The sequence below is a fragment of the Gossypium hirsutum genome, chromosome A01, assembly GCF_007990345.1.
Source record: "Gossypium hirsutum isolate 1008001.06 chromosome A01, Gossypium_hirsutum_v2.1, whole genome shotgun sequence".
In the NCBI taxonomy this organism is placed as follows: domain Eukaryota; kingdom Viridiplantae; phylum Streptophyta; class Magnoliopsida; order Malvales; family Malvaceae; genus Gossypium; species Gossypium hirsutum.
The window spans coordinates 3,154,221-3,298,399 of record NC_053424.1 but is presented as its reverse complement, the minus strand read 5'-3'; the positions used below and the strand labels follow the sequence as shown (position 1 = coordinate 3,298,399).

Here is a 144,179-nt window from a genome sequence, read left to right as displayed (position 1 = left end):
CTCTCATGGTCTAAGATATGATTTCTAGGTGAATGGTTTATGCACACTCTTCCTTTTGGGAGTGTGTGGGATGCCCCTTATCTTAACAGTCTTTGGCCCACCCAATGCCTTTCCAAAAAGGAAAACAAAAATATATATAACCCCATCATCCATCCTTACATTGATGAATGAGATGGGAATCATCACATTTCCCTTCTTCACTCAATTTAGGGTTTTCTTTTAGAAACCCTAGAACCATTGATTCCATTTTTTTTTTTACTTCTTGAAGTAATATCTTGTTAGTGTTTTCATTTTTTTTTAAATACTTATTACCTACAATACTATATTTATATATCAATAATTGTTGATTGTAGTAATAATATTCAAACTCCGTAAATAATATTATTAAAGTAATCACGAATTTCAAAATAATTAATTTTTTTAAACTGTCTATACATATATAGACCATGATACCTTGAAAGCTTAAAGTTCCCACTTCCCACCCAACAAATAAATGCCATTCTTTACATCCATCATTATCCCACCATTGAAATTGAAGAAATGAGCTGTTAAATTAAATTCATGCTATGCTAAACTTGATTTGATTCCCATAACTCAATTCAAATATTCCCTTTTAGTTATTTTGAGCATCAATAGGTTTTCAATAAGCTCTTCTTTTTCTCTTTTCCTTTTCCATATTTGTGACCCAAATTTCTCACTCATTAAGAAATGATGCAATGGGGGACCATCCCAATTTTAATTTGACCTAACTTGGTTCTCATCAATTAATCTTAATTGATGACTTGTAAAATAGGGTGGGAGTAGGGACATTATCATTTTAAAGACAAAGAAATACAAATTATAGGTTTATATTTAATAAATTGTTGATTGTCTTTTCATTAATAAAAAAATTATTTTTAATAAGACCATTATTATTTTTTCTTTATACACTATAAATGGAGAGAAATGTGTGATTCACAAGGTTTGGAAAACACCCTAATCACTATAATAATGGTTTGTCAACTGATAATATCCAATATTAAATTGGAAAAATGAAATTATTTAAATGAAGAACAAAGGAATGGGGTGATAAAATTCAATTCCATCATGTAATATTATATAAATAAAAGGTGCCTCATTCACAAAGTTAGGGGTTTGCATCAAAGGGGGGGGTCCATTATCCTTCTTGATTGGATCAATATTCTATGCTATAGTACTGTCCATTGCTTTGGTTACCCCACACTCAACTGAATAATTTGGGAATATGATTTTTTCTATTTTTATCAATGAAGAGGACAACTTATTTGACACATATCAATCCCTTTATACTAAATCTTCCAACACCTTTAAACCAAAAAGATTTTCTTATAAAAAATTATAACAATAAGCATTGCCCTAGATTCTTTTAGAATTCTTTTAGGGGAAAAAATAATATTAAGTCTCTAAATTTGATAAATTTTTCAATTTGATCCTTGAAATTTTTTGTCTGTATTAGTTTTAGAATTTTAGTCCCTGAACTTAGATTCCATTAAAGTGTAACGATGTAACACTCTGATATAGTACCGTGTAATCACTTGAAAATCTAAAACATTATTAAAATTTTATAAAGAATAAAAGAATTTAGGTGATGAGGTACAATCCCAGAGTGTTTCATTATAATACTTTAAAGAATTCAAGTTTAAGGATCAAATTGAGAATAGCTGTCGAGTTGAAATTTGAAACTAATGTGAACAAAATAATTTAAGGACCAAAGTGAAAAATGATCAATTTTAGGGACCAAAAATAAGTCTTTGGTTCTAAGTGTAAATTTATTCAGGAGTCAAATCATATTTTTAAATTAATTTTATAAAAAATATTTGTATTATTAAACAGTAAATTATACTGACCCGAATGAAGAAAAAACTTGTCCAAACGTTAAAAGAAAACCATTTTTACTATCTAAAATATATTAAATTAATAAATTAATAGTTATATATATTTTTTATAATTAAAATTTAGAGGTAACAAATAATATTGGACAAGCCTAGTCAAGTGTCATTATCTTTGTTGGCTAGGTGCGTAGTGTGTACGAGACGATGAATCCGAGCATGCTTTTTTGTTTATTATTATTATTATTATTATTATTATTATTTGCCAGATATATAAAACATTATTTTTAATTATTTATTAATAATGTCAAACAATAATTATTGGAAAGAAAAACAAATAAAAAGATGTGACCCACAATGAAATTGATGTGTGATTCTATGGGAAATGGGACCAAAAACAAAGAAGTTCAATATTTAGATAATTCATGTATCTTTTTCTTGAAAGCGAGACATGAAGTGGTGTTGCTCTTCATTGCCTTTCTTCACCCTCTAATTATATTTAAAATAAGAAATTGGGCATTATTAGTATAGTGTTTGGGAGTTGGGTTTTTGTGACGGTTCATCGCTATTATCAAAATAAGAGTTTAAGAGAAGGAAGAAAGATAATCGAGAATTTGAAAGGAGAGAGATGTTTTGTTTTGATATCTATGGGTTTTAAAAGGATTTTTTTGGGTTATTTCCTAGATGTCACTAGTCATTCCCGTATTAATTTCGTACTCTTTGGAGCTTCTGTTGAATTTGATGTTCTAAATATAGTATATTTGTTTTGTGTGTTTTTATTTTTTAAATAAATTAATTTAATAAAAATATCAATTAATTACATTAATACTTTTTTTTATATATTGTCATTAATGGTTTTGCACGTAAAGTAAAATATTAGAAAAGTATTGGTTCACTAGTTATCTAATATTTAATTAATACTAAGTAGTATTACGTGGTCGGATCATAATATGGAAAGACAACTTCTATTAGAAGATGAAGCTAAACATGTTCTTGGTTTAATCGGAAATGAACAAATCGATTGAAAGACTAATTTATCGTCTATCAAGACCAATTGAAAGATATTATAAATGTGACTGACTGAACTGGCAATATATCAGATAGGACTCAAGCAAAATAAATCCTAGATTTGTTTATAGATTTATTCACTTCGATACAAGTAAAAGCTTGATTCAAATAGAGCAAGAACTGAAAGCCAATGCGTCGGGTATACGACTTTTGCAGTATGTAACATCATTCACAATAGTGAAATTCATAACCCAACTAATAGGTAAACGATATCCTCTCATTGGCATTACATGATAGACGAAAAGTAAACGTGGTCATGGGTCGTTTGTCTTTGTGATAAATGACTTGATTATTATTTTCTAATAATTAATTTTTTATGAAGGAAAATGTCATGGTTACCATGAGATAAAATAGGATCATATTGGAGAAATGAATTTATCTCAAAGAGATTAAGGATATCCTACGAGGGTAACACACTTATTATAAGATCATTTGACGAATATTGATTAAGTAGCTTTCATAATAGTATGTTATTAGGGAGAACTCAGTCATGAAAAATCATAATACTATAACAGTCATAATACTATAGTGGAATGACTTCATAACTAGAACCAAATGAATTGCATGAAAAACCAAATGAATAGAAGTAATAAAACTAAAGAAATGGGTTACATTTATAAATGAATGTGTTTTCTCACTAAGTATATAAATTATTTAAGAATTAATTTAAGATTTTCAAATTATTGTTTAATTAATTATAATTAAATAATTGAAGTTCAATATGGAATTAAATTAATTAGTCATTATGAATCCATTTGAATGAGGAAATTTGAATGAGGAAATTAAATATATTTCCTCATAGATTCATTTACGATAAAATTATCACGACTTTAACAAAATTACTTTATTATGGTAAAATTACTTTTTAGGAAACGTTTATTGCTATAAATATCACAAACTGCTTGGTTTTTTTAAAATTTTAAAGTTTTGCTGTAACTAAAAATTATTTTCTAAATCGAATTTTTCCAAAAGGTTGGCAAGGGCCTTGATCCCGGCTCTCCTAAAATGAGAAATTACTTCTTTAGACCCCCAAAAATTTATAAAATTTTAGGTTAATATATGGTAAAATTATAGTTTGCCCCCTCAAAATGCTAGAATTTTAATTTAGTCCTTTTGAAAACCATAAAGATATAAGCCAACAAAAGAGTGAAATTGTATTTTAGGTCTTAAAAAAAATATAATTTAATATCCACCGCTAAAAAAAATTTTGACTTTGCCTTTGCCAACTGACCTATTGATGTCTTGCATTCTTAGATATGAATTGTCACGTCAAGCCAATAGAGATATATGATGTAAAATTTGCAAATTTTTGTCCACGCTATGGGCAGTGGTGGAGCCAGGGGTTAGCAGGGGCTTCGCTTTCCATTTTAGGCCCTTTATAATGTATAAAATTTTAATTTGGTAATGATAAATTTAAACTTTAGTGTCTTCAAAAATGATAAAATTTTAGCTTAATTCTTTAAAAAATGTAAAGATATAGACTATTAAAATGATGCAATTGTATTTGTATTATCGTAAAAATATACAATTTAATTTCACTCAAAAAGAATTTTCTAACTCTACCACTTAGTAAGGAATGGCTCTCATGATATAAGCCTATGAGGTCTTGGATTTATGGGTTTAAGACTCGCAGATGCTTTTAGCTTAGAAAGTGATTATGATTTTGATCAACAGGATTAACAAAATGTAAGTATAACATGTACAAATATTTTTAAAATCTCCTTTAATTTCGGAATAATCTAAACTTATTCGATCTATAATGTAATTTTTGTTGAATATATATATATAGGTAGATTTGGAATTTCAATGTACAATACACCACTTAAAACTAGAAACTTTGGTAATGGGTAGGTGTCATTAAAATAATTAAATAAATTAGTACTTAATTCCTCATTCACAATCCCAATTCAATCTTGAAAGATACCATATTTTATTCACTTCTGTTTGCAATTTTTTTTATTGGAATTGAATCTATCCCTTAACAAATTATCAACCATTAACTATATCCAACATTTAAATAAATTTAATTAAATATTTTATTATATTTTTTGGGACCAAGTGATAATGCTAAAGATTAATTAAAAAAAATTAAGATGATGGGTTCCTTAGTCACGAGGAGTTATGTTTCCAATATTCTTGTGTGTTAGGTTATGCATGTTGCCACCATCTTTTAGCATAGAATTTCCCTATTTTTTCAATAAGAAAAAGAAAAAAAAATGGTTAGCCATTAATTAATTTGTGAGGGGCACGTCTAAGCATATATGGTTGAATTTATCCCAAAGTCTATGTGTTTCCCACCGTAAAGTTTAGTCAAATAAGAATTGATATTTGTGAAAATATTTAAAAGAATAAAATTTTAATTGTATCTTATCAATAAAATATGTTTTCAATAAAGTTAGAAAATTACTTTAAAAGAATTAGAGATTAATATTTATAATTTCTTTAGAATTTAAAGTATTGTTGAGGGGAGATCAACTCTTCTGGGAGAAGTCTTCAAAGTGTCTTTCTCGAGAATACCAACTCGATCCCTCAACAATGGAAGGTATTGCCTCCCCAAGGGAGGGTTCCACCCCCCAACTGTGGAGAGTCATGTACAGTTCATAGAGGGGGTGACTCAACCGTATGTGGTGACCTAAATTCCATAGGTCAAGGATTCGAATTTTGCCAAGGGCAAGACGCTCACGTCGCTTCTTCGTGGGTGCCTATACATTCACGTATGGTCAAGGTGACCCCTCCGTGAATCGAGTGACCTATATTCCATAGGTCAGGGGTTCAAATCCTGCCAAGGACAAGACACTTACGTCACCTTTTGGTGGGTGGTTGTAGTCCACGTATGATAAATGCGCCCCTCCATGAACCGTACATTGCTCTTTATGAAGGGGGGTAAAACCCTCCCCATGGGACAATACCTTCCATTGTTGAGGGGCAGAGTCGGCGTCCTCGAAGATGGCCTTTCAAAAACTTCTCCCAGTAAAATCGATTTCGTTGTCAAGGTCACTACCCATCCCCCTTGCCTATGTCCCTCCATCTCGAAAATTTTTATATTCAAATAAAATGATATGTGTTAATAAACGTTAACAATTGTCTAATTTTTAAATTTAAGATTGGTATCAACCGAAAATTTGAATGTAAATTACGTAACATTTGAGATTCAATTGATAAAATGAAAATTGTATAATAATTGTTTATAATAATAACAAGCTATGCATTCCCTTGTTCAAAAAATCGAGTTTGAATCTTTCATAATTTGAATGATTTCTTAGGCTTAGGAAATTTTGAAAAATATTATATAAACGTTATTTGAGGTTATAAATATTTAGAAAATAGTATATACTAATTTCCCATTTTTTAAAAAAAACTAAATAAAATTTTCTTGACATTTCTTTGAATTTTTTTTTTAGAAAAACCCCGTTATTGACCTTTAACAAAAATAAATTTAGTAAAATATTATCATCACTATTTATTTATGGATCTCTCTTTTGTTATCTCTCCTCTTTAGCAAATAGTTCCAAAATTTTCCACTTGTTGGACAAAAATTGAGGCTTTGATTTTTGGTTTGTTGAAAACGAAATTAATGAAGGTGACTTATTTGTAAATGACTGGCCATGGTTGGGGTTCATTGATAAACAAAGCCAAAGATATAAATTAAGATTTATATGATGTGATTATTTAGAATTAATATCTTTTTTTTCAAAAATTCATTATTATCATCAATATAAGAGGATATGAGGTTTGAATAAGTTGAATTGCATTATTATCTAATTTATGAATTAAAAAAAATGATCAGAACCTATAATAAAATTATTATAAATATTAAAAAGTTTAATTTACTGAAAACTTGATAAGAATAGAATATGTAAATAAGTCTAATAATTTATTTTTTATTTAAAAATAGATTAAAAAAATTACAAATATCAAATTCATGAACCATAAGAGTTCATGCATGATTGAGCAATCAATCTAACATTAAAATATAAAATTGTAAAAACACATGCATGAACCCTAAAGATAAATTAAATTTCAATAAATAAATAAAAAAAGACATTTCAAAATTCATGAATCTCTAATGTCATTTTCAACTTATGATAAATGGCAGCCAAACTATATAGCCATCTCCTTAGCCTTATCTCCTTTTTCTTCTTTCTTTTTTTCTCTCTTTTTGTCAATATATATGCATGTGAATACGTTAACTCACATCATAAATTTGATACAAAAACAAATAAATTACTAATTTTGAATAAATATAAACATTCACAAAGATTGAAGTTTCGAGATTTTAAAAATTCAGATATGAGTTTTATTATTTGTTATTGAGATATATGGATCTCTTTCTTACCGTATGTGTTTCGAGATTTCTTCATTCTTCATACATTTTATTGGTTGGATCTGTAATTAACTAGACATATTTATATATGTCTTGTACTTGTAATTGTATTGTATTTGTACTACTCATACTTTCAAAAAAAATTATCATAAATAACTAATTTATTTTTAAGTATATTTAAACGAAACACATGATATCAATAAAATGTAAGTTGTGATAGTAAAATATGTTGTACACATAAAAAGAGATTTCGAGTCTGAATTTTAAAAATAATTATATTAAATCTTAGTTAAATTCAGAATTAAGCCGGATCAAATTTCTAAACAAGACCCAAAACTCCTCCAAATTATTTTCTCTATCTATTAACTTCTTCACTGTTATAATCCGATTTGTAAAATTTCATAACTTGATAATATTAAATTATTTAATTTTTATTAAAAAAGGCAAAATAATTGGTAATTAAAAAAATCAAATTATGACAAAAACAATATCTGAAATAAGAACGTAATAGTAAAAAAAACTCATAAATTCTGTAAATAATAATTGTAATTAAAATGTTAAATAAAATAAAACTATTATCATAAAATTTAGAATAATCTTTAAATATAAAAATCAGTCAATGTAGAAGTGATAGGGGTAAACAGTGTAACGTGCCGTGCGATGCAATACGCGTCCGTCGACCACCGCCGACACCTCCTTTTCAATATTCCCTTGGATAATCCAACTTCTGATAAGATGCTTTACCATTTATGGTTTTTTTTTAAAATAAATAAATTTCACCCTTTTTTTAATTTAAACAAAAATTAAACAAAGTCGACGTCTAAAATACGTCAAGAAAAATGCGAAAGATACGATTTTGAGCAGAAGAGAAGGGACTTTTTTCGTACTTTATGTCGACTGTTTGTTTCCCTTTTGTCCTTTTTTTTACCACTTTTGGCTCTGCTCCTCGTCTTTCTCGTGTCTTCTGAATTTATATATCTTTTTTCTATTTTTCAAAATTCTAAATTTTAAAAAATTGTAATACAAAATCCAACTAATAATTAAAATAAAATTTTAAAGAATAAGGATTCAACCACGCTATTAATGGTACAATTGCAATTTTAATCCATCTCAAGTATTAATAATTCAATTAATCCCTTTAACTACTTTATTAAATGTTTGACTGCTCTCCATAGTAAAAAAAAAATCAATTTAACCCATGTTAATATATATTTTTTAACTTTAACCTTCTAAAATTTTTAACTTTTATATCCACTTCTTCACAAAATTCTTGATTTTGTCCCTGAATTTCCAACATTATCAAGATAAAATTCAAAAAATTATTTTAATCTAGATTTTTGTAAGGTTTTTATAATTATCAATATATTTAATATATATAATTATCAAATTTTCTTAAATTAAAACTTTTTTTTCCATTTTAAAACTTATCTTTAAAAAGAAAATAAGTGTTGTTCTATTGATAAGGATTTATTTGGAGATTTTAGTAAAAATAAGGGGCGGGGGGGGGGGACATTTTAAACGGTGCGTTTTGGTGAAGAGGGAAAGAGAAAAGAAGTGGGACCTACTAGTACTGCCAAACAGCGGCAGCACAAACAACAGCGACATTTGCGCGCGTCCTACGTGTCAGCTTTTGCCTCACACCTGTCCCTTTCACTCCGGTTGACTCCACGCGCTCTTGCGCGTCAATCCTACACTCCTATCTGCCTTTTTAACCCCCCTTTTTTTTTCTCAGCTTCTTCTTCCACTCCTCTATCCATCTGTCGGGTAGATGCCCTTCACTGAGTGGGTCCCTCACATGTTTCCCTTTTGTCCTTTTTTTTTAAAATTTAGCTCCTTTTGCTAACGTGCGCCTCCCAAGTTTGAAAATTATGTATTTATTACTATTATTTATGATTAATAGATTTTTTCTTAAAAAACTTTCATTAACAAAAAAAACCATTACCAAAAATAAAATTATTTTTTGTTTAAAATTCTGATAACCCTAATTTTAAAATAACATAAATTCAAATATTTTTACACCCTTATATAATAATTAAAGTATATTGATTTCGTTAAATTTTTAATTGATATCAATTTCGAATTGAATCAATAATAGTTCTTATTATCTAATCAAATAATTTAAATATAATATAATTTTTTTATTTATCAATAAACCACATAAATATCGAGAAATTCGATATAGTTAAGTTTGAAATTTTATCAAAGAAAATATTTTTTAAACAAATTTACCACTACAAATTCCGAAAAATAGACAATTTGCAATTTTTTTTAAAAAAAGTGATAAGATTAAATTTTTTTTTAAAAAATGAAATTTACTAAAACTATAGACACCAAATGCAAAAAATTTCCCTACCTCATCATTGTTGGAAGGAACAAAAGCAAAATTCGTTGCAATTTCCTCCTTTCTTCTCAAGTATTAATAGAAATTAATAATTTTTTAAAAAACAAAGAACATGCTAAGGACTAAAAAGTCTAAAACCCAAACTGGAGAATTCAAAGATTGGAAAGAAAAAAGAATTAATCTAAACTAATTACAAAATTTTGGAATCCAACAATTTCTTCTTGAAAATTTTTTTGGGTATTTTCTTTTGGTTTGGGGGTTTATCACAAGTTAACATGAACACTAGCATTTTTAGTGGATTTACAAACGGGGCAAACGTGAAGTGTGGACCCACAAATCGTACACAAGCACAAATGCCTACACGGCAACAGCAACACACACGCTTCTTCCTTCCCGCAATTCCTACACTCCCGTCCTCCACCGCCGGCGACGGTTTTCTCCGCAGTTGCTTCCCAGTTGCTCCCGCAACAAGATTGTGCATCGTCCACCTCGTCTGCCGCCGCCGCTTCCGCCTCCTCACGGGTGTTGGCAGCGGCGGCGAGTACTTGTTCTAAGTTGGTCCGTAACGCGTTGGCAGTTGCCTCGTTGGTTTGAGCCAAATCTCGCCATATTTGGTTCTCTACGCATAGTGATTTCACCCTTTCTTCGAGTGCCCAATTTAATTTCCCAATCTTTTCAATCTCTTCTTCTTTGGCTTTTAGTTTCTTCATCACTCCACCTTCGATTGCTTCCATTATCTTCCTGGCTTGTCTCTTCCTTCTTTCCTCCATTTCCACCCTCATTTTCTCCATCTGAAAAAAAAATCGCATCAACATCAAAAAAATTAAACAAAAACGAAAAACCCCATTTCAAAACACAAAAAAAAATCCAAAACTCACATGTTGGGAGATGATGCGATCAATATCCAACTGTTGTTGCTCCATATGAAAAGAAATATCATGACCAAGAAAACAAGTCTTATTATTGCCGTTGTTATTATTGCTTTGTTGTTGAACCGGTGAAGGAAACGAAAGGATCGGATTAATCGAATCCCTCGAACGCTTCCTCGGTAAAGGAAGAACATTGTTGTTGTACGTCAAGCTACTCTCCGATTTCATCGCCGCCGTAGCCGTAGAGTTATACTTATACAACGGAAGCAACCCTTCCGCCACCGTCGTGGTTCCCGATAACGGAACCCCATATCCAATCTCGGTTTGATACATATTCCCGTTTCCTTGAATTGGATTCATCGTCTCCCTGTAAAAGGTTCCAAAGAAAAAAAACCGATTTTCAGTCTTTCAAACGATTCAAAAAATAATAATCCGTTAATTGGAGAATTGGATATTGGAAACCAACCTGTTTCCTGTAAACTCAGGGGGGAAAAGATTAAGATGCCTAGCTTCAACAGCCATAGATATCTTTTTACAGAGCAAAAAGAAGATAGCGTTTCGAGTTGGATTTTGCTTTGGCTTTGGCTTTGGTTTTTTAAGAGGGGGGTATGGAGAAACGAAAGAGAGAAATAGAAATTATAGAGAGGTGGTAAAGGCTGCAGTTATGGGTGGGGTTTATTTAGGGTTTGGTTCGGTTCGGTTTTTTTTAATAAAGATTTTGCATTTATGAAGGTAGAAAATAAAGGTTATAAAAAGGCAGATTTGTTTGTTGGTTTTTGGGTATTTTGTCTATTTTAGGATTTCTTTACCAAACTAACCTCTTTCCCTCGCTCTTACTTCACTCTGGGTCCCTGTATTCTTTCCATATTTATATTTTAGTCCTACCTTTTTATTTCAGAAATTTAGTCTCCTTACTTTTTCTTATTAAATATTTATAGATCAATGGATAACAAGGTTAAAATATTTTTTATTAAATTGAATTATGTGAAATTTTTAACATTTAGAAAAACTTAAACACGTGACTAATTTAAAACTGCATAGAATTCAATCTAAACTAAGCGAGTAATTTTTTATTTTAAAAAAATTCCACATAATTCAATCTAATGAAATTAATTTAAAAGGCGGTAACAATCGGACTTTAAAAATTAAATAAAAAGAGTAGAATGACTAAATTATAAATATGTAAAGAATGCAGGGACTGAGACCAGAATTAGACCAGAAAAAACAAAGATCATAGATTAGCTCGTCATTTTCGTAACTTCCCAGGGGCATTATAGGGAAAGCGATAACCGGGTTTACCATCTTTCTCACTTAATTGGTTGTGATGAAGGATTCAATAACTGACAGTCAGGGTTTCCGCCACGTGTACAAACGTCCACGTAAGCTGAGCCGTGGATGCTGTTGTTTTTATTTTATTTTTTAAAATTTTCCTTGATACCCTCTCCTGAAACAACGTGAAAGAAAAAAAAGGTAGGGTCCACTAGTACACGTGTGGGACAGGGTGAGAGTGAGATGAGGACAAACCGTGGGACCCCCAACTCAAAAAAAAAACTTCCCAGCGTGGCAAGTGACAGGGGACCCACCCTTCCAGGGATTGTCAAACATATAATTTAAAATTAAATTTAATTAAATAAAAACGTTGGAGGCGTTGTGAAAGAGAAAAATTAATAATAATAATAATGAGAGAGAAAAGAGGGGGCGGGTACGGTGTACCCGGGGAAAGGAGTGCTGGTCCTTTGGCTTTTTCTATTCTTTTTTTTTTTTTAATTTGAAAAATTAAATAAATAAAATAAAATTGACTCCATGCGGGTCCCATGTGGGAAATGGATGATGGAAGCTTTAGCCATATAATTTGTTTTGTTCCGCATTTTCTCATGCCACGTGTCTACATATCCTTCACCTTGTTATTTTTATGTCAAATTATGGTTTTGGTCCCCCTGGATTTAATCAATAAGGGGATGGGAAACATGAGATTATTCGAGTACCTTAATACTTGATTCTAGCGTCTCGTGAGCATAATGGAGCTTTTTCATTTTTAATGTTTCTTTATATTATAAACTTGAATGTAATAGGAAGGGATTATGGATAATTCTAGGCATTAGTAAATATGATCCAAACCTATAATAAAATTATTTAAAAAAACAATAAAAAATTAAATTAAAAATCCAATCAATTGGGTTTTCAAATTTAAAAAAGGTAATACCTAATTTTATGATTGGGTGGGAAGGCTGGGGGCAAATTTAATTTTAAGTTTGGATAGGTTTAATGGAAATCTATGATTAGATATGTAGTTGAATTCCTTTCATCTACATTGATTTAAATGATAATAAAAAGTTAAATTTGACTTCAATGGAAGCATATAAATTTCATTAGGTAGAATTGAAAGAAAATTAAGGTTTACTAAGAGACAAGAAAAATTGTCTTCTTCAATACAATTTTATTCAAACTGGACTTATGAAACTGAATTTTATCATTAATTATAATTTATTTAAAAACGAATTTAATATATATATAATCGAAACCCCTTTCAATATCGGCTTTTTTTTATACAAATTATATAATTATAAATACCGAATTGAACTGATTAATTAACTCAACTCATAGTCTCAATCGAAGTAATTATTTAAGTATTAAATTTAAATTATAAAATATACTTGGTGTATTATTTATAAAGATAATATAATGATAAAAGAACTAAAATAAATTGAAATTTTCAATATTAAGTGATTATCATTTTCAAACTTTTTTTATGGAATAATCCATTTTTTTTATGAAAAATAAAACTTAAGATCTCAAAGTTCACAAAGCTTCATCTTTACCTTTAAACTAAATTCTCATTAATGCCTTTTAATCACGTTTTTAAACCTCGAAATTAGGGGTAAAGTAAAAAAAAATTCTTAGGGGACCGAAATTAAATTGTAATTTTTATTATGGTAAAAATACAATTTCACTATTTTAATAGTTATATCTCTATAATTTTTAAAAGACTAAATTAAATTCTTATCATTTTTAAAAGGGACCAAAGTGTAATTTTGCATTTATTAATTTAAAATTTTAAAGGAAAATTTTATAATAGTTAATTTTAATAATATTTATTCGAATATGTAATACTTACACAAACAATTATACAACTATCCTATAACTTGAAAAACATAAATGCAATTATGTATGCATTGTCATTAATTACAACAAAACGTGCTTAATTAATGTTTATAATTAATGCTAAAAAGCAAAAGGCGATGAAAAATTCAACCCCAAATTCGGTAATTTGTGAATGCTTCTTGTTTATACCAATACAATCATCAAAGTTATCGTATCAACGTACATAGATTTACATTTAAATAATAATTTAACAAAGTTGTTATTCTTAACTTTAAATCATCTTATTTGTCTATGTACCAAATTTTAATGTTTGGATAAATTTTTAAAATAATAATAATTGAAAAATTAAATTTAGTAAGTATTGAATTTTGGTCGATTGAGTCTTAACTCAGTTGGTATTGGTATTGGTATTGTTGTCAGAACATGAGAACGCGGGTTCAAATGTGTTAAAATTGTGTTTATCCTCCTATTTACGGGTGAGAACGGATTATAAGTAATTTTAGGCATCGCATCAGAAAAAATATGTATTGAATTTTGAATAATGATAATGGATGATAAATGTAAATTTTAAATTTTGAAAAATGAAATATTTAAATAAGTTAAATATTATATGGTTTTTAATGTCAATTATCAAACACATTTTTTATGTATATTTTCCGTAGTTAAATTTATTAGTAAATTCTTTTTTAAAAAATATTAAATAATAATTTAAGTTGAATCAAACCCAACAAATTTATGCACATTTTGATTTCTAGAAATATAGGTTTGGCCGAAATTGAATTTCATGGATGATGATTTTTATGTTTTGGGTGGAACTTCCAAAGAAAATTAGAGGGGCATTGATTTATTGGGGGACTAGAATTAAGATAACCATTAAATTTGAGACAGCATTTTATTTTTCTTTTTACCAAAATGCCAATAAACTTTACCTAATTTATGTTCTTAAATTTAAACTTGTGGCTCGTTAGGGGAAAATTTGAGAATCAATGTTCAAGTCTCACCGTATATAAATATATGGATTGTTTTTCAGATTTATTCTGATTATAGTTAGTTTAAATTTAGTTAGTTGTTGAATTAGTTATTCAATTTATCGCTTATGATGATGTATTCGAATGCTTAGTATATGTAATACCCCTACCCGTATTCATTGCCGGAATAGGGTACGAGGCATTACCGGAGTTTACGAATTAATTTTTTTTTTATATTCAATATAGCCCCTTTATAAATATCTAACATTCCCTGCAATATTAAATCGAGACTAATCCATATCAACCAAATCAATTCAACATATTTTCAAGATAAATTCATGCATATTTATAAGATAACGTCATCACATATCTAAAACCAGGTTTGTTAACCATACTAATGGCTAACTTTACATTCATTTCATGTCAACATTTACTTTGTTAGCTTATACATGCCATTGATTTCCAAAATAAAGTTTCTTTATATACCGAAATCCTGAGGTTGACAGTGTGATGTGTCTCCGACCAAATCCGGCCTCCGAGCTCTTAACACTACAAAACAGGGAAAAAGGAAATGGGGTAAGCACTTTGTGCTTAGTAAGCTCATGTAACAAGAATTATACTTACCTAATATTTTCAATACAATATAATAAACATTCATATATCCATTCAATGCATTATTACCCTAACATGCACAAACTCAACATTCAAGTTAGTACAATAATTTCCATGTATCAATAATATATATATACCATGATTGATGAGCTCGTCAATACCATGATTTCTATTTCCTTGTTATTTTTCCATATTTATCTCGTTGACTTTATCGGAACTTCGATGGATTTTTAGAGGTACACATTTATTGTACAATTCCGAGTCCGTCAATTCATATTCATGTGTGCACATTTCCATTTCAGAGAGCACACTCCCGCGAACCTCAACCTTGCAGCGGGATTACCAGTCCAGGCTAAATCCCCTACAACGACAATTACTCTAATGAGCTTGGATCTGAATTACTAGTCCAGGCTAAATTCAGACCCTAATTCGGACTACCCGTCCGGGCTAAATCCATTTTACACATATTCTTCGGGAGGGCTATATCAGGATAGGATCACCCGTCCGGGCTAGATCCTTTTTACCGTCAATTCCTTTTCAGACATCCATCGAATTTCCTTTCATTCAACCGGGATTTCTTCCCATTTTATCAAATATATCAATGTTTCATAAATTTTCATACAATGAACATTCAAATCATATTCACATCAATAACATACAATCTCAAGTATTTAAGAATATAATTCAAGTTACACGAACTTACATTGATACTTGTTTGTAAACAATAAAAATCTACTAATCCCGAACTTTTTCCTTTCCTCGATCTAGCTTCGTATTTGAATCTTCCGGATCTAAATAAAAAAATTTAATTATCAATTTAATACATTTCATGTTCATAGGCAACATTCTCTATAATTCAACTATTATTTATAGTTCATTTAAAGCTGTCTACTTGAGTCATAGTCACTAAATTATTTATAACTTGAGCTACGGAACTCCAAATTAAGATATGTTAATTTTCCATGAAACTAGACTCATATATATTTTTACCATAAAATTTTCAGAATTTTTTGTTTATCCAATAAGTACATTTTATTCTTTAAAGTCACCCCTGTTCTGCTGTCGACAATTCTGACCCTTCTTCACTAAAAATTAATTATCTCTTCATACAGAATTCAAATAATGTTCTCGTTTGTTTCTCTTAAAAATAGACTCATTAAGGATTCTAGACATATAAATTTAAGCCCATAATTGTTTTTATTCAAATTTTTATGATTTTTCAAAGTCAAAACATGGGAACCCGAATTCATTCTGACCTTGTCTCACAAAATTCATTATATCTCAAAATTTACAAATCCATTGCTTACACTATTTCTTCTATGAGAAACTAGACCCAATAAGATTTAATTCCATATTTTTTTCATCTTCTAATTCAATTTATATAATTTATGGTGATTTTTCAAAGTTAGTCTACTGCTGCTGTCCAAACTGTTTTTGTGCAAGCTGTTTATTACCAGTTTTCCCCTAAGCTTTTAATAAATGATAATTTCATCCCTACTCAATTAGCCTCTCAATTGAGATGATTTTTCTCAATTAACATTTTATTATATCACCTTAAACTAGTTTACAACCTTTAGGAATCAGAATTTCAGCAATAGACTTTAATTCCAAGCATTTCACAATTAGGTCCTAAAAATCAATTTCTATTGAAATTACCTAATAAAATCATCTCATAAACAAATTAAAGCTTTAATTTCATTCTATTTCATCATAAACTTACAGAACTCAACCATGGTGACTTTCAATTTCATCCATGAAATCAAAAACTAATGAATTTAATAGTAGGACCTAGTTGTAAAAGTCTTAGAAACACAAAAATTACAAGAAAAAGGCAAGGATTAACTCACTTGGTGCAAAATTATGAAATACCAGCTTAGAGAACCCTCCTATGGCGTTTTTAACTGCTGGAATTGAAGAGAAATGAAGAGAAATCTAGATATTTCTTATTTAGTCCTAGCTTTATTTAGTTAATTTTGCAATATTCCAATTTTACCCTTAATTTATCAATTTTTCTGCTGATTTCATATCCTTGCCGTCCAGCCCAAATAAATTTTGGGTCTAATTGCCTTTTAAATCCTTTCTCATTAGATTCTTAAGCTATTTAATCACTCTAGCAACTTTTACACCTATTACAATTTAGTCCTTTTCATTTAATTGACTACCCAAACATTAAAATTTCCTAACAAAATTTTAATACCACATTAATAACATTTCAGAAATATTTATAAAATTATTTTTGACTCGGTTTTACGAGATAGAGGTCTCGATACCTTGTTTTTACCCAATTTCTTCAATAATTTCTTTTTCTATCTAATCACTAAATCGGTAAAATTTTTCTATCAATATTTTCATATGATTTTCCTATCATATCAATTTTCAAGCAAAAATATTGAAATAAATTTCTCTTTAAATCGGATCTATGGTTACGAAACTATTGTTCCGATAACCTTGAATTTAGGCCATTACAGTATAATTCTGACTTCATATATATATAGGATAAGTATTTCAAGCATAGTTTTTAGACTCTAGAAACAGGTTGAATGTGTTATAAATGTCACATTTATTACTATATTTTATTTTTTTTACTACATCCTAAATCCGCTTATAAAGTCTAAAAAATTATACATGCGATTGTATGAGATGTTTTTTATAAGGTAAAATCATTATTTAGGACTTGAACTTGGCAATTGTTCTCATATTAGGGTCTAAACTTTTTTTATGTCCAAATTAGGCCTTGAACTTGCTAATTATTCTACATTGGGGCTGAACTAGGTATTTGTTTCTACATTGGTACTTGAACTTTTTTTATTCAAGTTAGTCCCTAAACTTAACAATTATTCTCGTATTGGAGCCTGAACATGGCAATTGTTTCCACGTTAGAACCTGAACTTTAAACTTTTTAAGGAAATATCAATGACCAAAAAAAAAATCAAACCCCAACATAAAAACAATATCAATTCCCAAATTCAAACCCAAAAATTTAATTTAACCCTTGAATTCAAGTCTATTCATTTCACTAGAATTTTCAAATTTAAAAATAACACCAAAAGATAGAAAAACGAATATATTAAATAGTCACATCACGTTAACTATACTAAATTAATCAAATATATGTATTATAATATCATTAATAAATTATTAAAATATTTTTGAGCGAATTATAAAAGGAGGGTAAAGCTCTAACAACAACGCGACTAACACAACTTGAATCCAAATTACATTTGAAACAATAAACACCTCAACCATCAAACCAATATACGAATTTAATATTTTTTATTATTTAATTACTATGTGATGTGTAATATATAATAGTCTTAGTATTTTTCTCTCTAGATATATTAAGTTGAAGAAATTTCAACAAACTTAGCCTTTAAGGAAAGTGTATAAGAACCAACTTTCAGAAGGCAAAGATTTGAATTTGTTAGGGTGAAAAGAGTAGCATCACAAAACTTGTTTGGATTGTTTTCTACTATTTGTTTTCGTATTCAAGTTTGGTATACTTTGAAGGGGATAAAGTAACATTTAGTCCCTCAATTTAATAATTTTCATTTTTGGTCCTTGGATTTTTCTAGAGTTCATATTACAAGTCACAAAAGTTGACAGTTTCTCAATTTGATCATTAAATTTAGATTTCATTAAGGTGTTATGATGTGGAAACTTAAGATTGTCCAATGTTATCACTTTAATTTTTTTAGATTTTATATAAAAAGTTTAAAAAATTTCAAGTGATAATATGACACAATCTTAACGCGCTATGTCCATCATACCTTAACAAAATAAATTGAGAAAATTTGTCAAATTTCGAAGCTAATGCGGACAAAAAAAGTGTAAGGATTAAACTATGAAAAAAAATACCAAGTTCAGGGTTAAATGTTGCTTTATCCTCTTATTTAAGAGATAATTTTCAACATTATACGTAAATTTTGATTTAATATAAAACGCGACATAGAAACAATTTGATATAATTATACATATCGAACTTCGATTTTAATTCAATCAAATTTTACATTAAATTCAAATACCTGAATCAAAATATTCAAACAAAACAAAACAAAATATTTTATCCTTTTTTTTTTGTGGAAAACCTAGCTAAACTAAAAAAAGCATATAAAAGTCTAAATGTACCTACTTATTCTACAACTCTTCCTTAAGATTTGTTCAGACTCTTCGTTTGAATCTTTAGACAGATCCCACACATGAGTAGTAATATAATACCTTGCCCAACAAACAGATATCTTAATGGTCTCTGTTAAATTCCATGATAAGCCTTGAAAGACAAATAGATTTTTTTCTTTCATATAGGCTATGCTACCAACTCAAATTAGAATCGAATATAAAGATATGCCTTGTTTTAAGACACAATGACAAAACACAAACTATTTTATTCTATGTCACATAGTAACAAAATAAAATACTAATTTTATGCTTCTAATGCGATGGAGCTTAATTTTGGAGCAATATATATAAAGTGTTTTACACTTTAGGGTTTTAGCATTTTTTTAAAAATAAATTTTAACTTAAGCAAAGATTAGACAAGTTAGCTTCATTTAAGGAGACAAAAATGACAAAAATAGATGACTTCTTTAATAAACATACAAGAAAAACCTTAAACATTTTTTAATCAAAAAAAATATTTTTATCTTAAAATAATTACTAAAGATTTTAATTATCATAAACCCACATGGGTTTATATATTATATATTTAGATTAATTAATTAAAAAGATTATAAGAAAAGATGTGCCTTGTAAGGCAGGCCGTACAGACAGTGAGGGCCATTATTTTTCATTAATAAATTCATTGCCACTTCCCATTTACTCATATTTCCCTTTCATGGATCTGTCAAGCAATTGCTTGGAAGTTGGAAAATTAATTGATAATTGAGGTTAGATTTTTTAAAAAGGACTAAATTAATGAGTGAAAATTATTGTGGGGATCTAATTACAATGAAAATATTAGACCATGCATGTGAAAATAAATAAAGAGTAATGATATATTATATCAAATTTTAAATAAAAAAGTTATTTAAATAATTCCATATATCATGCTTTTTTAGAATTAAAATCATATCAGCACACTTAGAGTAAAAAAGTATCATGGAAGTAGAGGGGAGTAAAATTTGATTCGATTCGAAAAATTTAAAAAAAAATTTGTATTTCAAGTTAATCAAATCAAAATGTTCGACTTATTCGAGTTTTGAGTTCGAATCGAGTTAAATTTTACAATTCGAATAACAGATTGATATAAATACCCTTTTAATCCCTGTCAATTTAAAAAATGAGTAAATTAATCTCTCTCAACAAAAATTACAAAAAAAAATAATTTTCAAAAATTAAAAATATTTATAAAAAGTTTATATTTTATATTTTTTAAAAATTATAAAAAAATCTAAAGAATATATAAAGAAATTTAAAAATTTTCTAAAATAATAATTTTGGGACCTAAATAAATTAATTAACGATTCAAGTTTATCGTATTAAAGTTTTTTTTTTATTTTGCTTTGAAAAAGTTATCAAATATATATAGTTTCAAATTTATATGCTCTAAAATAGATTTATTTATACTTTAATAAAATTTTAATTTCACATGTTAGATTTTTTTTAGTTTAACTCGAACAATTTTACTTGATTCAGTTTAACTCGAATTTCATTTCACTTGATTTAATTCGAAAAAAAAATCAAATTGAATTAGGACGATAAAATAAGACTCCTCAACTCGATTAACATAAAAAAATTTTACTCAATTCGATCGAACACTCACCCTTACATGGAAGCTTTTGTATTAAGAGTTGGATTATATTTTACTCTCTCCTCCTATACGTTACATTAAAGTGTAAATTGGTCAATCTGTTAAAAATTTCATCTATTTTTATTATTAAAATAATTTTTTTAATTTGAATTAATATAATAATTCATTTTAGTATTTTTATAGACATATATAGATGCCAATTACAACATTTTTTTTTGAAAAACTGTAAAAGGTCATTAATGATTAATCATTATACTTACATTCAACCCAGCACACCACCAAAATCATGAAAGAAAAAACACATGAAAAAGGCAAAGTTAATTATTAAAGAAAAGTTAGATTTACTTTAATATCACAATAATAATAAGGTTTTGTCTTAGTCATCACAAAAGTTTGATATATTCTCTTTGAAAATTTTCAATTTCACAAATAATATTATTTTTATTATATTTTAAATTTTTTAAATATTTATCTTATTATAAGTTCTTATCGCATATGTTCTTTTTAAGATAAAGTTTAGAATTATCTATAATTCCTCCTAACCCTTAAATAAGAGGATAATACATTTCAGTGTACTTGAACCTATATCTTTCTACACTGACATCAATATCAATTAAACTAACACCCAATCGACTTTTTGAAATACACTTAAATATAAAGAATATTAAAAGAAAGGTGAAAATTGGGATAGTCATTGCTCTTGAATACATCTTGTCATCATAAATTAAGACATCAAAAAATATATACATAATTAAAAAAAGAAAAGAGAAAAGAATATGAATATGATAGATATGAAGAGGGGGATCATGTTTTTTTGTGCTTCCCCTCTTTTAAAGGCATTGAATTATATATTATATATATAGCACCAATTGACTTGGCTTATATAGGTTTCCCTTTTAACTTTATTTTTTTCCCCTTTCTCTCACATTCAACTTATTAAAGTTATTAAATTCAAAAAAAAGAAAAAAAAACTTATTAAAGTTATGGGTATTGAGTATTCTTCATGTGATATCCAACTTTTTTTTTTATATCACACACAATGAGAATCTCAATATCTTGCACTACTATTTTCTATTTTTTTTCATTGGGAATCTAGTTCATTATCTATACAAAAATATATGCATATACATATACATACATATATACTTATATATGATCCAAATCATAACTTTGACCAAGTCACATTCATCATTTTATATGATATATATTTAAAAATCTTGAACTTGTATATTAAATTTTAGTTCGATTGGTATGGTATTGCTATTGAGATAAGAGGATGTGTGTTTAAATACGTTGAAATATATTATCATTTCATTTAATGATTGGGGAGGGCCTATGAACAGTTTTATACATTATATCAAAAGAAGCAGATATTATAAGAATTTATAATGAGATTAATGTTAAAAAAATATCGAAATTATATGATCTTTCCTTACCGTTAAGATAATTTTTTAATTTAATTTATTAAATTATTTGTTTTAAAATGTGACAATTATATTATAATGACATATAAGATAAATTAGCTATTTCTTCAAAAATATTTCCTTTCTTGAACTTTTTTTCTTCTTTTTCTTCCCTCTTACCAAGTAGTAGTGTTAATGAATGCTTGATGTTGGGTTTCTGTTTGAGCTATCATTATTTCTTGTATTGGAAACATACCCTGCTTGGACTGAGCAAACAAATATATTCATCTTTTATTTTTGGATTAAATTATTATTTGGGTTTTAATTTAATTAATTCTTAAATTTGATAATTATTTTTATATATAGATTTAAGTTTTAAGATTTTTAAGAAAATGTCAAGAATTAATTTGAACAAAATAAAATTTTAATCTCGATATAAAAACAAATGTTAAGTTCAAACCCCAAAAATAATTTAACCCTTCATTTTTCAATATCTAGAAGCTGTAAAAATTCCGACTAAATCTAGATTCGAATTCAGTCAAATCTCATTTTGAATGATGAATTCTTCAAATTTTATTTTTTCTATTTATAAGACTCAAATTCAAATCTTATTTAAAAACATTAAACTTTTTATTACTCGATGTTGTATATAAAAGTAAGTTATAAGATTTATTTATTTATTATAAAAAAATGTAAAATGCCAGCAAATTTGGCTATTAGTTTAAGGAAAGAAACTGCATATATTCGTGGGGTCGGTCCAAGTACTAAAGCAGAGGTTACATTTATATATATATGTATTCACTTCCCTCAAAACTATATATAATATCTTTTATTTTCTTTACTGAACTAAATGGTGACCTTTCTTTGGTAGGGTAAACGTGACTGTCAACTTTGCATGAATAATGCAAACGGCAACCAAACAAGCAAACAAAAAAAACATTAAATTAAATGAAAAAAAAATTTGGGGAAATTTCAGTGGAAATATGGGCCAGAAAATAGAAACTGAATTTTTTTTTCTTTTTTTGCACTTGCAATATCAATGACACACTTCCCAATCAAATTATTTTATTTCAGATTTTTTATAATAAAATAATATATTTTTATATCTTACAATGTCTGATGATGTCTGGTCTGATCTTTTTCCATGTGCATTATTTTCCCTGCTCTTGTCCTATTTTGAGACAAAAGTTATTTTCACATTCATTTCCTCAATAATCTGCTAACCCAAAAAAAAAGAACCCAGTTTCAGTCCATTGGAAATTATTAATTGATTTTCATCATTCATGAATTGAAATGGATTGGACCTCCATTTTTCTTATTTTGTTTTTATTTTCAAGGACAATTTATTATGAAGAAGAAAAACCCCATGAAGTAGATGTTGAGTTGCTTTCATATATATATATGCAGTAACACAGTACTGAACATTTTTTTGACAGAAATTAATCATCACACCTGTAGTTATTGCATTTTTATTTTTTTTTCTACCTTCTTCAGATCTTTTTTTTTTCCTCTTGCATTTATTAGAAGAAAATGTGTGACATTATCATGACAATGTGGTGACAGTGTATTTTTTTTTATATTTTTTCATGAATTATATGTTATCATTTAGAGAAATATATAAATTAATTAAATGTATTTTTTTTTATTTAAGAAGTTACTATTGGAAGGAGGGAAATTAATAGTGTAAAATGTTTTGAGTTGCTTGATTGGTATTGATATATATATTTTTAAGGTAATGAGAAATTTTCATTTAATTGGGCAGAATTATGCTATAAAGGTGAATCCGGTGAAGGTGTTTTGGGCTCTTCTAATGTAAGCCAAAAGTTTTTAAGTTTTACTTATTCAGATTTACGAGAAATTATTTTATGGATATTTCTTATTACATTATTTATGGTTTTATAACATTTCAACAATTTTTTCATGTTATTAACATATAATTTTGGTAATTTTTTATCTAAAACCTTAAACCCCGAATCCAAAAGCTTGAACCTTAAATCTCGAACCCTAAACTCCAAACTTTAAATCCTAAACCCAAATTCAAACCTTGAACCATGAATTCCTTGAACCCGAACTCAAGATTCCAAATTTGGGATTCGAGATAAAAAAATTATCAAAATTATGTGTCAATGACATGAAAAAAATTATTGAAATGTTATTAAATAATTGGAAAGAGATCATGAATAATATGATATGAAAGATCTATAAAATAATTTCTCAAAATTTACAGAATTTAAAATCAATCCAACCAACTCAATTAATAGGTATTTATTTTGTGTAAAACAGATTCAAATGCATCAAACACATTCAAATTAGGGTAAACTATAAAAAAAAGTCACTTTGTTTGTCTCAAATTGCATTTTAGTCACTTATGTTTGAAATGTTACGTTTTAATCACTTAGGTTATCATTTTGTTACGAAGTAACCACTTTGCCATTAAGTTCTGTTACCTCTCTAACATCAATCTTATGTGACAGTCCAAATGCATTTTAAATGCCAACTTGGATGCCCAATTAGAATGAGAATAGTTTTTTCAGTTAAAATTGTAGAACCCATATTTTGCTCGGACCTCAAAATAAATAAGCCAAATTTTGAAAAAAAAATAAATAAAGAAAAAAATCAAAATGCCCATTAAAAGTCCATTTACAAACAAAGCTACCAACCCAATTACAACCCAAAAATTAAAACCTAAAAGAAGCCCAAAAGCTTAGAAACCCTAGCCGCAAGCCTCAACCACCCACTTCCAACCACTTCCAAGCGGCACATGCCTCCACCACCGTTTGCCTGCCATACAAGAAGAAGAAAAGATAGCAAATATATATAATAAAGTTTGTAAATGGCTATAAAAGCCATACTAGAACCGATTGTAGGGGAGGGGGGATCGATGGTGTTTTGAGGAAGAATCGATTGTATTTTGGGGAGAGAAGAGATTGTATTAGAGGGGGTTGTATTACAGAGACTTTTGGGAGAAGTCAAAAGGAGAAAACAAGTTCAAAAGGTGTTTGTCCTTATTTTTATTTTTTTGATCTTCTTTCTATTCGTTCGTTTTATCTATTTTACAAATATTTTTAACAAAGAAAAAAACTTGTAAAATATATAAAAAAAAGGGAAAGAGGGAAGGATCTTACCGGTGTTCAGTTTTCCAACATCGTGGACGACCGAGGAAGCCACCGCCGAGGATCGGTGGCCGGAAACCGAATGGATTCTTGAGTTCTAGGGTGCTTCTCATTAATTTTTGAAGGTTTTTGGGTCATTTTAACCCCAAATCCGGGCTCTACTCGAGAATAGAAGCGAAAAAGGGCCTCGGAAGATTTTTCGGTCACCGTGGACGGCGGCGCCACCGTCGGTGGCCGGTGACCGGCGTGACGGTTGATGGCCGGTCCGATGACCGGAGGAGGGGAAGGGTTGAGAGAGTTGAGAGCCTTCTCTCTATTTTGAAAAATGAATGTAGGGTGGTAAGGTGGTGTTTTAACTCTTTTTTTTGTTGTTTTTTTTCTAAAAAAAAAGGTTTTTTATGATAAAAAAAGAGAAAATAAAGTATGGTTTTAATTAATAATAAAAACAAAATAGTATGGGGGAATGGTTTTAATTAATAATAAAAATAAAATAGTATGGGGGAATAGTTTTAATTAATAATAAAACAAAATAGTATGGGGGAGTAGTTTTAATTAATAATAAAACAAAGTAGCATGGGGGAGTGGAATCAACTTTTTTGCTTGGGACCATGCATGTTACCTTTAATTGGGTAATTTGCGCAATTGGTCCTCTCTTTTGTGCTAGCCTTCAATCGGGCTATATTTAAGTTTTATATTATTTTAAATTGGCCCTGCAGTCTGTGTGCTATTTCAATTTGCCCCCTTTGCGCGGTATTTTAAGATTTGGGGCATTTTTAATTTTAGATCTCGGACATTTATACGCAATTAATTTTAACCCAAAATTCTGTTTCAATAATTTGTTTTACTTGTAAGTTATCTCTTAGATTTTATTTCTTCTCTCAATTAAGTTTCAGTTATTCTTTTTAGAATAAACATGTTTCTACATATTATTTTGATTTCATACTTTTGTAATTATTATTTTTCTCTTTTCTTTTTTTTTATGTGCATACATGTTTATATGAAATACCTTTATATTATTATTACTACTATATGTATATATTTATAATATTACTAATAGTTTATTTTTTACATTATTATGTATATACCATGTAAATATTTTAATATTATATTATGTATACATTATATATATCTTTTAATATTGTATTTTTATTATTTTGCATATGCCCTAATATTATATCGTTTATATATATTTTTTATTTCCCATATTATCTTACTTTATATATTTTTTAACTATATCATGTATATGCTACTACTATATATCTATTTATGTAGTATTATTAATAGTTGTTTCTAATAGTATGATTATTTCTAATATGTATATATTATGTATTTACCTTCAATATTATATATCGTATATTTCTAATACTATTACGTTATTACTACTATTACACTATTATTATATTTTTACCCATTACTCTTTAAATACACTTGTTTTACCTTTTACTCTTCACTCACTATATATATTGTTTACTTATCTATATATTCACATACATATATATAATTTCACACATCATTCCAAATTTTTATTTGTATTATTACTATTAATATTATTATTATCTTCACTATACTATCATTCTTTAGTCTTACATAATGATTGTTTATTTATTACTAGTTTTTTTTAATCTCGAATATTTCCTAGCTTATTTGTTATTATCTTTTTATTCGTTTTATTCATTTATTTGTTACCTCGAAATAAGATTTTTTGCAAATAAGGCAATGCTTGGTGTTTAGAAATTTCGAGAAAGCAGTGCCCTAACTTATTGGGTTGCCACTTTTCTCGTTGAATTCGAATAATTAAGTACCCTTCTAAGTTTTTAGAGGTTTTCTAAATGCAAGCCACTATCTTGGAATTTCAAAGCAATATGTCCTAACTTATTGGATATAGCGTTTTGCTGTTCGAGATAGGAATTTCAAAAAAGGGATAACTTAATGTCAATACTTTGACGCTAGTGAATCCCAATTTTCAAAGTTAAAATATTTTAAAGAGGACTACATCTTAAAATTTTTTTTCTTTCGACATTAAAGACATTTGATAATCAATTAGGTATCAATTTTTGGGTGTTACGAGGGTGCTAATCCTTCCTCGTACGTAACCGACTCCCGAACCCGTTCTTTTATTTCGTGGACCAAAACTAATGATTTTAAAACAAAATGTTTTAAAGGTGATCCAATTACACCTAAAAAGATTGGTGGCGACTCCCGTTTTCGTTTTTTAAAATCGATTCCCATTTTCCAAAACTCGATCTGATAATGGTTTCGACAGCTTGGCGACTCCACTGGGGATGTAATAAGAGAGTCAGGCCATGTAATTGATTACCTCTTGTCTTAATGTCAGAAATTAAAAATTTTAAAATTTAATCCTCTTTGCATTACATGTGTTTGTATTATTACATGCTATATTTTGATCGCATTGCATTTTACATGACCGTTGTGGTCACACCCTTAAATGGGAGTGAGAAGCTATGCCTTCGTGAGGTTTTCGCCTCCGTGCAGGATAGTGGATCACTTTCGGGATACATCCGTACCTATGGTTTCGTGAGATTTTCATCTCCGTGTAGCCATAGGGAAATGTATTCCCCTGAACTGAACTCGATTCAAATGAGCCTATAATGGGTGAGGATCGAGGAATCTGCTGGTTCGGGTACCTCAAACTTTAGAACCAACCCCATGCCGAAGGACCGTATAAGCCCAACTTAGACATTACCCTTATAAGTTATCGTTGAAATTTATTGATATTATGTGATACTGACTATCTCTTTTCTTTTGCTTGCATGTCATTTTGCATTTACAAAGATATCGGTTTATGGTCAGTTTCTAAGTTAGGAAGTCTTATTATGGAGAACGGACTTCTTGATAAAGTGGAAGGCAACGTTAACGTCCACAGATGGTCCGAGCAAACTCAACTAGAAAAGGGAGATAGTATAGCTATAGGATATGTGTCGGAGCTGCCAGATCTCCAAGAGCTTAAGGAAATTTGGGATCAGTGGGGCAAAGAGACTAAGCAATTATTCTACGGTAACTATGAAGACTTACCTTACTTGCTTGATGTTCAGATAGACGAGCACTTATTCAGAGCCCTTGCTCAGTTTTGGAACCCGGCGTACAGTTGCTTCACTTTTGGGGAAGTAGACATGGTACCTACTGTGGAAGAGTACACTGCTTTACTTCGTTATCCCCGGTTTCAGAATGATAGGATCTATTCTCGAGCTCCTTGTGTCCCTACCTTTTGGAAGAAATTGATGATTATTACGGGGATGAGCGAGCAATGGGCCACGGCCCGAATTAAAGAAAAGGGTGAGCGCAAGTGCATTTCATGGGATACTTTGAAAGATTTGATTTTGACACACCCTGATGAGACAAAGAAGATAGATGTTTTTGCCCTAAGTTTATATGGATTGATGGTCTTCCCTAAGGCTTTGGGATATGTGGATGAGGCAACCACGGATCTTTTTCATCGACTCAGTAAAAAGGTCACTTCTGTCCCTGCAATTTTGGCGGAAACATTTAGGTCTTTAGGTGCATGTAGGAGGGCTGGTGCTGGCAGGTTTATAGGGTGTGCTCAGTTGCTTTTGGCTTGGTTCTACAGTCATTTCCGTTTGATAGATAAGGTGGTTTGTCGGGTTTACTTTGAGGATTATTCACCGTTGAAAGATATAGTAGCTTCAACCAGGAGAGTTGATGTTCCAAAAGAGAATTGGATAGCGTTACTTCAGAACCTTCGATCGAAAAATGTCGAGTGGAGGGCTCCGTGGATGATGCTTGGTGAGGTTCTTTACCGATGCGGTAGTTTTGATTGGGTACCCTTATTGGGGATTTGGGGTGCCATTGGCTATGCCCCTTTGCTCGTACTGAGGCAGCATGGATTGAGACAGTTCATACCAGCGACTCAGGGGTTGGCTCAAAGTGAGTTTGTATATAGAGGAGCCGATTACAAGAGGAGGGTTAGTGAAGTTTCTAGTGCTTGGAAGAAGACTTGTCGATTGAGAGGAAAAGCTATTAGCCCCGCTACGACACCGGAATACATAGAATGGAGAGGTAGAAGAGTTAATGATAATATCCCTAAGCCAAGTATGGAAGGAGCTCGACCAATGAAGGAATATTTGCAAGTAAGGCCCTCAAAGTTAGAAATTATGAAACAGGAGTTCGAAAGACAAAGCTTGGAGTTTGAGAGGAGGATAGCAAAGCTCGAAGAAGAAAAGATGTACTTGAGTTTGGACGTTGATGTTCAAAAGATGGAAGTCGAGAAAGAGAGGAAAGAAAAAAGGAAGATTGAGGAAGATCGAGATGATCTAAGGAAGCATTACAAAAGGGCACAAGTAGCCTTGAGGAGGGTGAGAGTAGGAGGATCTTTGAATCAGTGGCAGAAGGAGGTTCAAGAAGAAAAGGATAGAGCCGAGTACTGGGAGAGGAAATTCCAAGAAATGCGGGGGTAGAATTTGGCATTAGAAGAGGAGAATAAATGATTGAAGACCAAGGTAATGGAACTTGGAAAATCCCTGCGTTGGCACCAAAACCATAATTTTACGGTCGAGTTAAAGGAGCTAAGAAGCAAGGTTGAAGATTTGGAGGTGGCATTGCATGACGGTGAACTCCGGGTTGAGCAGCTCAAGGCGCAAGAGGATTATCTGAGGGGAGAGCTACATCAAGCTAAAGAACAGGTCAGAAAAAGGGATCATGTCATTGGTGAAGCCATAGCTCAGATTCGAGAGGTTGCTGAGTATGTGCAAGACTTGGCAATTCGAGCTGACGTATTGAGTCTGATGTATTCATCATCGTCGGATGTAGGACGAAAGTTAGCCCTCTTATTAGATAGAGTTAAAGCTTTGGGCCTTAGGGCGAAATCGTATTTGTAATCCTCTTATATGTAAAGATATTCTTTTTCTAAATAAAATTTTCTAAATGAAGTTGAACCAGAATCGATATTCTTTTTGCATTCATGCATTTGCATCTCATAACATTGTATCACATCATTTGCATTCAAAGTTATAGAAAGACCCTGATTAGTTAAAGTTTACTTTCCAGAGAGGTAGAAAAGAGAGAGGTAGAAAAGAAAATCTGGAAATCACACATCCTTACGTCACTCGTACTAAAACTAAGAACATGGATCAAAGGTTTGAGCAATTACAAAAAGATATGCAAGATCAAATGCAAGAGCAGTTGGCCAAAATACAGAATGAAATAAGGGAGCAAATGCTAGAGGCTCAGAGAAACAAGATGGTTGAAATGGCTCAGCTGCTAAGAGTCACTGATAAAGGAAAAGCTCCCATGGCGATCACTGAAGAGGATAATGAAGGACCTCCTCCGGGTTTTACTCCGCCTCATGTGCCCCTGCAAACCGAGGCACCTCCTAGAAGGCCATCTGTCACAGCAAGGCCTTAATATGGGCTAGTGGATGCTAGAATCCCCATAAATTTCCCATCTAGGTTGAGAAATAATTTGGGTGATAGCTCGATCAACCCTATTACTCCTGATCTGGATTTAATGGAGAAGGAAAGAATGGCCAGTGAATCCTCAAAACAATTGGAAGATCGTTGCAGGTGGTTAGAGGAGAAGTTTAGGGTTTTAGAAGGCGCTGGCAATCATCATGGGATTGATGCCAAAGACTTAAGTTTGGTTCCAGATTTGGTGCTTCCTCATAAATTTAAGATGCCAGAGTTTGAAAAGTACAATGGGACTACTTGCCCAGAGGCACACATAACAATGTTTTGTAGAAGAATGACTAGTTATGTGAACAACGATCAACTATTGATCCATTATTTTCAAGACAGCCTAGTGGGAGCGGCGGCTAGGTGGTACAATCAGTTGAGCCGTGCAAGAATCAGTTCATGGAGAGATCTTGCACAGGCTTTCATGCAACAGTATAACCCTGTGACTGATATGACGCCAGATAGGATCACACTTCAAAACATGGAGAAAAAACCTAATGAAATTTTTAAGCAATATGCACAACGATGAAGGGAGGTGGCAATGAAGTACAACCACCATTATTAGAAAAGGAAATCACCATGTTATTTATTAATACTTTGAAGGCGTCATTCATCACACATATGATTGGAAGTACCACAAAAAGTTTCGCGGATATAGTTATGGCGGGTGAGATGATTGAGAATGCCGTGAGAGGCGGTAAAATCGAGGGGGAAGTGGCTAAAAGATCAGCCCCAAGGAGAAAGGACAATAAGGTGAATAGTCTCAACTCGAGGGCAATCATAGTTGGTCAACCCAAAGCAGCTATGGTCAAACAACAAAATACCCAAAGACAGGAATCGAGCATAAGACAGAATTCGGAAAGAATGCAATTTACGCCTATCCCTGTGACGTATCGTGAGCTTTATCAAAGCTTGTATGATGTACATGCCATTGCTCCATTTCACTTGAAACCACTACAGCCACCGTACCCCAGATGGTATGATGCAAATGCTAAATGCGAATATCATGCGGGAATACCGGGGCATTCGATCGAAAACTGCACAGGATTCAAGAAAGTCGTGGAGAGGCTTATCAACATGGGGGTTGTGAAATTCGACAGTACCCCTAATGCCGAAAATCCGTTACCGGATCATGGCAATCAATGAGTGAATGCCATTGATGAAACAAAGAAAAGAAAAATCAAGGAAGACATTGCTGAGGTGAAGACACCTATGAAGGTAATATGGGAGAAGATGGTGAAGAGAAGTATACTGACCTCTAGAAAAGGAGGAGAAGGAATAGAGAACCATTGTGAGTTCCATGGGGAAGTGGGTCATATGATCCAAAATTGTGAAAAGTTTAAGGTCATGGTATAAGGCCTTATAATTAACAAAGAGTTGCAGGTTTCTGAAGGTGGTTCTTATGAAAGACAAATATGTGTGCTGGAGAATGAACGACAAAGAACCAACCAACCGAGAATTATTATTTCCTTGCCAGGGAATAATGAGGAGGGGTCACAAACTAGGCCCAAAATAATTATCCGTAAACCCAATCCTTTCTCTTATAAGGATGACAGAAGGGTGCCATGGAGCTATGACTGCAATATAACAATACCTGAGAGGGAGAGTATAGCTAGCGCATCCAGGGGCACGCAAAATAAAGGTTCTCATACACGAAGTGGGAAACATTATGACGGGGGGAATATCAGAGTAGAGCCCGCAAAGACGAAAGATGTCAAGGCTGAAAGGGAAAAGGAAACTGAAGTACTCATCAATGAGCCGTCAAAGGAGGAAGAGGCTAAGGAGTTTTTAAAATTCCTGAAACATAGCGAGTATAGCATGGTCGAGCAGTTGCGCAAGCAACCGGCGCGTATATCAGTGTTAGCCCTACTCTTGAGCTCTGAGGTGCATCGAGATGTGTTGTTAAAGGTGCTTAACGAAACATATGTTACCCATGACATATCCATTAACAAGCTAGACCGGTTAGTAAACAACATCAGTGCTGACAATTTCATTTATTTTAACGATAATGAAATTCCACCTGGGGGCATAGGGTCAACCAAAGCCCTACACATCACTACTCGGTGCAAAGGATACACACTTCTAAGTGTACTCGTGGATAATGGGTCTGTTTTGAACGTCCTGCCACTATCCACCTTGAACAGATTGCCCATTGACAGTTCGCATATGAAAACGTGTCATAATGTGGTAAGAGCCTTTGATGAAACTGAAAGAAAAGTAATGGGACGAATTGACATCCCTCTGGAGATTGGGCCGAATACGTATGAAGTTGATTTCTAGTAATGGATATCAAGCCCTCCTACAATTGTTTATTAGGGAGACCATGGATACACTCGGCAGGAGCGGTGCCCTCTTCATTGCACCAAAAATTAAAGTTAGTGACAGATGGTCGCTTAATAACCATCAATGCGGAAGAGGACATCATAGCGACAGTTACCAGCAAGGCCCCTTATGTTGAGGCAAATGAAGAGGCTATTGAATGTTCTTTCCGCTATTTAGAGGTCATTAATGCCATCTTCATTTTGGAAGGAAGTAAAGTGCTGGTACCCAAAATGTCTGAAGCTACAAGGATGGCCCTACAAATGATGATGGGGAAAGGAGCATTGCCAGGAAAAGTGCTAGGAAGATAGTTGTAAGGAAGGGTTCAAATCCCAAAACTGATTGAGAAGAAGGACCGCTTTGGCTTGGGCTTCAAGCCAGACCACAAGCACAAGAGGCAGGAAATAGAGAAGCGCCAAGCGAGAAGAAAGGCGCGTTTGAATGGAAGAGAAGTGGAGTGGGAACCGATGACATTCCCACCTATATCCAAATCCTTCAAATCAGGAGGACTGCTGATAAAGGAAAGTCATCAAGTTAATGCTGTGCACAATGAAGGATCGGAGCAAAGAAGCCTCGAGGACATTCGCCCTTACGAACCGGGGAGCTCTCTGAATAATTAGACTGCAGAAGACCTTCCTATAGTCTTTAGGAATTTTTCAGAGTAATTTTTCAAAACATGTCTGTTACACTAGGGCCTAGGAGTAGTAAGATTATATTCGTGAAATAGGCTTATGTTCATCTATAATTATTTAAATAAAACATAACTTTTTATAAATTTAAACGAGTATCGTTCTATTTTTATCGACCAATATTCCTTCAAATTCTAGCAATTCTTATTCTTTTATTCATAGCACATAAACAATCATTCTTTGATTCATTCATTCTTTGTATATTCTTTCATACCCCCACAGGTTCCTAGATATCAATGATATGAGCGCTGATACTACAGCTCCTAATTTCTCTAGCGAGCAAGACATGTGTTTAGAGGAACCTCAGGATTTTGAAAATGTTCAGGATTGTGACGTATCTCTCAATCTGTTAAGAATGGTTAAGCAAGAGGAGAAACAAATCATGCCACATGAGAAAAAGGCAATAGAGAATATAGCCCTAGAGAAAGGGAAGGAGTTGAAAATCGGAACCCTAATTGGCGTGGACACAAGGCATGGTCTGATTGAGTTGCTTCGAGAGTTCAAGGATATCTTCGCCTGGTCATATCAGGATATGCCTGGATTGAGTATTGACATTGTGGTACATCGTCTTCCGATAAAACAAGATTGTAAGCCAGTCCAACAGAAGTTGCAAAGAATGAGGCCAGATATCGTTTTGAAGATAAAGGATGAAGTCAAGAAATAGTTTGATGCAGGATTCTTGCAAGAAGTGAAGTACTCCGAATGGGTAGCTAACATTGTGCCAGTCCCCAAGAAAGATGGAAAAGTACGAATATGTGTTGATTACAGAGACTTGAACAAAGCAAGCCCAAAAAATAATTTTCCTTTACCCCACATTGATACTTTAGTAGATAACACAGCGGGATATTCATTGTTCTCCTTTATGAATGGTTTCTCAGGATACAACCAGATAAAGATGCATCCAGAGGACATGGATAAAACCACCTTTATAACCTTGTGGGGCACCTTTTGCTATAAAGTAATGCCATTTGGACTAAAAAATGCAGGGGCAAGTACCAAAGGGCCATGGTGAACTTGTTCCATGACATGATGTATAAGGATATTGAGGTATACGTCAATGATATGATTGCCAAGTCCCGTACGGAAAAAGAGCATATTGAGGTCTTGAGAAGATTGTTTGTAAGGTTGAGAAAATTTCAGTTGAAGCTCAATCCAGCAAAGTGTACCTTTGGAGCCAGATCCAGAAAGTTGTTAGGCTTCGTAGTCAGTGAAAAAGGAATTGAAGTCGACTCAGACAAGGTCAGAGCCATACGAGAATTACCTCCACCACGTACTCAAAAAGAAGTTCGAGGATTCCTAGGAAGGTTGAATTACATTGCTCGGTTCATTTCACAACTAACCGAGAAATGTGATCCTATCTTTCGCCTCCTCAGAAAGCACAATCAAGGTATTTGGGATGGGGAATGCCAGAATGCTTTTGAAAAGGTCAAGCAGTATTTGTTGAATGCTCCGGTATTGTCTCCACCCAGCCCAGATAAACCATTAATACTGTACTTATCGGTGTTCAGTAATTCTATGGGATGTGTGCTTGGCCAGCATGATGAGTCAGAGAAAAAGGAGAAGGCAATTTATTATCTCAGTAAGAAGTTTACTAACTGTGAGATGAGATATTCACCAATCGAAAAGTTGTGTTGTGCGCTGATTTAGACAACTCGGAGATTAAGACAGTACATGCTACACCATACCACTTGGCTCATCTCAAAACTTGATTCGTTGAAATACATGATGGAGTCAAAAGCTCTAAATAGGAGAATTGCGAGATGGCAAATTTTACTTTCGGAGTTTGATATAGTCTACATAAGTCAGAAGGCTATAAAAGGAAGTGCGATAGCGGACTTCTTGGCTAGTAGGGCTCTAGAGGATTATGAGCCACTAAACTTCGATTTTCCAAATGAGGAGTTGATGTGTATAGCAATAACTGAAAATTCTTCTTGGAGGCTCAATTTTGATGGAGCTTCTAATGCAGTCGGAAATGAAATTGGGGCAGTCTTGGTATCTCCGAATGGCGATCATTATCCTTTTATGTGCAAGTTAGACTTTGATTGCACAAACAATATGGCTGAATATGAAGCATGCATCATGGGACTTCAAGCAACTATAGAGCGAGGTATAAAAACTCTAGAAGTATATGGGGATTTGGCATTGGTTGTTTATCAGCTTAGAGGTGAATGGGAGACAAGGGACCCTAAATTGATTAGTTGTCGAAAGGTAGTTTTGGGGTTACTTGAGGAATTTGATAACATCACCTTCAATTATCTCCCACGAGACAAAAATCAAATGACAGATGCTTTAGCAACCTTGGCCTCAATGATCAAGGCAAATAAAGAAGAAGAAATGAAGCCAATTCAAATGAATGTTTATGAGGCTCCAGCTCATTGTTGTAACATTGAGAGGGAGGGAAATGACAATAACCCCTGGTATCAAGATATATTGCGATACGTGAGAGATCGTAAATACCCTGAACAGGCCAATGAAAATGACAAACAAACCTTGAGGAGGTTAGCTTGCGACTATGTTTTAGACGGAGATATCCTGTACAAAATATGAAAAGACCAAGTACTTTTGAGATGTGTCGATGCTGTGGAAGCTAAGTTAATTCTAGAAGAAGTTCACGAAGGTGTATACGGGACGCATGCAAATGGGTTCACGATGGCAAGGCAAATCATAAGGTTTGGCTATTATTGGGCCACTATGGAAGAGGATTGCATCAGTTACACCAAGAAATGCCATAAGTGCCAGATTTATAGGGATAAAATTCATGTACCACATTCACATTTGCATGTTATAACTTCTCCATAGCCCTTTTCCATGTGGGGCATGGATGTTATTGGACCAATATCACCGAGAGCTTCGAATGGACATCGGTTTATCTTTGTAGTAATTGACTACTTCACAAAATGGGTAGAGGCTGCTTCTTATGCGAATGTTACTAAGTCAGCTATGAGTCGATTCTTGAAGAAGGAGATCATTTGTCGGTATGGAATGCCTGAGAAGATCATATCCGATAATGCATTGAACCTAAACAACAAAACGATAGCAGAAGTTTGCGACCAGTTCAAGATTAAGCATCACAATTCTTCCCCCTATCGTCCAAAAATGAATGGGGCGGTAGAAGCTGCCAACAAGAATATTAAGAAAATAGTGGGGAAGATGACTGAGACCTATAGAGATTGGCATGAGAAGTTACCGTTTACACTCCTGGCCTATCGAACATCTGTCAGAACCTCTACTGGGGCAACTCTATTCTCGTTAGTTTACGGGATGGAAGCAGTATTACCTATTGAAGTAGAAATACCTTCTCTTCGAATTTTGACAGAAGTAAAGTTAGATGAAGCTGAGTGGGTTCAATCCCGGTATGACCAGTTGAACTTGATTGAAGAAAAGAGGTTAAAAGCCATTCGACATGGTCAGATGTATCAGAAGCGAATGATGCGAGCTTATGACAAGAAAGTTTGACCAAGAGAATTCCATGAGGGAGACCTTGTACTGAAAAAGATCCTTCATATTCAAAAGGATTTTAGAGGAAAATGGATGCCGAATTGGGAAGGGCCGTATGTTGTAAAGAAAGCTTTCTCCGGTGGTGCATTGATCTTAGCAGAAATGGATGGGAAAAGTTTACCTAATCCATTAAACTCAGACTCAGTTAAAAAATACTTTGTCTAAAGAAGAAGAGAATCTAAGGTGAAAACCCGCAAAGGGCGCCTTGAGAAAAAAATCAAAAACGGAGAGGCCAAGGTGAAAAACCGCAAAAGGCACCTTGTGACCAAAAGGTTTTTGAGTTGAAAACCTGTAAGGGCAGCTCAGATTTTGAAGAGTAAACAGTAATCTTGTTACAAAGAGCGAAGAATGCTACAAATCGGGGCATCAACAGAGTATTTGGGATCTTTTAAACACATTTTGAACTCAAGAAAGACTTCATGGAGCTGGTGTATAGGCACTCAAGCGGTGATATCTGGAGGATCTAACTTCTATCTTGTTTTCCATCTTTAGATTCTATTCCTTCCTAAAGATAGACCTTTAGATTAATTTCCTTTGTATTCTTTCTTCTTAATTCATTCAAATCCAATTATTCTTAAAGATTTATTCATCTTCCATGTTGCATTGAAATAATGATAGATGAATTAAATATGTTTACAAACGAAGTTTGGCGCATTACTCTGAAATTTCTAGACAATATAAGAAACTAAAACAGGACAATTGTTCGAGAAATTCACGTAAGTAAAGGATGAAGGAACTCGAGGAATTTCTTTCATACAGTCTAAAGGGAAAATGAACAAAATCAATGATTCAATTTTAAGAAAAGATTGTTTTACAAACATCCTCAGCGGATCGTAGCATTGGAGGAAGGGTACAGGCCTACGGGCTGAGCGTGAATGAAGCTTTGAGAAAAGAAAGGCAAATGAAAGAATGAATGATAACGTTTAGGATAGGGGTCATATTCATGACATTTTGCATCATAACATGCTTAATTAGGAACATTTGACTCACTTCGAGCATGGCATCCTAATTATCAGGCATAATCATTCTACAGGATGACGCGCCTTAATCCCTTAAGCAGTAGGGTAATAGGCCGCAGCATAACAGATCTGGCCTTCAGATGTTATACTGAAGCAGATCCGAGATGGTTTGGCATCCTTGTGTTTACAAGGAGCAAATCGAAGACATAGCTGATTTGGCTTTCACGTGATTACGAGAAAGCAAATCTAAGATGATTTGTCGTCTCTGTATCGTCAGAGAACGAATCGAAGTTTGGCATCTTCACTTTGATGGAGAGCAGACACATAGCAGATCTCGCCTTCAGATGATTTCACTGAAGCAGATCCAATATGGTTTGGCATCCTTGTGTTTACAAGGAACAAATCGAAGACATAGCTGATTTGGCTTTCACGTGATTACGAGAAAGTAAATCTAAGATGATTTGTCGTCTCTGTATCGTCAGAGAACGAATCGAAGTTTGGCATCTTCGTTTTGATGGAGAGCAAACACATAGCAGATCTCGCCTTCAGATGATTTCACTGAAGCAGATCCAAGATGGTTTGGCATCCTTGTGTTTACAAGGAACAAATCAAAGACATAGCTGATTTGGCTTTCACGTGATTACGAGAAAGTAAATCTAAGATGATTTGTCGTCTCTGTATCGTCAGGGAACAAATCGAAGAAATAGATTTGGCGTCTCTGTAGTAGATAGGGGGCAGATCAAAGATAGCAGATATCGCCTTCCTGAGTTACAGTGAAGCAGATCGAAGATTTCAGCATGGCATCCCTGTGCTTATAGGGAACAAGTTGAAAAACAGCAGATTTGGCATCCCTGTGCTTATAGGGAACAGATCGAAGATAGCAGATCTGACATTCCTGTGCTTACAGTGAAGCAGATCGAAGATTTCAGCATGGCATCCCTGTGTTTATAGGGAACAAGTTGAAGATAGCAGATTTGGCATCCCTGTGTTTATAGGGAACAAGTTGAAGACAGCAGATTTGGCATCCCTGTGTTTACAGGGAACAGATCGAAGAAGCAGATCGAAGAACTCAAAACTCGGCAAGCCCGAGCAAAATTGGGTCTTTTTAGTCTTTGCTCTATTCCAGTTAACACAACAATGAGCAAAGAGGGGCAGCTGTAGAACCCATATTTTGCCCGGGCCTTAAAATAAATAAACCAAATTTTGAAAAAAAATGGGAATCGAGTTTAAAAAAAGAAAACGGGAGTCGCCACCAATCTTTTTGGGTGTGATTGGATCACCTTTAAAACATTTTGTTTTAAAATCATTAGTTTTGGTCCACGAAATAAAAGAACGGGTTCGGGAGTCGGTTACGTACGAGGAAGGATTAGCACCCTCGTAACGCCCAAAAATTGGTACCTAATTGATTATCAAATGTCTTTAATGTCGAAAGAAAAAAAAATTTAAGATGTAGTCCTCTTTAAAATATTTTAACTTTGAAAATTGGGATTCACTAGCGTCAAAGTATTGACATTAAGTTATCCCTTTTTTGAAATTCCTATCTCGAAACAGCAAAACGCTATATCCAATAAGTTAGGACATATTGCTTTGAAATTCCAAGATAGTGGCTTGCATTTAGAAAACCTCTAAAAACTTAGAAGGGTACTTAATTATTCGAATTCAACGAGAAAAGTGGCAACCCAATAAGTTAGGGCACTGCTTTCTCGAAATTTCCAAACACCAAGCATTGCCTTATTTGCAAAAAATCTTATTTTGAGGTAACAAATAAATGAATAAAACGAATAAAAAGATAATAACAAATAAGCTAGGAAATATTCGAGATTAAAAAAAACTAATAATAAATAAACAATCATTATGTAAGACTAAAGAATGATAGTATAGTGAAGATAATAATAATATTAATAGTAATAATACAAATAAAAATTTTGGAATGATGTGTGAAATTATATATATGTATGTTAATATATAGATAAGTAAACAATATATATAGTGAGTGAAGAGTAAAAGGTAAAACAAGTGTATTTAAAGAGTAATGGGTAAAAATATAATAATAGTGTAATAGTAGTAATAAAGTAATAGTATTAGAAATATACGATATATAATATTGAAGGTAAATACATAATATATACATATTAGAAATCATCATACTATTAGAAACAACTATTAATAATACTACATAAATAGATATATAGTAGTAGCATATACATGATATAGTTAAAAAATATATAAAGTAAGATAATATGGGAAATAAAAAAAATATATAAACGATATAATATTAGGGCATATGCAAAACAATAAAAATACAATATTAAAAGATATATATAATGTATACATAATATAATATTAAAATATTTACATGGTATATACATAATAATGTAAAAATAAACTATTAGTAATATTATAAATATATACATATAGTAGTAATAATAATATAAAGGTATTTCATATAAACAGGTATGCACGTGAAAAAAAAAAGAAAAGAGAAAAATAATAATTACAAAAGTATAAAATCAAAATAATATGTAGAAACATGTTTATTCTAAAAAGAATAACTGAAACTTAATTGAGAGAAGAAACAAAATCCAAGAGATAACTTACAAGTAAAACAAATTATTGAAACAGAATTTTGGACTAAAATTAATTGCGTATAAATGTCCGAGATCTAAAATTAAAAATGGCCCAAATCTTAAAATATTGCGCAAAGGGGGGCAAATTGAAATAGCACACAGACTGCAGGGCCAATTTAAAATAATATAAAACTTAAATATGGCCCGATTGAAGGCTAGCACAAAGGAGGGGACCAATTGCGCAAATTACCCAATTAAAGGTAACATGCATGGTCCCAAGCAAAAAAGTTGATTTCACTCCCCCATGCTACTTTGTTTTATTATTAATTAAAACTACTCCCCCATACTATTTTGTTTTATTATTAATTAAAACTATTCCCCCATACTATTTTGTTTTTTATTATTAATTAAAACCATTCCCCCATACTATTTTGTTTTTATTATTAATTAAAACCATACTTTATTTTCTCTTTTTTATCATAAAAAAAACCTTTTTTTTAAGAAAAAAAAACAACAAAAAAAAGAGTTAAAACACCACCTTATCACCCTACATTCATTTTTCAAAATAGAGAGAAGGCTCTCAACTCTCTCAACCTTTCCCCTCCTCCGGTCATCGGACCGGCCATCAACCGTCACGCAGGTCACCGGCCACCGACGGCGGCGCCGCCGTCCACGGTGACCGAAAAATCTTCCGAGGCCCTTTTTCACTTCTCTTCTCGAGTAGAGCCCGGATTTGGGGTTAAAATGACCCAAAAACCTTCAAAAATTAATGAGAAGCACCCTAGAACTCAAGAATCCATTCGGTTTCAGGCCACCGATCCTCGGCGGTGGCTTCCTCGGTCGTCCACGATGTTGGAAAACTGAACACCGGTAAGATCCTTCCCTCTTTCCCTTTTTTTTATATTTTTTACAAGTTTTTTTCTTTGTTAAAAATATTTGTAAAATAGATAAAACGAACGAATAGAAAGAAGATAAAAAAAATAAAAATAAGGACAAACACCTTTTGAACTTGTTTTCTCCTTATTTCTCCCAAAAGTCTCTGTAATACAACCCCCTCTAATACAATCTCTTCTCTCCCCAAAATACAGTCGATTCTTCCTCAAAATACCATCGATCCCCCCCTTTACAATCGGTTCTAGTATGGCCTTTATAGCCATTTACAAACTTTATTATATATATTTGTTATCTTTTCTTCTTCTTGTATGGCAGGCAAACGGTGATGGAGGCATGTGCCACTTGGTAGTGGTTGGAAGTGGGTGGTTGAGGCTTGCGGCTAGAGTTTCTAATTTCCGAAAATAGGTTGTGGGCTAGGGTTTCTAAGCTTTTGGGCTTCTTTTAGGTTTTAATTTTTGGCTGTAATTGGGTTGGTAGCTTTGTTTGTAAATGGACTTTTAATAGGCATTTTGATTTTTTTTTTCAAAATTTGGTTTATTTATTTTAAGGCCCGGGCAAAATATGAGTTCTACACCGATCAAGTAAGCTAGTTTCTTGATTGTTAAAACTTATTTAGCCATGCTTCTTCTTGTCATAGTTCCAGGTGATGTAGTTATCCACATGTTTCTTCCCCAACAAAGGGCTTTTTACAATTTGGAAGAGTTTTACGGTAACACACACTCGTCGAGCTGCCATCTGAAACCCGACCACCATTTCGCAGTTGAAAGCTGAGTCAACTCCTGAAGGAATCACTCACAAGCACTGGCTGATAGAGAACTCCTATGGTGGAGCTGTTTCTATCTGCAAGGTTCAGTCAGCACTACATTCTCATCGCCTCATGCCCTGCAGGCACTCTTACAGTAGGTGCTTCGATCGCAGGTAGGTATCATCATTCACTAATCACACGGATCAACATCAATTGGAATCAGCATCCTTACATGTTCGGCTTCTTGTACTCTTCTGGATAATGCCCTTAAATCATTTCCTTACTAGGGTTCATATATTTAACCAGTGCAAGCAGTTGCACCGTAAGGCTCAATTAGTTATAATGAATATCTTCATTGGTATTGTTTGTGTTTGTGGTGCCTAAATGTAGGTTAAGGCTGCAAACCTAACACTGGCTACCATTGAACGAGCTATAGTTAAATCCGACATGATAGACATATTCAAGAGTTGAACCGTCCACTTAACCCCGCTGAGACCCTAAACAAAGATTTACTAAATTTGAGCTAACCCATACACCTTGAAAACAACTATATATACCAATGAGCCTTTAATAAATATAATAACAGCAAAGGATATTCCTCAAAATAAGTAGATTTGTATCTGTAAAAATTGCGTCAACTGCCACTATAACAAGTCATCAAACTGAAAAGATCCCTGTTATTCCTCAATTTTTGTTTTCTCTACAAAATGAAAGCTGAAACATGGAGGGAACTCAAGAAACCAAAAAGAAATGAGCAATGGAAGAACCTTGAGACCACAAAGTGAAATTTACCTAAGAAGCTAACTATTCACATACAAATGTATTCTTTCCTTATAGTTTATACAGACATGTCTGTGAGCTGTCTTGTTTGCTAATTGATACAGTGAAAACCTTTTCAGTTTAGAAAGGGCTGGGGTTTCAACAGAACAATCCTGCTGTTTGCGTTGGAAATCCAGATTGATTTCTGCAGACCATACTCGGTCTGCAGACATGTTGTGGTGTTGTGTTCTGTTAGAATTAGCCGTTGAAGTACAACTCAAATCTGGTTTGGCAGAAAAGCTCATGTCATACATAACCTCCGAGTTGAAATCCTCCAAGAAGATCACCACAAATGAGCTCATTAAGGATAATTGCACAAAAGGGAACTACATTCCGTTTCCTGCAGACAATATATATATAACTCATTCAGTTAACAGCATTCAGATCATCATCAGAGGAAAAAAGAAATTCAATGCACTTTAGCGTATATTAATGACGATTAAAAATGCTCGAGATAAATCTAGCAAAATTTTCATGGTGTTGGCAGAAACATAAACAGAGACTTACAGTTACAGTTTGCTGACTGTTGGCTGGCCTGTCCTGGTTCTGTCAGGCTTAAATCCATATCATGAGTTGCAGTCCAACCAGGTTCATATGCTTCAAGAAAACCAATCTTTGCCTTATTAGGTAAATCATGGGGATGAACAAATGGCACTCCCTGTGGCCACCCGATTTCCATTCTGATATTGGCACAAGGGCTATCAAGTGCATGAATGTGATTCTCACACTCTTTTAGGTTACAAAACCTTAGTTTGATTCCCTTTTTGTCCGCAATATCCTGAACCCTTTCCTTAAGGACACGTTGAGCCTCAAGCCGTAATCTCTTGGAAGGAGGCAGAGGTTTGCATCTTGTATTATTCTTCCTTCTTCTCATCAAGGGCTTCATAGATCCTGTACCAGCATTTCATTGATCCAAGGACCTGCTGTTAACAACTTCTCACTAAGGCTACATGGACAGAAAAATAATATAACAAAAACGATAATCCAACATCAAGAAGACTAAAATGTTATGGTCCAGATCAAACTATCGAAACCCCTATCTTGCCTGTATTTTTGGAAATTTTGGGGTCAAAACATTAATTCAACAATAATCCCGGTCCAGCATTCATGACTAATGAAGTGTATTGATAATACCCTTCACATTTCTAGGCATGATTTCTATTGTTCTTCACTTGGAGAACTAGCTAGACAATTGTGAAAATATTTTCCTATTATAGTCATTTTATTGCTTTGTCTAGGACCAAAACTGGTATAAGAAAATGCTGCATACATATTGAGAAATACTGCCTACCGTCTTGGGCAGTCGGGAAACTGAAGCTCTGGAAAGTGTTTCTATTAAAGAGCTGATCAGTTGGGTGAGATCTCTGCATGAAGTCATCAACTGGCACTGGAATCTGGAACTGAGCTTCAACCCCATGACCAGCTGCTCTCATCTCCGAGCAACTGAGACAGGTCATGGATTTGGGCATGAGTTTGAAAACCAAAGAGCATCGTCCATACATGTTACCCGGAATATTATTAATCTCTGTCCTATGCAGTGCAGGATTGACATAACCTGCAGTTGCTTGATAAAGTGCTAGTCCGGGATAAACGACAGCTTCTTGAGGACCAAGGTCCCCATCAACAAGAAACCACCGACCATGAAAATCTCTTACATGCAAACCTGCCTTATCCGACTTAACGACAGATATTAAGCTTTTATCAACCTGGTGATCATGGTCATGGAACATCATCAATTGACCATCATCCTGTGTTGTTAAATTGTGGTGTTGTGCCCCATGAAAAGAAGGCCTTGCATGACAGCACACAGATAATACCGAAGATGATACTTCTCTGCTTCTTAATGGTACGTTATCAAGTATTTCGGTAAACGGAGAGCTGCGCAAATTCAAGCAATAGCTCATAGCATCCAGTATCCCTCGTGCTGCCTTACCAAGCAAGCCAAATATGTCGGGCAAACCACCTGGAGGAAGCTCCATTGCATTACTGGGCTCTATAGGAGTTAAGCCTGGTCTATAATCATAAGTTTCTTGCCAAAGTTGCGGATCAGCATAGTAACCAGACGTTTTGCACCATTCACGAGAATCATTTGTGTGGATCATGTCCGCGGATGGGTATGCTTCCCTTTGTTGGAAGTAAAGGGGAGCAGAATCTAAACTGGATCTCAAAAGAGCTGCATCAGCAGCTGGAAACTGAATGACAGCAGCTGAATATTGAGCAAAAGATTGTGATAAAGTAGAGACTGACAGCTTGTAAGAGTCTGAAGGTAAGCCCTCTGAGGGTATGAGATCAGTAAGCTTTACACGACCCAAAGACGGCAGGCCATCATCACCTGCCATTAAATTCTACCAATGTATACCGGCTACCTACGTTTCAACAAACAATAGAAATTCAAAAGTGGCATCAATCAAAAGACCCTTAAGGCGAAATCTGTCATACAGTAAAATCTCCAAAATAGAACAAGCAAAATGATTCGAAAAACCGGATTAAACTCATTGCTAGCTCAATTTTAGTTCCTACAAATAGGTTAAGGAAACAAGAACAGTCAAGCTATCTTCTTGCAGATGAAACTATAATTTTCTTCATTTCATAGCTACCACAATTCAAGCTGGTTTTTTTATACCAATTGGTAGGATATATTTGATAGTAAATTAAAAACCATAATTTTTTCTCTTTTTTTTGAACACATTCATGCGTGAGAAACTCTAAACAGATCCAGAAAAAATCATATAATTCATCCTATCACAAAACATATAACAGCCAAAAAATGAACTTTGCTTTAAATTCTGAATTTTTACAATATTAAAAAAAACCAATTCATAACATCAAAAATTAACAGAAATAAATGCCCAGATACCTGTAAAAAAATTTAAAAAGGAAAAAAAACCCCAAGAAACTTCCAATTTGGTTTTGTGAAAAAATAAAAAGAACTTGCCTTTGGTTGAACGAATTGCCTTCCTTCAACTTCTACAGTGAATTCAAAGCTGAAAGGCTAAAAAGTTGTGATTATGAGCAGCAAGAGAGGTAAAATGGAGACGGTATTTTCTCGGGAGAACAGAAAAAAAGCACCTTTTTTTCCCTTTTGCTTCATAAAATGTACTCGGTTAGGTTTGGGCTTTGAAGATTACAGGTCCAGATCTTTGATTTATATTTTATATTATCTCAGTATTCTCATATATTCATTTATTTTGATATGTTTTAAAAAAAAATCTTAAATTTAATATATCAATAATTCATATTAAATATATTTTATTAATTTTTTATTGGTGCAATGTACGATTTTATGTATTAATTAAATTATATCAAATTATTTATTATTAAAAAAAAGTGTACCATTACACTAATTAAGGAATTAAAACAAAGGAATATATATGTATAACAATTTTCCCAATTTATTTATTTATTTCATTATCACTGTCTAGTGTTATGTTGTAAAACTTTTTATTTTCATTTTTCTAAAAAGATTACTAAACAATTATGTTAACAAATTGTTTTTTTAATTATTGTGGTTTAATTTAATTTTTAAGTAATTATTTAAATTATTATATTTATTTTTTTAATTAATTTTTATATATTAAATTAGTTATAATTTTTAATAAAATAAATGAATAATTTTGAATTATGTGAAGTTCTGTGAATAGTTTTCAATAGGAGAAAACATTGATTTCCTTGAAGTTTTCAATTTGTATGAAGTCCAAATTTGTTTCATTGATGCTTTGAAATAATTATGATATTTTCTTTTAACCAATTCTGGTTTAAAATTTTTAATTAATAATCATGTAGTGAAAAAAATGTTTAAATGAATAAATCACTATTATTTTAATTTTAGTTATAGACATTTATTATTTTATAATAATATTTCAAAACACATGTTTATCAAATTCTGTTAAATATATATATATTGTAATTTTAAAAATATTAAATAAATTTAATTTAGTGAAATTAAATATTTAATAATTTATTTTTTAGGAAAAAAATAAAATTAACGTAAAATCTAAGACCCTGCAAATATATTTGATATAATTGCTAAAATTATTAAATATTTGAGATAATTAAAATTATCAAATATATTTTTTCAAACATAATTAAAATTATTTTCTATTTATTAAAATAAATAAATAACACAATTATCAGGTGTCAACAAAATAGATATACCGCATGATAAAAAATTAAATTGTCCGCATCAACCGAAGGTCTAAAACATTATAATATTATATATATATATTCATATTCATATACAAAAATTAAATATAAATAATAAAGTTTGAATAAATCATAAAACGAGCAAATATTTTGATTTTATCTTAAATTAAGCTCTTTTAAAAGTGAAACTTTAACCAACTCGAGTTAAATTTTGAGCCTTAAATTACGAGTCGAGTCGAGCTATTTAAAAGGAAACAAAAACTTTACTCAATCACTAATTTACTGAGGTTAACTCGACCTAGTAAGTTGACAAAGTTAAAAGAAGCACGTACAATTTGCAGCCTTAACTCACTTGATTAGAGTTATAGGACTGCAACCCATATCCAACTACAATGGTGGGTCTCAGTTTCCCACCAGCTCAATCTCCAAAAAAAGTTCACTTTGGTTCTTCGGTGCTGGTTGAAGCTTCGGAACGTCTCCGCTTGGCTTCGTTGTCACCCAAATGCAACGAAACACAAAGGTCTTCATCGCAGCCGTTCCTTAAGGATGCTAGATTTTCGGAGACAACTTTGTCAGAGAAGTTTTTGTGTAAGGGAGACCGTCCGATGAAGCTTGGAATGAACTGGTGTTCTATGCTAGGACCAGCATTGATACCATCTTCCAAATGAAACTCTGTTTTTATTGTTGATGGATTCGTTTCCGGGCTGTTGCAGTCTACTTCTAATGGGATATGCTGAATTTGAAAACCCAATGGCTCAAATTTGTTTTCGCTTTTGTCCTTTAGAAGAGCTCTATCCGGGGTCGAAGAGTCCCCAACCGTTGAGGCTATAGCTGCTGCTGAGGCAGCTCTTTGTTCTTGCACTGCTTCTGTAAATAAAAATAAATGAAGTAACATTAGGAACAAGTTGTGAAGTCCCATAGCAAGTTTGTATGGTGCATGCCTACCGATGAATATGGCTTTTCGTAGCCTAAAGACCGTAATTGAAGTGTAAGTTCAATTTCCAGCATTATATTCGGATATTCGTCCATCACACGGTTCTGTCTCTCTTGGTCTATCTTGCCAAAGAGAACTCTTAAATTAAAGAGGAAATACGACAGACACGCTTAAACTAAGATTACTCACTCAGAAACGAAGAGAATATGCATTCAAACTAAAGGCCTTTAGTCATCTTTATGATCAGCACAACAATAACACGGTTAAGGTTAAAAAATTCAGTCATGGCATCAAAGAGACAGTTCAAATCATTCTACACATCAAGGCATCTTCTCAGAATTGATAAAATGCTAAAAGAAGTGTTTCGGAAGGGACAAACCTTTAAGCCCTTCCTCCGTTATGATGATATCAAGCTCGAGGAGGTTGAGCAGTCGCCCGAGATCAACCCCACTGGTCCAATTTTCGGGTGGCTGTCCAACTTTTAGCTTAAGTCTGCCCCGGTTAGCAGTTCCACCCCATATAATTCCTATTGGCCTTGGCTTCTCCCCGTTTTCACCCTTCATTATGATGAGGCTTCCACTATCACCTTCAAGGTCGAAACTTTGCTGATTCTCGCCAACGACAAGAAAATCAGTTAAGAAGCATATGCCTTTCTCATCATTATATTCAAGGGCATAAGCTAATACGGTTCCCGATGTTAAGCCAGAACTCCTTCCAACCTTCATAACGTGCTTACCAATAAGGCTACCGATTGAAAACTGCAAATCAATAACCTTGACATCACCAATCTCACCAACACCTTTAACAGATGTAGTAACAGTGGACATATCAAAATCATCAGCAAAAGGGATAAATGCGCCATCTGCTCTGACAAATGTTTCTGCAAGTAAACGGAATTGTTAGGAACATGACTGAAAACCAATCAAGATGTGAACAATGACGGACACTAGGAAAACCTGCTTAGTAGATCTAATGGCAAACATGAAAGAGGATAAGGAAACAACTTGCAATAAAAACCAGAACCCAATGTGATATCCCCACCCCCACCCCCTTAGTTTGCACTTGAGACCTACATGTTGGAGTTTCGAGACTTAACCATTGATGTCTCCTAGAGAACAGGAGCAAATGATGTATCAACCGGCAAATACACCATCCAAGTAAAAAGTGGGAGCTCCTCATTTAATCAACTAGTCCAATGACATAAACAAAAAAGAATCCCAATGAGGTCCAATTTCAATAGAGCCATAACTACTAATCATATTCCAAATAGTGCAAAGGCATTGACAAGATACATAACTAAAAAGATCTTGAGACAAATAGGTCATGGAAGTTAAAATAAAAGCAAGGTAAAAAAATCCCGTTTCAAGCGCAAAATTAAAGAAACATGAAGAAGGAAGCAAAGCACAAAACATATCCGCCCACCAACCAAAAGTAACGGTGTAACAATAACCAAACATTGGCACGAAGATTTTAATGAACCAACAGTATTGGATAGGTTTCTAAAGGAAATGAGAATGACATCTTTAAAAAGCTTACTAGGATAACTTCAAAACAGTTAAGTGGTTTGTTCATGTTGCAGCATAAGCTTCAAAATGAAATCAAAAAGAGAATTAGTGCAACTCGAGTTATCATAAAATCCTTACCTGGGTTCGTTCCGGCAAAAATGCCATACCAAAGATCATCTGTGATGAATGAAGTAGCTCTCTCCACTGCACCAAGATATACACCAGGACCAAGTGTTGGAGGCAAAGGATGGAACATTTTTTGATTTGGGTAGTCCAAGTCAACTGCAACATGACGATTTGTAAGAAACCCAACTTGTCGGCTGCCAGTTTGACTTTTCACAATAGCACCCAAAGTCCCATAAGTTTCCTGATTAGCTACCTGAGGTGAAAAAAGCAATAGTAATGGTGTACATGAAGATTTATGAGACATGAAACAAAATGAACAAAAAAGGGATGTGAAATGGTCGATAAAGTTTTACATGTCAGTCATCTAAGACTTCGCTGAAGAAGATTTCTTAGTCACTAATTGTGAACACAAACATATTGCCCAGATATATAAAGTAACATGTGATTTTTTTAATCACTGATGATAATACCATATAGGACTAGAGTTGATCTAAAGCTTAATTCGGATGATCAAAGTTCTCAAACATTCTTGTACACCAAAGAAAATCTACCAACTACCATACATCGGGAAAAAACAGTGCAAGGCAACTTGAAAATACCTGAGAACCTGAGCCAATATGCGGATCACCCCCACGCAAATCATCCACAATCTCTGTGTACAGCTGCTCCTTGGGTGCTGGCTCAGGCGCACCGAAATATGAGAACTCCACAACATCCACATCACACCACACTCCTCCTGGTCCCTGATTAAAATATTTAACACTTATTTTATCAGCATATTGAACCAGATTCCAACTAAAAGGGGTTGAAACAAGATAAAACCAGAGTGTAATAAGAAAGGAAAAGGTAAAAGAATATAAGTAACAGAGGAAACGGGGAAGGATAGGAAGTCAAATTGAATAACCTCTAAGGCTGTAGGTAAACATTGGATGGGACTGAGCCATTGCTTGTCAACTTTCCTGGAGACGAAAACAAGGATAGCTGGTATGTCAGTGAGCACACCCTTTTTAATACGAAAACCAATCGCTGTCCCAAGACTGTAGCATCTCAAAATCTTGCTATGAAATGCTCTTATGGTCATTAGCTCGAGTAATGTTGTTGCTTGTTGCCCTTTCGGCAACCGACCAAGAGTCTCAGGCAGAACTCCTTTCTGTAGATTAGCAAAATAGTTTGCCCTCTCTTCAGCAGCATCGTTTAACCTGCTGGATGTCGGCCATGAAAAGTAAGGAGCATTGTTATCACTGTGCTGTCCAGCCGAAGCAAAAGGCTGAAGTGTCGGTGAACTAAATGAAGGAAGATGAGGATGACAGCAGCAGGTTCTTTCAAAATCCAAAGCCGATTCCTCTGATGGTGTTGAACCGGAGCAACGACCCCTCATATTAAGTCTAGATCGGTCCATCGTTTGGACTGGCTAAACAGATAATGCAGTGAAACACCTGGAAACCATAATAAATGACAATGACTCAATATACACAAGCATCTAAGCAGGCAGTTAGACTATGATTTACAAATAAAAGATTACCCTTTCTTTCTGATTCAAACCCTGAAAGAATAATAACATGAAAGGCCAAATGTAACGACGGGAATTTTTTTTCACTTCAATTCAGCCTTGTTAATTTTAGATATAACATGAAAATATGATAAGCGCCACATACTAAACATAGAAAACAGTTAATAAGCACAACATCAACATGATATGTTTAATATAAATCATATTCTTGTCTAGGACACGTTAAATTTCTTCATTAATGAAACTAGATATTGCCACCATTGTATGTTGAAAAATGATTTTTTTTTTATTTTGATTTTTTTTCTAAAGAAAATTATAATTTAGGTCACTTAACTTTTTGAATAAATTTTTTGAGTCATAATTTTGAAATTTTTCATATTAAATTATTTGCTTATAATTTGAATAACTTATCATTGGGACTTCTAGTCAAATTTACTTTTTTTAGAAAGAAAAATATATAAAATTAAGAGTTCTTCATCATGATCAAAGTGTTTACACACTATTTGCTATTACTAATGGAGAATAATATACAATGAATTTAGACCCCCCACCCCCCGTAAATTTTTTTTCATTTTTTCCGAAACATATTTATGCACGTAAAACTCTAATCAAAATTCGAAAGAAAATCAAATAATTCATCCTATTACAAACCATCAAAATTTCCATTCTTTCTAAGAAACAACAGCCAAAAAAAAAAGTGCAGTTGCTTTTAAATTTGATTTTTTAAAAAAGAAATTCTCAATTCATAAAATCAAAAAAAAAACAAATACCAAAAACCTTAATAAATAAATAAATAAACAAAACTGAAGAGATTGACTTATGAAGGAAAAAAAGAACTTGCCGTTGTTTGAGCGAAGAGCCTTCCTTCGTGTTCTACAGCTGAAACTGTGACTGTGGGCAACTAGAGTGGGAAAGGGAGATGGAATTTCCTCGGTAAAACAAGGAAAAAATAAAGCACTTTTTTTTTCCTTTTATTTATTCATAAAATGAGTTTAATGGCTATGGGCCTTGCTTAGAGCTAAGCCTCATTAATGTTTGAGCTTTGACATATTAACGTTAGTTCAATCCTAATTCGTCTCGAATTTATTGTTTTTAAAAATACTTTTCAACCTATAAATAATGTCAAATACATCATTCTTTTATAAAATACTCTTTAACCTCAATGCAAAACCTATAATTTATAAAATAAAAATAAAAATTGGAAAATCATTTTCATGATCAGAATCGTGTTTATCATCAAATTTTTGTAATATTTATACAGTATTTTGTATATTTTAATTTATAAAAATTATGATTTATATGTCATCTTTATATTTATTTAAATTAAATTTTGAAAAATAATTTATATTGATTACTTAAAAACATTTAAAATCCATATTTTGTATATCAAGATATTATTAGTAAATTATTTTTTTATATTTTATTATAATTTAAATCGATGTAAATAATTTATTTTTTTATGTACAACATTTTATTTAAAATAAACATTTTACCTTTTGAGAATAATTTTTACCAATAATATTAAATACTAAATGTTTTTAATGATAAAATATGTTAATTATAAATTTACGATTCATACCAATGACGAATGGGAGGGTTGACAAAGACTCGACTTCCCTAAAATAAAAATTTTCTATTTAGACTCTTTAAAATTTTAAATTTTTAATGATAAAATTACACTTTTAACACTTCAAAAATAATAAAATTTTAATTAAATATTTTGAAAATTATAAAAATATAAATTATTAAAATAATAAAATTATATTTTTACTATTATAAGAATTTTCTAACTTCACCTAGTCAAACCCCTGGCTGATACCTAAGTCTAAGATTCAAGTATGGTTAAATAATCAGTTGACACCAAGGTCAAGATTCAAACTATGGTTAGCCCTTTCTTCCCTTTCTAATAGAGGACAAAAAGAATTTATTACTATGGTTAACCCCTTCTAACAAAGGACAAAAAGAATTAATAAAAATCTATTACATATTTCAATTCACTCCTCTATCAATTTTCCTCTATATAAATTAGCGTTAATTCCTCAACTTTAATTTTGTCAAAAATTTTAGCTAATACTCCTACTTTACGAAACTACAAACAATTAATTATCTTATCTATTTGTCATACTTTACAAAACTACAAACATCTAATTATCAGATCCGCAATTTAACAATAATGTTTAACCCCATAACCCAAATAAACTAACTGCTCAATTTTCCTTAATTTCTGTGAAGAGGACTAAATTCATGGTTAAAATAAAAATAAGAGTTAATATATATTTTAACTCCAAATAACTGGTTCCTATTTTTTTTAATCTAATTGGTACCTAAACTTATTCCGTCACTGGAATGACTAAATGTGAACAAAAATGCCAAACTGATTGACGAAATACAAATTTAAGAACCAACTAAGTTCAGATAAAAAATTCAAGGGCATAATATATATTAACTCTAAAAATAAAGGCTAAGTGGTAGAGAGATTTAAAAGTAACTAATGGTTTAGGGAAACAAACTCTTTCACACATAATGTACTCATTATCAATAATCACAACTCATCATCAAGACTTTGTTAAAAGGCAGTTAAAGTATCATCACAGATGCAATGTGTAAGTATTATTCTCAAGCAACTCGATACTGACTCTCCTATTACATCATTCACACAACAAATAGAGAATCAGCTGAGGGAATCTACGGCTTCCGAGGAGGCGAACTACTGCTGCTGCTGTTGCTGCTGCTTCTTCTTCCTCTCAATGGCCTGCACATGAAAAAAGCATCCCTTCATATTATAAATTGGAAACCACAACAAGAAGCAACTTGGGCCATAGGCAAAAGTTTTTAAGAATAAGCACGCGCACAAGAGAGAGAGAGTTCTCATGCAAGCACAGCTTAGTTTCCGTGAACACACAGCATCTATCGATCATTAACAAACTAATAACAAATAAATGACGAAACAAAGAAACCATCTTGCGATTGCGGGGAAAAAGTTGAAATTACCTCCTAGGACTGCGACTCCTTGAAACCCTTCGTCCTGCCTGTCATAATTGAAAAAGAAAAAGTCATGTTAAATAACTAGTAAATATGTTACTCCCCTCAAAACCAAAAGTAAAGAAATCGCAAAACCTTTCGGGGACTGGGTGATCGGGAATAGGATGATGACCTCCCACGCCGTGCTGCAGGTCCTCTGCCTCTGTTTTGAAGATAAAATACTGAAGTAAGATACAAGGTGAACACATGATTACAAACAACGGTAGACAATTGATAAGAGGACCAGCACAAGCTCAAATTCACTCATTCAATGAAGTTAATCAAATTTAATTCCAGCCCATATAATTAAATATAATAATGCATTCCATTTTATCACTATTCTTGAAAACTTTTTGGCATATTGCAGGATAAACAGTGTTGTGATGAAAATGAAAAAAAAGATTGTTTAGAGCAAATGCCCGACCTTGGTGGTGAGATTGACCTTGAACGAGAACGAAGAGGCCTGCGAATTGGAGAACGGCTCCGCCTACGAATTGGAGAAGGGCTACGTCTACGATTGAATGGAGACCTTCTTGGAGGGCTACGAGGTCGTCTGGGAGGTGAACTGTAATAAAACTTAATAGTAAGCAAATTATAGTTGAACTACTTTGTCTCGACTAATCTACACTTCATACTGGCAAGAAATCAACGCCAAAGTGTTAGTTAAAACGGCCAATACTGGGTTTGCCTAGCAAATTATAGCACTCTTGATTTCTCTGATTCAGTAAGATGTGAATTTATTCATTTATTCACAAGTTGCGTCGACTCACTAGTACCTTAGGGCAATAAAATTAAAGCATTATGGAAATAAATAAATCGCATGCATACCGGCGCCTTGGAGGTGGAGAACGCCTTCGGATTGGACTGCCACGCATCCTACGCGGAGAGGTCCTGAAAACATTAAATGGGTCAAAATCTTTCAAAACCAGTTCATTTAAACAAGCTATTACCTATTAGGACTAACAGACCTTGCTGGAGATCGAAGACGCCGTGGAGGAGACAATGGAGAACGACCTCTAGCAGGAGAGGCAGGTCGGCGCCTAGGAGGTGTTTCACCACGACGACGAACCGGAGAATCAGGTCGCCGACGAGGAGACTCTGGTGGTCGTCTAGGAGATCCACCTCTTCGACCCACAGGAGATCTCCTTCGTGGTGAAGGCGGGGGTTTCCGTTGAGGAGAAGCTGATATCCATCAGATAACAAGTTGAATAACATGTTAAAAACTAAATATACAAATTAAAAAAACATAAAATTTTACAAAATTAAACATACGTTCCCGTGGTCGTTTTGGCCCATCTTTCTCGGTATCAGCATTAACATTATCAGATTTGGGAGCATCTCTTTTAGTAGTAGCAGAAGCAATTGGCTTTGGTGGCGGAGAAGCTTTTGGTCGTGGAGGAAGTGTGAACTTTGCTCTTACTACATTGCCATCAATCTGAGCCTGCATTAAACCAACAGTTAACATCATTCTCAGAAATGCTAAATCTAAATACTGCTAATAGTTTACTTTCACATCTTAGCAAAACCTACACCATCCATGTAAAGTAGAGCTTTTTCAGCATCTGCTCTTGTCTTGAATTCAACATATCCATATCCTCTTGGAAGATTAAGCTGTTAACACAAAAAAAATGTCTTAATAATAATGATGATGATGATGATGATGATGATGATGATAAAAGCAAAGATATAACTTGTATGAACTTACAGCACGGTCCATTGCAAGATCCACATTTACAACTTCACCGAAATTACCTACAGAGTGGAAAGGTGAGGACAATTATGTTAAGCATTGAACTAGCGATGCATCTAATGTTTAAAAAAACTAAGAAAACAAAAAATAATCCAAATACAAGATGTAATTATTCCCAGTCAAGCATCTATGCTTCTCAAAAGGTTAAAAGGTAAAAAACATACCGAATATTTCTCTTAGATGACCTTCATTAACATTCCTGCTCAGTGAGTCAACGTAAAGAACCAGAGACTCACGGATGGGGGAAGTCTTCCTGAAATCAATGTCAAGAAAAAATAAGTACTAGCGCACAAACTTCAATCTTTTATTTTCATAATATGGAAACATTAGCATACAGTTAAATTCCTCCCATATTATCAAGCATAATGTGTGTTCACAAAATTTCATATAATACAAACAACCAAGTCAAAGTTTCTCATTTTCTCATGAAGAAACTAGGAAGTAATGAAAAATTACCCATACTCAAAACTATAGGGAGGAAAAACCATCCTTTGTTTCATAAGAATTAATAAACAACAATAAAGACAGTTATCCTGTGAGAAGAATAATTAAACTAAAAAACTGCTTTTTAAAAGATTTATTGGTTTTCTCTATCACTAGAAGCCCAGATCCACTAACTTCAAACAAATTAGAACTAATTTTCTTTTTTCTTCTTCTTCAACAACTATTTCATTTTCTAAATCATGCATTACCTTTAAAAATTCAGTCCCTGGTTGGTAATAATATTGAACATATGCAATCCATACAGAACAACATAAGGACTCCGCAGAACTTTAAACTGACAATACTGGTAAATCTGAACTTAACATAGCTCATATACAATACATAAAACAACATAATGCCTCTGCAGAAATCTAAACTGACAATACTGGTAAGTCTTAACTTAAAATGTCTTTACCTCGGAGCTGGAGATGATTTTTTAGATTGCGGAGGAGGGGAACGACCTCGCCTAGATGCATCAGTCGCACTGTCAACAAGAGAAAAGAAAACTCAGATACACAAATTAAAATTTCAGGAGGATATCAACTGCATGCAAGAGGGAAATAAAAAGTAGGAGGGCAGCTAATAGTATCTAAACTTGAGACACCAATGTAGCAATGTCAATAAATAGGATGGCATTCCCAACTGCATAAGACAGTTGAATTGAGTCCCGCAATCTAAGCTAATTAAATGGACTGCACTCCTCCATCAGGACTCATAATTCATAACTTTCATCGACTCATAATTCATAACTTTCATCAACTCATGTATACATATATTGGATTCCAACTCAGTCAGCAAACAAAGATATGTCAGAATTCACCCTTCCAACCATTCCAAGCAACCATAACTCAATAAAATTAAATTACTGCATAAAGCGAGTAGGTGAAGTAGAACACCATGAGCCAAGTTTCCAAGCTCTTATCATGACGTAGATCATTCAATTTTGGCCATTAGCAACCATAAAGAATGCTATAGGTAGATCGTTGGTTTTTTTTTTCTATTAGCAAGAATATAATTTACTAACTTTCAGTACCATTTACAGAGGAAGGGAAAATGATATCCCTAATATTCCAAATACCGCTCCCTCTGGTTGTTACTTCACTACTTTTTTTTTACTACTTGCTTTTGCTCCCTAAGCATTTGCAAAGAAACTAGAAAATCGATTAGAACACTAATACTAACATAATTGTTCCATGTAAAAAGTAAAATCATTTCCTACAATATCCAGATTTATTATTTTCTTTTACATAGCAAAAGCAGCAGCCAGAGAACATCTAATCAAAATAGAATTAAATTCCTTCATTTCTTTCATCGAAATTTTCAAAACTTCAAAGTTATCAATCCTTAACGAGAATACAAAAAGCATCGTTAATCTAACGAGCGAAAAAGAAAGTAACCTTCGACGCTGAGGAGGACTGCGACTTCGAGAGCTACCGCTACGAGAAGGAGAAGAGGATAAAGATCTGGAGCGAGAACGAGAGCTAGACGGGGAAGCAGATCTGGAGCGCGACACTGAGCGAGAGCGAGAACTGGACTTGGAGTCTGAACCGGAATAAGAGCGGGAGCGAGACCTAGACCGTGAACGAGAACGAGAAGAGGAACCGGAACCGGAGACAGAAGGAGAACGGCGGCCTCTCGTCGGCTTCGCCATTGGCGGAATACAAAGAGAGGAACGGTAGAAATAGGAAACCCTAGATAAACCCTAGGGGGTCGTAGTTGAGATGGTATTTTGCGGCAGAGGACGCAATTTATCTGGTAAAGAAAAGCTACCGATTTTTTATTTTTTTTTATTTCGTTAAAAATTAAATATATAATTTGAAATTAATAATATATATATATGTTATATTTGCAAAATTAAAATAAAACAAATTCGTTTAATTTGTGAATTATCTTTTGAGGAACTAATCCTTACTCTATGGGTGCGGTTAAAAGGATATCTGATATATTTCAATTAATATTAGTTTTTTTCCGAGCAACACTTGCCAAATTCAACATTGAAGAGTTCATTCGATTCCTTCTTCATATGTTACTAATGCACAATAATCTCTTTCTCTTATCATTGTGCATATTTTTTATTAGAAGACTATTCATCGCCTAAAATATTAATAGTTTTCAATTTATATCTATTTACAATCTGAGATTTATTATCAAATTTTTTTCCTGAATCATCAGTCTTCTTATTATACTTTTACTTTTTAGATTTCATAATGTCAATTCTTGCAGGTTGCTGAGCGCCGATAAATAGAATAACATAATCGTAAGACAAACTAAAATTAAATGAAAACTTTAGCCTTTTAAGAATATTAAATTTCTCCTCCAAGATGTCAATATAACTCTGCAACTAACAAACAATCATTAATTAAGAAGCAAGGCGTTCCACTGGGTTAAGACCGCTTCTAAAACTTTTATTAAACTAAATACTTGTAATTAACAATATTAAAGTCACTGCAATTGATTTACGCTTGTATTATCTTTTTTTTTATATATAACAAAATGTCATCATATTATGAAACATTATTTAATATGTGGTCAAAATGTTAGTGGAAGAAAATTTCAACATTAAAAGTATAGTTATAAAAGTTTATTTAACAATTAAATCATAAGAAAAAAGAAAATCTCATTCATTTTGAATTGGATAAAAATTAATAGACTTAATATTAAATTTAGCACTCAACAGTTACATATTTTGTCAATTTTGTATTTATTTTTTTGTTAAATTTGGTCATCATCATTTTAAAATGTGTTAAATTTGACCACTAACTCTTCAAAAAAAGAGTTGAATTATTGTTTTTAAAAATGAATAATACTAACTAAAACACAAAAATTTACATCTAACAACTCGCATAGCAATCCAAATATACTTAGTGTTTTTTTTATGATTTTTTTCTAATTTGTTTGTTTTATTTTTTTTCTAATTTTTAATTTTTTTTGTTGATGTGGTATATAAGGTAAATAGTGCCATGAAGTACATATAGACTGTCACACCAACATCGTTAAAAAATAATTTTTAGTTAACAGTTTCGTTAAAAAATGAGTTGACTCTTTCTGAAAAGTTAATAATCAAATTTAGTTAGAAAAATTAACAATGGTCAAATCAACAAAAGACGAAAGTGTTAAACACTAAATTTGACATTATGCCCAAAAAATGCATGAAAAAAGCAAAGCCTAGTTTTAGTTAAAGTGGTAAAATTAAAATTTTAAAACATTCATATATAAATTTTTTAATTAATTTTATTAAATATATAAATGATAAAAATACCCTTATAACAGTATATCTTGTTTAAATATAAATGAGTATTTTTTCATAATTGTTCCCAATCGAGTTGGTGTTTAATTGATTACTGACACCAATTCAATCAAGGTTTAAAAATACTAGGGGTAAATTACATGATAAAATATTCATTTAAGGGTTAATATATATGAAGGTACCTAAATTTGACAATTTATACCTACTTGGTCTTTAAGTTTTTTTTTTTAGACCTAACTGGTACCTAAACTTGAAAATTGTAAGCCAACTTAGTACTTTTTACGTACCTAACAAACATTGCTAAAACATTTTGACATCGCGCTAATGTAGCATTAATGACCAATAATACAGCAACATGTGGTAGCCTTACATTTTGAAGCATGAAGAAATAAAAAATATTAATTTTTTTCTGCACATCAAAAATTTAAACTGCCACGTGTCATTATGCTATTGATTGTTAAGGTCATGTCAATGTATTTTAACGGTGTTAATCATTTTTCTAAAAGAAGTATCCATTTAGCTTATGATTTCCAAATTTAGGTACCAATAGTTACCTCCATATATATATATTAACCCTTCATTAAATATAGGGTAAATTTTATTATTAGTTACTAAATTATATATAAGTTTTCATTTTGACTATTAAACTATTCAAAAGTTTTCATTTAAGTCACCAGACTATTAAGATCGATGCTATATGGCTTCCTTAGTCTGTGTTGTCTTTATCATTCAAAAGCTCTCTTTATCATTCTTTTCTACGGTTCAATTTTTTTCATGAAATAGTTTTAGACGTCACAAATATACGAACTAAAATTCAAATTATTTTTTTCTTCGATCTCTGACACTGATCGTCATATCAACTTTAATCTAAGGTATGTTTTTCTATTGATAGATACTAATCTACGATATCAATTGTCGAATCGTTGCTTGGAACTCACTCATAGAACTTTAAAAGAAAAAACCCTTAACAACTTGTGACTCAAATAGTTTTTTTTAAATAGTTTAATAACTTAAATGAAAATTTTTAAATATTTTAGTGACCTAATTATAATTTTTTTAATTAAATGACAAAAACTAAAACTTACTCATGATTTAATGACTAATGCCGTAATTTGCCTTAAATATATTACAAATAATAATCAAATTACCTAAAAGCAAAAAAAGAAAAAAAAAGATTCCAATTTGCTTTCAGACCGAGCCTGAATTTACCCTAGGTTTTGGGGTTCCCTTCTCTTATATAAAAGCTACAAAGCCATTCTCTTTGGTATCTGTTGACTCTTGTTCAGATAGTTTTTCTCTGTTTCGAGTGTTTAAAATTTTGCAGACGATGTCAAACTTAATACTTTTTGAGGATATTTTTGTTGTTGATAAGCTTGACCCAGATGGGAAAAAGTTTGATAAAGGTCAAATCTTTAATCTCCTCTTCTTTTTTTATGTTATTTTTTGCGATTCTTTCTCTAATTACTTACTTTGGGTATTCTTATTTCACTGTGTTTATTTCATTGTTCTGTAATATTTTTCAATTTTATGTATATGTTATGGATTTGGATGATTTTCTAGTACTCCATGCTCATTGAGAAACACTGGATTTTGTTCCCAATTATTAGTATTATTGGTGTTGTTTTTTTGTTATTTTGATTAACTTTTTTGAGGTAATACTCTAAAACTATGTAGGGTTAGAAGTGCATATTTGGTTTAATGTTTACTTATATGGTAGATATAAAGCAGTTTTAATGGGTTTTTTTCCACCTAATTTTTACATCAAGCTTGAACTCGACTCGGAATTCGGACCTCGATACTCTAACTTGAGCTCAATTAAACATCTATTTTTAAGCTCGAGTTCGACTCAATAATTAAGATTAAGGTTTATAATATATATTAAGGGTAGTAACATAATTTAATAATGTAAAAATATGAAAAGCTCGAAAAGGCTCATAAGCCATTCGAGTCAAGTACTAAGCTCGAATTCAGCTTGACCAATAGCTCAAGCTACTCGAGTTCCAGGTTGACTCGATAATTACTGAATTGAGTTTTAATTTTTTTGAGTCGAACTTGAGTAGCTTGCGAGCATTAGTGTCTGATTTACACCCCTAATTTGCATTCAATTTACATTTGTTTATACATTGATGCAGTTACCCGCATTGAAGCACGGAGCCAGAACTGTGATATGTTCATGCACCTCGATGTAAATACAGAGATATATCCTATGCATGTTGGTGATAAATTCACAATGGCGTTAGCTCACACGTTGAATTTGGATGGGACGCCTGATACTGGCTATTTCAATCCGGTAATCTTACCATCACGTTTTAATGGTTAACGCTCTTGGCTATTTCTTTTTCTGCAGCAAAAGATACTCTTATTGGAAATGAAACTATTCGGATAACCTTGACTCTAATCTCCTGAGCTTGAGTTTGATCACTAACTGTTTGTATATTCAGTTTCAATTTGGTTCTAATCAATGTTTTATGTCCTAATTGTTTAATAAAGTTTGTCAGTCACTAAAGCTATTCATAAAGTTTAATATGGTTTGGCCTTCCCATATGATATTATCAAAGTTGAACTAAGCTAGAAAAATGTGGATAAATTGTGGTTGCCATTGCTGTTTATGCGTGTGTTCAGTGTATGGGGCTTTGGAGGGTGTGCTGGAGAGGAAAAAGAAACGTCTTTATGTTTCCGTAGGTTCTTAAGAGGACTAAGTGGCTACATTAAACCGATTACTACTGTTGCATATGGAATGTGTATGTAGCTTATGTTATAGTTTGTGGGGGTAAATAAACAATTTTCCCTTGAAGTTTGGTCTCGATAACTAAGATGTTCACAGGGTTCTAATTCTAACAATGAAATAATTATAGGTTTGATCGTTTAGCTACCAAGTCTTATTGGTCTCGAGCTAAAACAGTGGTCCAAAATTCAACTTATTTTCCATGAATACTACACATTGTCTTTAATGTGCCTTATGATAACAATAACAAGTTGAGCTTTATTAGTAGAGTCTGCTATACAGATCAACGTGCCATTAATAATTTAAATTTTCTGTCCTCTCATGTGCAGTTTCTTGTTCGTCTTCCTTGGCAAGCAATACAAAGACCAGTTTCCTTTGTTTGCACTCTTTTGCCAAAGATACATCATTAATCGAACTTATCTATAAACCTTGTCCTCGGAACATGCACAAACACAAACGACTGGTCTTGTTTTCTATTATTTATTATCTCAATGAAACCGTTCAGTGAGAGAGTTAAACAAAGAGAAAGAGATAATCTGTTATTATTTTCGAATATGGAGCAGCTCGCCAACTTTATTTAAACAAGTCTATATGGTTATTATATATGAAAAGGTGCCTATATCTTAAACACATCCATTACTTCATTGCCGTATTATTAAAAAATTTCAACATGTATTCCAGGGGAGGAAGTCTCTTGCAGATAAGTATGAGTATGTCATGCATGGGAAGTTATACAAGATATCAGATGATTCTTCAGGGAAAGGACTTAAAGCGTATGTTTGTTAACCACAACTATATCTTTGTTTATTCCATCATTGTAGCTGCTTGATCTTAAAATTAAAGGTGTCTGTTACTTTCAGGGAGATCTATGTATCATATGGTGGGCTTTTAATGCTATTGAGGGGAGAAGCTTCTCATGTCTCCCACTTTGAACTTGACCAGAGGCTATTTCTTCTCATAAGGAAGCTCTAAAACTTTCGTTATATCGAGTTATATTGAGTGTTTCTCTGTTTAGGTCGGATAAATTTATGTGAGCTTCAAGGCGGGTCTATAGTAGTAGTGGTATAAAGGGCGACTTCTTGACATCGAATTTCCGAGCAGACTATGTCTTGAGTTGGATATAACTGTTGATTTGTATGTTATGTGAGAACAAACCTATGCAATGCATGTTGTTAGGTCTTGATTATGGTTTCCCCTTCATTTTTTAATCTTCCATTTATTGCTCTTCTATATATTGCTCCTTCATTTTGAAGACCTGATAATTTATTTGACCAAAGTATTACTTAAACTGCTGCTTTTTTTTCTTCTTTCTGAAATCTCCTATTGGGTAGTTATATGAACTCTTCTAATTTTTTTTCTCTATCGAATTGGTTCAATCAATTAAATTATTAGTTTGATCAGTTCAATTAAAAAAGTATTAAAAATTTTGAAAAAATTCAAATGGTTTTTTAGTTGTTCGGACTGGTTCAATATCATTCTCTAGATTAATAATTCAATTTATTTTCAGTTCAATCGATTTAATTAATTATACGGTTTTTTCTTATTCTCGCATTTACAAAATTTGAATCCGTAATTTTATTTAAGGACGTTGATTTTATTACTACTCAACCTGAGTCGGTAATGTAACCAAAGTTTTTGCAAACTCGACCTGAAACAACATATGATAACAGCAAATATAAAGTTTATTTATTTAAAAAAATCCTTGAAAAATTTGTCAACAAAACAAATTGATTATGTCATGTTATACATAAATTAAACCCTTGGTCTGCTCTTTATTTTTATAAATTAAAACTCTTTTGCCAGTATACAGAACGAAATAATTCAATGTTAAGTACTTTATATATGTGCTGATATAATAAAACTAGAACAACATTGATTAATATTCCTCTTGAAAATAAATAATAATATAGTCAACTTTAATCGAATAAAATATATATATTTATTACAGCTTTTATTTGTCATGCAGAAAGAATACTAATAATAGAAAATAAATTTGGGTACCCAAATTCACAACAAAAAAGATAACACAATTAAGAGTTAATTAATAAAATGGACATTAACAAATATTGAATTATCACAATAAACCTCTAAATCATCATCATCATCATATGAATACTAAATAAAAGAACATATGTATGTATGTATATATAAGTAAATTGATTCAAAACACATAAAGGTCAGTCAATTCCTCCAATGAATCCAAAATGAGATTTGGATCAGAATTCTCAATCATCCACAAAAGATGATCAAACAAAACTACCTCACATTTAACCAATATGTGATCTTCCCCTCCATGCTTTTGTTTAGGCCTCTCTATTAAAGCATGCAACAATGGATGTTTAAGGTACTTCGAACTAACCACGTATCGTTTCCTCGTACTCCCGACATAAACCGTTTCGTAACATTGATGTTCATCATCATTATCATAATTGTCTCCATCTTCGTTCCTCCTCGTTCTTCTTCTTAAATGATCCCATATATAACGGTGATGATCTTCTCGAGTTGATTTCGATCTTAAGCTACTATATGAAGATGACCTTCCTAGTTGTCTCGACAAGCTCTTGCATTTCCTAAGTAGGAGATTTATCTTCTTCATTGATGAATATCTTGTTTGGATGGAAGGAAAAGTATGGGATTTTGATGGAAAGATGGTGAGATTTTTTTTTTTGGAAGCTAAAAGGAAACTTAATTTACACTCATGAAGATGAACAATAAAAGGGGTACTTAAAAGGGTTTTGGGTACATTGGTGGGTGCAATGTCTTTGTATTTCGGTGCTAGAAAATAAATCTAGTGGGATCGACCTTAGCAACTAAAACATTTTAATTATATGAATTCAAAGAGACGGTGGACTCATCATTTTCATGAATTTTTTTGAGGGAATATATGATGGGGAGCTTTAAAATACTTCAAAATTTGCTATTAGATCCTACTTTGTGTAAGTTGTATATTAGTACCTGTATTTTAATTTGATCAATTTTAGTCTCTATATTTTTCGAATTTTAAAATTTTAGTCCTAATCCAATATGGTAGCAGTTAAATTTATTAGGTTAAATTATGTCATTAGTCCCATATTATGCGTGAAGTTATAGATTTAGTCTACATTCACCAATGAATTTAATAGCTATCATTTAGTTAGGACTAGAATTTTCAAAATATAAAAGTACAAGGACTGAAAATGACCAAATTAAAGTAAAAGTACTAAATTCACAACTTACACAAAGTATAAGGTCTAATAGCAGAATTTGACCTTTAATATATATATATTAATATTGATTAGACATGTATAATAGTTAGACTATATGCTTATATCCGAAAATTTGTCTGAAATATGAGAGAATTTGGACAAAAAAAGGAGATCCGAGGAAATGGGCTTAGATAAAAATTTACGTCTGTTTCTAACATTTAAAACCCGAACCTAACCTGATTTATACTTTTGTAATATTTTTTTGTTGTTATGTAAATTATATCATGTAAAGTTAAATATATAATAATATTTAATGCTATAAGGTAAACATTAAAAAAATTAAGTTGTCCATGCTTAAAATTTTAATAAAAATATATACAGTTGTTATATATTAAAAAAATATGAATAGATTTAAAACAAGCTTGAGTTAATCATTGACAAATATGAACGAATTTGGGTAAAACTTAAAACATATTTTTTTATCAAACCAAACTTAGACAAAAAAATAAAAGATGTTAATATTATACATAGTTATGACCCGAATCTGACCCGACCTAACCTTAAACACCTCTCATCTTGATCACAAAATAATGTTATAAAACTCGAAATTTAATTTTTAAAATATGACATCCCATAAATTTTGAGACTCTAATCTCATCATTTATAATCTAATTTTTGTTTAGTATTTGTTACATTTATTAAAGAAATTAAACCCTGCCTAATAAAAATTAGAAAATGAAGAAGAAGATATAAATAATTAGAAATGAAAGATAATGACAAAGATGCAAGGCATGTCCCACAGGGATGGAAGGGCTCGGTGGTATCATGGTTTTAAGTGACACTAAGAAAAGGAGTGCACGTGAACAGCTTTGTCACTCAGCCCTTTCTCACGTGCCTTTTACCCCTTTCCCTATTTTTTATGTTGAAGGTTGTCTTAGATTTCGATTAAATTTGACATCAAATTAAATCAGATTTTTAAATTAAGAATAAAGCTCTTTTAGTATTATTTTTTCTGTCTACAAAATTCGAACTTAAAAGACATTAAATTATTTATCACTTGACTCGTAAAAGTTGATTTCTTTTTATTTTTTCGTACCATACACTCAAAAAATAATTTATAATATCATCATGTTAGAATTTTATTAAAATAAATCTATAATATAACTTAATAAACCATGATCTGTCATGTCAAATCATCAAGAATAAATTAAGAACAAAACTGGATGCGGAAGCGTACCTGAATCCATAGATTCCTTGAGACTTTCTGGAACTTTGGGGATTTGATCTTCCAAATTAGTACACAAAAAATTTAAAGAATATCTGCTCTCTCTTTCCTAATGATGGAATATTAGAAAAGATATATTGTGTATAATTTGGGGACCATAACCCTAATATTTATAACCTTAGCATATTAGTTCTAATCAAATTCTAATTAGCCTATCATTAATTAGAATTTGATTAGAAGAGTATCTACACATGTTTGACCCATACTTTATTTAATAATTAAAAGCCCAATAAAATTCTAACCAAATTAGATCACTTTTAATTTGAGCTAACCTATCATGATAGTAAATAATAACATGTAATTATCCTTATTATATATGTGATGTCCAAATTTTCCAACAATCTCCCACTTGGACCACATATATATACTAATTACTTTATAATTGCATGTCATTATATAACCTTATGAGCTCAAAATTTTACTATCATATCCAAAAGGCATTCCGTACAATCTCGTCCATTAATTATGTTAACATAGAACCAATGCGACTTTCGTTACAATTATCGTAACTAAATCCATCCATGATCACGTATATTAACACAACCAAATGACATAGATCAAGTATGGATGTGTAGCATGGAAATTACATGCAATATGATCTAAACATGTCTATTTCCAACTGGTCCTCCTTAGTGAGATCAAATCTTACCAAAATCAGAGTGTGAATAAACCAAATAAACTTTATTTCTGCAGAAAATAAACTTATTATCTTTAAACTGAAATAACTGAAAATGTGTCTATAACATAAAAGCATTTAAAAATACAAACTCCCACTAAAACCAAATATCCTTTAAATGACATTACACCCATACGAGCAATGTGCTCTTATAAAACCTTAGGTGTAGTTCCTTAGTAAGCGGATCCGCAATTATGGAGTTTGTCCTAATATGCTTTATAAGCACTTAACCACTCTGAACTTTTACTTTAACAACCAGAAACTTAAAGTCTATGTGTTTTGACTTTAATGTGCTCTTGTTGCTATTGGAATAAAAGACTGCAATTTGTTTTCACAATTTGCACCTTAGTGACAAAATCTTGTATCCATATTCCATCAAAATCGGAGTCTATATACCTGATGATCTCTAACTGATTAGACCTCCAATATGTGAGCATGTAATCTTTTGTTCTTTGAAAATACCTTATAACCCTCTTGGATGCTATTTAATGGTCCAAACCAGGGTTGCTTAAAATATCTGCCTAACATTCCAATAGTGTATACAAGATTCCAATGTATACAAATCTGAACATACATTAAACTTTCCACTGCTAAAATGTAAAAAATCTAATGCATTTTTGTAATTTTAATATCATTCTTAGGGCATTGATTGAAGCTATACTTATTATTGACAAGCAGTATGTCATTAACATATAAAACCAAATATAAAACTTTAACATATAAAACCAAATATAAAACTTACTCCCACTAAACTTATGGTATAAACGATTATCAACAAAATTCATCTTTAAGCCGAATGAGATATTTATTTGGTAAATTTTGTAATATTATTGACGAAAAGTCTACTTAAGCCCATAGATGAAGTTCTTTAATTTGCAAATCATTACTTTTGTATCATCAGACACAAAGTTTTCTAATTGCACCATATAAATGTATGATCAATGTTACCATTGAGAAACCATTAACTTAATATTCATCTGATGTAGCTTAAAGTCAAAATACTCCACTAAAGCCATTTTAACCCTTTCTCTAGTGGACCTTTCTAATGACATTCATTCTTGAGGTTGTTGAGTTTGTTCTTCTGGAACAATTACCTCATCTTGAATAGGGAGTTGTTTAACATTGTCTTATTGAGGTTCTAGATTCACTTCTTAATCAATGATAGGTATGAGAGTCTAAACATCATCAAAAGTGATAGTAGGAACTGAGTTAGAATCCAATTCTTCCTCAAAAGCAATGTTTCTAACCTTATTTCTCCCCCTAAACTCAACATCCTCAAAGAATGTTGTAATTCTTGTCTAAAAAATATTCCTAATTGTGGGATCATAAATTTTATAGCCCTTAGATTACTCAGAATTTTCTTAACCCTTAACTTTACAGACATCAAAGAAGTCATAAGTGATGTCATTTCAACCTTATCGTTTTTTTTAGCAAAACATTTCTCAATTTCATCAAGGAAACATTGGCCTGAGTAATCTTTTCAGATTCTATGCCCTTAAAGGCTTCTAAAATGTTGTGCTTCATGATCATTAGACTCATGCAATTTTAATTATTCCACCTCTCAAAATCCCTTTTAACATAGGGGGTACTTTCCGCAGTGAGAGGTGCGAGTAGTTCTTCCTTTAGTGCAAGGTCTATGTTCATATAGCCAAGCACTATAAGTAAGTGCCTTTTCCATTCATTGAAATTAGCCCCCTTAAGTATGGGTATAGAATTTATATTAGCAGATATTGTGGCAGTAGAATATGAATTAGCTGAATATAAAACAAAAAATAAATAAAAATAAGCTCACATCAATATTTATAGTAAAAAATAAATTCAGGATAATGGCTAATCCCATCTCAAGATACCAAACACAACATTAATATCAAATATTTGGACAGTAATATTAATAGTAAGCAATACTCTTGTTGTAGCAATCAAACATTGACAATAAACTATGTCAAACAATGAATTAATCTTTGGACTAACTTATTACTCACATAAAATACCTTATAATTGTCACACATTTATCACCACAGATGTCGTTGTAATTCTGGCAAATATTAACTTACCTTTGGGTAAATTAATAAACGCATGAATCACAAAAACATATAATCATCTTAGTATTTCAAATAAACTAATATACACAAAAGAGGTCACTCCAAGGCATTTTGTTTCAACTAATTTATTTAAAATATTACACATCTTTAATTAAAAGCCAAAATCTGAATTTATTTGTTTCAAAATATTTACCTTAATTTCATCTTTCAATCAAATTAAAAGATAATATATATATATCCCAAAACAACATACAATGATGTTGACAAATATAATAATAGTTGAATAAATCATAAACCATAAACAACTTCACATAAGACTTCAAATTTAAACCAAAATAATTTGAATAAAGGTAAACTTCATCTTAAGATACCGGACACTCCATTAATATTTCATCTTTGGACAAAATATTTATTTGTAAGTGATATCTTGGTGTAGTAATCAAACATTGACAATAAGAGTATGTCGAATAATAAATCTTCCTTTGGGCCAATTTATTACTCACATGTATAACCGAATAACCGTCACATGTTTATCACCATGTTGCACATGTAATATTATTAACCTTCACTTGGGCCAATCAATATTAACATAACTTAACTTACATGCACACAAACTTTTATATTTTAAAACAAAATAATTTATACAAAAAAAAATATCACTTTGGTGACTTTTTGCTTCAATTAAGTTATTTTAAAATATATATAAACATACCAATATTCAAATTTAAATTTCCCCAATAGTCAAATGTCAAAACTAATTTTTTTATTGCTTTATAGACTCTGAAATAACCCAAAATAAGTTTATCTTAATAATGCAATAAAAAAAACCGAAAACCTTAATTTTTTTGACTATTTCCTTCTTTTCTTTTATTTTTTTTTCTTTTGTTCCAAAATCATATATCAAAACCAAACAGAAATAATGTAGTGGTTCAAAGCTGAATAATTAACAAGCATATGTATTCATAATTTTGGCATGGATAAAAACACCAAAACAATTCATGCATATACATGTATTCATAATCAAATAGAAAAACTTACCATGAATTTACTATGTAAATCCAAAGTTGTATTTATGATTAAACAGATATTCACATAAATACTTGAAAAATATTTTCAAGCCAATAAATCTCAAAAAAATAAAATCATAATAGTTGGCGTATTCCACAATTCATACAATAAACCATATCATCATAATTTAACCAAATATTTGGAACCATAAGATGCCAAAACCTAAAATTATATAACCCAATTTAAAACCAAAATATTTAAAATAATTGTGTGAAAAGAAGAGAAATAAATCTCACAAATCAATTTTTATCAATTGATTATACATAAATAAATAAATAAACCTTCATCTTTCGAATAGCATATGCAAATATTAAACTAAATTATATTTATAAAACCTTAAAACTTTATTTAAAGAATCAAAACCCAAAAATTTATCAAGAATCTCAAAGATTCAACATAATATATAATTAAAATATCAAATCCATAAAATTAAAAAAAGAAAAATGAATCAATCCAAAATTAATAAATAATCAATTCATTCTCAATGATTCAACATGATAAAGCTCGGATGCCACTTGTTAGAATTTTATTAAAATAAATCTATAATATAACTTAATAAACCAGGATCTGTCATGTCAAATCATCAAGAATAAATTAAGAACAAAGCTAGATGCGGAAGCGTACTTGAATCCATGGATTCCTTGAGACTTTCTGGAACTTTGGGGATTTGATCTTCCAAATTAGTACACAAGAAATTTAGAGAATATTTGCTCTCTCTTTCCTAATGATGGGATATTAGAAAAGATATCTTGTGTATAATTTGGGGACCATAACCCTAATATTTATAACCTTAGCATATTAGTTCTAATCAAATTCTAATTAGCCCATCATTAATTAGAATTTGATTAGAAGAGTATCTACACAAGTTTGACCCATACTTTATTTAATAATTAAAAACCCAATAAAATTCTAACCAAATTAGATCACTTTTAATTTGGGCTAACCTATCATGATAGTAAATAATAACATATAATTATCCTTATTATATATATGATATCCAAATTTTCCAACACATCATGCATTAATTATATCCTTGATGTGTTCATGTGAGAATCATTTATACATATACATTTATGTTTTTTATGTTTTGTTTATAAAATTTGCATTTTGATCTATAAGCATATTTACTTGTTTGGTTTCGAATGTTTTTGCTCAAGTTTAAAGATTCATTTGAAATCTGAAAGAGTTTGGATAAAAATATTAATTCTAAAAATGGGTTTAAGTAAAATAATAAGAATATTTTTAAAAAAAAATTGAAAAAATGATATAGAGGGACTTCAAAAGAATTTAGGTTAATTATTTATAAATATGGGTATATTCGAACAAAATTTTAGATTCATATTTCAGGTTAAACTTGAACAAGTATAAAACATATTAATATCATGCTTAAGCTCAATCCAAATTTAATCTATGACGACGAATTAAAAAAATGGTTTCAAAAGTTTCAACTGTTAATTATGTATTGTTTGGTACCATTTTGAAGTTGATTGTTGTTGTTTTTCCTATTTTTGGATACATAAATTACATAGTATAAAGTATTATAATATACACCTTATCTTAAGAATTAATGTTTACATTGCCAAATAAATAATAATAATAATAATTATTATTATTAGAGTTGGTCAAGGATTTAAAAAAAAATAAAATTAGGTTGCAACAGCAAATCATGTTTGATGGGTCATTTTGACCTAATTGTCACCAACTTTCAAGACCACAGCTAATTACAAAATCATAAAAATGAGAATATTGAGAAGTTTCCAGGAATTTTTTTTTTAAGATTTGAATTGTAAATTTATGAGATAGTTAAAATGTAAATTTACGATTATATTAGAATAAAATTTAAGGGATTAGATAATAATTTTTTTCATTTTTTTGGTGTATTATAATAATTGGGTAAAGCCCGAACAACAAACGCTACTAGCATGACTCAAATTCAGATTACACTGAGACAGTGAACACTCTTAATCATCAGGCCATCACATAGGGTTCATAATTTTGTTTATTTTGTTAAAGTTCAAAATAGACTTTTAAATTTTAAGTGATCAAATTGTAATTTTATTATTAACTTAATTTATTTTAGTCTGAGACTCTAATATCTAATAGTCAGAGTAAGTTTCAATTAAATTTAAAGTAGAACGGTATTGAATCCTTAAATATAAAGACAAAGTTATGATAACCTTATGTTTTCTATCCACAATATTCGAACTCTAGATCTTACTACTTAACCTAATAAGCATTAATTAATGAATTTGACGTACACATGTGTGCGTTTTTTTTATTAATTTGTTTGAAAGTCACATTGTTTAAAACATTTTTCATTTTTGGACCTTCGAGGTAAAAAAAATTAAGAGGGTTTGAATGAAAATGGGCTTAAATTAAAAATAAATAAAAAATTTCAATAAAATCAAAATTTTCAATACATATATATAATAATTGGAGGTAAAGCTGAGGTTGCACGAGTTCGTGCCTTACAACTTAATACTTTTGTCAATAAATTAAGAGATTATCGAGTTTTTAATAAAATTTTTTTATAATTTATAATATATTTATATATATAGTCCCAAGTTTCCAACCCAAATATTTTTGTACCACTCATGAAGGCATGACCCAATTGATAGCCCTACATCTTGATAAACCTTATATTGAATTTCTTTTTTCTTTTAGTGAGAAAAATGTGGTCGATTTAAGTTAAGTGTTCATAAATCAGATTAAGTTAGTCAAGGTTCGATACTAAAACAATTTCCGTACCCTCTGCCAAATTTGAATATTACTATAACATTTAGAAATCATATTAAATATTAAAATAAAAATATTTAATTCTTAAAAATAAAAATATAAAAAATAAAATAAAATATTAAATAGTTAATTAAATTTCTTTATATAATACTTTTAAAAATAAAAATACTGTTAAATATATTTAACAGTTTAAAAATATGTTTAAAATCTTAAGATATTGTTAATAAATTAAAAATGTTTTAACTTTTATTTGATTGTTTTTTCCAATCTTTTTACTTGACTAGAATTTTTTATACTAATATAATGTTAAAATTAAAATATGCTAAAAAAATTAGGGTGTAAATTTTAAAATTAAATTTAATAAATTTAAATATTTCAACTAATAGACATGAAATATTTTCTTCCAAAATAATGGATGACAATTAAATAAACTTTTTACCCTAAGTCAGGCTTGGGCAAAGACTTGTTTTGCCCTTGGGCCTAAATTAGATAAATTTTCAAATATTTTTATTTGAAATTTATTGTAAAATATGAAAATATTACTATAAATTAATATTTGTAATACTTTATTATTTTTTAAAAGGAATAAATATTAAAATTATACATAACTTTAATTTAATGTGCATTTTAATATATTAACTTTGATTGGGTGCAATTATATACATAAAACTTTGATTGTAGTTCAAATGTATACATGAAACTTTAATTTTTAGTTCAATCATACATATTTAAAGAAATAGATATATCAATTATTTTTATATTAGATAAATATAATTATTTGTGTATGTAGTATAAAAATATGAAATGATGTTATATTAATAATTATGTTAGTAATTTGTGAGAATTAGATCACATCAAAATTTCATGTATAAAATTTCACAAAATCAAAGTTTATGTACAATTTTTAAATTTATCCCTTTTTAAAATAACGATATGAGTTATTTGAATAGTTTCAGCTGAGTCAAGCCCAAGCCCAAATATGAAAATTTTTAAGTTCAGACTTTAAATCGATTCATGAACATGTCTATTTATTAAATGTTTACAAAATAAATTACTTTAATTAAATATAAACTTCTCATGAAGTTCTTTTTTCACTTTTCAAAATCATTTTATTTATGAAATGTTAAAAAAATTGTACGAAAAAGTTTAACAAATAAAAATAAACATATTTTAAAAATACGCACAATCAATTTGTGCGATGCATTGGTTTTTTTGAAGTTTTATTGTGATTAGAATTAAAAATGTTCTAAAAATTTCAAGTATTAATATGAACATGAATACATGGTTATTGTACAAATTTATGTGTGTATGTGTGTGAAAATATATGATATATATGATATATATACATGGTTATTCTGGCAAAATCACTTTAACCCACCGTGACCTTCCTACCCACAAATCAAACCTAAGTTAGGGTACCTAAAGTCGAACTAGAAAATCACAAAAAGGAATACATCTAATGAATATTGACAAACTGCTGAAAAGAGAGTATGTGCTTGTTCTTACAATGAACAGGAGCTTGGGTGATCGTTGGTGCCTCAAGAGTAACAGTTTGAGTTTGTCCTGATGCACTGCAAGTTGCGTTCTGCTGGAAAAAAGGAAACCAGAATCAGAAACTCTGAATTCCAATATCATTAAAAATCAAGTATAAGCATGCACAAAGCGCACACAGAGCCATAACATACGTGCACACATGTAATGATTTGTTTCGCTAAATCTAATATCAGGATTTAATACCGTTTATATTGACAAAAAGATGAGCAACAATTCTCAATTTCTTCTGTAAAAACAAAAGTAAGCGATTAGTTATGGCGACAAAACGTACCAAAGCAGTTGCGGTGCATGCAATGGATGAAGATTGTTTTCTACTTCTTCCTACACTAGGTTGTGATTGCAAGCCAAGTTCCCTTGGCCTAATCCGATTCGGAATTCTAACTGAGTCACAACGGCTACTGCATTCAATTCGTGACTCTAATCGATGTCCTGCCGAAAACCAATAGCAAATTTTATCATCATTAATCTAAGAAAAATTGAATGAATAATAAAATAAAGTTCCAAGGAAAATACCGGTAGACAATGAAGGCCGCAAGGGAGCAGTAACACTAGGAGCCAGCATTTTGCAAATAGCTACAACAAAGGCTATTCAAATAAGAACAAACCCTGAAAAATATATGAAAGATTGCATTGTTAGATAAAATTTCAACGTTTAAAACAATGAAACCCCATCAAGATTATCCCATTTCTAACCAAAAAACAAATGAACATGTAGGGATTAATAATTAACAACCCTATAGAGGCTAAAAGAACACAAAAGAAACTGAAATAAAAATGACCCAATTATTTTTTATGATTCTCAACAACAAAAACAACCTCAAAAGGCATAATTAAATCCAAATTAAATTGACATCCATGGAATTTAATGTCAGGGATTTCGGTCCGATACCACTATATAGCGGTAGTAGCACCGTCGTGAACCGCTACTGCCGAAACCGCTATTATGTTTTATAATAAATTGTGTGAATTTTTAAAAAAAATTCACGACTGCGGTATCTGCAGTGACCACAATAACATTCGTTCCACGACTGCGACAAACGCAACGCAACTAAAAACACGATAGTGACCACAATTTAAATCCCTAAATACAACGGCAATTAAAGGAGAAACAAAAAGAACTTGGAACCTTGAAGAAGGTGCTGGGTAGGAGAAAACTGGAGAAAGCAAAGGAAGATGCCGACTTTAAGAAAGGGACGAGAAGAACTGGGAAATGGAAACCCCAAGTCAACGAAGAAGGAGAAGAACAGGGCTCCCATAAATGCCGTAAAATCCTGCCGACTTCAAAGGCTGGTTTTTTTGTAGAGATGTGGGCGTGTGGAGAACTATAAAACTTGGGCATGGAGATTGCATAGCCCAATTAATTTTGTATTTGGATTAGGCCTAAATTCAAATATAAAATGAATTGATCAAATAAAATTCATTATTTAAAATTTTGACCGAGTTGATGTTATTCTTAATCTGTCTTAATTAGACTTGATCATAGATCAAGCAATTCATCTGAGCTTGAGGGTTTGTCCGAAATGTGGGATATTTTGGATAAAGATATAAATTCAATAAAATAAGTTTGGACAAAAGATAAGACCCGTTTTCTAAATAGGTTAGGTCCTGAGTAGATTTTTTGGTTCGGGCCTGGCTCGAATAACCTAAACTTAGATTTTTTGGTTCGGGCCTAGCTCGAATAACCTAAACTTTCTTTTTTGCTCTTGTTGCTATCATTTCATTATTATATTACTAATTATTTTATTATTAATGTTTGGATATTGTATAATTATTATTTTATTATTAATTTTGTTATTATTTTAGAGACATTTACTTGATAAGTTACAATTTTATTATTACTAATGTAGGAGAACTTAAGTTCAAATATATTGGAACGTATTATTTTCCTATTTATGAGTTATATTAATATATATATATAACAAACTAAAATTCAACCAAATTTAATAAAATTGAATAAAATTTATTTAACCTAAACTTATAATAATAAATATTTAAAAATATTTAACCTAAAAAAACAGCATAAATTTAAAGCCAGAAAAAAACTAATAAAGTTAAAATAAAAAAGAATATCCTAATAATAAATAAATACACATCGTCATCACTAATATTGACTTGAGAAAAAAAGAATTTCAAGGAAAAAAAAACCTATTTCATTAACAATGAAATAATCCAGCACAGATCTTATTTCCACCAAACCCTATTTGCAAAGGGTTTTTGCTTTTTAAACCTCGAATTTGTATTTTTGCCCTTTCTCTTTTAATTCCTTTCTTTCATTCCTTTTTTCGATTTTAAAAAATAAACGTCAGATCGAAGATTCAGTTAAATTATCAAGTTTTTTTTCCCTGGGTTTTCCATATCGAGTAGTAATTTTGAATTGTTGATAAAATGGATGCTTCTAAGAATCTTAAGCGATTTGGCGATACTTCTACAGGTTTGATATTCGACTTTTTTTTTTCCCTTTAATTTACTCAATTTATGCTTTTAATGGGATATAAGCAACTATGGGTTTTGTTTATTAGTTTGGTTTAAGCTAAAAAAATTAGGCTGTATTGAATTTAAATGTTGAAGTCAATAATGCTTTTGGTGCATATGGAGATCTACTTGACCTTTGGCTGCATAAAGGGTTGTAATTTGCCCCCATCTCAATTATCCTATCCCTTTTTCATTTCCAAGGGGGTGAACTCTCAAGTTCTAGGCATACAGTATAAGTGGCTTTTGTGGTGGCGCATAGTGGATTAGATTGTTGTTTGCTTGCTGTTTGGTTTTAAGGGAAAGTAAAAAATAACCTTTTTTCCTCCCATGATTGTGTTTATCCTTTGTTTTCTGGTGAAAAAGATGTATTAATGTTTGTTTGAGTTGATTTTCATGTCTCCATCTATCTCATCTTTATGTTGTGAGTTCATTTCTGGTTGAAGTGTGCATGTTTAGTAAACTTGACTTTTTCTATGATGCAGGAGATGCAGTATTTGATGCGTCACAGTATGCATTTTTGGAAAAGATGTTCTTGAGGAGGTCGAATTGGGGGGATTAGATGACGAGGAGGAGGATATACCTGCAGTCGGACTTGAGGATGAGGAGGAGTTTTTGTTTGATAGAGATGAGGTTAATATTCTTGTTCTTTTAAGTTCTCTTTCCTGTTTCAATTATTATTGCAAATTTATGCAATGCAGGACAAAAGCAATGATTAGTTGTTTGAAAAGAAAATCGTTCCCTTTGGAAATCATGCTGAAATATAATCCTTTTGGAGTGATTCTGTGTTTTTTTTTCCCTCTATTTTTCCTGAACAGAGGGATGCCACTACATTTAATTAGTGGTTGGCATGCTATTCTATTTATGGAGAAAAAACCCTGTGGGAGCTCATAGTATATATTTATTTATCCATGCATGACATTGTAAACCTTGTTATCTCTATTTGTTAGTTACAGTGTATCCATCTTGATTTGGGCTGTTTTCTGAGCTTAATTATTTGTCTCTTTGTATCTTGGTCTTCACAATGAGAGGTAACTCTTGTGCACTCTTAAAGAAAATTGTATTGTACAACTATATTATTTTCTTATTTATGTGTTATATTAATATATATATAACAAACTAAAATTCAACCAAATTTAATAAAATTGAATAAAATTTATTTAACCTAAACTTATAATAATAAATATTCAAAAATATTTAACCAAAAAAAACAGCATAAATTTAAAGCCAGAAAAAAACTAATAAAGTTAAAAAAAAAAAGAATATCCTAATAATACATAATTACCCATCGTCATCACTTCTTTAGGGTTCCTTTCTTAAATTTGTCTCAATAATATTGACTTTCTTAAAAATATGTTTAAAATCTTAAGATATTGTTAATAAATTAAAAACGTTTTAACTTTTATTTGATTTTTTTTTCAAATCTTTTTACTTGATTAGAATTTTTTATACTAATATAATGATAAAATTAAAATATGCTAAAAAAATTAAGGTATAAATTTTAAAATTAAATTTAATAAATTTAAATATTTCAACTAATAGACATGAAATATTTTCTTCCAAAATAATGGATGACAAAATTAAATAAACTTTTTACCCTGGGTTGGGCTTGGGCAAAGACTTGTGTTGCCCTTGGGCCTAAATTAGATAAATTTTCAAATATTTTTGTTTGAAATTTATTGTAAAATATAAAAATATTACTATAAATTAATATTTTTAATACTTTATTGTTCTTTAAAAGGAATAAATATCAAAATTATATATAACTTTGATTTAATGTGCATTTTAATATATTAACTTTGATTGGATGCAATTATATACATAAAACTTTAACTGTAGTTCAAATGCATATATGAAACTTTAATTTTTCATTCAATCATACACATTTAAAGAAATAGATATATCAATTATTTTTATATTGGATAAATATAATTATTTATATACGTAGTATAAAAATATGAAATGATGTTATACTAATAATTATGTTAGTAATTTGCGAGAATTGAATCATATCAAAATTTCATAAAATCAAAGTTTATGTACAAATTTGAGACTTATCACTTTTTAAAATAACGATATGAGTTATTTGAATAGTTTATGCTGAGCTAAGCCCAAGCCCAAATATGGAAATTTTTAAATTCAGACTTTGGATCGGTTCATGGACATGTTTATGTATCAAATGTTTACAAAATAAATTACTTTAATTAAAAATAAACTTCTCATTAAGTTCTTTTTTCACTTTTCAAAATCATTTTATTTATAAAACGTTGAAAAATTTGTACGAAAAAGTTTAATAAAAATAAACATATTTTAAAAATACGCCCAATCAATTTGTGCAATGCATTGGTTTTTTGAAGTTTTATTGTGATTAGAATTAAAAATGTTCTAAAAATTTCAAGTATTAATATGAACATGCATACATGGTTATTGTATAAATTTATGTGTGTATGTGTGTGAAAATATATGATATATATATAGATGTAAATCAATGCTATGTTGGATTGGACAAGCTAAACGGAGAAGTGATTGAGATATCAAATCAGTTAAATCACGGACTGTTATGGACTAGTTGAATAAACAAATAAATTGATTGAACCAAATTTTTTTACTTTTTAAAATTTTTAATTAAACCGATAATATTAGTTAAACTAACAAATTAATGACCTGATCGATTCAACTATCAATCCAATTCTAAAACTGATATAAATTAAGTAGAAAAGATTTTGATATTTTGGTTGAAAATGTTGACACTTTGATGAATTCTTCACAAGTCGCACCAGTTTTAAAGGCTTAGAAAGAGATGCGTGAGGTTGATTCTAACCTTCAAATCCTAAACCAATGACAACAAATTTAGGGTGAGTTTAGATAAATGATACAATTACATATAATTAGTGTAAAAACAACAGTGACAATATGATTAGACATTATAGTATGAGACACAAAATAAGTTAAACGCACCTCACCGCCCATTCAAACCTACCCTTAAAATTGGTGACATCTTTTGTTTATCTATATCTATACTGATTGAGTTGATGTCACGAGAATAGCAATATGGACTTTATAATAAGTATAGATGATATTTAATTTAGTCCATTTTTAACCAAATATATTTGCATGTTTGAATGAAGTCTACAAATAGTTCAAATATGCAATTGGTTCCAAAAATAGAAATATATCATGAAGAAAGATATGCAATGGGTTCTCAAAAGTATATAACATGAAGAACAACATGCAATATAGGTTCTAAAAATGTTATCAATATGTAGAGAATCTCATCATCTTCTTCGGCTGTCCCGGTAATCCTCTTCGCTTTCTTTATCCTTTAAGAAGCCTAGAAACGCGAGGAATCCGAAAAGGAAGAATCCACCTGACCAGTTGCCCCCACCACCTCTCCCGCCACCTCCACCACCATCATCGTCACGGGGAGGAAATCCTGAATCACCATCATCTAGCTGCAGTGACTTCTCCTTTGCTGCATTTCAATACATGATGTTAGCTACGCTTTCTTTAAAATTATATGGTATTCAAGCCAGTTGGATATATGATATATCCCACCATAGGAAAGGAAGTTCCTTAGGGCCAGGGATCTATCCCTGTCACCTGAAGGCTTAGGTGTTCATCACCAGGACAATAGTACATCGAAACTACAGAAAAAAGTAACAAAAGAATTGCTAAGAGCTCATAGTGATACGTTTATCACACGAATAAGATTTTCGCTAAAGAGGGGCAGTAGAGAAACTAGAAACCAAAAAAGGGACATTGTCAATGCTTCTAGCCAACAAGCAGCATCTGGATTCTAATGTACCGAAATCAAACATTGGTCATCCCTACTAAAGATGGAGCACGAAAGTGCAAGCATCAACACGGTGAGACTTAAGTTTCCAAAACTAGTATGAGATGATACATGACCTATCAGTCATTCTGGCAAAATCAGTTTAACCCACCGTGACCTTCCTACCCACAAATCAAACCTAAGTTAGGGTGCCTAAAGTCGAACTAGAAAATCACGAAAAGGAATACATCTAATGAATATTGACAAACTGCTGAAAAGAGAGTATGTGTTTGTTCTTACAATGAACAGGAGCTTGGGTGATCGTTGGTGCCTCACGAGTAACAGTTTGAGTTTGTCCTGATGCACTGCAAGTTGCGTTCTGCTGGAAAAAAGGAAACCAGAATCAGAAACTCTGAATTCCAATATCATTAAAAATCGAGTATAAGCATGCACAAAGTGCACACAGAGCCATAACATACGTGCACACATGTAATGATTTGTTTCACTAAATCTAATACCAGGATTTAATACCGTTTAATATTGACAAAAAGATGAGCAACAATTCTCAATTTCTTCTGTAAAAATAAAAGTAAGCGATTAGTTATGGCGACAAAACGTACCAAAGCAGTTGCGGTGCATGCAATGGATGAAGATTGTTTTCTACTTCTTCCTACCCTAGGTTGTGATTGCAAGCCAAGTTCCCTTGGCTTAATCCGATTCGGAATTCTAACTGAGCCACAACGGCTACTGCATTCAATTCGTGACTCTAATCGATGTCCTGCCGAAAACCAATAGCAAATTTTATCATCATTAATCTAAGAAAAATTGAATGAATAATAAAATAAAGTTCCAAGAAAAATACCGGTAGATAATGAAGGCCGCAAGGGAGCAGTAACACTAGGAGCCAGCATTTTGCAAATAGCTACAACAAAGGCTATTCAAATAAGAACAAACCCTGAAAAATATATGAAAGATTGCATTGTTAGATAAAATTTCAACGTTTAAAACAATGAAACCCCATCAAAATTATCTCATTTCTAACCAAAAAACAAATGAACATGTAGGGATTAATAATTAACAACCCTATAGAGGCTAAAAGAACACAAAAGAAACTGAAATAAAAATGACCCAATTATTTTTTATGATTCTCAACAACAAAAACAACCTCAAAAGGGATAATTAAATCCAAATTAATAATTAAATCCAAATTAAATTGACATCCATGGAATTCAATACAAGTCACGGGAATTTAAATAGCGGTCCGATACCGCTATATCGGCCACTATATAATGGTAGCCACATAGTCCGAAACCGCAATAAGTTGGTGTGAATTTTTTAAAAATTCACGACTACAGTACCTACAGTGACCGCAATACCGCAATAGCATCCGTTATCTGCGACCGCCACAAACGCAACGCAAGCAGACCACCACAAACGCAACCCAACTAAAAATATGGTCGCCTCCGCAATTTAAATCCCTAAATACAACAGCAATTAAAGGAGAAACAAAAAGAACTTGGAACCTTGAAGAAGGTGCTGGGTAGGAGAAAACTGGAGAAAGCAAAGGAAGATGCCGACTTTAAGAAAGGGACGAGAAGAACTGGGAAATGGAAACCCCTAGTCAAGGAAGAAGGAGAAGAACAGGGCTCAAATAAATGCCGTAAAATCCTGCCGACTTTAAAGGCTGGTTTTTTTGTAGAGACGTGGGCGTGTGGAGAACTATAAAACTTGGGCACGGCGATTGCATAGCCCAATTAATTTTGTATTTGGATTAGGCCTAAATTCAAATATAAAATGAATTCATCAAATAAAATTCATTATTTCAAATTTTGATCGAGTTGATGTTACTCTTAATCGGTCTTAATTAGACTTGATCATAGATCAAGCAATCCATCCGAGCTTGAGGGTTTGTCCAAAATATGAGATATTTTGGGTAAAAATATAAGTTCAACGAAATGAGCTTAGACAAAAAATAAGACTCGTTTTCTAAATAGATTAGGCCCCGAGTAGATTTTTTAGTTCGGGCCTAACTCGAATAACCTAAACTTTCTTTTTTGCTCATGTTGCTATCATTTCATTATTATATTACTAATTATTTTATTATTAATGTTTGGATATTGTATAATTATTATTTTATTGTTAATTTTATTATTATTTTTGAGACATTTACTTGATAAGTTGTAATTATATTATTGCTAATGTAGGAAAACTTTAGTCCAAGTATATTTAAGCGTATTCTACTTTTATTTATGGGTCATATTAATATATATATATATATATATAACAAACTAAAATTCAACCAAATTTAATAAAATTGAATAAAATTTATTTAACCTAAACTTATAATAATAAATATTCAAAAATATTTAAGCTAAAAAAACAGCATAAATTTAAAGCCAGAAAAAAACTAATAAAGTTAAAATAAAAAAGAATATCCTAATAATAAATAATTACCCATCGTCATCACTTCTTTAGGGTTCCTTTCTTAAATTTGTCTCAATAATATTGACTTGAGAAAAAAAGAATACCAAGGAAAAAAAAACCTATTTCATTAACAATGAAATAATCCAGCACAGATCTTATCTCCACCAAACCCTATTTGCAAAGGGTTTTTGCTTTTTAAACCTCAAATTTGTATTTTTGCCCTTTCTCTTTTAATTCTTTTCTTTCATTCCTTTTTTCGATTTTAAAAAATAAACGTCAGATCGAAGATTCAGTTAAATTATCAAGTTTTTTTCCCTGGGTTTTCCATATCGAGTAGTAATTTTGAATTGTTGATAAAATGGATGCTTCTGAGAATCTTAAACGATTTGGCGATACTTCTACAGGTTTGATATTCGACTTTTTTTTCCCTTTAATTTACTCAATTTATGCTTTTAATGGTATATAAGCAACTATGGGTTTTGCTTATTAGTTTGGTTTAAGCTAAAAAAATTAGGCTGTATTGAATTTAAATGTTGAAGTCAATAATGCTTTTGGTGCATATGGAGACCTACTTGACCTTTGGCTGCATGAAGGGTTGTAATTTGCCCCCATCTCAATTATCCTATCCCTTTTTCATTTCCAAGGGGGTGAACTCTCAAGTTCTAGGCATACAGTACAAGTGGCTTTTGTGGTGGCGCATAGTGGATTAGATTGTTGTTTGCTTGCTGTTTGGTTTTAAGGGAAAGTAAAAAATAACCTTTTTTCCTCCCATGATTGTGTTTATCCTTTGTTTTCTGGTGAAAAAGATGTATTAATGTTTGTTTCAGTTGATTTTCTTGTCTCCATCTATCTCATCTTTATGTTGTGAGTTCATTTCTGGTTGAAGTGTGCATGTTTAGTAAACTTGACTTTTTCTATGATGCAGGAGATGCAGTATTTGATGCGTCACAGTATGCATTTTTTGGAAAAGATGTTCTTGAGGAGGTCGAATTGGGGGGATTAGATGACGAGGAGGAGGATATACCTGCGGTCGGACTTGAGGATGAGGAGGAGTTTTTGTTTGATAGAGATGAGGTTAATATTCTTGTTCTTTTAAGTTCTCTTTCCTGTTTCAATTATTATTGCAAATTTATGCAATGCAGGACAAAAGCAATGATTAGTTGTTTGAAAAGAAAATCGTTCCCTTTGGAAATCATGCTGAAATATAATCCTTTTGGAGTGATTCTGTGTTTTTTTTCCCTCTATTTTTCCTGAACAGAGGGATGCCACTACATTTAATTAGTGGTTGGCATGCTATTCTATTTATGGAGAAAAAACCCTGTGGGAGCTCATAGTATATATTTATTTATCCATGCATGACATTGTAAACCTTGTTATCTCTATTTGTTAGTTACAGTGTATCCATCTTGATTTGGGCTGTTTTCTGAACTTAATTATTTGTCTCTTTGTATCTTGGTCTTCACAATGAGAGGTAACTCTTGTGCACTCTTAAAGAAAATTGTACTGTACAAATTGCAGTGTTTCTGTGGCTTAGTTATCCTATCAATAAAATTGTATTCTACATTTGAATAGATTTTGGAGATTGTGTTAGTTGTACTTCGTTGCATTTCATGCTTCCCAAAGCAAACGATAGTTTGTGGAGGTTCCCTTCTCCCCCTTCCTAAGTATCTGCCATGTTCTTGATTTGCTGATTCCTTATCATAAGACCTCTTTCCTGAGAATGATAAGGATATTTGAGTTTACAACTTCTATTGTTGTATGAAGCCTTCTTGATGGAATCAGTTTTGTGGGATGCTTTATGCCCGTCGTGCAAAATTTTTTTGCGAAAACTCATTCCCAATTGCTAGATAGAGAAGATTGCCCCTTTTCCCCGTTGGAGTTTCCCCCTCATTTCAGTCTCTTTGACTGCTGAGGCTTAGAGGCAGTTCTATTCACTTCTTAGGCACTGTACTGTTAATATCTTTTTAAAAAATGAATCTGTAACTGGTATCCAGTTATCCACACAAATTTGATTGGCTATGCTAATGGATTTTAAAAGTTGGATCAATTATGGGTGTAAGAAAGTTAGTCTTCTTGTATGTCTCTGGAAGGATATGCAGTTTCAACTAGTGAGTTAATTGCTGAAATTTATTCGTATCAGTAATATTAGCATGTTCTATTTCTGTTGGAGTAGCTCAAGTCTGATGAGATGCAAGTCGCACTAACAAATGGAGAGAACCAAAAAGGAGAGGAAAATGTTCTCTTCCTCTCCTGGTTCTCTCTGTGGTCTTGTGAACCTCAAACTTTTATATGGTTAAAATTTCATGTTTTAATCTAGAATTTCATCACTCTAGGTGTTTTTGGGTACATCTGACTAACTAATATTCAAGTTTATTGTTGGAATTCCTTAAATTAAGCAGATTTTTTACCTTAGTTCTAGGAATTTCCTTGTATTATTAGCCATAATCAAATTACTAATTTTTAGGGATAGGCTAATTTCTAGAGATTATTTCCTTTTTATTTTTCCTGCTATTCTTTAAAAGGCAATAGTCAGATTAGAAAAAATAAGAATAATTCTTCTTCCTAAACTTGTTCATGGTATCAGAGCATTAGGAATTCAGTTGATCCTGCTCTTTCTTCTCTTTTCTTGTTCTGTTTTCTCTGTTAGAAACCCTACTCCCATGGGTGACACCGAAAATTCCTCTGAGACTCTTCATAAACTTCGGCTAACCAAAACTCAACTTGAGGCTCTTCATAAACTACTCAGGACTCCTACAGCCAGTGGGTCACTAGCTATTCAAGGTGCTGCTTTAAATACTGCGCACGAACCTATCACAACTTTCTGGATACTAGACTCGGGTGCATCCGACCACATGACAGGTAATCTAAGTTTGTTTCACACCTATTTACCTTGTCATGATCACTCTCGGATTCGTATAGCTGATGGATCTTACTCGCTGGTTTGCAACCCAACAGTCCAACTTCAGAAAGTAGATCAAGAACATACTTTCTTTGAGAGATTGAAATACCTGCCTTTGACCTTGCTATCTCCATTCCTAGAAAATATCGAAGATTCCCCAAGTCTTTAAGTTGAAACTCATGACTTAAGAACTCTTTTAGTCTTTCAATTTCAATAGAATCATCCCCTGTCAATATTATGTCATCTACATAGACAATGAGAATATAGCACTTCCCATTATCCTAGTGTTTGTAGAATAAGGTGTGATCAGCTTGACCTTGAGTATAATGTCTACTAGTCATGGCTTTGGCAAAACGATTAAACCGAGCCCTAGGGGATTGCTTTAGTCCATACAAGGACTTCTTCAACTTGCATACTTGGCCCTTGCTTCCTTCGAATCCAGGCGGAAAATCCATGTAGACTTCTTCGTTTAATTCTCCATTGAGAAAAGCGTTCTTTACATCCAATTGGATCAAAGGCCATTGTAAGTTGACAGCAATTGAGAGAAGCACTCGAATAGTATTCAATTTGGCCACCGGTGCAAATGTTTCCTCATAGTCCAACCCATATGTTTGAGTGAAACCCCTGGCCACAAGTCTAGCCTTGTATCGATCAATGCTCCCATCTGGTTTAAATTTTGTGGTGAAAATCCACTTACAACCCACTGTCTTCTTCCCAGTAGGTAGTTTAGATATTTCCCAAGTTCCATTGTCTTCAAGAGCCTTTATTTCTTCCAACACAGCTTGCCTCCATTTGGTTGACTTAAGAGCCTCTTCTATGTTTTTTGGAGTTTCTATAGAGTCAACATTAGAAACAATGGCATTGTAGGATTTAGACAAGTTTCCATAGGATACAAACCGAGAAATGGGATGTTGAGTGCAGCTCCTAGTGCCCTTTCTTACTGCAATTGGAAGATAGATGGAAGATGAAGGAGGTGAAACTTCTTCCTCAAGACAGTCCTCGGGTAAAGATGGCATTGGCACTGCTGTTTCTGTTTCAGGCAGCTGATGTCTCCGAGAGTATACACGAAGCCCCTGAGTTTTTTCTTGTTGTTTTTCAGAATGAGTGGGCTGTTTTTCTTCATTAGTATGGTTAATCACCCTTGTTTCTTGTTGCTCAAGGTCTCATCTTCACTAAGTATCTCCCCCTGAAGATGAGAGGCTGAAAAATATGGCTCGTTTTCGAAGAAAGTAACATCAAGGGACACAAACATCCGGTGTAAGGTTGAAGAGTAGCACTTGTACCCTTTTTGTGTAGGTGAGTAACCAATAAAGACACAAGTGTGGGCTCTAGGATCAAGTTTAGATTGGTTAGGTTGATGGTTGTGGACAAATGCTTTGCAACCAAATGTTTTGGTTGGGAGATTAGGAACACGAAACAAGGGAAAATTTTTTGAAGAGTATGTAAAGGTGTTTGAAAGTTTAATACCTTAGATGGGAGTCGGTTTGTAAGATAACAAGCAGTGAGGACAGCTTCTCCCCATAAATACTTTGGTACACCCATAGTAAACATAAGAGCACGAGCCACGGCTACAAGGTGTCTATTTTTCCTCTCGGAAACCCCGTTTTGTTGAGGGGTGTCAGGACAAGAACTTTGATGTATGATTCCTTGCTCAGAAAGATAAGGACTTAGGATAGAATTAAAGTACTCTCTCCCATTATCAGTTCTAAGGGTGTGAATATTTGAATTGAACTGGGTTCGAATCATTGAATGAAAATATTTGAAGACTCTAGAGACTTAGGATTTTTCTTTAAGGAGATAGATCCAACAAACTCTAGTGTGGTCATCAATGAAAGTTATGAACCACCTAGCCCCTGTGATGTTTTTTACTCGACTGGCTCCCCATAGATCACTGTGGATTAAAGAGAAAGGTTGAGATTGAACATAAGGTTTCAAAGGATAAGGGACACGAGTGTGTTTAGACAGTTGGCAAACTTCACAGTTCAATCAACTTATTATCTTATTTAGAAATAGTAGAGGAAACAATTTCTTCAAGTACATGAAATTTGGGTGTCCTAGTCTACGGTGCTATAGCATGATAGAATCTTCTTTTGATGTAGATAAGGCCATCCCTTCTTGTGAACTGTTTTTGTTCCAAACATATAAGCCATCATCAACCTACAAGACAACAAGTAGCAGACGTGTTAACCAAAAGCTTGAGCAGAAAAATGTTCAAAGAAATTATGGGCAAGCTGGGTTTGATTAACATCTACACTCCAGCTTGAGGGGGAGTGTTGGAATTCCTTAAATTAAGCAGATTTTCTACCTTAGTTCTAGGAATTTCGTTGTACTATTAGCCATAATCAAATTACTAATTTTTAGGGATAGGCTAATTTCTAGAGATTATTTCCTTTTTATTTTTCCTGCTATTCTTTAAAAGGCTATAGTCAGATTAGAAAAAATAAGAATAATTCTTCTTCCTAAACTTGTTCACTTATCATATTCATAGATGATTTTATTAGAATAACTGCGTGCTAGCTACTTCATCTAATATCTCTTCGTATTTTCAGGGTGAAGTTTTGAGATCCTTATCGGATGTTGATGATCTTACTAATACATTTTCAAAGGTTAGTCCACTGCATAATTACTGTGTCTTGCAACCAGTGAAATGGTCAAAGATCTTTTCCTCTCTTGAGGATTAGCTTCTAATTTAATCTTTTAACTAGTTTATGTCTTTTGATATTTTCATGGAGCTGAAACAAAATTTCCTTTCAACTGTTATAATATAATATACTAATAATGGATTTTTTGAGAGTTCAATCATGCAGAAGTGTGGTGCCCCTGAACCACAATTACTGTTAGCTTTAAGACCTTATCCATTCTGAGTGAATTAAAGTGATGAAACCTCAGCATGTCACTGAAGCACCTACTTTTGAGCTTGTATCTTTCTGGTTTCTTAAGATATACAAGAAATACAAGAAATACAAGAAATGCTTTACCAACTCCTTTTGCAAATCATCTGCTAGTGTTCTAACAGGATTGATCCTCCAAATTTTTATTGTAACTTTTAAGTAATGGCACTAGCATTAAGCTACCAGAATCTTTGCTTGCTGCCTTAGTTTTTATGAAGTTCATCAGAGACATCAATTTGCTATTAAATTGCATCTCCTTGATTCCTCCTAGATCAAATCTTTGGACTATAAGTAAATCATAAAGGACAAAGTTCCTATTGTTTTTTTTTTTTGTTCTTAAATCATAATTCACCAGTGGGTTGTATTGGATATGCATGCCTGTTTCTTGGTGGTTAGTCCCGGCCTGGCTTTAGTGGTGCTGATGCTAGCTTGTGATTTTGTTGCAGTTGAACACTGCCATTAGTGGACCAAGAGGCTCAACGATAATTGGTGATGGGGGGTCCAGACAAAGTGAGTTTATTCATCTCAGTACTGTCTTCTATCAGTCAATTGCTAATGATTGATGTTGTTTTGGTCCAATCCTTCTTGGATTGAATAACTGATGGTTTCCTATACTATAATTTTTAACTGAAGGGTCTGTATGAACTGTGTTACCCATTATTTTCACTGTTGTAAATAATAACTACTTTCTGAGACTCTACGTCATCACAGTGAAGGGACCAATTACGCAGATCAACATACCAATATTGACATTTATCATTATGTTGTTGAAGGTTCATCTGCTGCCGAATGGACACATGGGGAGGAATTTCCTCTCTGGCTTGATCAGCAGCCTCTTGAAACTGAAAGTATTCCTGATGGCAAACGCTGGTCATCACAACCATTGGCCAATTTGGATGCAAAGCATCTCTACAGGACATCCTCGTACCCTGAGCAGCAGCAGCAGCAACTACAACAACAACAACAACAACAGTACCACCAACATTTCTCTAGTGAACCAATTTTAGTTCCAAAATCTTCTTATATTTCTTACCCTCCCCCCGATGGCAGATCTCCTCAGGCGTCACCAAACCAACATTCTGGACACCTAAATATTCCTTATATGGCTGGTGGACCACAGATGGCATCTTCACCCAACCTCTCTGGCTTCCCAAATTCTCAGCTTCAACTGCCAGGCTTACACCATGGGCCAAATTATCGTGGGAATATGCCTCAATTTGCTCCCGGTCTGTCTGTCAGTAGTCAGCCGTCAAATCAATGGGGGAGCCAGCCTAAACTGTATGGAGATAATTCCAGTGTTTTGAACAATATGTTGCAACAACAGTTAACTCATCAAAATGGTTTGATTCCACCACAGTTAATGCCACAGCTGCAGTCGCACCAGCAGAGACTGCAGCATCCTGTTCAGCCTTCGTTTAGCCACTTTTCTGGGATTCAGTCACAACAATTTAATCCTCATCTCTCTCCATCCCCACCTGTAATGAACAAGGTTGAAGCTATACTAGGTATTGGTGATCTGAGAGATCAAAGAGCCAAATCAGCTCAGAAAGGTAGGCAGAGTCTACGAGGCTTTGATAGTGGGGCGCTGAAGAGTGATTTTGGATGGCCTCAGTTTACATCCAAATACATGTCAACTGATGAGATTGAGGGCATTCTTAGAATGCAGCTTGTTGCAACCCACAGTAATGACCCCTACGTGGATGATTATTACCACCAGGCTTGTCTTGCAAGAAAATCTGCTGGGGCGAAGTTGAGACATCATTTTTGTCCAACTCATCTTAGGGATCTTCCTCCCCGAGCACGTGCGAATACTGAGCCTCATGCTTTTCTCCAGGTTGATGCTCTTGGGAGGCTTCCTTTCTCTTCAATTCGCAGGCCTCGCCCTCTTCTTGAAGTTGACCCTCCAAATTCATCTGCTGTCACCAACAATGATCAGAAAGCATCTGATATTCCGCTGGAAGAGGAACCTATGCTTGCTGCTAGAGTTACTATAGAGGATGGTCTATGCCTTCTTCTTGATGTAGACGATATTGATAGATTTTTACAGTTTAATCAGTTGCAGGATGGTGGAGCTCATCTGAGACAAAGACGACAGGTTTTGTTGGAAGGGCTTGCTGCATTGCTTCAGTTGGTTGACCCACTTGGCAAGAGTGGTAATACAGATGAGCTTGCTCAGAAGGATGATCTTGTGTTTTTACGGATAGATTCCCTCCCCAAAGGCCGGAAGCTTCTTGCACGGTTCCTTCAGCTTCTTCCTCCAGGTGGTGAGCTTATGCGCATTGTCTGCATGTCCATTTTCCGTCATTTAAGGTTCTTGTTTGGAGGCCTTCCCTCTGATCCAGGAGCAGCTGAAACCACTATTAACCTTGCAAGGGTTGTTTCCTCTTGTGTTCATAGCATGGATCTTCGTGCACTTAGCGTCTGTCTTGCATCTGTGGTTTGTTCCTCTGAGCAGCCCCCGCTTCGTCCCCTTGGAAGTCCTGCTGGAGATGGAGCATCTTTTATTCTTAAGTCTGTTCTTGATAGGGCAACAAAGCTCATGACTGATTCTAGAGCTGCGGGCAATTATAATATGACTAATCTGTCCCTTTGGAAGGCCTCGTTTGATGAATTCTTTAACCTTCTTACCAAGTATTGCATAAACAAATACGACACTGTGATGCAGTCCTTGCGAATGCAGGCCAAACCAAATATGGCAATTGATGAATCAGATTCCGCCAAAGCTATTAAAAGAGAAATGCCGGTTGATCTCTTGCATGCATGTTTATCCCACCTTAATGACCAGCAGAAAAAGCAGCTTTTGGATCTCTCTCAACGGCCTATGCTTGTAGGGCAGTCATGATAGATAAGCAGTACCTATGAGAAGTTTAAATCCAAATGTGTCCAAGACGGCGACTTTGTGAAGTACACAATGGAGCAAGTGAATGCCATGTGCTGAAAGGAATTCAATTAGCCATATCGTTTTACATGATATGGCTATAATGGAGTACAGACTGGTTCAGGTGAAGTTCCAAAGATACTTTTTAAAGTAAAGGTCAATTTCCTGATTTTAGTTTTATTACTTGTGTTTTTATGCCTTTTTTATTATTATCAAAAAACATTGAAGTGGGCCTATGTGTATCATGATAGAAACTTGCTAGAAAATTTTTCTTTCCTTGGGTCCTTACCATATAGATTGGAGCTTATTTTGATGCTCTGTTGTGAAATTTGTGGTATGGGGATGTAGTTGGTTAGCATGTACAGGGTTCAATACAGATATCCCGTGTCTTGAGTATTATTTCCCAAAGGCGGGATGGATGTCTCTCTTGGAATAGTCGTCACCGTGCATTGTGGCAGACACTTATTAATCGGCACTGCAGATTGATGATGTTGGTTATAGCTTTACAGGAGGGAAGTATTGAGTATCATAGTGTTGCCTGCTGAGCTAAAATGGTCAGTTTAGCTCTCACAATGGTGACGTTGAAGCTTTTGTTTTGATCCTGCGAATTTATTGTTTGTAATCCTTCCACCCCCCCTCTTTTTATTAAAGAAAAGACTGTTTATATATTAATGCCGCATTTTGATATCAGTGTTGGTACAAAGTCTAATCCTTCTTTATAGCTTTTTTAAATGTTCCAAAGATTTTATTATAAAATTTCATTTTCGAATTCAAAATTGAAGTCAAGGAACTAACAATAAAAACAAGAATTTAGGGGCAGAATTCAGTAACCAAAAGCAAAGTGATAACGTTCACGGGTAGTGCATTAAAGTATGTTTCTATCTGAGTTGGTTTTGCATAAAATCAATTTGGATCAAATAATAATTTTTTTGAGTAATTTTGGATTAGGGTTTGAGGTAGTTTTTAATTTGGGTTAGTTTAGGTTGGGTTTGAGATATTCGGATTTACTAGTCAAGTTGTTTAGGTTGGGTTCAAAACATTATGGGTTAGTATGCGAGTTTGAGTTATTTTTAAGTTTGAACCACTTTGGATTTAAGTCATTTTCGGTTTGAGTTGGAGGAGTTTTAACTTATTGATTATTTATGTTCAGTTGGGATAGGACTTGAATTTAGATTTGTGTTAATTAAATTGAGTTTTCATGTTTTTACATGTTTTAAGTGTAATTGTAAATTTACTATGGATTTGAGCCAATACAACTCTGATCAAAACGAAATTATGAAGAAGAGTTTTAATATTTACAATTTTATTTCTAAAAACTAAAAGTAATTAATTTGTACCTTTATCTACCATCAAAGTCGGTAAGAGTTACGTCATAAAGCGAAGCCCTATTTTGAACATTATGGGTGATTAATGGTGTTTGAGTGAACATTATGGGTGATTAATGGTGTTTGAGTGAAAGCACGTCATTTTTGTGTGTTAAAATTTGAAATCTCACTATTAAGCATTGAAACAGCATTAAACATAGTAGTCATTTTTGTGTGTTAAAATTTGAAATCTCACTATTAAGCATTGAAACAGCATTAAACATAGTAGACTTATCGTTAGCATATTCTTAAACGCATAGCAATCTAACATCAACATTCGAAGCTGTTATGAAACATTATTACATCTTATCATCCTTTTTTAAGAAAAAGAAAAAAACTGGAAAAATAAATTTGGGTTGAGTTCATTTAAGTGTAAATCCTTAAAGATCCCAAATAATTCCAGGTTCTGGGAAGAGATTATGGGAAAAACTATTAGCTGCTCTGTTTTACTAGCTTTAGTATCTTGCTTTTACTTACTATCTGCCACTGCTTTAGACACCATAACACCATCAAACACCCTGAATTTGTAATATCCCAGGGTGGAGTTTTTCATTTGGGATTCTTCACCTCTACAAACAAACACATCCAATTTATAACAGCTAGAAGAACAATTCAATAACTAGGTAAGTCCAAATTTGCCTAGTTGGATCGGCTAGCTTTTATAAAAAATCATTTTTATATTAATATTTTTACATTATATAATTAAAATTAAGTTAAATTGAGGTAGTTAAAAATCAAAATTACATCCTAGATCTTGCCTATATGAACTCACCTTATTTGGGAAGATAAATCATACTTATCGGATTCAATAGATGAGATAGACAAGGAAGATAAATCATACTTATAGGATTCAATAGATGAGATAAATAATACACAAATTGTGAGAGATTTCTTACACCCTTTAGGGACAAATGAGTTAGTATGTAGGTTATTTCGAGTTTAAGTCATTTTAAGCTTAAAACACTTTAAATTTAAGCTATTTTCGGTTTGAGTTGGAGGACTTCCAACTTATTGATTTTTATGTTCAAATTAAGTTGGGATCAGACTTGAATTTGGATTTGGGTTAACTAGATTGAGTTTTCATGTTTTTACATGTTTAAGTGAAACTGTAAACTTACAATTGATTTGAGCCAATAAATTGACAACTCTTATCAAAATGAAATTATAAAGAAAATTTTTTGATGTAAGTGAACCTATCGATAAATAGTATAGCTACAGTGAGTAGAGATATCGTATCCACGAGGACTAAAAGTACTAGTATAGCTACCGTTTTCCTATTATTTAACCGACAACTTGGAATGATTGATTTTAAGTAAGATTACTAAATTAATTTAACTAAAGAGCTCAACAGAGAATAAATCAAGAAAATAATTAAATAATAACCAATAAGTGAGACAATACTCAGGAAAAAATCTATCTAGATTTCGTCTATTATTATGAATCTGAATCAAGCGATTTATTCACTTGGTATCTTGATCTGTAGAAACCCTTAAATTAAACTAGTATCTCTTTCGAGAGTAAGAACAATTGACTTTATGTTGATTAATTGGAATTTCTTTCTAATTAAAACCCTTATTGTCGCATTAACTCGATTAATAGATTCCCTTATTAGATTTGACTTTAATCCGTAGATTTATGTCGTCTTATTTCTAGGATTGCATGCAACTCCACTCAATTATGCTAGATCTACTCTTAAACAAAGACTTTTCCTTCTTTGATTTAAGCACATTAAACATGAATTAATATCTCGAAAATATTAAAACAATAGATAAGCACACAAAACTGAGAATAAGAATTAAGTATTTATCGCATAAAACAGAAATAAAAAAATATAATTCATCATAGGGTTCATCTACCCTAGGTATCTAGGAAATTAGTTCATAATTGTGAATAAAAACATCTTAAAGACAGAATAACCACAGGAAATAAAGAAACTCATAAAAATTTCAAAAAAAATTAAAAAAAAGTCTTTAATCTTGATGGAAATCTGCTTCAGTGTTGGCTCCAATGGTGTTCTTCGAGTTGTTTTCTTCAATATTCTCTGTTGGCTTACTTTTCTCTTCTTCTATTTGGTATTTATAAACTTTAGAATACTTAGAAAGCCTAAAAATTACATTTTTCTGCGTGTTTGAGATACGAATCGCGAAACCGACACAGTATGGCAGATGACCGTGTGTCCAGCCTGTGTGGCTCACACGGCCGTGTGTCCAGCCCGTGTGGGAAGACCCAGCCCGTGTGGCTTCTAAAATTTGCTCCAAATGTCTGATTTTCACTCGTTTTTTGCTCATTTTCCTCCCAAATGCTCTCTTAAGTATAGCAACATGAATTTAAAGGAATAGGAGCATAAAATTAACCATTTTGCATAAATAATAATCCATAAACGTATTAAGAACGAAATTAAAGCATGTTATTTTTTTCACTTATCAGTTTCAATACTTACAATTTTATTTCTAAACTAAAAACAATTAAATTATATCTTTTCAATACTTAAAATTTTACTTCTAAAAACTAAAAGTAATTAATTTGTACCTTTATCTGCCATCAAAGTCGGTAAGAGTTACACCATTAACTGAAGCTCTATTTTGAACATCATGGGTGATTAGTGGTGTTTGAGTGAAAGCAGGTTGTTTTGGTGTGTTAAAATTTGAAATCTCACTGTTAAGCATTGAAACAACAGTAGACATAGTGGGTCTATCGGTAGCATATTCTTGAACGCATAGCAATCCAATATGTATGCATCTCCTTATTTCTTTCTCATTCTTTAAATTAGATTTTGGCTCCAAAACCACCTTGTCTACTAAGCTCCAAATGTTGCCTTCGTTCCATAGTTTCCAGACCTATAAACAGAAAACAACTTTGTAATTATCCAATTTAACTTAGAATCGAAATTCTAAACTCAAAGCTTCAATAGAGTTTATCAGCTCAATTCAATATAAAGGTTGAACTGCTCAAACTCTCTTGATTAAGCTTGTTTACCCAAGTCTAAAATGAGTTTCATTCTCATGTTCAACTTCAAACTTGATTGTTTGTACTTGAGCTTGAGTTTGAATCAGAAATTCTCATTATTAATTGAAAAAAAGAAGAAGCTTAATTAGGTTTGCAAGCTACTCAATCCAAGTATTAGGATTTCTCAAATTTAGCTCGGGAACTATTTTATTCAAGCATTAAGATACTCAAATTCAGCTTGCATGAGCAGCCAAATAGCTTGCAAATATGATGACATACACTCCTAATTCGATCTACCAACGTTTCTAATTATCTTATAAACTTACATATCCTAAGAGGCTAAAATAATCTTGATTGTTGAACAAGCTTGTGTTTTTTCTTCCGCTAACAATCTCTAACAGCAGAACTCCAAAACTGAACACATCTGATTTCTCTGAAAATTGCCCTTGTATTGCTTACTCAGGAGACATATAACCACTGGATTTTAACATTAAAAAAATAACCATTACAAAAAAAAACCCACCATTACAATCCTAGTTTAAATCGGGTCTAAATTAGAATTAAATAATAAAAATAATTTTATTTAAATTTAATCATACAAGAATATAAATATAAAATCAAAATTTAATTTTGATCTCTTTACTATACTTAAATTTGAGATTTAGCTCATATATTTTAATTTGACATGAATTAACCCCTCTATTTTTATAATGCATTAGTTAGTTTAAATAAATAAATAAATATTTTTAACTATTCTGGTTAAATACTAATGTAGATTTTTCTTAAAAACAACAGTTCTATTATAAAAAGTTTCATGTCAACATGATAAGTTGGAAGGAATATAGTTCTATGTCAATATGATAAGTTGGAACAGATATTTTAAAAACACGTGCTACTTATTTGAACTTACTAATAATAAATTAAAAATAAAAAATGTCATATCAAAGTATAGATACTAAATCTCAAATTTGACCAATTTATAATGGCGAAAACCATAATTTGACTTAAATATATATAAATTTTTACAATGCCTTTTTTTAAACAATAAAATAGGCCACATATAGAGCAAAGCTAGACCCTATTCGAATTTAGGCATGTATTTTCTTTAAGCATCATGAAATGACTCGATCATAAACATATGTACATCATACTTTAGTGAAAAAAAAAAGAACAAAAAGAAAAGAAATGACAGGGAGGATATTCCAACTTACTAAGTTCCAACAACCCTTTTAGTGTTAGCTTGATTTTCATCTCCTCCGAAAATTCTCGCCATCCCAAAATCTGCAATTTTTGGATTTAACTCTTGGTCGAGTAAAACATTGCTTGCTTTTAGATCTCTATGTATAACTTTCAATCTTGAATCTTTATGAAGATAAAGTAATCCTCGGCTGATCCCTTCAATAATATTAAAACGTTTTCTCCAATCCAAGATGTTTTGTTTAATTGGATCTATAACAAAAACTAAATGGTAAGACCTTAAAAGCCTTAAAAATGAAAAATTAATTCTTAAAACCGGGGATCTAACTACAACCATCATTGTATTTTCTACCATATTGTATTCATTGTGATTGTAAACGTAATTGATGTTACATCTATCAATTAAAATAATTATTGAGTAACAATTACTATTTATTAAATCTTGGAATAAATTAATGGTGTGTTTGGTTGGGTGGAAAAGTGGAAGGATGAGAGCAGGGAATGGAAAACTGAAAAGATAATAAAATTTAAGTTTACTTGGTCGAGAAGAAAAGTGAGAGGAAAGAAAATATAAAGGATGATGATTTTCCATCAAATGTATAAAATCAATGATTCTAAATTAGAAAGACGAGAGATGAGAAAATGATAGAGATGTATATATTAATTTAAAATTATGATAGAAATGTTAAACAAGGAAAGTTGATTTCATCCTGTTTGATTTTAAATTTATTGGGGGCTTAATATGAGTTTCGAAAATAGTAGAAAAAGGATTAGTGTAAGTTACTAACCAAAGACAAAAGTGTCCAAACTTTTGTTGGGCATATACTCGTAGACGAGCATCTTCTCTTCTGCTTCAACACAACACCCAAGCAATTTAACCAGATTTCGATGTTGAATCTTAGAAATCACTTCCACTTCGTTCATAAATTCTTCTAATCCTTGCCCTGAAGCTTTCGATAATCTCTTCACTGCTATTTCCTTTTCATCACGTAATATTCCCTGCACACAATATTCAGCTCACAAGACTTGATTGCAAAAAAGAAAAATGTCATTTCACTGACTCTGGATTAGTTGGAAATCGCCCTTATTTATTACCCTATAAACTGGACCGAAACCACCTTGCCCTAGCTTTTTTGCGTGATCGAAGTTGCCCGTCGCGATGGCGAGTTCTTCGAAATTGAATAACCGCAGCTGCTGGAGTTGAACTCGGATTGAATATTCTCCCACATTTTCAGTAGAAAATTTTGTCATTGCATTTCCTTTGTTGAGTTGGAGTTTGATCTGTTTCTGTTTGTGTTTTTGTTTCCTTCCTGAGATGCAAATTGCTAAATTAGAGATACACTGAATTCAGAGTTACCTAATTAAAAAACAAAATCTCAAATTGGATTCAATCATTTTCAAACAGAGTAATGGAGTTGAGTTTGAATATCTTAATAACTAAAAAATAAAGATAGAGATGTTACCTCTTCTTTTAGCCAACACCATAAGAAGAGTATCATAATCGTAATGGTTACTGTACTCACAATTATTGCTGCAATAACAATTACTTTATTGCTTTTCCCTTTATCTGCAAATCGAAAAACTTGGTTAATAAAACTTCAACACCAAAAAAGCTGATTAATTGAGGCAATTCAACACATGGTCTACATGGAAGACAAGTTTACCAAGCTCCGAAGATGGTAGACGAAAGTAAAGATCCACTCCGTGAGTGGAGAATTTCTGCATATCAATCAAATCTCCCACTCCAAATCATGCAACCAATGCCAGCATCATACGCATAAGCCACGCACGAACAGTTCTTCATGCATTGATCTTTGCATTCGCCGTTATTTATTGATGACCGGTTCGGAAATACCGGCACTTTCATCGTCTTCAGCTTCAAAAACCCATCATCATCTCCTTGGCCTGCTTCACTGCCATTGTTCTTATCCCTTTGGCATTGTAAAAGGGTAGTCCTAAAACACCCTCTACTCCATTCCTCTATATTCCTAGGCTTAAACCCCTTTAAGCAACTGCAAATGGGTTGTTTCGTTAGATCGCAGATCCCTAATGCCCCACACTGTCCATAAACAGAAGATTCTGTTTGAGAAGTAGAGTACCTGTTTATCCGGTCACCTTTCCCCGCATCCCATTCTCGTTTAACGAATTTTCCTTGAGAATCCAGTTCATAGTACCTCAACCTAGAGTTATCAGAAAATTCATAAGTGATATAGTACGTTTGTTGTTGATTATCTGCAACAATATAAAACCCATCAATATAGACGGTCTTCATAATTACGCCAATAAAGATATTCCCATTCCATGGACCAGTTCGAAAATAGAGCTTGTTATTGTTACTAAGTACAACCTCTGGAATGTTAAAAGGTTCAATACCAAGAGAAAAGTTACCATCAGATGGATCATCAGGGCTTTTCCATGATTTGATCTCCACTTTACGACCCTTTTTTACATCATTGCTAATCTTCATAGTTTCAAGGAAGGCATTAGAAGGATCTTCAAAACTCTCCCATAAGCTGCTTGGTCCATCCTCACCATTACTAAGGACAAGGTTTCCAGAGTCTAAAAGCTGGGCAGTTGTTGCATTAGGAGCTGTATTGTTAACATGTGATGACCAAACAACCTCAGCTTTTCCATTGGAAACAACAAGGTTGCCATAATCTGATATGTTAAGAATCCTAGAAGAGTCTTTGAGAGGCTTGTTTCTGTTTGCTACCCATACCACTGTTTGTACGGGGATTTGATTGTACAATATCCCCACATAACGATTGCTGGAATTAGCAAAGCTGAAGAATCCTAATCGGAAAACTCCACTCTGGGAGATTATAAATTCAGGGTCTTGGATTTCGATGGTGTTATGGTGTCTAAAGCAGTGCCAGATTGTAAGTAAAAACAAGACAATAGTAAAATTTCAGAAGCTAGTAAAACAGAGTCGCTAATAACTTTCTCCATCTCTTGCAAGAACTTTGGAACTGAGGCTATGATTTATGAATGATTAAAAGATTAAATTGAACTTTATTCATTCCTAAAAGTCAAAATTCAATTTTATTAATTATAAAAATATTTAAATAAAAAATTCATTTTTGCGGTCGAGACACTGCAAGCCCCCTAACTCTACCCCTATCTGGGATATGATGTAATGATTTTCAAGGCAACTGCAATTGTCTACGTCAGGATTCCAATTCTTTTCAAGCGCTGATGACTTTTTAAATTTGTTGACCTGTTCATGCATTGAAGTTTGAAAAATGGTGAACTATTATTTCCACGTGTTTACACATGAAAAAACAGTAATACCACTCCAATTTCAACATTACACTTTGGTCCTAAAAGGAAGAAGACATCTTATACATTTACTGTCGTTTGTTTATATATAAAATGTTTTTGTAAAATTTTTTCGCTATTTTATTATATTTGTTTGGTCGAAAATAAATTATCAAATGAAATTATTCTCCAAAAAAGATAAAATTAATAATTTTTTTTAAAAAAAATATCTTATTAAAATTTTTTTCCTTAAAATATTTTTCAAGTTGATAAAGTTTAGTTGATTGTCTTTATTATTGAAGAAACAAAAAAGGAAAACTTTAGAATAATAAAGGGGAAACTCTCTTTATTGTCTAAGAAAATAATATTTTATATTTTAATTTTATATTTTTTTAAGATTTAATCTCTAAAATCTAAATTTTTATCATTCTACAATTTAATTCCTCAAAAATAAATTTTCTTATTCTACAATTTCATCAATTCACTTTATTAAATAACTTTGTGTGCTTTGGTTACAGATTTTAATCCACAATCCGTCAGCCTTATTGGTAGTTGACCTTGAGGTTTTTTTTCCTGCGAAGGTGCATGCATATGGATCATTTGAAGAAAAAGTACTCACTTTAATTATGTGGAGACAAATTAATTTTTGAACATTGATTCAATAGTTGTATTGGCTGTGCTTCTGCAAATTAGACTACATTTGAAAGCCTATGGCTACTTGGGTGCGTAACATTTTGACGCTACGTTCGGTTGATTTGACAACACAATCTTTTATTTTTATTTATTTCAACAATGCAAAAAATAAGATCAAATAACAATGAAGACATTTTAGGTTAAGACGTCTCATTCGGACCCCGAATGTACTTCCGGTTCAAGAACAAATGCAGGGTTTAGGATTAATTTTAAGTTAAAGTAACTTTGGCCCTCTGAGTTAGTGTCATTCGAGTTTGTTAACTGATTTTTTTATCAAGTTATTTTAGATTTAGGATATTTTAAGTTATATATTTGATTTATTTTAATTTTAAATCATTTCAAGTTTGAATCGTTTTGAGTTTAGGTTACACTTAAATTTGAATTGTCTTAGTTTGAATTATTGTGTTTAAATTATATTGGGTTAAAGTTTAAATTTTGAGATAAAATTGATAATTATAATGATAAGTTTAGATATTGATCATTGTATTATCCAATTGACTCGAGTTCACCTCGTACTTGTTTACTGGTAAGGTGATGGATATCTCAAGTTATCTGGGAGTTTTGTAATATCTTTGTTTATGAAAGAGGTTGGCATTATCCAACGCCTTTTTGTTATTAATATAATCTTATCGACTGAGCGAAAAAAAAATTGACAATTATGACCGAAATAAAATGACAAAAATAGATCAAAACGAAATTATAAAGATAAATTTCAATACTTAAATTATATTTCTAAAAACTAATAAAAATAAATCATCTGTATCTGTACTTACCATCAAAGTCGGTAAGAGTTACATCACGAAATGAAAACTAGTCCTCAATCTCTTGGGTAATTAGTGGTTTATTTGAAAGCAAGTTGTTTTGAAGTGCTATGATAAAAAAACTCATTGTAAAGTATTGAAACAACCATAGATATAATGAGCATATCTTTATCAAATTCTTGAATGCATAACAATCCAACATAAATGCATCTCCATATTTTTTTCTCGTTCTTTGAATTTAATTTCGACTTTGGAATTACATTGTCTACTAAGTCCCATATGTTGCCTTCATTTCATAATTTCCACACCTGAAAACTTTTAACATCTTTGTCTAAATTAATGCCTAAATTATGAGGCCTAACTTAGACTTAAAATTCAGAACTCAAAGCCTCAATAGAGTTTAATTAATTCAATTTGATATAAAGATTGAATTGCTCAAACTCTCTTGATTAGGCTAGTTTACTCGAGTCTAAATTGAGTTTCATTTTCATGTTCAACTTCAAACTTGATTCTTTGTACTTGAGCTCGAGTTTAGGTTGAAAATTCTCAATATTAATTAAGAAAACTCAATTAGGTTTACATCTCAGAAGCAACTCGATCCAAGCATTAAGATACATAAATTTCAATACTTAAAACTTAATTTGTAAACACTACAAACAATTAATTTGCATTTTTATCGGCCACCAAAGTCCGTAAGAGTTACATAATTAAGTGAAAACCCATCTTCTACATCCTGGGTAGTTAATGGTGTTTGAGTGAAAGCAGGTTGTTTTGGAGTGCTAAGGTTTGAAATCTCACTGTTAAGTATTGAAACGACAGTAGGCATAGCGGGTCTATCTTTGGCAAATTCTTGAACACATAGCAATCCAATGTGTATGCATCTCCATATTTCTTTTTCATTCTTTGAATATGATTCTGACTCTAAAATCACTTTGTCTACTATGCCCCAAATATCTCCTTCCCTCCATAATTTCCATGCCTGAGAATAGAAAAAAGGCTGTCAAAATTAATGCCTAAATTTTTCGGCCTAAATCAAGTCAAAATTATAAACTCAAAGTCTCAATAGAGTTTGATCAGCTCAATTCAACATATATAAAGATTAATTGCTCAAAATCTATTGCTTAACCTTATTTACCAAGGTTTAAATTGAGTTTCATTCTTAGGCTTCACTTAAACTCGATATTGTAGTCAAGCTCGAATTCCAATTGAAAATGTTCAATATAAATTAAAAAAAAAACCTTGCAAGATACTCAATTCAAGTATTAGGGTTCCCAAAGTCATCTCGCAAGCTACTCGATTCAAGCATTAAGATTCTTGAATTCAACTTGCATGATCGCTTAACTCAATAATTACTAGCTGAATTTAAGTTTTCTTTATTCGAACCTGAATAGCTTGCAAAAACAGCATTTTACACCCTAATAAGATCCACCAACATCTCTAACTATCTTATAAACTTACATATCCCAAGAGGCTAAGTGCATATTGATCGTTGTAAAATCTTGTGTTTCTTCTTCCGCTAACAACCTCTAGCAATAGAACTCCAAAACTGAAGACATCTGATTTCTCTGAAAATTGACCTTGCATTACATACTCAGGAGGCATATAACCACTGTATTTTAACATTAAAAACAAAATCAATTACAACCCTAATTTGAACTTGTCCATGACCTGATCCAAATTAAAAAATAATAATAAAAGTATAGCATAATATGTTCTTTAGTGTTTTATTTTTAAAAAATAGTAAAATGAATCCATAGATCTAACTAAGCCAAACTCAATTTAAGTCTAGACATGTATTATTTTTAAGCACCGGACTTGACCTGATGATAGACATATCTATACCATGTTTTATAAAAAAAAGTATCAAATTAAATGATAGGGAGAAAGTTCCAACTTACTAAGTTCCAACAACCCTTTTGGTGTTGGCTTGATTTTCATTGCCTCCGAAAATCTTGGCAATCCCAAAATCTGAAATTTTTGGGTTTAATTCTTCGTCGAGTAAAATGTTATTTGTTTTTAAATCTCTGTGTATAATTTTTGGTCTTGAATCTCTATGAAGATAATGCAATCCTCGATAATCCCTTCAATAATGTCGAAGCGTTTTCTCCAATCCAAGACATCTTGTTTAGTTGTATCTATTACAAAAATTAAACAATAAGACCTCAAGGTTTTGGATCTAAACAACAATCATTATTGTATTTTCTACCATATTGTATTCATTGTGATTGTGGAAAGAATTGATGCTATGTTGATCAATTGAAATAAATATTTAACAATGAAAAGAGTCAAAACATTATGTTGCTGCTATTCAAATCTCGGAATATAATTACATCAAACATGTTCTTGGACCAAGCCATGACTTATTTTTCGTATCCTTTTACACAAGTTTGCACCAAATAAACTAGGTGACCAACTTTATTGCTTAAAAAAAAAAACTTACAACCATACTTCTATATTTTATAATTACTAACTTTTAATGTCACATGTGTTTAGTGTGATTTAATATTAAATTCATATTTAATTATTGAATTTTTAAGGGTAAACTATAAAATAGTCATTCAACTATTAGTATGTTTCTGTTTTAGTCACCCAAGTTTAAAATTTTCTATTTTAGTCACTAACATTATCGAAATTTAATATTTTGGTCAATCATCCATTAACTCACTGACAGTGACCTTTTTTCTATTGGCATAATAATAATTTTAACCCTCCAATGTTTACAGAATCTATCAATTTAGTCTTAAATTTTAAAAATTGAACAAATTTAGCACATAACTTTTTACATTTTGTCAATTTAATCTTAATTCTTAAAAATTATAAAACTCTAAAAAATAAAAAAAATATTTAAAAGTTCATTTTTCGATAAAAATTCATAAGATTTTCCTTACAAAAACACATTTTCAATAGAAAATTATTTTTCTTCATTTTTGAGAACTTTTCAAGAAAATAATATCCAAGATCTAACCTATATGGATTTCAACTACCAAGTCAAATGAGTCAAACTTATTGGATTTGCCAGATGAGGTAGTCAGGGTCAAGTTTAAGTTGTAAAGAGAAGGAAAACGATATTATATGCTTATTGGATCCAGTGATAAGGAGCTCAATTCCCCTTAAGCAACAGCACAAGTTCAAGTATTGTGGATTAAGAAAAAAGTTCTAAGAGAGCCTTTCCCCTTGTTTAGGGTCCAACTTAATTGGACTCCAGATTTAATTGGGGTCCAATATAACCACTGAATACTGATGAGTCACAAGAAAATAAAACAGGATTAAAATAAGAAATAAAACAGGATTAAAATAAGTTACTAACCAAAGAGAAAAGTGTCCAAACTTTTGTTGGGCATATATTCATAGACGAGTATCTTCTCTTCTCCTTCAACACAACAGCCAAGTAATCTAACCAGATTTCGATGTTGAAGCTTAGAGATCACCACCACTTCATTCATAAATTCTTCCAATCCTTGCCCTGAAGCTTTCGACAATCTCTTCACTGCTATTTCCTTTCCATCATCTAGTGTTCCCTGCACACAAAATTCAACTCACAAGACTTGATAAAAAAAGGAACATGTCATTTCAATGACATTGAATTTGCTGAAAATCGCCATTATTTATTACCCTGTAAACTGGACCGAAGCCACCCTGCCCTAGCTTTTTTGCGTGATTGAAGTTGTTTGTCGCGGTGGCAATTTCTTCGAAATTGATTATTGGCAGCTGCTGGAGTTTAACTCCAATTGAATTTTCTCCTATATTTTTACTACAAAATTGGTGTTTGATTTGTTTTCGTTTTTTATTCCTTCCTGAGATAAAAGATCAAAGTAGTTAGTACCATATTGATAGGCGTATTATTTTTATTTTTAATACTGATATGTATAGATATTATATGTATCGATATTAACATATTTTACTATTAAATTTTAAATTTATTGATATTTTAAAATATTTTTAAAATATATTTTTATAATCTAATTTTTTAATTTCCTAATAAATTATATATACATTTAAATATTATCCATATATTACCTTTATGTTTAGCCATCCTACGCCATAAGAAGAGTGCAGAAATTGTAATAACTACTATGCCCGCAATTACTGTTGTAATAACAATGATCTTACTACTTTTCCCTTTATCTGCAAATAGAAAAACTTGGTTAATAACTTCAACACCAAAAAAGCAGATATTGACGCAATTTATCAAACACATGTTCGACACTAAGAATATTTACCCAGTTCAGAAGATGGCAGACGAATGTAAAGATCGACTCCGCCAGTGGAGAATTTCTGGACATCAATCAAATCTCCACTCCACACCATGCAACCAATGCCAGAATCATACGCATAAGCCACGCACGAACAATTCTTCATGTTCATGCATTGATCTTTGCACTCGCCGTTAATTATTGATGACCGGGCCGGAAATGCCGGCACTTTCATCATCTTCATCTCCAAAAAGCCATCATCTCCTTGTCCTGCTCCACTCCCATTGTTGTTATCCCTTTCGCACTGCAGAAGGGTAGTCCTAATACACCCACTACTCCAATTACCTCTACTCCATTCCTCTATATTCCTAGGCTTAAACCCTTTTAAGCAACTGCAAATGGGTTCTTTCGTTGAATCACATATCCCAAATGCCCCACACTTCCCATAAACATCGCAATCTATTTGAATAACAGGGTCATTTTTACTCCATTCCCCATTCCCCTTTCCCCGCATCCCATTCTCGTTCAACGAATTTTCCTTGAGAATCTAATTCATAGTATATCAACATAGACTCATTAGAAAATTCATAAGTCATAGAGTCCGGTTGTTGTGGATTATCTGCAACAACCTCAAACCCATCAAGATAATCGGTGTACATAAGTATTAAGCCAATAAAGATATTCCCATTCCATGGACCACTCCGAAAATAGAGCTGGTTATTGTTCCTAATGACAAGCTCTGTGATATTGAAAGGTTCAATACCAAGAGAAAAGTTACCATCAGATGGATCATCAATGCTTTTCCATGATTTCAGCTCCACTTTACGACCCTTTTTAACATCAGTGCTGATCTCCATAGTTTCAATGAAGGCATTAGAAGGATCTTCAAAACTCTCCCATAAGCTGCTTCCTGCATCGTCACCATTACTGAGGACGAGGTTTCCTGAGTCTCTAAGCTGGGCAGTTGTCGTACTAGGAGCTGTATTGTTAACATTTGATGACCAGAGAATCTCATTTTTGCCATTCAAAACAGCAAGGTTGCCATCATCTGATATGTTGAGAATCCCAGAAGAGTCTTTGAGAGGCCTGTTTCTATTTGCCACCCATACAACAGTTTGTACGGGGATTTGATGGTACAATATCCCTACATAACGATTGCTGGAGTTAGCCAAGCTGAAGAATCCCAATCGGAAAACACCATTCTGGGAGATTATAACCTCAGTGTCTTTGATGGACTTTGATGGTGTTATGGTGTCTAAAGCAGCACCAAACTGCAATAGAAAACAAGATACTAAAGCTAATAAAACAGAGCAGCTAATAGTTTTTCCCATAATCTCTTCCCAGAACTTGGAATTAGTTGGGATCTTCAAGGATTTACCCTAAATGAATTCAACTCAAATTTTTTTTCCAGTTTTTTGTTTTAAAAGATGATAGGATGTAATGATGTTTCATGGCAGCTGCAAATGTTTACTTCAAGATTTGAAGTTTCTTGAAGAGGTAGCCACCTCTTAATTTTCTTTGTTTTTCTGTTGACTTTTCCTTGCATGGGATTGGAGAACCAAAAAAATCAACTAGCACGTGTCACCTTGTTCATACCAATTTTGTGCTTTATTAATATCATTAGTCTGTGTGATCATGAGTTAATCATAAAACATTGTTTGATATTAATCTTTTCATACGATATTTTATGATCAACTCATGATGACACAGACTAATAATAAAAATAAAGCAAAAATTGGTATGAAGAGGGTGATATATGCTAGTTGATTTTGTTGGTACTCCAATCCCATGCAAGGAAAGTCGACAGAAAAACAAAGAAAATAAAGAGGTGAAACTTCCAAATGTTGATTTGAAAAATGCATCTATTATTTGAACTACGAAATTTGTTATTGACCATTAATTAGTTACTCCAAATGTTTCTAAATCATTCATTTTTTTTCCAAGTGGCAGTCCAAAGTGACTGCTGTGAAAATAATAATAATATTTTTTAAAAAATATAAAAAATTATTTAAAATATAAAAACATAATTTTTTTTAAGATTTATGTCCATCATTTGAAATAAATATAGAATAGAGTCAGATTGTTATTTCTATGTTCATAAAACAAGCCATGACTGAGTTTATTTTCAAGAAAATTTGATGAAGCTAAAAATGATAATTTTCGTAGAAAATTGACCCTCAGAGGAGGTAAGTAGTTAGAATTATTACTCTTATGTTTGTAAAGATTTGAAAGCCCCCAATGCATGGTGTCATAATCTTTCCTTTTCTTTTTTTTTTTTTTTGTAATTTTCGTTCTTTCTTCTCTTTCTTTAGCATGCCCTCTGAAATTAATGCCCCTCTAAAAAAATGAGTAAATGAAGCACCAGCTCCAATAATCAAAATCAATATTTACAACAAAGAAAGCATCTCAAATCTTTATCAGTATTGTAAACACTCCAAATAATTAATTTGCATCTTTATCACCCATCAAGCTTTGTAAGAGTTACGTGATTAAGTGAACCCCTATCTTCAATATCATGGCTCATTAGTAGTGCTTGAGTGAAAGTAGGTTGTTTTGAAGTATTAAGATCTGAAATCTCACTATTAAGCATTGAAACAACAATAGACATTGTTAGTCTATCTTTAAGTATATTCTTGAACGCATAGCAATCCAACATATATGCATCTCTATATCTCTTTCTCATTCTTTGAATCTGATTCGGACTCTGAAATCACCATGTCTACTAATTAAACCCCAAAGATTGCCTTCGTTCCATAGTTTCCATGCCTGTAAACAGAAAACAACTGTCTAAATTAATGTTGAAATTATCTAGCCTAGCTTGACTCAAAATTTTAATCTCAAAGTTTTAATAGAGTTTCATTAGCTCTATTCGAAATAAGGATTGAAATGTTCGAACTTTCTTGATTAGGCTTGTTTTACCTAAGTCTACAACGAGCTTCATTCTATGCTTAACTTCAAACTTGTTAGAGACTATAACAAACTTAGGAAAATATCTTTCTTCATTTATAATTCCCTGAAAGCCAGCTCCAGAGTAATTAATGTACAAAGGATAACAACTAACTGACGTTAACAACTAACTGTCTATTACTTCAGTTAACAACAGACTAACTACTTCAACTAATTTTGGCTATACATAATTATCAAACTCGGTTCATAAGACTTGGTAGAAAGAAAAATGTCATTTCATCGATAATGTATTTGCTGGAAATCACCATTGTTTATTAGTTATTACTCTGAAAATCCGACCGAAACAATCTTGCCTTAACTTTTTTTGCGTGATGGAAGTTGTTTTTCTTCTTTTTTTTGTTTTCAGTAATTTTCTTTCTTTCTTTCTTCTTCCTTTTCTTTTTGCATGCCCTTTGAAATTCACGCCCCTCTCGTAAAATGAGCAAATGAAGCACCAACTCCCATAATCAAAATTGTTGGCTTTTTTTTATCACAAAACAAAAATAAAGGAACTAAAATTTGTGTTGAAAGATGAAAACAGAAGCAAAACTCAGATGTTGAAGGAGAAACTTCAGTTGACTTCTCTCATTCATACAAATGTTTAAAGATAAAATGTACATATATTAAACTATTACATTAAAAGAGCAATAAATTTTCTAAAAAGTAACTTGCACAAAAACAGCTCAATAGTAACCTGCTGATTGTCTAAAGCTGTTTAGGTTGACTAATTTTATCCAGACAAAAAAAGTTGTCAGATTAGATATAGGTCACCTATCACACAAAAAACTACTTCATCCGGATAACATATGGTACTTTTGCATGTTGCTGTATTTCATCCGAGTAACTTACATGTGCTGTTTGTTGCCACCATTTAACATATTTCATCCAGATAACGTACATATGCTGTTTGTTGCCACCTTTTAACACTCCTCCTTGGCTACAAAACAGCAAACTCCAATTTCCTTCCTTAAACACTCGAACCTTGTAGCAACTAATGGCTTGGTCAAAATATCAGCAAGCTGATCCCTCGAACAACAATGGACCAAGCTGATTTCCTTAGTTAATTCTTCTTCCCTCACAAAGTGATATCTGATCTTGTAATGCTTCGTTTTTCCATGGAACACAAGGTTCTTGGCTATTGCAATAGCTGATTGATTGTCTACCTTAATCTCTATTGCTTCTGCTTGACTAGCATTCAAATAATCCAACAGCTTTCTAAGCCAAATTGCTTGATTAACAGCAGTAGCAGCTGCAATATACTCAGCCTCTGCAGTGGATTGAGCTACTGTCTGTTGTTTCTTTGAACACCAGCTGAAAACTCCTGAAACTAGAGTGAAGAAATATCTTGATGTGCTCTTCATATCATCAACCAAGCCAGCCCAATCATTGTTTGAATAACCAACCAGCTTTAATTCTTCAGCTTTCTCAAACATCACACCATAGCCTAAGGTTCCTTTGACATATCTTAAGACTCTTTTAGCAGCTTTGAAATGAGCTGTGTTACAGCAATGCCTGAACCTCGAGAGAAGGCTAACATTATACATAATATCTGGCATTGTTGATGTTAAATAGAGTAGGCAACCAACCAAACTCCTGTACCCCTTTTCATCCACTCGATCATGCTCACTGGTGCTTGACAGTTTCTCTCCTATTGCAATAGGAGTGCTAGTGGGCTTGCACTTTGACATGCTAAATTTTCTTAGAGCTTTCAATGCAAATGCTTGCTGGCTTATGAAAATGCCATGCTCATTCTGATTCACTTCTATACCAAGGAAGTAGGTCATCAAACCAAGGTCAGTCATCTCGAACATATCTTGCATCTGCTTCTTAAAATCCTCAATCAACTCACTTCTGCAGCTAGTAACTAATAAGTCATCCACATAAAGTGAGACTATAAACAAGGTTTCTTTCTCAGCCTTTTTCACATAGAGTGTAGGCTCACTGATGCTCTTCTCGAATTCTAGCCTTGACAGGTATGCATCAATCCTATCATACCAGGCCCTTGGAGCCTGTTTTAGACCATACAAAGCCTTCTTGAGCTTGTAGACTTTGTGTTCTTCACCAGCAACCTTAAACCCATCAGGTTGTTTTATGAAGATTTCTTCCTTAAGAAATCTATTTAGAAATGCTGACTTGACATCCAATTGGCAAATAATAGCCTTATGGTATCTAACCTTGCAACAGGTGCAAAGGTTTCAAAGAAATCAACCCCTTGCTGCTGACTGTAGCCCTTCACAACTAGCCTAGCCTTGTGCTTGTTCAGTGACCAATCTGCATTGTTCTTAGTCCTGAACACCCATTTGACACCAATAACTTTTCTGTTTGCTGGCCTATCAACCAGCTCCCAAGTATCATTCTTATGGATCATTCTCAGTTCAGTTTCCATAACTTCTTGCCAGCAGCTCTATCTTGCTGCTTCATCATAGCAGGAAGGCTCAATCATGGTTACAGCACACCTTTCATAGATGTTTGCTAGTGTCCTAGTGCCTCTGACAGGTACATCATCATAATCACCTTCAGCTTCAGCTTCAATCTCAGCATGCTGCAAGTCAAGATCATTTTGTTCATCCTCAAGCAAACTTGCATTAGTTCCATCCCATTTCCAGTAGCTTGCTTCATTGAACTTCACATCCCTACTTACTATAATATTTTTGGTCAATGGATCAAAGACCCTATATCCCTTTTTCACATTGCTATAGCCAACAAACACTCTTGGCATGGACCTCTTCTCGAACTTGGTTCTTTTTTCAGCTGGCACCAATACATAGCATAAGCAACCAAACACTTTCAAGTGTGAAACAACTGGTTTTTGTCCAAACTAAGCTTCAAAGGGTGTTTTACCCCTAACTACATTAGTTGGTAGCCTATTCAGCAAGTAGATAGATGTGTTTACAACCTCAGCCCAAAAATTGTTAGGCATATTGGCCTCAAACAGAAGGCACGTGGCCATATCGAGGACTGTCCTATTCTTCCTCTCACAGACACCATTTTGCTGTGGTGTGTAAATGGTTGTCAATTGGTGTTGAATCACCTTCATCACAAATCTTTTGAAACCTCTGAGACACATACTCAATTCCATTATTTGACCTTATGCACTTCAGCTTACAACTGCCTTGGTTCTCAGCCAATGCCTTGAATTTGCAAAAGAAATCAGCCACATCTTACTTTTGTTTCAAGAAACTCACCCAACAAAATCTGGTGCAATCATCAATGAATAGTGCAAAGTACCTGCTTCATTTCAAAGAGGTGGTCTTCATGTAACACCCCCTACCCGTATTCATTACCGGAATAGGGTACGAGGCATTATCGGAGTTTACTGAACATTTTCAGATAATTTTGAGTCATTTATTATTCATATTTTGAAATAATCATAACGTCTCTCTATTGGGCCCTCGAAGCCCAAAACATACATTAGAAACCAACTGGAATAAAATCAAGATCATAAAAAATTTCGCAAAATCTTAAATTATATTTTCATCTAAGTACTTACCATTTGAATGCTCCTTATAATTAAACATGTTACCATTCAATCAATAGCTTGGCACTTGTCTAAGCGTCAAACAACAACATTGTTAGTATAATTGCACATATTTCATATAAATTCAACATTGATATACCTATTTTCTCAATATATCACACTTGAGTTTAATAATAGTCTCAACTTACATAATTTCCTTCTATCAACATATCAAAGATAATTATATATGTACATGTCACAAAATATATTATTCTCTTACTGTTTCTTCATAAGCATATATCATTCATTTCGTTATATCAATATTTCATGCACCATTATTTCCTTATATCTTGTATATATTTATTTCAGTAATAGTTCGTATTAAACTTAACATAAATTAAATTCCATGTACCTATACTTATTTCATTTATCTATCTTCTTAATTATTTCATACAACTATTTTGTACATATATTTCCATATGACCAATTCCTGTAAAATTTCACACAACCATTTCATATAACCATGCCATCTGATACATATTACCTGAATATCGATTGTTCAATAAATATCTTGGTGTTTCTCTTCCTCGATCTTATTTATCTTCGACATGATGTCATAGTATCTTTCAACTATGGTTTTACTCGTTTTCTATCATGTTGCCATGGTATCTTTCAACCATGGTCTTATTCATTTTCCCGTCATGTTGCCATGGTATCTTTCAACCATGGTCTTATTCATTTCATATCACGTTGCCATTGTATCTTTCAACCATGGTCTTACACATTTCATATCACGTTGCCATGGTATCTTTCAACCATGGTCTTACACATTTCATATCAGGTTGCCATGGTATCTTTCAACCATGGTCTTACACATTCCATATCAGAGAGCACACTCCTGCGAACCTCATCCTTACAGTGGGATTACCAGTCCAGGCTAAATCCCCTATAATATAAACTCATAGAGTATTGTCGGGATTACCAGTCCAGGCTAAATCCCCTGAACGACAATTACTCTAATGAGCTTGGATCTGAATTACCAGCCCAGGCTAAATTCAGACCCTAATTCGGATTACCCGTCCGGGCTAAATCCATTTTCCACATATTCTTCGGGAGGGCTATATCAGGATAGGATCACCCGTCCGGGCTAGATCCTTTTTACCGTCAATTCTTTTTCAAAGATCAATCGAATTTTCCTTCCATTCAACCGGGATTTTTTTTTTCCCTTTTTTTTCAAATATATCAATGTTTCATAAATTTCCATATAATGAACATTCAAATCATATTCATATAAAAAAACATGCATTTCAAGCATTTAAGAATATAATTCAAGTTACACGAACTTACTTGGCGAAATTGCAAAAATATCAAGATTAAGGGGCATTTTGGTAATTTACTATTTTCCCAATTTTCACCCAATCTTAAATTGAAAATTTCATTCAATTTATTAATTTAGATAATAAAAAAATTCATTCCCTTTAATTTGGTCATTTTTGAATTTTTTACAAAATTACCCCCTGCTGTTTTACTTTTATTCAATTCAGTCCTTAAGCCTAAAACATGCAAATTAGCCATGCTAGCTGGATATTCATATATATTTTCCTCCTCCTCCTCTCTATTCCACATCCTTAATGTATATAACACACTTGTAAGTAACATTATCTATAATCTTTTTTATTTACTTTTATGAATATTCAAGCTGTCCATCTGTGTCATAGTCACTAAATTATTTATATCTGGAGCTATATAACTCCAAATTAAGATCCGATAATCTTCCCTGAAACTAGACTCACATATCTTCTTACCATAAAATTTTCAGAATTTTTGGTTTAGCCAATAAGTACAGTTTATTCTTTAAAGTTACCCCTATTCTGCTGTCTAACAGTTCCGACTCTTCTTCACTAAAAATTAATTATATCCTCGTACAAGATTCAAATGATGTTTTTGTTTGTTTCTATGGAAAATAGTCTCATTAAGGATTCTAAACATATAAATTTAAGCCTGTAATTATTTTTCTGCAATTTTTTATGATTTTCCAAAGTCAAAACAGGGGAACCCGAAATCATTCTGACCTTGTCTCATAAAATTTATTATATCTCATGATTCACAATTTCATTGCTTACATCATTTCTTTTATAAGAAACGACATTCAATAAGCTTTAATTTCATATTTTATTCATCCTATAATTCGATTTATACAATTTTTGGTGATTTTTCAAAGTTACACTACTGCTGCTGTCCAAAACAGTTTTAGTGAAAAATGTTGATTTCCATTTTGCCCCAAATTTCACAGTTTATACAATTCAATCATTTCTCAATTAACCCCTCAATTGAGCTAATTTTTCTCAATTAATACTTTAGTCTATCATTTTAAACTTCTTCATAACCCCTAAAAATCAGAACTTTGGCATTAGACATTAATTCCAAACTCTTTCTTAATTAGGTCCTAAAATGAATTTCCATCAATTTTACTTGATAAAATCATCATATACCAAAAGGAAAGCTTCAATTCTATGATTATTCATCATATTATTTCAGCACTCATCCATAAAAACTTTAAAAATTAGCCATGGAATCAAAAACTAATGAAATAGTAAGTTGGACCCAATTGTAAAATTCTAAAAACATAGAAATTTCAAGGAGAATGCAAGAATTAAACTTACATGAAGCTAGAGCATGAAAACCAGCTTGAACCCCCTTCCATGGCTGTTTTTCAACTGATGAATATGAAGAGAAATGAAGAGAATTCTAGATATTCCAATTTAGTCCCATTTTTATTTAGCTAATTTTGACAATTTTCTAATTTTGCCCTTATTTCACCCATTTCCTGTTTTTTCTCAGCTATTGCCGCCCAAAATATCTCCTTCGGGCTTATTTTTACTTTAGGTCCTTCCTCATTTGACAATTGAGCTATTTAATCCTTTTAGCAACTTTTACACATTTTCCAATTTAATCCTTTTTATTTAATTGACCACCCAAACGTCAAAATTTTCTAACGAAATTTTAATACTACCTTATATTCATTCCATAAATATTTATAAAAATATTTATGGCTTGGTTTATAACATCGAGATCTTGATACCTCTTTTTCTCAATTTCTTGACCAAATAAATCTTTATAAAACACAATTTATTATTCCAAAAATCTTTTAAAAACTACATTTGGCTCGTAAATATTAAATAATATAATCTACGAGTTCATTTTTTGGATTTGATGGTCTCGAACCACTATTTTCGACATCGTTGAAATTCAGGCTATTACACTTCATAGGTCCACAGATGTCTGTATGAACCAGTTAGAGCCTCTTTTGAGCTCTCCAAGCTTTGTTGATAGGAAAAAGGCAGTCTGGTCTGCTTGCCAAGTTGACAAACCTCACATACATCATTCTTGAGCTCGATCCTGGACATGTCTTCAACTAAGCTCATTTTGTGCAGCAAGCTTAGTGACTTATAGTTCACATGCACCATTCTATTATGCCACAAACATGATTCGTCAGCTAGAGCAGTATGTGCCTTAGCTTGTAGCTGATTCACATCTAAAATTAAGGATCTATCATACATAGCTACTGTCACTAGCTCCTGACCAAAAGAGTCCTTGATCATACATGTTTTTTCCTTCAATAATAAAGGAGTAACCCTTCTCCAGCAATTGACCAACACTAAGCAAATTTTGGTCAATGTCAGGTACATAAAGAACCTCAGAGATAGTCTTGTTACCTGAGTGAGTACAAATCACAGCCTTACCCTTGCCTTTGGCCTCTAAAAGCTCACCATTGTCGATTCTGACTTTGGACACAAAACTAGTGTCTAGCTCCCTGAACGTACTTTTTTCTGAAGCCAAATGATGAGTACATCCACTGTCAATCAGCCAATTTTTGCTGACCTTGCTTGAGCTTGCAAAACAAGAGGCTGTGAAGACATGCTCTTTCAGTGCTTCCACATCCTCAGCAGCCTGAGCTTGGTTTTGGTACTGTGGCTATGCTTTTGGCTTATTTTTGCACACTTTTTCAATGTGTCCAAGCTATTTGCAACCTCTACACTAAATGTCTGTTCTGTACCAATAGTATTTTTCAAGGTGAGTAGTCTTTTTGCAATGAGCACAAGGTGAAAACTTCTTTTTGGTAGCATCCTTCTTGCCTTTCTCTTTCTTTTCTAGCCAAGGCTTCTTGCCTTTGTAACTTGAGCTTGAGCTTGAGCTTTCTCTACTCCTAGCCTGAAAAGCTCCCTCAAAGTGCTCCTCCATTCTGTTTGCTCTTCTTTGCTCTTGTGCATAGAGAGCATTTATCAACTCTGTCAAGGGAATGACTAATAGGTCCCTCGAGTCTTCCAAAGAAGAAATTTTTGATTCATACTTCTTTGGAAGGTTGTTATGACTTTCTCAACCACCCTTTGGTCACTAAACTCATCTCCTAATAAAATAAAATAAAAGAAGAATCCATTTAGAATTACACTTCTTTTATTTTATTTTAGAATAAGGTTTTTTAAACCTTATTAAATTCCATCTATTTGATATTGATTAGAATAAGGTGTTTCAGTCTTACTAGAATATGGCTTTACAAGCCTATAAATAGACATAGTCTATTCCTCTTGTTATTAATTCGAATTCGACATAGTAAATTTTCTTCTCCTCTGCCCGTGGTTTTTTCCCGAAAGGGTTTCCACATAAAATTTGTGTGTTCTTTTATTTTATTTTATTTTATTTTATTTTTCACAAATTGGTATCAGAGCTTCTGAGTTGTTCATCTCAATCACGGTAATAGAGTCTTTGAAATATGAAATTTCGTTGTTGGATCGTAACACCAGATTTGTGTTGTGGCAGATTAATATGCAAGTAGTTCTTACGCAGATGGATCTGGAGGATGCCCTGCTAGGGATAGATAAGATGCCTTCGACTTTAACAGATGAAGAGAAGAAGCGTAAGGACCAAAAGGTGTTAATACAATTACATCTGCATTTGTCCAACGAAATTTTACAAGATGTGATGAAAGAGAAGACCGCCGCTACATTATGGAAGAGGTTAGAACAAATATGTATGTCGAAAACTCTAACAAGCAAGTTGCATATGAAGCAGCGTCTTTATGCTCATCGTTTGGAGGAAGGAGCGTCTGTACACGAACACTTAACAGTGTTTAAAAAAATTCTCTCAAACTTGGAAGCCATAGAGGTTCAGTATGATAAGGAAGATCTAGGGTTGATTCTACTTTGTTCGTTGCCCCCGTCTTATTCAACCTTTAGAGACACGATTTTATATAGCCACGAGTCTATCACAGTTGATGAGGTTTATGATTTTTTTACTCGTATGATAAGATAAAGCATCTTGTGGTTAAACTCGACTCTCAGGGAGAGGGTCTCATTGTTTGTGGGAGACAAGATCGAAATACTGATGATAATCGTGGAAGGACACGGGAAAGAAATCCTGGCGGTAAGTCTAAGGGTAGATCAAAGTCTTCAAACAGAGGTAAAACTTGTAACTTCTGTAAGAAGAAATGACACATTAAATTTGAGTGCTATAAGCTACAGAACAAGATTAAAAGGGAGGCTGCGAATCAAAAGGGAAAACAACCAGAAAATTCTGGTGAAGCTGATGTTGTAGAAGACTACAGCGATGGTGAACTTCTAGTCGCTTCCGTCAACAATTTTAAAGTGAGCGAGTAGTGGATACTTAATTCAGGCTATACCTTCCATATGAGTCTCAATCGGGATTGGTTTACAACTTACGAATCAGTGTCTGAAGGTGTTGTTTTAATGGGAAATAATGCTTCGTGTAAAATCGCAGGTGTTGGAACAATTAAAGTTAAGATGTTTGTTGGAGTTGTCAGAACACTTAGTGAGGTATGACATGTTCTAGAATTGAAGAGAAATTTAATTTCGTTGAGTACTCTTGATTCAAAAGGGTACAGATACACAGCTGAAAGTGGGGTTTTAAAGATTTCCAAAGGTTCCCTTGTTGTGATGAAAGGGCAAAGAAAGACTGCCAAGTTATATGTTTTGTAGGGTTCTACTGTTACTGGTGATGCAGCTGTCGCTTCATCTTCCTTGTCAGGTGATGATATTACTAAACTTTGGCATATGCGCCTAGGGCATATGAGTGAGAATGGCATGGTAGAATTAAGCAAAATAGGACTTCTTGATGGGAAAGAAATTTGCAAACTAAATTTCTGTGAGCACTGTGTTTTTGGGAAGCAAAAGAGAGTTTGATTCACCAGAGGAATCCATAACATGAAGGGAATGTTGGAGTATATTCATTCTGATCTGTGGGGGCCATCCAAAGTGCCTTCGAGAGGTAGAGCTAATTATATACTAACCTTTATTGATGATTTTTCCAAAAAAGTTTGGGCATTCTTCCTGAAACAGAAAAGCAATGTGTTTTCCACATTTAAGTCTTGAAAAATTATCATTGAAAAACAGACGGGAAAACAAATAAAATACCTCTGCACAGACAATGGCTTAGAGTTCTGTTTTGATAAGTTTAATAGATTGTGCAAGTCAGAAGGGATCGTGAGACATTTGACAGTTTGTCATACTCCACAGAAAAATAGCATTGCAGAACAAATGAACAGAACGATCATGGAGAAGGTTCAATGTATGTTGTCAAATGCCAACTTACCGAAGTCATTTTGGGCAGAAGCAGCCTCTACTGCATGTTTTTTGATCAACCGATCTCCATCCATTGTCATTGAGAAAAAGACTCCACAAGAGGTATGGTCTGGTAATCTTGCTAATTATTCTGATTTAAAGATCTTTGGGTGTCCTGCGTATGCTCATGTTGATAATGGAAAATTGGAACCGAGATCCATTAAATGTGTTTTTCTTGGTTATAAAGCTGGTGTAAAAGGGTATAAGTTATGGTGCCTTGAAAATAGAAAAGTTGTGATTAGCAGAGATGTTGTTTTTGATGAAACTGCTATGCTATCTAACTTATCCCTTAAAGACTCTTCCAATAAAGAAAATCAAAAGCAGGTGGAGCATCAGATTAATACAGAGTCGACTCCTCAAGCCAGTACAAAAATTGAGAATAGAGTTGCCTCTTCACCGTAATACTCTATCGCCAAAAATAGAACTAGAAGAGAAATTAAACCTCCAAAGAAGTATGCCGAGGCTGATCTAGTTGCTTATGCTTTAATTGTGGCTAAAGATATAGATGCGAATCAAGAACTATTTAATTATTCTGAGGCGATTAGCTGTGAAGGCTCAGAAAAGTGGATGTTTGCTATACAAGAAGAGATGGAATCACTCCACAAAAATAGAACATGGGATCTTGTGAAACTTCCTAAAGGTAAAAAGGTTGTTCATTGTAAATGGGTGTTTAAAAAAGAAAGAAGGGACTCCAGGAGTTGGAGAACCCAGATATAAAGCAAGGCTTGTTGCAAAGGGTTACAGTCAAATTCCAAGAGTGGACTTCACAGATGTGTTCTCCCCAGTTGTTAAGCATAGTTCGATTCGAGCTTTGCTTGGTATTGTGGTCATGCATGGTTTGGAGCTTGAGCAGTTAGATGTAAAAACTGTATTTTTACATAGAGAACTTGAGGAGGATATTTACATGTAACAACCAGAAGGTTTTGACAGTTTCAGAAAAAGAGGACTATGTTTGCTTGCTGAAAAAGTCCGTTTACGGTTTGAAATAGTCACCAAGATAGTGGTACAAGAGGTTTGATTCTTTTATGACTTCTCATGATTTCAAAAGAAGTAGTTTTGACAGTTGTGTTTGCTTTAAGAAAAACAGTGATGGTTCTTTTGTGTACCTACTTCTTTATGTTGATGACATGTTGATAGCAGTAAAAGATAAATGAGAGATAAGAGAGGTCAAAGCCCAACTAAGTGAAGAATTTGAGATGAAAGATTTAGGACCAGCAAAGAAGATACTTGGTATGGAGATTCTCAGAGATAGAAAAGCAAATAAATTGTACCTAAGTCAGAAGGGGTACATTGAGAAAGTTCTTTGCAGGTTCAATATGCAGAGTGCTAAGCCTGTTAGTACTCCTTTAGCAGCCCATTTCAGACTTTCATCGGCTTTGTCTCCATAATAAGATGATGAGATTGAGTACATGTCACATGTTCTATACTCTAGTGCAGTAGGATCTCTCATGTATGCTATGGTTTGTTCACGTCCAGATTTATCATATGCAGTCAGTGCAGTTAGCAGATACATACGAATCTCGGTAAAGAACACTGGAAAGCAGTTCAGTGAATTTTAAGATACTTACGAAGTACTACTAATGTTTTCTTACAGTTTGGAAGAACTAGAGATGGAGTGATTGGGTATGTTGAGCTGATTTTACTGGAGACCTTAATAGAAGAAGATCTCTCACAGGTTATGTCTTTACAATCAGAGGTTGTGCAATCAGTTGGCAAGCCACTTTTCAAACTACAGTCGCTTTGTCTACTACTGAAGCTGAGTACATGGCGATTACTGAGGCTTGTAAAGAAGCTATTTGGTTGAAGGGACTCTTTAGTGAACTTAATGAAGACCTTCAAATCAGTACAGTATTTTGTGACAGTCAGAGTGCAATCTTCCTTACAAAAGATCAAATGTTTCATGAGAGAACAAAACACATTGATGTTCGGTATCATTTTATTCGTGATATTATTGCTCGTGGTGATATTGTTGTGAGCAAAATTAGTACTCATGAAAATCTTGTAGATATGATGACTAAGTCACTTCCTATAACCAAGTTTGTGCATTGCTTAAACTTGCTTAAACTTGGTTGGTGTTCATTGTTGAAGTTAAACCCTTAAGGGGTTTTACGGAAAAGGTGGAGAACTTGCTCGTTGAGAGTTCGCGATGAAGAACTTATTCATTGAGAATTCGTGTCAAGGTGGAGATTGTTAGAATTAAGTGACCCGAATCCTTATTTAAATAAAATACAATGATAAAATAAAATAAAAGAAGAATCCATATAGAATTACACTTCTTTTATTTTATTTTAGAATAAGGTTTTTTAAACCTTATTAAATTCCATCTATTTGATATTGATTAGAATAAGGTGTTTCAATCTTACTAGAATATGGCTTTACAAGCCTATAAATAGACATAGTCTATTCCTCTTGTTATTAATTCGAATTCGACATAGTGAATTTTCTTCTCCTCTGCTCGTGGTTTTTTCCCGAAAGGGTTTCCATGTAAAATTTGTGTGTTCTTTATTTTTATTTTATTTTATTTTTATTTTTCACAAGTCTTATGTTGTTGACTGTGGCCATAATTTTGTCAGCATATTGCTTGATGGTTTCTGAGTCCTTCATTCTCAGATTCTCAAAGTCCCTTCTCAAGTTGATCAGTTGTTGCTGTTTGGTCTTGTCTGACCCTTGAAACTCCTCATTGAGTTTGTCCCAGGCCTGCTTTGGAGTGTCACAAGCCATTATCCTTGTGAAGATGACATCTGAAACTCCACTATGAAGACACGACATGGCCTTGTACTTCTTGGTAGTGTCCTCACTATGCTGCCTAATTTGAGCTATGGTCAGATTAGCTCTCAAGGGAGGTGGCTCTGTGTCATTTAGAACAACATTCCACAGGTCATGTGCCTATAGATATGTCTTCATTTTCACAGTCCAAATATTGTAGTTTTCTCCAGCAAAAACAGGTGGTGGTGGTGGTGAAAAACTCATCTTTGCAGCAACCAAACAGGCCAACAAAAAATAGCTCATGCTTCTTTTCTTTCAAACAGTAGTCACTCACAAACAAAACACAACAAAGGCCCTCAAAGACAACAGGCTCTTGATATCATTTTTTGGTTTTTTTTTATCACAAAATAAAAATAAAGGAACTAAAATTTATGTTGAAAGATGAAAATAGAAGCAAAACTCAGATGTTGAAGGAGAAACTTCAGTTGATGTCTCTCATTCATACAAATGTTTAAAGATAAAATGTACATATATTAAACTATTACATTGAAAGAGCAATAAATTTTTTGAAAGGAACTTGCACAAAAATAGCTCAATAGTAACCTGCTGACTGTCTAAAGCTGCTTAGGTTGACTAACTTTATCCAGGCAAAAAAAGTTGTCAGATTAGATACAGGTCGCCTATCACACCAAAAAATACTTCATCTGAATAACATATGGTACTTTTGCATGTTGCTGTATTTCGTCCGGGTAACTTACATGTGCTATTTGTTGCCACCTTTTAACATATTTCATTCGGATAATGTACATATGCTGTTTGTTGCCACCTTTTAACAAAAATAAATATTTAGCATCTCAAATTTGAGCTTTGAGGTTTATGAAAATGGTTGATTTTGGTTCTATATTGCTCAAGATAAAAGGAATGAAGGGTAGGATCTCTTTTCCTCGAAAATTGGATACTCTTTTTGAAATTTAGGTAATGAGTGATTTTTTTTTGGTGAACGATCGAACGGTTCACTTTTCATAGCTTCGGTGGGAGACAGATTGGCTTAATGTTGTCACATGCCAAATTCACTCTAAAATGGTACAAATAAAATGAAAAAAAATAGATTTTTCAAATAAAAAAAGTAAAAAATAAATCAAAACAAAATATAAAAATAAACTTTAGTATTGTTGATTTGCATCTTCATCTACCATTAAGCTTTGTAAGAGTTACATCATTAAGTGAATCCGTATTTTCAAAATCTTGATTTATTAGTGGTGCTTGAGTGAAAGCAGGTTGTTTTGGAGTGTTAAGATCTGAAATCTCACTATTAAGCATTGAAACAACAGTAGACATAGTTGGCCTATCATTAGCATATTCTTGAACGCATAGCAAACCAATATGTATGCATCTCCATATCTCTTTCTCATTCTTTGAATCTGATTCGGACTCTGAAATCACCTTATCTACTAAATTCCAAATATTGCCTTCATTCCATAATTTCCATGCCTGAAAAAAAAAACCAACTTTGTCTAAATTAATACTGAAATTATCTAGCCTCAAAATTTTAATCTCAAAGCTCTATTCAACATAAGTTTGAATTGAAAATTTTCAATATTGATTAAGGTTATAAAGCCTTGTACCTATTTGATTCAAGCATTAAGATTCTCAAATTTTCTCAAATGATTGGTCAACTCAATAATTACTAAGCCAAATTCAAGTTTTCTTGAACCAAACCTGAGTAGCTCACAAATACAACATCTTACACCTAATTCCATCCACCAACATCTCTAACTATCTTATAAACTTACATATCCCAAGAGGCCAAGGTCATCCTTATTGTAAAAGCTTATGTTTCTTCTTCCGCTAATAATCTCTAGCAGTAGAACTCCATAGCTGAATACATCTGACTTCTCTGAAAATTGCCCTCGCATTGCATATTCGGGAGACATATAACCGCTGTATTTTAACATAAAAAAACCAATTATAAACCTTAATTTTAACTTATCCACAATTCAACCCAAATTAAGAATAAATAATAAATAATTTAAAGTTAACTATAAAAATATAATTTTATTATTTTACTTACAAACACATAAAAGGAGCCCACAAACCAAACAAAGTTGAAATCGATTCGGGTTTGAACGTGTATTTTCTTTAAGCATCAAACCCGACCACAAACATACCTATACCATATTTTATCAAAAAATGTATAAAAAGAAATGCCAGGAAAAAGTTCCAACTTACTAAGTTCCAACAACCCTTTTAGTGATGGCTTGATTTTCGTCACCTCCAAAAATTCTAGCCATCCCAAAATCTGAAATTTTTGGATTTAACTCTCGGTCGAGTAAAACATTACTAGCTTTTAGCTCTCTATGTATAATCCTCAATCTTGAATCTCTATAAAGATAAAGCAATCCTCGACTGATCCCTTCAATAATGTTGAAGCGTTTTCTCCAATCTAAAATTTTTTGTTTAATTGGATCTATAACAAAAATTATACAAAAACACTTCCAAGGTTAACAATTAATTCCTGGAGGATCTAATCATCTTTGCAGTTTTTACCATATCGTATTCATAATGATTGTAGACAAAATTTATGTTATCTCCATCAATTGAAATATATATTTAATAAGAAAAATTTCATAAGATCACATTGTTATACTATTATTTAAATAATTGCATTATGCATGGTCTTGGACTAAGTCATGATCTATTATGTTTTGTATCCTCTCAAATAAGCTCGCAGAAGATCAACTTCACATCCAATTCCATTGCTCTAAAAAGACTTTAAATTAAATTTTTTTCTATTTATTAGTTAAATTTAAAACAAAAAAAAGTATTTTGGGCCCTAATTAGTTTAAATTTAGAAAATTTAAACTAGAGGAATACTTCTAATTGAGTTAGTTAAAATGCAAAATTATATCCTAGATCTAACTCATATGGACTCAACCTACCAAGTAAGACAAGTCAGATCCAGCAGATGAAATAGTCAAAGATAATTTTAAGTTGTATAAAGAAAGAAATTGATACCATTAATTTTTGAGTGATAAAAAGTTCAGTATTTCTTAAATAATCTAAGTTCGAGTTTATAGATGAAAAAAAGAATTCTAAGAGAGCTTTGTCCCCTGTTTAAGGAGTTCGACTTAACTTGACTCTAGATTTAATAGGGACATTCTCAAAAATAGTAGAAAGAGATTAGCATAAGTTACTAACCAAAGATAAAAGCGTCCAAACTTTTGTTGGGCATGTACTCGTAGACGAGCATCTTTTCCTCTTTGTCAACACAACACCCAAATAATCTAACCAGATTTCGATGTTGGAGCTTAGAAATCACAACCACTTCATTCACAAATTCTTCCAAGCCTTGCCCCGAAGCTTTCGATAATCTCTTCACTGCTATTTCCTTTCCATCATCTAATATTCCCCGCACACAAAATCAAGATCACAAAACTTGGTAGAAAAGAAAATGTCATTTCATCGAACGTGGATTTGTTGGAAATGGCCATTAATCATTTACCTTGTAAACCAAACCAAAACCACCTTGGCCTAGCTTTTTCGCGTGATTGAAATTATTCGTGGCAATGGCAAGTTGTTTGAAATTGAATAGTGGCAGCTGCTGGAGTTTAACTCCGATTGAATTTTCTCTATAAATTTTGTGTTTGATATGTTTGCGTTTTTCATTCCTTTCTGAGAGAGGTATCAGAGTTAATCCAACTATGGAGTGAGCCAAGTATACGTATCTTAAATCTTGATTTAAGCAACTAGCAAGTCTGATTGAACTTTGTATTTATAATATTAATTATTACTTAATGGAGCCAAGCTGAATAATTTATTTTCAGTTGAAGCCAAGCTTGGACTTCTATGTTTAAACCTAACAAAAGAAAATACATCGTTCCAATTTTATGATATTTACCTCTTTGTTTAGCCATCCTACACCATAAGAAGAGTGCAGAAATTGTAATTACGACTATGCCCGCAATTACTGTTGTAATAACAATGACCTTAGTTTTTTTCCCTTTATCTGCAAATCCAGAAACATGGTTAATAAAACATCAACACCAAAAAAGCAGATTAATTGACGCAATTTATGGTCAAAATTAAGACAAGTTTACCAAGTTCAGAAGATGGTAAACGAATGTAAAGATCGTAAAGATCGACTCCGCTAGTGGAGAATTTCTGTACATCAATCAAATCTCCACTCCAAAACATACAACCAATGCCAGCATCATACGCATAAGCAAAGCACGAGCAGTTTTTTAAGCACTGATCTTTGCAGTAGCCGTTAATTATCGATGACGGGACCGCTTATGCCGGTACTCTCTTCACCATCATCTTCAAAAACCCATCATCACCTTGGCCTGCTCCTCCACTGCCATTGTTGTTATCTCTTTGGCACTGCAAAAGGGTAGTCCTAAAACACCCACTACTCCAATTACCTCTACTCCATTCCTCTATATTCCTAGGCTTAAACCCCTTTAAGCAACTGCAAACGGGTCGTTTCGATGAATCGCATATTCCAAATGCTCCGCAGTATCCATAAACATCACAATCTGTTTGATAACTAGAGTACCTGTTTATCCAGTTCCCTTTCCCCGCATCCCACCTCCGTTCAATAAATTTTCCTTGAGAATCTAATTCACAGTATATCAATATAGAGTCATTAGAGTATTCATAAGCCATATAAAACGTTTGTTGTTGATTATCTGCAACAACATAAAACCCATCAATATAAACGGTGGTCATAAGTATTGCGCCAAGAAACATATTCCCATTCCATGGACCGGTCCGAAAATAGATCTGGTTATTCTTCCGAATGATGCCCTCTGGGATGTTGAAAGGTTCAATGCCAAAAGAAAAGTTACCATCAGATGGATCACCAGGGCTTTTCCATGATTTCAGCTCCACTTTACGACCCTTTTTTACATCAGTGCTGATCTTCATAGTTTCAATGAAGGCATTAGAAGGATCTTCAAAACTCTCCCATAAGCTGCTTCCTCCATCGTCACCATTACTTAGGATGAGGTTTCCTGAGTCTAAAAGCTCGGCAGTTGTTGTATTAGGAGCTGTATTGGTAACATTTGATGACCAGAGAATCTCAGTTTTGCCATTCAAAACAACAAGGTTGCCATCATTTGATATGTTGAGAATCCCAGAAGAGTCTTTGAGAGGCTTGTTTCTGTTTGCTACCCATGCCACTGTTTGTACGGGGATTTGATTGTACAGTATCCCAACATAACGATTGCTGGAATTAGCAAAGCTGAAGAATCCCAATCGGAAAACACCACTCTGGGAGATTATAAATTCAGGGTCTTTGATGGATTTTGATGGTGTTATGGTGTCTAAAGCAGTTCCAAACTGCAAATAAAAACAAGATATTAAAGCTAGGAAAACAGAGCAGCTAATAGTTTTTCCCATATTCGCTTCCCGGAACTAGGAACCGATTCTATGATTTCTGAATGATATTTTGGATCTTTAAGAATTTATCCTAAATGAACTCAAAAGATTTTCCCATTATCTTTTTTTTCTTCCCTTTTTTTTTGAAAAGTCTGAATTTGATACGATGAAATGTTGTTTGAGGTCAACTGCAAATGTATACATCAAGTTTTCAATTTTCTTCAAGCGATAATCACCCCTTTATTTTCTTTATTCTTTTCTGTTGACTTTTTCTTGCATTGGAGTACCCACAAAATCCACAAGCGTCACCCGATTGATACCAATTTTTTGTTTATCTATATTATTATTCAGCTTATTTTTTGAATCCATGTCATGAATTAATTTTAAAATATGTTAAAGATAAATCTAAAATCAAAAATAAATTTAGAAATAAAAATCAAACACGATGGGTTTTCAAAATGGGATACTAAAATCTCCCAAATTTCCACTTTAGTGTTTGAACCCTATTTTGGTTTCTTTGATAACTGTTTTATAAATATAATTTTTTTCAACCACATCATAAATATATTATTATTAATACTTAGTGTTCAACACAGAGAAGTAGGGAGATAAGTGGGCTGGTTCACCTTCTATAAAAATTGACTTTTTGTAGTAAAAAAATGAAGGGTCTGGTTTTGATATGATGTAAAGACATTTCATGGCAGTTGCCAGTGGCGTAGCAGGGAGGCTGGGCCCTGGCGCCCTAAAATAAAAATTTTCATTTTAAGTTCTTGAAATTTTTTAAAAATTTTAAATTAATAAAAGTAAAATTATATTTTGCCTCCCTAAAATTATAAAAATTCAATTTAATCCTTTACAAATTATAAAAATATAAATTATAAAAAAATTAAAATTTCATCCGCCCCCTAAAAATTTTTTTTGGCTTCACCCCTGGCAGCTGCAATTGTTCTTTTTATTGTCAAATATGTAATCTCATTTTGCCTTATGGGAATTTTCTTATTTTTTCTTTTTTTTCAAATAATCCATTCAAAGATAAGATAATAATAGAGAATCAAATCTCGAATAAAGGCCGGGGCGAAGTCAGAAATTTTTTTAGAGGAAGTCAGATGAAATTTTAATTTTTATAGTTTATATTTTTATAATTTGTAAAAAATTAAATTGAATTTTTATAATTTTAAGAGGGACCAAAGTACAATTTTATCTTTACTAATTTAAAATTTTAAAAAAAATTTTGAAAGCTTAAAATGAAATTTTCTATTTTAGGGGGCGGGACATGCCACCCCGGCTACGCCACTTACAAAGGTACAATCAGTACAATATATATATTATTTGTTGACTCTTTCTTCCATTAGAGTTCTAGAATGTCAACTCATGTGTCCTCATGTTTATACCAACACTGTAAAGGTTATCCGAAAATTATATTCTGCAAGCAATGTAAATTAGTATTTTATTTTAATAAAAATAATTGTCATTACAGCACAGATTGGGTTGACCACTCAACACTATATTTTGATTTATAAATTAATTAAAATTTTGACTTTAGTATTTTTCTTTTATCACAATGTCTATTTATGTAAGTTGCGAAAAATTTAGTAATTTTAAAAATTTAATCGTATAGTTATATTTTATTAATTTTAAAATATTATGCAATAAGCATATTATCATATATGTATTGTGGAGAAAACAATACAACGTTGGTACTTTAGAGTCAGGTTTAAAGGGTTTTAATAAGATGATTAAGTCGGTCTATTTTTTATTTGTTAAGTATCAAAAGAGATGAAAGATAGAGGACAGAGGTTAACACTGTGTAGAAAGTTGCCTAGAGGAAGAGAGGAGTATGAAGCATACAAGTTCAAGATTGAAGAAACCCTCTTGAAATTAACGATGGACATTTATAAGCGAGGTTGACCATTCCTGATGTTAAGTGTTGACACATATCCAGACACTGGTTTTATTATAGTTGGCCACTTAAAAAGTATGATAGCTTTCTAGATAAGCGATGATAAAATTAACATGGGACTATGCAAGACCTCATGTGTGATCTGAATTTAACATTGTTCCCTAGGGTAGTAAATCAAAGACACTCCATATGTCATGTGTACATATGCATTCAACGTTTATAGCTGGTGAAGTTTTGTCCACAGACGAAGTTATAGGCCTCCTTTGGTTCAGCTTTTATTGCCAGTGAGGTGCAGTTGGGGGAGATAACTGCTGCCAATCTCACTGCTATGCTGTTTGGTTCAGCATTTCAGTTCAGTCAAAATGCATTCCAACCACGCTGATATGCTGAAAATTGGCTGGAGGTTTCAGCAGCAATTTGCTCCAGTGGGGCAGTGGGTATTTTTAGCAGACAAAAATGACCTTTTCCTTCTCTTCTTCTCTGCTCTCCTCTGCTCTGCTACGCCCAGAACCCATGCCCAAGTCCAAGCCTCATCCCCCAAACTCCTTCATTGTTCCATCTGCTATTGCCGGTGCTGTTTCCGATAAGAAGAGGCACTGGAAGGAAGGAGAGTACCCTGGCCTGTTGATTATATAATTTAAATTGATTATATAATTAAAAATTATTATCATTTTATCTAATAAATAATTTAAATTGATTATATAATTCATTAAAATATTTATAATAAAATATTAAAAGATACATTTTAATATTTTATTAAATGAATTTATAAATTCACATATTTTAATAATTTTATATAAGTAAAATAATTTAAAAACTTCTATTATATATCAATTCTAATATGATGTCCTTAATAGTCATTTTTCATTTTCACCTCACCGCTGCAGCTGCGTTTGAATCCAAACACTCATTCCACCGCTGTTTCTAATCTCACCGCTACAGTATCCAATCTCACCGCTACAGTAACTAATCTCACCGTCACCGCTGTTTTTAACCTCACCGGAGGTAAACACACCGCCCATCCAAACTAAGCCATAGCCAGTAAAATTATGGTTGGCGAGGTGAAGGTGGTGAAGCCCATTTTAACATGGTATTGATAATATTTTTTGAATTCTTTATAATCTAAAATTTTATTTTAATATTTGCTTGCTATTTTACAACATAGCTTTTAAAATTATAAATTTAAAATAAATCCTATTTTCATACTAGTAATTGTTGAGAGTTTTTTTTACTGTGTTTTCTTTAGAGTAGTTCAATTATATATATATATAAGGTACGGTCTTTTAATATATTTGAATACATCTGATTTCTCTAAAAATTGTCCTTGTACTACATGCTTAGGAGATATATAACCACTGTATTTTAACATTAAAAACAACATCAATTACAACCCTAATTTAAACTTTTTCTTGACCCAATCCAAATTTAAATTAAATAATAGAAGTATAAAATAATATATTTTTTAGTGTTTTATTTTTAAAAATAGTAAAATGACTTCATAAATCAAATTAAGCCAAACTCAGTTTAGGTCTAGACAAGTATTCTTTTTAAACATCATACCTAACCTGACGATAGACATATCTATACCATATTTTATAAAGAAAAAAAAAAGAACTAACTTCCAACAACCCTTTTAGTGTTGGCTTAATTTAATTTCATTGCCTCCGAAAACCTTGGCCATCCCAAAATCTAAACTTTTTGGGTTTAATTCTTCGTCGAGTAAAATATTATTTACTTTTAAATCTCTATGTATAATCCCTAGTCTTGAATCTCTATGAAGATAAAGCAATCATCGCCTAATCCCTTTGATAATGTTGAAGCGTTTTCTCCAATCCAAAACATCTTGTTTAGCTGGATTGATTACAAAAATTAAACAATAAAACCTCAAGATTTATAGTTAATCCCTATAATAATGGATCTAAACTACAACTATTGTTGTATTTTCTACTATATTGTATTCATTGTGATTGTAGAAAGAATTGATGTTATGTCGACCAATTAAAATATATATATTTAACAATGAAGAGAGTTAAAACATTACATTGCTACTATTCAAATATCGAAATATAATTACATTAGACATGTTCATGGATCAAGCCATGACCTATTTTTCATATCCTCTTGCACAAGTTTGCATTAAATCAATTAGGCGACCAATTTTTTTGCTTAAAAAAACTTAGAATCATACTTCTATATTTTATATGTACTAACTTCGAATGTCACATGTGTTGTGTGTGATTTTAATATTTAATTAATTTTTACATATTATATTTTTAAAAGTAAATTATAAAAACAGCCATCCAACTATTAGTGTGTTTCTGTTTTAGTCACTCAGGTTTAAAAATTTCTCTTTTAGTTACTAACGTTATCAAAATTTAATATTTTAGTCACTCTTCCGTTAAATCACTAATGGTGACCTTTTTTCTATTGGCATAAACAATTTTAACGCTTCAGTGTTTACAAAATCTATCAATATAGTCTTAAATCTAAAAAATTGAATAAATTTAGCCGTCAACTTTACACATTTTATCAGTTTAGTCTTGATTTTTAAAAATTATAAAACTTTAAAAAATAAAAAAGAATTAAAAGTTCATTTTTCGATAAAGATACATAAGATTTTCCTTACATAACAATTTTTCAATAGAAAATTATATTTATTCATTTTTGAAAACTTTTTAAGAAATTTATATCCAAGATTTAACATATGTGGATTACACCAACCAAGTCAAATGAGTCGGACTTATCAGATTAGGCAGATGGGGTAGTCAAGAACAAGATTAAGTTGTAAAGAGAAGGAAAATGACACAAGCTCAAGTCAAATGCTTATTGGATCGACTGACAAGGAGCTCAATTCCCCTTAAGAAAATAGTTCTAGGAGAACTTTGCCCCTCGTTTAGGTCCAACTTAATTGGACTCTAGATTAAGTCGAATATCAAATAATCACAAAAAAGAAGTAAAAAAAATTAGAATAAGTTACTAACCAAGAGAAAAACGTCCTAACTTTTGTTGGGCATTTATTCGTAGACAAGCATATTCTCTTCTCCTTCAACACAACAGCCAACCAATCTAACCAGATTTCGATGTTGAAGCTTAGAGATCACCACCACTTTATTCATAAATTCTTCCAATCCTTGCCCCGAAGGTTTCCACAATCTCTTCACTGCTATTTCCTTTCCATCATGTAATGTTCCCTGCACACAAAATTCAACTCACAAGACTTGATAGGAAAAAAGGAAAATGTCATTTCATTGACACTGGATTTGCTGAAAATTGCCATTGCTAGAAGATTAGAAGAATGAAGATATCTTTAAGGAAAAAAGATGGAAAGATAATAGAGGTAATACTCTATAAACTTTTACTTACCTTAGTACAGTATACACAACTCTATATATAGAAGGAAATGAGGTCTAACTACTACTTAACAATTCTTTAACAAACACTAACAAACTAACCACCTAACTTATCACTCAACATTCACCCAGCTTCCTTGAGTGGTAACACCCTAAGAAAGTTACGAAAATGACTAAATATGGACACTGATAATGGCTTCGTAAGAACATCCGCCATTTGGTCACAGGCTGGAACTTCTCCAACAATCCAGTCGCCACTAGCCACCTTCTCACGAACAAAAAACAAGTCAAGCTCAACATGTTTGAACTTGGAGTGAAGAACCAGATTAGCTGTAACAGCCACAACACTAGAATTATATCACCAGACTGTTGGTAGATCAACGGATTTGACATTCAATTCTGCTAACAGCGAGACAAGCCAAGTAATATCACCAGTGGCTGCTGCAAGACTGCGATATTCAGCTTCAACCGTAGAGCGAGAAACAACCAACTACTTTTTAGAACACTATGAAATAGGGGTATGACCAAAATAGACACAGTACCCCGTATTATACCTCCGATCATCAAAATAAAGACCCCAATTTGCATCAGCATAACCGACCAAAAAGAGGCGATCAGATGGACGAAAAACCAGCCCATGAGAAAGAGTACCACGTAGATATCGCAAAATCCATTTTAATGCCACCATATGAGAAGTAGTAGGTGCATGCATGAACAGACATACCCGATTAACAGCATATACGATGTCGGGTCGAGTTAAAATAATATACTGAAGTGCTCCCGCAAGACTGCGATATTCAGTCGGATCAGCTAGAGATTCACCCTCATTTTTAGACAACATAGAGGAACTCACCATAGGTGTATGAACTCTTTTGGCATTAGACATAGAACCCTGATCAAGAAGCTCTCGAATGTATTTGCGCTGAGACAAGTGAAGACTACCAGAGGAAGATCGACTTACTTCAATGCCCAAAAAGTAATGAAGCTCACCCATATCTTTTAAAGCAAACTCTTTATGTAATTGCTAAACAAAACAATTAATTTCATCAGATGAACTGCCAGTGATAACAATGTCATCAACATAGACAAGCACATAAAACGTAAATGCGGAGGATAATCTGACAAATAAAGAAGCATCTAATTTAGAAAGAATAAACCCAGTAGACACAAGAAATTGTTTTAACTTGTTAAACCAGACACGCGGGCCGTGTCGTAGGCCATACAAAGCCTTTTTCAGGCAACACACAAGTCGTTCACCATCTGGACTAGACTGAACAAACCTAGGGGGTTGCTGCATGAAAACTTCATCAGTCAGATCTCCATTCAAGAAGGCATTATTTACATCAACTTGTCGTAGATACCATCCTTCAGTCACAGCAATAGATAGAATGGTTCGTATTATAGCCTGTTTCACAACTGGACTGAACGTTTCCTTGAAGTCACAGTCAGGAACCTAAGAACAGCCCTTGGCTACTAATCGTGCCTTTCATCGAGCAACAGATCCATCAAGATTAGTCTTTACCTTAAATAACCATTTGCATCCAATTACTTTTCGACTAGGAGGAAGAGGACGAAGTTCTCATGTGGAGTTAGCAATTAAAGCATCATATTCAGCTTACACCACTAGACGTCAGTCTGGATGAGTAAGTGCCTCATCAATAGAAATTGGCTCAGACTCACTTTTATCCACAGCCAACGCCTTAGGTTTAAACACTCTAGCCTTAGATCGAGTAACCATAGCATGAGTATTATTAGTTGAAACAGCACGAACAGAAACTTGTGTAGGAGAAGATAGAACACTTCTAGGAGATGGAGGATCAGATCGTGCACTAGACCCTAATGCAGACACTGGGCTGACTAGAAGAACTGGTGGAGAATCATATGAAGCAAAGGGAGACATCACACGAGTTTGACTGGTCGAAGTAACCCCAGTGTCAAAAACTTTCTTAAGCTCAGTTTAAGAAACAGAGTGCATAACAGGAATATATGTAGTAGTGCACGGAGAATCCAGATTGCCAAATGCCTTAGTAACAGGAAATAAAAACCTAGACTCATAAAAAATAACATGTCTAGAGATAATGACCTTACCATATGGTGTTAAACAATAATAACATTTATGTTGCGAACTATACCCAAGAAAAGTAGACGGTTGTGAGCGAAAATCAAGCTTATGATTAACAAAAGGTCGTAAATACAAAAAACAACAACAGCCAAATACCTGAAGATGATCATAGGTTAGAGTATGACCAAAAAGACTTTGATAAGGGGAGTTACCCTTCAGAACTGGAGTAGGGAGATGATTAATGAGATGAACTGCACTACAAAAAGCATAACCCCAATAAGCCATAGGTAAATTAGCTTGGGCCAGAAGAGTGAGACTAGTCTCCACAATGTGTCGATGTTTACGCTCAGCAACACCATTTTGTTCTGAGGTGTGAGGACAGGTAAGTCGATGAATGATCCCATGATCTGCTAGAATAGAAGCAAAGGCATGAAACTCTCCACCCCAATCACTCTGAAACTTCTTTATAGACTTTCCAAACTGAGTAAGTATCATTTCCTGAAACTGTAGAAAACACTTCACTGCTTGTGATTTACGTTTTAACAAATAAACCCAGGTAAATCTACTACTCATGTCAATAAAAGAGACATAATACAAGTTACCTTCACAAGAAGCAGATGTGGGTCCCCACAAATCAGAAACAACTAATTCAAACAATTCGGTATATTCAGTACGAGATTGTGAAAAGGGCAACTTATGAGATTTGCCTTTCTGACACGCTACACAAACATGGTCAAGACATTTTTTATTGAAAGTAATCTGACACTGATAAAGAACAGTCTTTACAATAGTAAAAGAAGGATGACCAATTCTTTTATGCCACAAAGTAAAAACATCATCACCTGTAGAGCAATCCTGAACCGCAGCATTGTAAGCAGACGGACAGAGAGCAACCGACTCTGCTGAAAAATGATAGAGCCCATCACGAACTTGGCCCGCAGCAAGATTTCCTGTGTCTGGATGTCTTTAATCACACAGTAAGACGAATGAAAGTCAAAGAAAACATTGTTCTCAGTAGCAAATTTAGACACAGGCAGTAAATTTTTCCAGATGCTTGGAACACATAAAACATTCGACAAATGAAGCATTTTCTTTTGTGTAGGTATACAAGTATTCCCAATAAATGAAATCTTAGTAGAAGCTCCATTACCCATTAGAAGAGATGAATTACCTGAATACGGATTGGAGGTATGAAGATTGGAGGCATTTTGACACACGTGGTGAGTAGCTCCAGAATCTGGACACCATGACGTGCTCCCAACCGGTAATGGCACATAAGAGTCAGTGTTATTAAAATTTGAACCATAGTCAGTAGCATCAGAATAGTCAGAAGCACGCAAGTCAGAAACCCAGGGGGTATTCCAACAAATTAAGACGAGTCGTATTGAGACGAGTCAACATCGAACACACGAGCACGGGGTTTTGTCCGCCACGGAACCTCAGCGATGGTGGGCGACACATGCGGACCAAGGTGAACATAATTAGCATTAGGCCTGGAGGAGTATTGTCCATCATCCAATCGAGGCCTGGCAAAATTATTTGGCCCAAAATTATGACCTGCACTAACCGGCCCACGCGCATGAACATTCATGCCCTTATCACCATCACCAACATACGGGCCCATAGAAAGAGACCCAAACTGGCCACCAGCATGTGCATAAGGCATACCAACATTTGTCCTAGTATTATGCAGCCCAACTGGTACATGGAGAGCATGCGGCCCACATGGAGCCATATTATCCATCCCTAAAGTCGGTTTAACAAAAGAGGGCAGAGAACAATTTTGACCAGCATTACAATTTTGACCAGCATTATAATTTTGACCATAGCCATGAAACATACCAGAGACCATCCCATCTTGTTGCGCCACCACCGGTGACTGTTCCTTCCGATGATACCAGTAATAGCAACGCTGAGCGAGATGCCCACACTGACTACAGATTTGGCACTGAAGCCGAGGACGAAAATCACGACCATGGCCACGAATTGACGAATGTCCACCACGAGAAGATCCATCTTCCACGAGCGGCGGTGATCCTTCAACATAGTGCACAGCAGCCACCACTTCTTGAACCGATCGACTCTGTCGAGTCTCACACTCAAGTAAGGCATCAACAAGTCTTTGAAACGGTAATGGGGTCGAAGAAAGTGAGGCCGACGACACGACTCCCTCAAAATCAGAAGAAAGCCTCACAAGTAAAATCACTGATCATTTGGCCTCTGAAATCAGAGAACCAGACGCTGCAAGAAGAGCACACAAACCTTTAATCTTGTCAATGTAAGACCGAATAGATAAGCTACCTTTCTTGAGCGAATAAAGCTCATGCCAGAGTTGAGATGCTTTGTACTCGTGTCAGTCACAAACAAGCTAGTGGCCATGATCCACACATCACTCGCAGTCCGGACGTTCGTGAAGGAGGACAATAACGAAGGATGAATGGTAGAAACAATGTAATGGCCTAAATTCAAGGTTATCGGAATAGTGGTTTCGTAACCACAAATCCGATTTAAAGAGAAATTTATTTCAATATTTTTGTATGAAAATTGATATGATAGGAAAATCGTATGAAAATATTGATAGAAAAATTTTACTGATTTAGTGATTAGTTAGAAAAAGAAATTATTGAAGAAATTGGGTAAAATAAGGTATCGGGACATCTATCTAGTAAAACCGAGTCAAAAATAATTTTATAAATATTTATTAAATGTTAGTAATGTGGTATTAAAATTTCGTTAGGAAATTTTAATGTTTGGATAGTTAATTAAATGAAAAGGACTAAATTGTAAAATGTGTAAAAGTGGATGAGATGATTAAATAGCTTAAGTGTCTAATGAGAGAGGATTTAAAAGGAATTTAGACCCAAAATTTATTTGGGCTGGACGACAAGGGCATGAAATCAGCAGGAAAATTGATAAATTAAGGGAAAAATTGGAATATTGCAAAATTAACTAAATAAAGCTAGGACTAAATAGGAAATATCTAGATTTCTCTTCAATTCCAGCAGCTAAAAACGCTATAGAAGGGTTCTCTAAGCTGGTATTCCATAATTTTTGCACCAAGTGAGTTAATCCTTGCCTTTTTCTAGTAATTTTTGTGTTTCTAAGACTTTTACAACTAGGTCCTACTATTAAATTCATTAGTTTTTGATTTCATGGATGAAATTGAAAGCCACCATGGTTGAGTGCTGTAATTTTATGATGAATAGAATGAAGTTAAAGCTTTAATTTGTTTATGAGATGACTTTATTAGGTAATTTCAATAGAAATTGATTTTTAGGACCTAATTGTGAAAATGTTTGGAATTAAAATCTATTGCTGAAATTCTGATTACTAAAGGTTTTAAACTAGTTTAAGGTGCTAGAATAAAGTGTTAATTGAGAAAAATCAACTCAATTGAGAGGCTAATTGAGTAGGGACGAAATTGTTATTTATTAAAAGCTTAGGGGAAAAATGGTAATAAATAGCTTGCACTAAAACAGTTTGGACAGCAGTAGTAGACTAACTTCGAAAAATCACCATAAATTGTAGGAATCGACTTAGAAGATGAACAGAATATAGAATTAAAGCTTATTGAGTCTAGTTTCTCATAGAAGAAACATTGTAAGCAATAGATTTGTGAATTTTGAGATATAATAAATTTTGTGAGATAAGGTCAGAATGAATTTGGGTTCCCCTGTTCTGGCTTTGAAAAATCATAAAAAATTGAATAAAAATAATTAGGGGCTTAAATTTATATGTATAGAATTCTGAATGAGTATATTTTCAAGATAAATAAACGAGAACATCATCCAAATTCTGTATGAAGAGATAATTAATTTTTAGTGAAGAATGATCAGAACTGTTGGACAACAGAACAGGGGTGACTTTAAAGAATAAACTGTACTGATTGGGTAAACCAAAAATTCTGAATTTTTTATGTTAAGAAGATATATGAGTCTAGTTTGAGGGAAAATTATTGGATCCTAATTTAGAATTCTGTAGCTCAAGATAAAAATAATTTAGTGACTATGACTTAAGTAGACATCTTTGAATGAACTATAAATAATAGTTGAATTATAGAGAATGTTGCATATGAACATGAAATATATTAAATTGATAATTAAATTTATTTATTTAGATCCATAAGATTCAAATACAAAGCTAGATCGAGGAAAGGAAAAAGTTCAGGATTAGTAAATTATTATACACGAACAAGTATCAAGGTAAGTTCATGTAACTTGAATTATATTCTTAAATGCTTGAAATGCATGTTTTTTATATGAATATGATTTGAATGTTCATTATATGAAAATTAATGAAACAATGATATATTTGATAAAATGGGAAGAAATCCTGGTTGAATGAAAGGAAAATTCGATGGATCTCTAAAAAGGAATTGACGGTAAAAAGGATCTAACCCGGACGGGTGATCCTAACCTGATATAACCCTCCCGAAGAATATGTGGAAAATGGATTTAGCCCGGACAGGTAATCCAAATTAGGGTCTGAATTTAGCCTGGACTGGTAATTCAGATCCAAGCTCATTAGAGTAATTGTCGTTGCAGGGGATTTAGCCTGGACTGGTAATCCTGACAATATTCTATGAGTTTATATTGCAGGGGATTTAGCCTGGACTGGTAATCCCGCTGCAAGGTTGAGGTTCACGGGAGTGTGCTCTCTGAAAAGAGATGTGCGCACATGTATATGAATTGACGGACCGAGAAATTGTACACTAAAAGTGTACCTCTGAAAAATCCATCGAAATTTCGAAAAATTCAACGGGATAAATATGGAAAAATAACAAGGGAATGGATATATATTATTGATACATGAAAATTATTGTACTAACTTGAATGTTGAGTTTGTGCATGTTAGGGTAATAATGCATTGGATGGATATATGAATGTTTATTGTATTGTATTGAAAATATTAGGTAAGTATAATTCTTGTTACATGAGCTTACTAAGCACAAAGTGCTTACCCTGTTTCATTTTCCCCTGTTTTGTAGTGTTAAGACCTCGGAGGTCGGATTTGGTCGGAGACACATCACACTATCAACCTCAGGATTTTGGTATATAAAGAAACTTATTTTGGAAATCAATGGCATGTATAAGCTACTAAAGTAAATGATTCTATGAAATGAATGTAAGGTCAGCCAATGGTATGGTTAACAAATCTTAGTTTTGGTATGTGATGATGTTATCTTATAAATATGCATGAATCTATATGCATTAATCTATCTTGAAAATATGTTGAATTGGATTGGTTGATGTGGATTGTTTTTGGTTTAAAATTGCAGGGAATGTTAGATATTTATAAAGGGGTTATATTGAGTTTTTTTAAAAAAAATTAATTCGTAAACTCCGGTAATACCTCGTACCCTATTTCGGCAATGAATACGGGTAGGGGGTATTACAAAGCAGCCATGAAGTAAGAAGATTGTCTTGTTGAGTAAAGATCGAGGCAGTCGGATTTGAAGTAAGAGATCCATCGGGAGCTTGAACGAATCTCGTCGGAGCAGTCAAAGAACCATCAAGAAAGCCAAGCAAATTGTAACCGGCAAGGATAAAACGGGCCTGATGTTGCCACTGAACAAACGATCCTTCATCAAGCTTAACAACCTCATGTCAAGGAAACGAAGCAACAATCCGGTCACCAGTAAAAACAGAGCCTCCAGGTTCAACAGAGTCAGAGTCAGCGGAGTGCGTGACAGCCATGCCCGAGAATCACCGAGCGACTGATACCATGCTAGAAGATTAGAAGAATGAAGATATCTTTAAGGAAAAACAATAAAAAGATAATAGAGGTAATATTCTATAAACTTTTACTTACCTTAGTACAGTATACACAACTCTATATATAGAAGGAAATGAGATCTAACTACTACTTAATAATTCTTTAACAAACACTAACAAACTAACCACCTAACTTATTACTCAACAGCCATTATTTATTACCTTGTAAACTGGACCAAAACCACCCTGCCCTAGCTTTTTTGCATGATTGAAGTTGTTTGTCGTGGTGGCAAGTTCTTCGAAATTGAATACTGGAAGCTACTGGAGTTTAACTCCAATTGAATTTTCTCCTATATTTTCATTACAAAATTGGTGTTTGATCTATTTTGGTTTTTTTATTCCTGCCTGACTGCCTGAGATAAGATCAATGTCATTAGTATCGTATCGGTGAATGTACCCTTTTATCTTGATATTCGTGTATATATATTCATAGTCTAATTTTTAATTTCTTAATAAATTATAAATACATTTAAATATTTTTCATATATATTACCTTTTCTGTTTAGCTATCTTACACCATAAGAAAAGTGCAGAAATTGTAATAACGACTATGCCCGCAATTACTGTTGTAATAACAATGACCTTAGTATGTTTCCCTTTATTTGCAAATCCAGAAACATGGTTAATAAAACATCAACACCAAAAAAGTAGATATTGATGTAATTTATCAAACACACGGTCGACATTAAGAAAATTTACCGAGTTCCGAAGATGGCAGATGAATGTAAAGATCGACTCCGCTAGTGGAGAAATATCAATCAAATCTCCACTCCACAACATGCAACCAATGCCATCATCATACACATAAGCCACGCACGAACAATTCTTCATGCACTGATCTTTGTACTCGCCATTACTTACTGATGACTGGTGCGGAAATGCTGGCACTATCATATTCTTCATCTCCAAAAACCCATCATCATCTTGGCCTGCTCCACTGCCATTGTTGTTATCTTTTTGGCAGTGCAAAGGGGTAGTCCTCAAACATCCACTACTGCAATTACCTCTACTCCATTCCTCTATATTCCTAGGCTTAAACCTCTTTAAGCAACTGCAAATGGGTTGTTTTGATGAATCTGTTGAAAATTGGCCTACCATGTTGCTGTGATATTTTTGGTTAAAGTGCATGCAGCACATGAAGCTGCTGTAATATTTCTAAATGAAGTGCATGCAGCTTGTAAACATGCTGCAGCACAAATGTTACAAGGCTGTTTAGCTGTAATATCTCCGGATGAAGTACGTGCTAGCAATTGTGCATGCTGCAGCAAGTATGCTTGCTGTAACAGCAATGTTTTTTGTTTAGTTTCATTGTAATCAACCTAGTTGGAAATGAACAAACTGATGACAACATGATATGTTTAAGTGTTGAATAACTAAGTTAGGTCGCTTGTTTGTATGTACAAGCAATATTTTTTCGTTACTAGGCTACTTAATGGTGTTAGGTAGTGTTAGGTGATGTAGTTGGCTATAAATGTATTGTTTTTCTTGTTGAAAAATTAAGCATATTAGTTATTGCTTCCTTGCTGCACGTTTGTGAGTAAGTAAATTTTTTCTTGCTTCCTTGTTCTATGTCCTGTATTTCTTCCTCTGCCCCAGTTTCTTTTTTTGTTGTTGTCAAAAATCCCAACATGGTATCAAGAGCTTTTATGATCTTGGAGGGCCTTTGGAATTTTTGCTTCTATTGCTAAAAAGGCAAGAAGCCGTTAAAGCCTGTCACCTTTAAAGGCTTGTTTCTACTTGTGGTGTTTGTTAAAAAAGAAAAGAAGTTGTTAAAGCCTATCATCTTTGAGGGCTGCTTGTAGAGAAAACAACAACAACTCAATCTTGTGAGACTTCCAAACAAGCTTGGATAAGTTGAAGGAGGAATTTAAAGGAAGACAGCACGCGAAGTGCAAGTCTATCAAAGGTGAAGCTCAATGCAAGTTGTAAAGTTGCAAACCCGTTGAAGGCAATAAGCAAAGTGCGACCCTGTCAAAGTGAGAGCCTGTCGAATTGCAAGCTTAAGTGGCAGACAGTCTAAATAGAAGCCTGAGTGGGTGCAAGCCGAAGTGGCGGACGGTCTAAATGCAAGCTCGAGAGGGTGTAAACAAAAAATGGCAGGTTGAAGGCAAGCAAACTACACTTGCAAGCTGTTTATGCAAGAAGAAGCAGGACTGTAATGAACAAGGGAACAAGGCATGATGTGTTGTCAACCAAGGCTGTGAAGGAGGAAAAGATTCCATTTGCCAAGGTTGAAAATGAAGTGCTTGTGCAGGGTCAGCTTGAAACAAAACATTTTGGGACTGCCAAGCTTAAATTTTTTTTGAATGATTTGTATTTGCAGCATAGAGTCCAGGGAAGAGTGTTGAAAATTGGCCTACCATGTTGCTGTGATATTTTTGGTTAAAGTGCATGCAGCGCATGAAGCTGCTGTAATATCTCCGGATGAAGTGCATGTAGCTTGTAAACATGCTGCTGTTTAGCTCACTACAGCAGATTTGACTTTTAGCGGCGTTTTTTTAAGCCTTTAGCGGCGTTTTTACAAGCGCTGCAAAAAAATGCCGCTAAATTTTACGGCGTTTATTTGAAAAAACGCCGCTAAGTCATGGCCTTTAGCCAAAAATTAAAATTCATTATCAAAATATTGAGAAGAATAATGTCCATGATATAAATATAAAAATTTTCTATTAAAATTCATTATCAAATAAAAATAAAAATAAAAATATAGAATCAAAACTAAAATAAATAATAAAAATTAGATTAAATATAAATATAGAATCAAAATAATAAAGCACCAAACTTGTATACTGCCCACCATTATAAGTCACTAAAAGCAAGAAAAACAAAATGACTTAATTCATGGAATTCACGAATGTTAACATCAGACATGAGTTTAAAACTGTGCCTTCGGAAGGATGTTCAAAACCAGAATCCACAATAGATCGAA

General features: G+C 32.8%; 8 protein-coding genes, 2 long non-coding RNA genes, 1 other non-coding gene and 3 pseudogenes across 23 annotated transcripts in view; 3 read left to right on the top strand and 11 right to left on the bottom strand.

The window, feature by feature from the left end:
* Positions 1 to 9,739: 9,739 nt before the first annotated feature.
* LOC107932689 (probable BOI-related E3 ubiquitin-protein ligase 3) lies at positions 9,740 to 11,166 on the bottom strand. Its single transcript, XM_016864746.2, has 3 exons — positions 10,916 to 11,166; positions 10,459 to 10,816; positions 9,740 to 10,371 (listed from the first exon to the last, which is right to left on the bottom strand). The coding sequence occupies exons 1-3, from the start codon at positions 10,969 to 10,971 to the stop codon at positions 9,844 to 9,846; spliced, it is 942 nt and encodes a 313-aa protein (XP_016720235.2). The 5' UTR covers positions 10,972 to 11,166; the 3' UTR covers positions 9,740 to 9,843.
* A 13,718-nt stretch (positions 11,167 to 24,884) lies between these two features.
* LOC121203991 (uncharacterized) lies at positions 24,885 to 25,790 on the bottom strand. The gene is made up of 2 exons (XR_005898923.1): positions 25,406 to 25,790; positions 24,885 to 25,061 (listed from the first exon to the last, which is right to left on the bottom strand). It is a non-coding gene; the product is annotated as an uncharacterized lncRNA (long non-coding RNA).
* Positions 25,791 to 41,205: 15,415 nt separating this feature from the next.
* Positions 41,206 to 42,833, top strand: LOC107932684 (uncharacterized). Its single transcript, XR_001693470.2, has 2 exons — positions 41,206 to 41,721; positions 42,061 to 42,833. It is a non-coding gene; the product is annotated as an uncharacterized lncRNA (long non-coding RNA).
* A 316-nt stretch (positions 42,834 to 43,149) lies between these two features.
* On the bottom strand, positions 43,150 to 46,431 carry LOC107932683 (uncharacterized). 2 transcript variants are annotated; one of them, XM_041074244.1, is made up of 5 exons: positions 46,245 to 46,431; positions 45,557 to 45,675; positions 44,601 to 45,466; positions 43,817 to 44,200; positions 43,150 to 43,649 (listed from the first exon to the last, which is right to left on the bottom strand). In XM_041074244.1, coding segments are annotated over exons 2-5 (1,344 nt in total). In that variant the 5' UTR covers positions 45,649 to 45,675; positions 46,245 to 46,431; the 3' UTR covers positions 43,150 to 43,647. The 2 variants fall into 2 exon arrangements, with proteins under 2 accessions (XP_040930178.1, XP_016720230.2); XM_016864741.2 differs by having other exon boundaries at positions 44,601 to 45,675.
* A 1,220-nt stretch (positions 46,432 to 47,651) lies between these two features.
* On the bottom strand, positions 47,652 to 52,525 carry LOC107932680 (protein NARROW LEAF 1). The gene is made up of 6 exons (XM_016864739.2): positions 52,369 to 52,525; positions 50,922 to 51,453; positions 50,617 to 50,760; positions 50,030 to 50,270; positions 48,766 to 49,266; positions 47,652 to 48,319 (listed from the first exon to the last, which is right to left on the bottom strand). The coding sequence occupies exons 2-6, from the start codon at positions 51,414 to 51,416 to the stop codon at positions 47,889 to 47,891; spliced, it is 1,812 nt and encodes a 603-aa protein (XP_016720228.1). The 5' UTR covers positions 51,417 to 51,453; positions 52,369 to 52,525; the 3' UTR covers positions 47,652 to 47,888.
* A 1,497-nt stretch (positions 52,526 to 54,022) lies between these two features.
* On the bottom strand, positions 54,023 to 58,580 carry LOC107932687 (serine/arginine-rich splicing factor SR45). 2 transcript variants are annotated; one of them, XM_041074243.1, is made up of 12 exons: positions 58,179 to 58,580; positions 57,197 to 57,265; positions 56,463 to 56,551; positions 56,254 to 56,300; positions 56,079 to 56,159; positions 55,821 to 55,989; positions 55,517 to 55,730; positions 55,377 to 55,439; positions 54,973 to 55,113; positions 54,645 to 54,730; positions 54,519 to 54,556; positions 54,023 to 54,279 (listed from the first exon to the last, which is right to left on the bottom strand). In XM_041074243.1, the coding sequence occupies exons 1-11, from the start codon at positions 58,430 to 58,432 to the stop codon at positions 54,522 to 54,524; spliced, it is 1,248 nt and encodes a 415-aa protein (XP_040930177.1). In that variant the 5' UTR covers positions 58,433 to 58,580; the 3' UTR covers positions 54,023 to 54,279; positions 54,519 to 54,521. The 2 variants fall into 2 exon arrangements, with proteins under 2 accessions (XP_040930177.1, XP_040930176.1); XM_041074242.1 differs by having other exon boundaries at positions 54,645 to 54,711.
* Positions 58,581 to 61,180: 2,600 nt separating this feature from the next.
* Positions 61,181 to 63,953, top strand: LOC107932634 (DNA-directed RNA polymerases II, IV and V subunit 8B). The gene is made up of 4 exons (XM_016864699.2): positions 61,181 to 61,431; positions 62,161 to 62,318; positions 63,435 to 63,526; positions 63,614 to 63,953. Exons 1-4 carry the CDS (start codon positions 61,356 to 61,358, stop codon positions 63,723 to 63,725), a joined length of 438 nt encoding a protein of 145 aa, XP_016720188.1. The 5' UTR covers positions 61,181 to 61,355; the 3' UTR covers positions 63,726 to 63,953.
* An 11,034-nt stretch (positions 63,954 to 74,987) lies between these two features.
* On the bottom strand, positions 74,988 to 76,654 carry LOC107932660 (uncharacterized). Of its 2 annotated transcripts, none has more exons than XM_041074240.1 (4): positions 76,426 to 76,654; positions 75,813 to 75,905; positions 75,571 to 75,728; positions 74,988 to 75,333 (listed from the first exon to the last, which is right to left on the bottom strand). In XM_041074240.1, exons 2-4 carry the CDS (start codon positions 75,859 to 75,861, stop codon positions 75,202 to 75,204), a joined length of 339 nt encoding a protein of 112 aa, XP_040930174.1. In that variant the 5' UTR covers positions 75,862 to 75,905; positions 76,426 to 76,654; the 3' UTR covers positions 74,988 to 75,201. The 2 variants fall into 2 exon arrangements, with proteins under 2 accessions (XP_040930174.1, XP_040930175.1); XM_041074241.1 differs by having other exon boundaries at positions 74,988 to 75,330; positions 76,426 to 76,643.
* Positions 76,655 to 77,401: 747 nt separating this feature from the next.
* On the top strand, positions 77,402 to 93,322 carry LOC107932667 (protein PAT1 homolog). 3 transcript variants are annotated; one of them, XM_041074238.1, is made up of 5 exons: positions 77,402 to 77,730; positions 84,890 to 85,038; positions 89,413 to 89,469; positions 90,201 to 90,264; positions 90,528 to 93,322. In XM_041074238.1, exons 1-5 carry the CDS (start codon positions 77,685 to 77,687, stop codon positions 92,594 to 92,596), a joined length of 2,385 nt encoding a protein of 794 aa, XP_040930172.1. In that variant the 5' UTR covers positions 77,402 to 77,684; the 3' UTR covers positions 92,597 to 93,322. The 3 variants fall into 3 exon arrangements, with proteins under 3 accessions (XP_040930172.1, XP_040930173.1, XP_016720212.1); XM_041074239.1 differs by lacking the exon at positions 77,402 to 77,730 and adding an exon at positions 83,988 to 84,368 and having other exon boundaries at positions 84,899 to 85,038; XM_016864723.2 differs by lacking the exon at positions 77,402 to 77,730 and adding an exon at positions 83,988 to 84,368.
* On the bottom strand, positions 80,843 to 83,314 carry LOC107932668 (protein FERTILITY RESTORER RF2, mitochondrial). Of its 4 annotated transcripts, none has more exons than XM_016864726.2 (5): positions 82,899 to 83,314; positions 82,403 to 82,495; positions 82,161 to 82,318; positions 81,841 to 81,919; positions 80,843 to 81,240 (listed from the first exon to the last, which is right to left on the bottom strand). In XM_016864726.2, the coding sequence occupies exons 2-5, from the start codon at positions 82,449 to 82,451 to the stop codon at positions 81,044 to 81,046; spliced, it is 483 nt and encodes a 160-aa protein (XP_016720215.2). In that variant the 5' UTR covers positions 82,452 to 82,495; positions 82,899 to 83,314; the 3' UTR covers positions 80,843 to 81,043. The 4 variants fall into 4 exon arrangements, with proteins under 4 accessions (XP_016720215.2, XP_016720213.2, XP_016720216.2 ...); XM_016864724.2 differs by having other exon boundaries at positions 81,841 to 81,922; positions 82,899 to 83,297; XM_016864727.2 differs by having other exon boundaries at positions 83,064 to 83,297.
* A 2,742-nt stretch (positions 93,323 to 96,064) lies between the features above and the next one.
* On the bottom strand, positions 96,065 to 101,047 carry LOC107932655 (G-type lectin S-receptor-like serine/threonine-protein kinase At1g11330; annotated as a pseudogene).
* Positions 101,048 to 104,748: 3,701 nt separating this feature from the next.
* On the bottom strand, positions 104,749 to 108,396 carry LOC107932647 (G-type lectin S-receptor-like serine/threonine-protein kinase At1g11330; annotated as a pseudogene).
* Positions 108,397 to 123,949: 15,553 nt separating this feature from the next.
* Positions 123,950 to 128,327, bottom strand: LOC107932674 (G-type lectin S-receptor-like serine/threonine-protein kinase At1g11330; annotated as a pseudogene).
* Positions 128,328 to 143,969: 15,642 nt separating this feature from the next.
* The window catches only part of LOC107932672 (uncharacterized), a 3,878-nt gene continuing 3,668 nt past the window's right edge, over positions 143,970 to 144,179 (bottom strand). For all 5 annotated transcript variants that reach the window (XR_005898720.1, XR_005898721.1, XR_001693468.2 and 2 more), the window contains one exon: positions 143,970 to 144,179. This exon is cut by the window's right edge and continues 59 nt beyond it. This is a non-coding gene — a transcript (uncharacterized protein).

What these genes read in the sequence shown, in the direction of transcription:
- LOC107932687 (XM_041074242.1), bottom strand. Translation starts at nt 58,432, where the DNA reads ATGGCGAAGCCGACGAGAGGCCGCCGTTCTCCTTCTGTCTCCGGTTCC. An exon ending in ATCTTGCAATGGACCGTGCT is followed by an intron (nt 56,160 to 56,253) that starts GTAAGTTCATAC and finishes TTGTGTTAACAG; the next exon opens with CTTAATCTTCCAAGAGGATA. An exon ending in CGTCTTCGATCTCCAGCAAG is followed by an intron (nt 55,440 to 55,516) that starts GTCTGTTAGTCC and finishes TAATGTTTTCAG; the next exon opens with GACCTCTCCGCGTAGGATGC.
- LOC107932680 (XM_016864739.2), bottom strand. Translation starts at nt 51,416, where the DNA reads ATGGACCGATCTAGACTTAATATGAGGGGTCGTTGCTCCGGTTCAACA. An exon ending in ATATTGGCTCAGGTTCTCAG is followed by an intron (nt 50,271 to 50,616) that starts GTATTTTCAAGT and finishes TTTTCACCTCAG; the next exon opens with GTAGCTAATCAGGAAACTTA. An exon ending in AACGGAGGAAGGGCTTAAAG is followed by an intron (nt 48,320 to 48,765) that starts GTTTGTCCCTTC and finishes TTTTATTTACAG; the next exon opens with AAGCAGTGCAAGAACAAAGA.
- LOC107932668 (XM_016864724.2), bottom strand. Translation starts at nt 82,451, where the DNA reads ATGCTGGCTCCTAGTGTTACTGCTCCCTTGCGGCCTTCATTATCTACC. An exon ending in GCGGCCTTCATTATCTACCG is followed by an intron (nt 82,319 to 82,402) that starts GTATTTTTCTTG and finishes GGTTTTCGGCAG; the next exon opens with GACATCGATTAGAGTCACGA. An exon ending in CACCCAAGCTCCTGTTCATT is followed by an intron (nt 81,241 to 81,840) that starts GTAAGAACAAAC and finishes ATTGAAATGCAG; the next exon opens with CAAAGGAGAAGTCACTGCAG.
- LOC107932689 (XM_016864746.2), bottom strand. Translation starts at nt 10,971, where the DNA reads ATGGCTGTTGAAGCTAGGCATCTTAATCTTTTCCCCCCTGAGTTTACA. An exon ending in CCTGAGTTTACAGGAAACAG is followed by an intron (nt 10,817 to 10,915) that starts GTTGGTTTCCAA and finishes AACCTTTTACAG; the next exon opens with GGAGACGATGAATCCAATTC. An exon ending in ATCGCATCATCTCCCAACAT is followed by an intron (nt 10,372 to 10,458) that starts GTGAGTTTTGGA and finishes TTTTTTTTTCAG; the next exon opens with ATGGAGAAAATGAGGGTGGA.
- LOC107932660 (XM_041074240.1), bottom strand. Translation starts at nt 75,861, where the DNA reads ATGCTGGCTCCTAGTGTTACTGCTCCCTTGCGGCCTTCATTGTCTACC. An exon ending in GCGGCCTTCATTGTCTACCG is followed by an intron (nt 75,729 to 75,812) that starts GTATTTTCCTTG and finishes GGTTTTCGGCAG; the next exon opens with GACATCGATTAGAGTCACGA. An exon ending in CATGCACCGCAACTGCTTTG is followed by an intron (nt 75,334 to 75,570) that starts GTACGTTTTGTC and finishes CCTTTTTTCCAG; the next exon opens with CAGAACGCAACTTGCAGTGC.
- LOC107932634 (XM_016864699.2), top strand. Translation starts at nt 61,356, where the DNA reads ATGTCAAACTTAATACTTTTTGAGGATATTTTTGTTGTTGATAAGCTT. An exon ending in TGGGAAAAAGTTTGATAAAG is followed by an intron (nt 61,432 to 62,160) that starts GTCAAATCTTTA and finishes ACATTGATGCAG; the next exon opens with TTACCCGCATTGAAGCACGG. An exon ending in TCAGGGAAAGGACTTAAAGC is followed by an intron (nt 63,527 to 63,613) that starts GTATGTTTGTTA and finishes TGTTACTTTCAG; the next exon opens with GGAGATCTATGTATCATATG.
- LOC107932683 (XM_016864741.2), bottom strand. Translation starts at nt 45,648, where the DNA reads ATGGCAGGTGATGATGGCCTGCCGTCTTTGGGTCGTGTAAAGCTTACT. An exon ending in TTTCCCGACTGCCCAAGACG is followed by an intron (nt 44,201 to 44,600) that starts GTAGGCAGTATT and finishes ATGCTGGTACAG; the next exon opens with GATCTATGAAGCCCTTGATG.
- LOC107932667 (XM_041074238.1), top strand. Translation starts at nt 77,685, where the DNA reads ATGGATGCTTCTAAGAATCTTAAGCGATTTGGCGATACTTCTACAG. An exon ending in TTTTGTTTGATAGAGATGAG is followed by an intron (nt 85,039 to 89,412) that starts GTTAATATTCTT and finishes TCGTATTTTCAG; the next exon opens with GGTGAAGTTTTGAGATCCTT. An exon ending in TTACTAATACATTTTCAAAG is followed by an intron (nt 89,470 to 90,200) that starts GTTAGTCCACTG and finishes ATTTTGTTGCAG; the next exon opens with TTGAACACTGCCATTAGTGG.